Source organism: Tachypleus tridentatus, chromosome 13 (genome assembly GCF_004210375.1).
Source record: "Tachypleus tridentatus isolate NWPU-2018 chromosome 13, ASM421037v1, whole genome shotgun sequence".
NCBI lineage: Eukaryota > Metazoa > Arthropoda > Merostomata > Xiphosura > Limulidae > Tachypleus > Tachypleus tridentatus.
This window is the reverse complement of record NC_134837.1, coordinates 131,897,052-132,041,230: the sequence shown is the minus strand read 5'-3', so window position 1 is coordinate 132,041,230 and position 144,179 is coordinate 131,897,052. Positions and strand designations below refer to the sequence as shown.

Genomic DNA, 144,179 nt, shown 5'->3' with positions numbered 1-144,179 from the left:
GTATTGAGCTTGTGTCTGGTTGACTGTAACAGACGAACGAACGTGCAAATCTTCGCACACATTTATTTTAAAACAAGTGATGATGGATTTGTTTGATCTGTCAAACAGTCATATCTTCTGTTGAGGTATTAAGTAATGTTGCTTAGACACCCTGGTGTTGACGAAGGAAAACCACGCCCCTCTAAACAGGATTTCAACAGCTTAATTTTACGGGCGACGCCTTGTGTGTAGCGTGGCCAAACGGTGAATACGGATTCATCGTTTGAGACCTGTTGTTATAAAACGCGTTTTGCACTATGGGTCCATGCTTTCGTCATAAAGTGAAAGTGATACATCGTTATTCGATCAATCAAAATTAGGCTATTTAATTCAAAATTAAGAATGTCTATAATTAAATAGCTATTTTCTAGCTTTACATGAAAAATCTTAACCAAAAAAAACTGTGTGCGTGATCACTGAGAATGATAGAATGACGTCATTAACCAAAATTGGTCATCAAGTACAGCTTCCCAACGCTTTTTTTTATTTTTACTGTGTATTACGTTGTGGTAATGTGCACGTGCATATTCATGCATGAGACCAACTAGTTAACTATATAATGACATTGTATATCAATATCATAAAATGGTAGAATCACGAGAATAATCAATTGGTTCTTAGAAAGTAACAATTAAACCTTGAGTTTGCTCATCTGTTTATACTTCTGTTTATAACATAATTTAATTATGCTCTTAATGCAGTGTTGTTTATAAGTGTAAATCACGAGAAAGTTCTTACGTTACTTGTTTTGATCATTTATGTGGTTTAAATTGCTTCGTGTTTATCACAGTATTATATTTAATATAAAAATTTGTATAGCTTAGTGTCACATCCTATAATTTTACAAAATGGGTGTTACTTAATGTCACAATATATGGTTTTACTGAATTCATTATGCTCCCTGCTATTACAGCAGTAAGTCTATGGGTTTACAACGCTAAAGTCAGGGGTTCTGATTCCCCTCGGTGGGCTCTAGCAGATAGTCTGATGTGACTTTGCTAAAAAGAAAAAACACAAAACTGTTTTATTAACTTCTATGCTACTACCGTATGATTCATTCCTCAGTCAAAAATGTACACAAAAGAGGCCTTACCTAAAATTTCAAAAATCAATTGTAGTACTATTATTCACCTTGCAAATGTGGATGGAGCACAGATTTCTTGAGCACCAACACTAGCTTCACGAAAATTTTACACCGATCTCACATCTCACCCACTGTAACCGCATAAGCCCTAACAAAGAAACTCGAGCTCTACGTAGAAAGCACGACTTAGGCATATCCGTCATGAAAGGCGTGAACGCGGTGATGCCCTACAGAAAGGATGTGACATGCAGCCCATATTATAATAAAACCCGCTTCCTGTTCAAGCTAGTACTGTAACGAGCCTGACTAGCAGCACATAAGCGTTCCATATAATCGCTAAGATTGAATAATTCTATCCAAGACCAGTTGTTTGAAAATTATCATCACGTATTTACCAAACATTGAACTTCACCCGTTTTATGCACAGGTTCAGTAACTGTTTATGGACCTTCACTCCCTGTATCAAATTTCCAACATTTTACATATACGTTTCTTAATGCAATAAACGATGCTTACAAAATGTCTAAACACGCAGATCAACAGAGGGCGTTTCAATAGTGACAGTAGGAGATACGCGCCAAAAGACTTCTCCCGCGAAGACCCAGCCATAGCTAGAACAATAAAAATATTACACTGAACCATTTATCTAGTCCTTTTATTTAATCAAAACTGCATAATTTTATTTTCCTGATGAGTTTAAAAAGTGAACAGCTGATAACACAGCATTCAATAGTGTATTTTCTTGGTGACACTGTTAAAATGTAAATAATGTTTTATTTTCATCCAGAGAAGGATCAAGCTATAATTACTTTTTATCCTTCCAATTAATTGTTTAGTTTTACTAGTTTTGTTCGTTCTCTCGTTCAACCTAAAATAACATACAGTTCTAAAGGTAGTTCAGATTGATAAAAAGTTAAGGATTAAAGAACAGTAGGCTGTACTTCCTACCAGATATCAAAGAACTTAGTGATCCATATTAATTGATCTGCTAACTAAAGAATACACTGAATTGCACATCTGTAAACTTCAACTCCCCAAATAAATTCCGTGCAACTGTACTCAATTACAACAGCCATGGTTGAAAAATGTTTCAGCTTAATTGTTATATGAAACACGCACAGAAGCAACAAGACAATCGTCACGTACGCTTCCCATGGGTATCGAATCGCGAATGTTTGATATACTCGTTTTCTCTCGGTAACATAAGCGTATTCAATTCAGTAAAAATGTAAGTAGTCTATATAATTAGCGCTATTTATACATTATATAAATCGGACTCGCAGAAATGGAAATTATGGAAATTTCCATAAAAAATGGAAATCTAAGTCGAGATTTTTTGTACTGGTGGTGACGTCAAACGTCTGACAAATTTTGACGGGTCTCTTGGCACTTTAAAGTTTAGCACTACTTCGCTGGATAGCCTAACATCGAGATCTGATACCCGCTATCTTCCTTTCCCTAGTTAAATGTCAACACTTTGGTTTTCCTGTACTAATTGGAACTTGTGAATGTCTTACTTTTGCCGTTATTTGAATAATTTGGTAGAAAATAGTCAGTTCTTTTTAGACATAGTAAGTACTTGGTGTAAACTGTCACTAAATCATAATCTTCTCGTGTAACATTGCAGATCTTGAGCTGACGAAACGGATCTTTGAATTAAAAATTTATTTCAAATATGACCTCACGGTTATCACTGTCTGAATATGTAAATCTGGTGGAGAATAGTAGCGGAAACTGTCTGAACGTTGTACATATTCCTTTAGTCCACCCTAACATTGGAAAGTGTTCCAAAGAACTTAACTCTATGATAAAGAAAAGTAAATAAAATGTGAATTGAACATTTAAATAAATGTGCTGTTGAAAAGGTACAAGAATCAAAACTGTCAGAGGATACCTATGCAATAAATTACTTGTATACTAGTAAAGGTTGCCATGATATAGTACTAGTGGGAAACTTATAGTCGATGAAACGTTACTGGAATATATATACCCTTATACGTTAAAATATGAGTACGTTTCCATGATTTGAGATTACTACTGAATGTTTAGATTTTAATGATTTAAGCTTGCGCCATTCTCCAATGCACACATTGTTTAATAAACTTCGTTACATGAGGGTACCGGGGAATTTCATTCCCTGTGCAAAAATTAACAAAGCCCTATAGATATAGAATAAGTAAACACTACAATATATCTAAGTGATGTTCATTGTACGCTTAGTGAAATGTAAATTACTTAAAATCACTCAAAACCCCACCTGCAGAAATATGTTATTTCAACGACGGACGTGAACGTTAAGCCTGCGTTTTACAAATGTACGTTCAAAACAACATGTTTCTGCGTGTTATTGGTCTTTGCTTTAAATATAAATTGAAATGTTTAACAAATCGACTGTTCAAAAGCTAACTTTGCGAGTTATTTGGCTGACATCACATTTTACAAATGCCCACTATAAAGTTAATGTAACTGCAAAGTGAGTAAATTTTCAAGTAACGGACAGAATAGATATTATGTATCTCAGAACGACTGTTATGGGTATTAACACTTATTGATAGTAAGAACAACGTTTCGACCTCCCTAGGTCAACTTTGGTAACCTGAAGATGACCTAGGGGTCGAAACGTTGTTCTCTGCTTATCAACAAAAGTGTTAATATCCATACCAGTCGTTCTGAGATACATTTTACTTCAAGTGTGTTTCGTCATCAAGAATACGTGAATATTTCCAAACAGGTGAAAAAACGAGACACTGCTTATGACGATGACACTCCACTGTTCGCCTGATGCTATCGATTATTTATAAGGAAAAACAGTATGTTAAATTAGCTATATCTATTAGTGGGTTAATTTTTAGTACGCATCATAGTAGAGAACTTTACAGTAAGTGAACAAATATTTAATAATCGGCCTGGATACTTTCACAGATTCTACCAACAACGCTAAAGAACTACGGCAAGGTCACCTCAGTTCTCCAGAAGCTATCGTCCGCGTTCCAAACACGTGACATTATTTCACTTTGTTTTTTGGTAAAATCCCTTATTTATGCCTTGTGCGCCTCGCCTCAACTTTGTCACTCACTACCACGAATAGTTAACTGAACCGTGTTCCGCAATGCAGACGTCCAACATACTAAAGACGTCGTAAATGCCAAATGTAAGATTTATAAAATGATTTCTTTTATTCAAATCTCCAATATTAAAACAAGACTATGTTTATATTGTAACAAATGATAGCGTGTTAGCGTTTAAAATTTATAATGTTTCAGTTCAAAAACAAAAACGGTTTGTAAGATACAACAATAAAGCATACAGTTTGTTATGATTCAGTAGAAAAAATTAAGTACCCGATTTAACTGCGTACAAGAATTTATTTTTGCTAATTTAGATAATTTTGATACTTAAGTATCATTTACACGTCAACATCGAATCAATGGAAATATAAAAAAAAATTTGATTATAGTAATTACTTCAACATGACCATTATTTAATGTAATATATAAAATTTCTATTAGAGAAAGCACTGATGTATTTCGCCTTATTATACATCTTACACTATTTGTTAAGTTACTTAAATAAAATAGCACAGATTTTATATTGTATCTTAAACAAGCCTTCACAAACCCAACAAATTAGCAGTTCAGTGCAGTCTATTAACGAACGCTTCGTGGTAACAACGATGAAAACCCGGTATAACAAACCAACACAGACCCACAAAACATTAGGTGTCAAATTGGTATCTTTAATATAACAGTATTTCTTTAAATACATTATTTCTAAAACAGTATAAAATAATTCTAATTACATTGAAATCTTAAGTCCACTAGCTTTAGGCCTAATATTAATTAAAAGATAAGCCTATATTAAGTATTGCCAACATTCGATTGATGAAAATACATTAACATTGATTTGTATTTCGTTTTAGTTACGTCTAAACTCTACAGACTTAATATAATCACTAAATACACTTGTAATGTTAATACGTAGAATAATATTACAAGTGTATTTATTGATTGTATTAATAAATGGATTTATTACGGATGTAAACAAAAAGCGGAGGTAAATATAGTTTAGTAGGCATTTTTACATCAACGTTGAAATAACGTGCGCATGTACTTTCGGGAGAGATAGTAAAATGAATATTATAACACATTAGTACATTTTAAAAAGTACTTAACAAAAGGAAATACTTTTCAACACATAGTAAAAGTTACTACATGGGTCTATGTTCTGGACATTCTCCATTGATAAAATATTCTGCATAATTACCGTATTCTAATAAGAGAAAGAAGGTAACTAAAACCAATGCTAGTTTCCAAAATAGAGACTTGGGTATACAGTGTGTAATCTTGAAACGTTAATACGTTCAAACTAATCTTTCCTGAAACATTTCTCTACGTCTTTCTGTTGAAATTTAATTTTGCTAGCCCAAGGTTTTGTTGGATTTCTTTACGAAATAATTATTTTTAATAATCACCTTAAACACTCCAGACAAAAAAGAAAGTTGATGTATGTATGTATCTTTAGAATTAAGCACAAAGCTATACAATGGGCTATCTGTGCTCTGCTCACCACGGGTATCGAAACCCTGTTTTTAGTTGTGCGAGTCCAGAGACATTCCGCTACGCCACTTGGAGGCATATAAAGTTGATACGTACAACCTTGTGACGTATGCAAATTTGGAAAAAGTTTTGATTCCAACAAACTTTCATTTATGTAGCAAAATAAAGATTACTTAAGAATTGTGAAATAAATAAGAACGTCTTCAAAAATTAAGTAATGCTTGCCTATCTGTAAAACGTTATATGAAAGTCTGACATACATATCCTAATATTAAAAAAGTTAAAGCATAAATGTACATACGTTTATAATTATACTTTTGAATGTGGATGGAAAATAAAAGCTGTGTTGATGAAAAGCAACGTCTTTTATAGTAATTTACAGAACAGTTGTATTTGATACCGAGTTCCTCACTACCTTCCAATAACGTGTAACATGTTTTCACAAAAACAAGGAAACTAGCAAGGAAAACCTCTGTCTTACACGTGGAAAGCTAAAAACATCGAATGTATATTAATACACAGTAATCCCCTTATCATATAAAAATGGATACCAAATCTTAGCTGGCACGTGTTAAACAAAGCTGTTTACTGTTCAGTTTTAGCGCGTGATCATACTGAAATGAGGTCACCTTTTAAAACAGTTGAACACAAGCGAAGTAATATTCTTTCTTCATACAAACATGAGGGAAGCATGAGAAACGCCACCAAATATTCATACACAGAGGTGAATACTAGTGTACAATTACGAGATTTACCACATACATTTAATGAAGTTCGAAATGTTTCTCACTAGGTAAGAACGACCTGTAAAGAAATATGTAAACGCTATAATGATAAAATGGGCTTTTAAAGTGTCTAGTACTATACAAAATAACCTTTACGTCACCGATCTTTTCTATGCGTATACCGACGTAATACTATAGTACTACTTATATACCAAGTCGGTTCTTAACTCAGAGAAGATACGCCATTTTTACAATAAAAAAAACGCACCCACCGGCTTTTTTTCCCAGCTCAAAAACAGACAAGCATCGTCATGTTAACAATAAACAAAAACGAACCCACTGGGTTTTCTATCAGCTCAAAACCAGACAAGGAATGTCCTGTTCACAATAAATAAAAACGAGTTTCCTATAAATGTCATTACTAAACTATCCATTAGTTTTAAATGCCATTATAAGTAGTGTACGCTACACATTAATGAATGAATCATTGCCAAACTAGTTAATAAGCGTCCTTGATGATTCCATTACACTACGCCATAACTTTCAGAGTACGCCATTCAGAGATGGCGTTGCTGCATATACACACGCTATTTATTTATTTCCCCTCCCCTTGCGGGTTCGAATCCCAGTCGCACCAAACATGCTCGCCCTTTCAGCCGAGGGGACTAAGTTGCGGTCAATCCCACTATTCGTTGGTAAAAGAGTAGCACAAGAGTTGGCGGTGGGTGGTGATGACTAGCTGCCTTCCCTCTAGTTTTACCCTGCTAAATTAGGGACGGCGAGTGCAAATAACCCTCGTGTAGCTTTGTGCGAAATTCAAAATAAACCAAAAAATCCCCTCCCTTCCTATAAATTAGGTGCAAGAAAAACAAGCAAAAACTTGTTAAAAATACATAAACGACTGTTTTGTTTAAAAATGGTTACACAACACATTTAAATATTTTTTCCTATTTCTACATAATTATATTTTATACAATGTAATATTGATTGCTCAACATTTATTAGTTCCAGTCAGTTGAACAACTTATTACGCTTTCACAGAAGCACCTCTGTGTCTAATCATACGTATTCATTATGTTTCCATGGTTAGGCTAGGCACACAAATACACACCACAGAGCTCTTTGCATGGGCTCTCTTTCATCCGTTTGTTGGAGAAAAATGTTTGGCCAATCAAATATTTGTTTCCTATACATCACTTTCAGATTTTAGAACTTGTAACTGTTACTACTACCTCTGCTGAGAATTACTGGATTGTTGTATAAAGTTTATTTTTAATTTTCTTATTAGTATATTTATACTATACAAATTGCTTTTCATGGCTAGCTTGATATATGGACTTAGGACTAACATAGTTCTGAGCTTGCTGACCCTAAACCTTGCGAGATACTATCGAGTTTATGGACGAAAATACTGTTAACGGTAAAGGTACCCGATGAAATAACGCATTCTTACCTTTATAAAAACTTGAAAAAAGAATAATTATCTACAATCAACAGCAGATTATCTTTAGTTTTGATCCACGTACGCACCTTGTTCTGAACATAAATTAATAATAAGATTCAACACACAAAGAACGGTAGTTGTCATGTTCTACATAGACATTACCTAAACAAATTTATCAGTTTTGTTATACTTTTTAATATTTTTCATCCGTTATATAACTTTACAGTTAAATGTTTTAAGATAATTGTTTATTAGCTATTAAATATTTCTTTTTAAGATTGATGTTTGAGGTTTAATACTCTTTGTTCCTGCTAGAGATACCACAAACTACAAAGTGCTTTGGGATTTTTAATGAGTAAATTAATACGCTACGGTAAACCACAAATACTAGCAGTTCTAAAACATTTACATTGCTAGCTAAGCCAATATATTATTTGCAGAAGATGGTGAAATTACATTTACGATATTTGCACCAGACAAAATGTCAGGTTTTAATACCAAATCAGCAATGAAAGTCAATTTTCCAGTGTTTTCAAAGTTACTCGTATGGTTGAGTATACTCGAAGAGTTCCATTTAACAAACTTCACGCCCTTATTTGTAGTAAACATGCGATTTTCTCCGAACAGTATCACATACAAGAACCTACATATGTTATCTCTGACTTCTATGGTTTTCTGTCTAATCCACCCAAGTTGCCATGGTACCTGATATCCGTACAACTACTTTATGTCCGGTCTACTTCCCGTTCTAACCACGGAGAACATCCGAAGCGAAATAACAAATCAGTGATGTCGAGAAACCCACTTGTTGAGAAATTTATATGCAAAAAACGGCTCGTTTGGGTTGAGAAAATATTTTTCACAGAATAGCGAACAACGTTTCGACCTTCTTCGGTCATCGTCTGGTTCACAAAGAGAGAGGTAACTGACCGGAAGCTGACAACATGTTTGAAGGGGGTTGTGTAACTGAGTGTCGGAATGTAGAGGGCGGTGTTAGATGTTTGAATATATAATTTTATTTATTTTATTATATTAATATAGGTATTAATAGTTTGCTTCTATGGATGAGTTAAAAAATAATCTTTGTACCTTTTTTGTCTCAAAACTACCAGATTTTCTTTATAAGTATGGTATTGAAAATCTTTTGAGACGTTGGCAGACTGTTATTGAAAGTGATGGAAAACACATAAAAGTTGTAAAGATTAAAATTGTAAAGTTATTTTTTCTCCTTACGGGATGATCCGATACAATCACAAGTTCGGAAACCATCACTGATAATGACAATCTTAAAGCAGATACCTATCTTTCTACCTCTGTCATTAAACAAATTCTACATAAATGTAATCAGAATATTTTTTATAAAAACTATTTGATTAACATAACTAGTATTTTTATATATGTCGAAGGCAAATACCTGATGATTCTTAAAAAAATGTAACGTTGATAATATTATAATACGTACGTTCATTGTTACCGAAAAATTCTTATCATAATAACGCTAAACTATAAGGCAATTCCGCTAAGTGGAGAAATCTGCTTATTAACATATGCTGTACTTTAGTTCAGTTATGTCACTCACTTATATCAATCAATATTGGCAAATACTAATTCATCATTCCCAAAACAACTGTTATCAAGGTTGTTGAACTTAAGGACTTGCCTAGTTTTTAATTTTATCCTATTTCATTATATTAACAGAAATATGCGTCTTATGTATGAACAACGTGATCCTTACGGGCTATATTTTTACAACACAAGCTATGTATACATGTGAATGCACTTGCACACACAACTACTGACTATAAGAAAGAGACTGAACTTCAAGATATACTTCAACAGCTCCGTATCTGAGTACGTACGAAGTTACCTTTGTAAAACAGTTAATGATTAAACTGTGTAGCGAAAAGGTTAATAGCAGATTTCAAGCACAATTTAAAACATACGGCACGACCTAACATCAATTTTTATAGTATATGCTGACACGTATTCAAGGTAACGAATACGTCAGTTTCTGTGAAGCTACGCTTTGAGCCGTCAATATATTACTTACTTTTGAGAAGTCTAGCTTTGATGATAAAGTAGGTGAACCCCTGTTTTATGCCAACTTTACTGTAGCAACACTGAAGAATCACCACCTTAGACTTTGACAGGATGTTGATTGTTTAAATAATTTCACTGATAAGCGATAGGTAAAACGACGACACTTGTGGGTGAACTGTTCAAAATTTTAAAATAAAAGGACTTAAAATTAATATATGAAATCTGCATGAGATGGGTATATAAAAACTAATATTTAGGATAAAAATAATTATTACATGACGTTACAGCTTGCTGAGTGTAATGGGTAATAAGGAAATTCAACCAGCATGCGAAACAACAAACAACTTACTCGATCATATAATCAAGGACCCATGGAGACAAACTATCCATACAAATCTGCGTTAAGACCACTTGGCTACTTCATTTTCATTTACGTGATCCCGAATACAACACGTAAAGGACAAACAAGTAATACTAGGGTACAAATTATAATGCGGCTACGAAAAAATGCAACCTAATGAGTGAGGTTACACTCTATATCAGATTTTACTTGCATGAAATCCAAACGGAACTGAGAGTAAACAGGCATAATAAAATCAAAGTATGGACGTTCAATTTCACACATCTAAAACTTCAGCAAGCTGTGAGAAAGTAGCTGCGTTTAATGAAACAATAAAAATTAAATACAAAAATAACTTAATGAAACAGGGTACTACAAAATGACAACCGAGTTTAGTGGGTACAAACTTATCTCCTGAAGGTGGTCTTACAGTCTACAAAACAGTGGAATGATACTTAAGTTACCAGAAACTACATCGACACCCACGACTGGTTACTGTTGTTGGTCTCAAAATTAAAACGACCCCCAGGACCGGTTGCTGTTGTTGGTCTTCAGAACTTTTTTTTTTGCTTCTGAGGTCATGACCTCCAAGACTAATTACGTCTTCCACATATTAATATTTAAAAAAAACCAAAAAATGAAGTTTACCTTTGGACGTCCGCTAATGTAGTTATACACCTTCCATCCTCTATGATCAATACGATGTTAAAATGGACATTCACTTTTATATGAATGATTTCCTATAATTGTACCTATCTAAACACGTTTACTTTAAATTAATCAACAGAAAAGCCATGCAATTTCTGAAGAAAAAGTTCAATATATTCTATGATAAATAATATTTTTCGTTTTGTTACCTTACCCAATCATCTGAATACTTTTTGTCTAGACTAAAATAGTTTGGTCTGTTATTGTTTTTATTACAGAATGGTTTAAAACACAACTATTAAATTTAACAATGAATTCTTTATAGTAGCTATCACATACAGTGCATATGTACTTATAAGAAAAAAACAATAATGTAATGTCAGCGAAAGTCGCCTCTTTACGATGACTTAAGAACGTAAAACGCGAATCCCACAATTTTTTTGTTAACCGTCTAACCCCTACTGATCATTACCAATAGTTCTAAGCATGTGGCCAAATAAGTTATAGTTATATAAATAGTTGAAATCTTACATTAGTGTATATTTACTTTTACCTTTGTATGTGTGGTACACCATATTGTGAAGTTCATCATCAGGGACTTTACATCCATACCTACCAAGACCGTGACCAGTCAAAACATGTTTATAATGTCTTGCATGTCTCTGACAGTAAAACTCCTCTTAACCATCCGCCCACCATACTTTAATTTTGTTCATTCGAAATAAACAACAGTAGTTTTTGAGAGAATATCTATTAATTCTAGTGATTTCACGATTGACTATTATTAGTTTGTTACTTTTTTTTAGTACATTTTAAATTCTAATTAAGCAGTAAATCAATTGGACTTCACGGAATTAAATTATATTGGGTACAAAGATGAATTGTAGCTCACAACCCACACGAGTTATATCTAGTAATGCCTTCTGTTGCAATCCTATTGTACTTATCCTCCACAAGATGGAGACGATGTGTGCTTCTACACGTACATTCGTATATCTTCGTTGTTGTTTTAACATATCAACGTTCTCTATAACCTTCAAAGCCTCATAAACAACCACTTTGATCGGACTCACTTAAGGTAAAACCACCTTATTTTATTAGCTAAAATGATACTAAAGTGTCTGAAAACACAAGTGTCCTATTTTCAACAAAACGTTAATGCGATACATCTGCGTGTCCCTAACACAGAGGATCACTAAATCCGGGCATGGTTAGTAATAGACGTAATGTAAGACAATCTACAAATTAGGTTAACAAATTAAACATGATATTTCTACAGTTTCCCACCTTTGAATTCTCCCACGTAATTCTTTCTTTCAGTTAGACGCTGAACCATTACTGCAAATAAGTTTAATCGTAAGAGACTAGTATACGTGTACAATATACATAACAATTCAAAGTCCTCGTCTAATCTTATCTTCCAAAAGGCCTAACCGTCAACATAATACAGTATCTAATATACAATTAGTCCATTCTCCAACACTAGCTTTAAAGTATTTGTACAACACAGCATGATACCAAAGACGCCGAAAAAGCGCCATCTACAGCACCTCTAAGTACCACCAGTCAGCAATTAGTATTTGGAAAACAGCATGCTTCAAAGCCCATTACAGAGCAGTTCTCAAATAAATAAAATTCACATCCACCCAGTTATTGCAGTTACTAACAAGATGGTAGTACACACAGTCACCATAGTTAACATTAACATGATAGTACATACAGGCACCACAATTAACATCAACACGGTACTAATGATAGTACATACAGTCACGAATCTCTTTGATGAAATAGGAGAAACTAGAATACTTTTCACAATTCAAGATGCAAACGAAAACGTCTGTATAATGTAATACTAGTTTTAGCAGAGGTGCCCTAAACTTATGTGGAGACTTTTCTCAGCCAACTCCCTATAACAACTTCCATAATTCTAACCTGCACAGAGAAAATACGTAAATGAAAATGATCCTAATTTTTTTCTTTGGTAAAACAAAACTACCGTTTGTTTTGTTTTTTGTTAATTTTCGAGATTTGATGAGTATGTTGTCGGGGTGATCCTAAACTGTTTCGTGCCAAAAGTAATTCATACAAGAAATGTGATATTTTGCTGGACAACTCAGTTAAAGAACCATGATTTAACGTTTTCGGTATGTGGCAAATTTATCAAGCATTTACTCAACTGACAAAGTTAAGTCTAGTTTAAGAAAATAAACTGCATTCCGTAGAGATCGAGATTTTATAATTTAGATATTTGTAATATTTATGTATAACGAAGCACGACTAGTGTTAACTATATATTATACAAACATTCATAAATCTTTTTAATTGCACACTATACAACATTTCTGTAAACTTCAATTCCACCAGCACAACTTTTAAATCACAATAATACAAATATTGATTGTTTACGAAAGTTGGTAAAAAATTTTTATAACAGCACTAACCTTAGAAACTGTAATAACCTACGCGTGAAAGTAAATAAGGGCATTTTATAGTACTCATCTGTTATATCAGTGCTAAGCCTCGCGTCCAGTACTGCGGCTTATTAGGCTTGTTACCACATTATTATGATGCGAATTAGATTAAGTGAACAGTAATTACTATCAAGTTTACTTAAGTTATTTATACACGATATTTTTACGGTAGAAATTAATAACACAGCATTATTTACTTAATTTTAACACCTATTATTTATTTATATTATTATTATACGATACTTTCATTAACTTTATTATCATTCACAAGAACTGGCGAATCAGCATTCAATCATGCAATATTAAATGGATGACTTCTAATCAATAAGTTACGTGAAAGAAAATCATGTGCATCTTTTACAAAATTATTAACCCCCATAGAGAAGCGCGTTCAGTGACAATATCACAGCAAGTAAGACATCGTATCGTGTCATACCGCACAGTCATGACATCTGGGATAAATGTGGCAGAATGAAATACTTGTAATATTCAAAATAAATCTTATGTGCCAGTCATTTTCATCTACACACACTGTATACATTTTTTTTATGTATAGTACTCGTAGGGCTGTTAATTAACTATACTCTTATGATAACAGTTTTCCTAAGTAAATTGTGATTCTTTGACGCGAACTTTCAATTTTCTACTAGCTTAAATCTTACTCAAAAGAAATTGTAATACTACTTGAATACTATTATATTAACTATCAGTGTAAAAGCTCAGCTAAAATAATGAAAAACCTGCTGAATCATAGAACTAAAATGAATTCGTCTATACCTCTAAAATGCACCTGTTCTTCACTTATTTCATTGGTCTTTTAATTCTTTAATCACCTCATTTAAAAAAAAAAAGCCAAAACTAAACAGAAGAACGAAGTGTTATGTGCACTCTGAAAGAAACTTAAATGGGAGACTTGAGCTTTTTCACTGTATTCTAGGGTAGGTAATAGTAAATATAGTGCGGATATTCCAATACAATTTTCCAACTCTTTCGACTGTACAAAGGATAAAAGATATTTGGAAGTAAACTTTTATTTAGCTTCATGTGTTTAGGCCAAGTATATAATGTATTTGTTAACAGACCAAACTATAATTATGAATTAAGATTTACTTACCACCTAAACCTTTTCAAACAGTGACAATTACCTTAGTAACAGCAGACCTAATTTAATACACAAACGTAACATAAAGCTTAGCTGAAAAAAACACTACTTAGTAAATTCTATAATACCAAACTAATAATTATGAAATAAATTTTTACCACCAAAAACTTTCCAAACTGTGACTCTTCTATTTTGCTTTGGGTACAACTTAATCTCAAAACTTAACTTATTTTGCTGTAATATATCACTCCATCGTCGACCTAAGGAAAATCATGCGTTAGTTTTGTTGCTAAGCTACGATATATATTGGTGAAGCATTGTTTAAAAACGTTCTCAACAAAGAGAATAAGCTTGTTATGATTGGTTATCTATTTTCATCTTCAGTTTTTAACAGAGCTTTTTTTCTTAATTTTTTCAACTACTCAATTATACTTTAACTAGAAGTAAATATTGATATTTTTTGCAATGTAAACTTATAGTGAGGCAGTGAAAAACAATACATTACTTCCTCGACTTGCTTATATTTTCCACAACTGTGATCACCATGAAATTTTTGTGGGTTTCTTGAGGGATTTTACAATAATAATTTTTATTCATCTTTTATTTTTATTAATATGATATCCACTTAACTTTTCATTTTACTACTGCCATATTGCAACATATTTTTAACGTCAAGTTTGTTTGTTTGTTTGTTGTTGTTTTTTGTTGGAAATTGAAAACATTTGTTTAAAAAAAATATTGTAAAACTACGTAAAAATGAAAAATATTTTTCTAGGGAATATTATAGACACAAATGAAATAAATTTTCGTAACACTTTTCAAATCCAACAAAAGTGAAATTTAATGGCGCGCATAAAAGTAATAAAGCTTTCGTCAATTTCATTTACGCTCTCGAAACACATACACAAAAAAACGTTATATGGCACACACATTCAAAAATCATGCTTTTTTTTCCATATACACTAATTTACTGGAAATTATAGCATTATCAATGTAATTATAGTAAGTTTAATATAACACAGGAAGAATAGCAAGCGACCAGGTCAGGAAAGGTTGTTATTAAAAAGTGTTAATCGTGAATTCAATAAATTTGACATTAAAGCAACAAATAATGAAAATACACTCACCTCAGGACCTCTATGGGCCAGGAGAGGTTGATGGATCCAGCTCTCATGTACTTTAATTAAGAAGACATGTGCGACATCAGTGACGCCTACTCGGCGGCATATTCCTAAATAAAGAAATATGTAGTGAGCCTAATTAGAAGATCTGTATTCATTACCGCCGTCTTTTTGTTTGTAAATAACAATAAATCCAGGTGGCTAAACTTACTTTATGATGACCTAGTACCACCTCACAGGCTGAGTGAAAACGCAATGTTCTTCGTGAGCTCCTACAGAGTCAATCTAGAAACGAGCGTCTCCAGTTTTAGTAAATGTGTCACAGATAGCTTTTTGGGTAAAATACTTTGTCATAAGCAATCTATAACTGTAACCTAGAGAAATAAAAAAAAACAACAAGATTTCCCCTATAACCTTTAATCACCGGAATTTCTAAAAAAGTTTCATCTAAAGCATAACCACAGCAAGCTGGGTGTAGTCCACTAGTTAGCGTGCCCAGATTGTGAATCCGAGAATTTCATTTCGCTTCTCGTTACCACGGAAAGGCACTTCGGGGTCTTGTGTGTGTGTGTGTGTGTGTGCGCGCGCGCGCTCAGGAGTAGCTGTCATATTCCAGAAGTGTTCCAAGAGTTTGTTTTAGCGCTGTTGAATATACACTTTCCTTCTAGTCCAACAATTGAAAATGATTACAATACACAATACTTATCGTTAAATGAGTGTAAAATGTGTGTGTGTGTGTGTATTTTTATGCATCTCTTTCCAAATATCTTTGCGTTAAAAAAATTATTTTCTTTAGTCCAACCTTCTGTAGCACAATTTTCCATCATTAGAGAAGTCTGGAAATGTGAATAAAACGTTCTTCGCCCTAACCATTGTCTTACTGCCAAACATCTGATTACGTTTTTAACCTACAAAGAATGACAAAAACATTAGCAATAGCTCCAGAACACCTTTTGATATCAATACAAAAAAAATGTGTCGACAGTAAGGTGTATCACGTAGTTTGCTAGATGTCATTACATTCTTAATTATAGCTGTTGTCAGAACTACCACCTCTGAACAGATGAAATTTCTACCCGAAATTTATTGTTAATTTCTCTCTGAATGGTACTGTTTGCTGAGGATGGTGGTGGGGTCCAAATGTTTAAAATTTACTCTCGATCAACGTACAACTTATCAATTCATAAAGCTTTTAATCAGACTTAGACCAAGATGATGCTGGTTATAAGTATACTGTTATAATGTTATTTCAAATGATTAGAAAGTATTGTTGTTATATGAGTAGGGTAACCTGGTTGTTAAGGTTCTTTTCGGCTATAAACCCAGTAATATCTCGCACAAGGTTAGGCCAGCTAAGATATAGGTTAGTCCTAAATCCATATAATAGGCTAACAATAGAAAACAATCAATATAAACAAATAAAAAAACAGCAACAATATATTAAACACTTTAGTCAATTTATCTAATGAAAGTAACATTAAAAAAAGAATAAATCTCGCAACATAAGATTACCGCACAAAAATTTACATGATTTTTACACGATGAAAGGATGAAAACATTAATAAGATAGTTGTTTATAGAACTGATATTTTGTATACTGAAGGCAATTACTAAAGCCAAGACAAAACATACAGACATAAAAACAGTCGAAGCTTTTAACATGAAATGCTTTTTTTTTTTCGTTTACAGTAGATTTGGAATTTTGTTTTTACAGATATGTGTACCAATTATTACATTTGAAATAACTTTTTTCAAGGTAAAGCGTTAGACATTATTCAATTCCAAACTTTTTTGTAAACCACGTAACCAATGTTTCTGGCAGATGTGCAACGTTCATAGATCCAGAGTAAATCACTAGCAGTACAGTAGTAGTATATAGATATATCTGGTTCAGATCAATCACACATGAAGTTCAACAGTGTTGTTCGTTTCACGAAGATTCTCTACTAATTTATTTTATTTGTTTAACAGAAACAGTTCCTAATAGTTAGTTAATGGATCAAGCTACAATACTTCATTGGAATAAATGAGTCAATACAGGTTTGGGTAATACTGGATTGAACCGTTTCTTGTTAGGACTTGACAACAAAAACGTATCTTTTATTGTGTAGATATCCTGGTGTGATTCAACATTCCACAGAACAAGTAATTAGATGTTTTGTAACATACGACTTAAAACGTCACTCGTTATTGTTATTACAATAGTTCACACATACGAACTCGCGTCCTCTGTAAGCATACCTGTGTACACGTACATTTTTATCATAACTAAAACACATGTTCCCGGTCAAGAATCATCATACTATCAAATATTTATATCCAAACTAGTAAAACAAAGAACTAGCAAGTTAAGCTTCACTGTATTATAGCTACATTCTCTATCTGTGTTTCAAAATATCATATTTCTTTAACATTCTAAATGTTGCAGAGCATGTCAGCCTCACTAACCAGAGACTACAATATCTGTTTCCAGTATATAAAAAATTATTCTTCAGTTTGGCCAATATTTAAAGTTTGTTGCTAACATCTCAAGAAGTTTGTTGTTAACCTGTTCCCGATGTCTCAAGAAGTTTCTTGTTAACTTGTTGCTAATGTTAAATGAAGCTTGTTGCCAGTGTTTTAGAAAGTTTATTAAGGAGTTGCCAATATTTAAAATTTGTTTATTATATATTGTAAACATCTAAATAAATTTGTTTTTAACTTGTTGCCAACATCTAACGTTGTTCATTTGTTGTCAATATCTAAAGAAATTTGTTGTTGATCCGTTGTCAGTATCTATAACTGTCAATTTGTTTATGATGTCTAAATACCTTGTCATTTTTTGCTAACGTTTCGAGTTTAATGCTGATTAATTACCAACATATACAAATGTTGATGTGAAATATTTCTAGTTCTGTAACATTTGCGAATGTTATTTATTACAGAAGTAAAGATTTGGTTTACGAAGCGGTTTAAAAACGAACATCAATTGTCATCCATAACATAACCTACCAAGAGAGACAACATTGAAGAGCCACTCGAACATCTACCAACACTTTCAGCCACCATGTTTTCTTGTGCAAATAATAAATACCTATCAGTCATGGATAACAATTTGCGGTTATCACGCTGCCATACATTATGACGTTTTCCTAAAAAATATACACATGCAATAAACAATTGCTGGACAGAAAAATAACTAATTGTAAACACAGCAACATTCTTTGGCTAAAAAGATGTGGAATCGCTTTTGATATTTTATTTTTAAAATTGTGATAACTTCTGCGAAATAAAGCCCCATTACAAAGGACAACTCAATATGCGAAGCCTTACTGTTAGTAAATTCCTTTGCGCAATAAATTGTCCTAGTGCATAGATTACGAACAAAATGTACTTGGCGAGTTTGTAACACCCTCTAACGAGCAAGATTTGAACCCATGAACATACTTTCAAACAAGAAGCATTTCTTACCGAATCTTGATATAATTTAGTTTTTACTTCAAAGGCTGTTTTGTGAAGTAAACAGATGCTCTCTATGAGTAATTTTTCAATGCACATTACCTTGAAAAATTAAATATAAACAGCATGACATATATTACCTTTTGAGTGTGTGAGCGACACCTCAGTGTTCTCTCATAAACTTCATATAAAATAATTTAAAAGGATATACAAGCAAAAAACTCGTGGGAGACTATAACAGTGGTGGCAACGCCTGTTTCATTTCTATTTACTTAACTTTTGTTATTATTTCATCATTTAAAATTTAAGTCTGGTGTCCTTGAGAAACTGCCTTTCGTTATGATATATATTTATATTATTTCTCATTCTATTTTGATCCTACAGACCACGTGAGGATACGCAAGCGCTTTTGAAAATCATTATAGAAAAAATAAAACTTTCTGAAAACTGAAAGACAATCAGTGAGTTATTGCCACGTGTCCGAACATTGTTGTCTCACCCTTCTTTTGATTTACCTTTTTATTAACTAACACCACCCTGGTTCAAAGGTACGATTTGGGAACGTGGTATAAAAAAGTTTAGAAAACACGGCCATAAGCGAAAACAAATTTCTGTTATCGCTGTAGGACTCGCAGAACGTCTGTAGATACTGAAGCAAACAATCGTTTTTTGTTTGTCTTTCAATCAGATATTAAGACCGTCTCTTTCCTTGGGCCTTAACTAATAATAAATTGAATCTTTTCGAGGGGTGGGGAACTGCACAAGAAACGAGTAACTAGTTCAGTATCTGATGGATATTTTCGTAAATGAACTTAAAATATTTATTCGCTTTTCGTTCGGTAAACACGCGTGGAAGGTTCAGAAACGAAAATTTTATATGGATTGTAGCTAATGGTGTCAACAACGAAGATTAATGGCGATAACCACCCACATTTGATACATGTCGTTGTAAAGCTTTACCATATCCATAAAAGTCTCTGATACGACGACTGAAGTGTTCGGTGGCGTAACATTCTTCAACTACCTGCTAGTACCAACGGAAATATATACATATGACGCCTTCAAACTACCCAAACAAAAAAGTTTTCCAATCAGTTCCAGTTCACAATTTAAGATATATTTAAACTCACAATATACGAAAAGAAAACACGAAGTAGATAATACTTCAATAATGTAGAAATGTATAAATACAAGTATCAAAGAAGTATTTCAGATATGTCGTTTTATATTTCGCATATTTAAGTAGTCGTACCTTGCACTACTAATATATTTTATTAAATTCACGCTTGGGATCAGTAAAGGTGACAAAATTCTGCGAGTTAAGTAGAGCTTATATTTCCACAAGTAACACAGTGAACCCCCCCCCCCGGTGTGTGTGCATTAAGTTTACGAATTTGAAACGTTAAAACCAAGGGTTCGATTCTCCGCACGGTGGATGGTACACTAAATAGCTTTGCACTAAAAACCCATCGGCTCTTATCATAAAGCGTTACTTGTAATTTACCAAGTTAACTTTGAAAAAAAGAAGATGAGAGAGAGATAAGCCAAGTGGTTTAAAATTTTCCTGAAGTCAAATTGGATTAAAAATTAAGTTATAATTATTAAACGATGCGATCCGGTGGTTATTGTAGCTTACAATCCGAGACCAATGATTTCGTATTTACAATATTTCTATAAACGTAAAATAGGTCCAACATGTATATTAACCCTTGAAATATCCTCCAGATAAGGATTATTTTTTACACGCGAGTTACGGGCATGCGTATACATATCTACGTATTTACACACGTGCTCACGTACTTTATTTCCATTACATGTACAGTTTCTACGCTGAAAACCATTTACTAAACTGTGCTTTTTCTCGTTTCAAAGCAGATTTGTAGGCCAACAAACAAACAAAAAATGACCCAACTGTAACTCCAATCGTCGCAGTTCTTACGTAAACAACAGTCGTTACACAACGTAGCATATACACAGATACAACTTTTCAGATTGTGTAACAGGGCATGCATGTATTTAGCTGTTGATGTTGACACAAATCTATTTTAGTTCACCACTGGTTGCTTTGTCTCTATTTCTATGTACCAAGGATTTATTCGAATGTGTTCTTTGGTTACAACTGTTTCGGCCGTTCTTACGAATCAAGATAATTAACGAACAAATAATATCATTTGAGATTCTGAACAGTGTTAATGGAAGAAATGACTTAAGATAAATATACGTGCTCTTACGAGGACATCACACGAATTTAAATTCGTATATACCTAAAAAAACAAATAACCCCAAAGAAAACACAGAATGACTTACACTCATCACCAACCTAGTCTATAAAGTTTGTGCACACATTTGACTTGTTTTTAAAGTCCACAACTAAATTTTATGATTAAAAGTGTATAATCGCACAGAGAAATAAACATTTTACCAACCTAACTAGAGTAAAACATCGAGTATTAAGTAAGATTTTTAACAACGATACGTTTTGTTTTTTGTTTTGTTTTTTGGAATTTCGCACAAAGCTACTCGAGGGCTATCTGTGCTAGCCGTCCCTAATTTAGCAGTGTAAGACTAGAGGGAAGGCAGCTAGTCATCACCACCCACCGCCAACTTTGGGCTACTCTTTTACCAATGAATAGTGGGATTGATCGTCACTTTATACGCCCCCACGGCTGGGAGGGCGAGCATGTTTAGCGCGACGCGGGCGCGAACCCGCGACCCTCGGATTACGAGTCGCACGTCTTACGCGCTTGGCCATGGACAACGATACAAAATAAGCATTTCACCAACCTAAGTAAAGAAAGCATCGTCCACAATGTGATAATTTCAATAACGCAAATCCATTATTTAATTCTAACGTGTTAAAATCCTTGTGTTTCTCGACTTTACACGTCAACAAATTAGTGTCACATCTATCCAAGTTTTAACTTGTATAACGTTTAGCCTGTCTCTGTTTTATTGGTCTGTTGAGGTTCACATAGTGACCAAAAACACATTTTCAAGGTCGCTAGCGCACACTGACATGAAAATACACATTTCATTAGCTTGTACACAGTCTCGAATCTTCGCATACAAATGCAACATGGTTTCTTCGACTGAACTAGCCATAAGGGATGTAGTATTTTAAGGTGGTAATATTAAGTAGGTCCACTATATAATAGGAGGCTCGAAAAGTGACACAGAAATACTCTGGATTATGTTAAAACGAAGTCTGTAATAAGAAATAAATGGTTTGGACACGATATGTGATACACAAAGAAAACAGTTTTTACTTAGCACAGATAAACAGCATTTGTAGTTCCCCTTACGGATACTAACCAGTCGCCTTTACTGGACTTGTAAACCTATCAGGATGGGTCTATTTCCTCAATATTTATTTACAAACTAACTGGCACACTCGATATTATGTCCCATGCTGACTAAATTTCATGTTCCTTAGAACAGTAAGAATCACCCACTGAAACAAGTGATACTCACATAAGGGTGGTTGAAACCTCAATACATTACCTGACAGAAGAACATTGCTTTTGACGTCTATAAAAGGTACAACTTACAGCTATATACACTGCTGGCCAAAATCTCAAGGCTAATGAACATAAAGAAAAAATGTGCATTTTGCGTTGTTAGACTCAACCACTTATTTGAGTAGAGCTTCGAAAGATGAAAATAAGAAAAGGGAAAATAAAAATAAAAAACTTTTTTTAGCATTTAATAGGAAAAATGTGAACACTATGAAATTAGCCTAAATACTAGCTGCTCAAAAGTTTAAGACCACACTGAAACAAAGCGTTAATCGGAAAACACGTAACGAAATTTAGTCATTTGTGCTCAAGCATTAGCGTTGTCGACATCTCCCACTGACAAAATGTTTTTAATTCGTGCAATGTGATATTGTCCTCCCACTGACAAAATGTTTTTAATTCGTGCAATGTGATGTTGTCCTCCCACTGACAAAATGTTTTTAATTCCTGCAATGTGATGTTGTCCTCCCACTGACAAAATGTTTTTAATTCCTGCAATGTGATGTTGTCCTCCCACTGACATCATGTTTTTAATTCCTGCAATGTGATGTTGTCCTCCCACTGACATCATGTTTTTAATTCCTGCAATGATGTTGTCCTCCCACTGACATCATGTTTTTAATTCCTGCAATGTGATGTTGTCCTCCCACTGACATCATGTTTTTAATTCCTGCAATGTGATGTTGTCCTCCCACTGACATCATGTTTTTAATTCCTGCAATGTGATGTTGTCCTCCCACTGACATCATGTTTTTAATTCGTGCAATGTGATGTTGTCCTCCCACTGACATCATGTTTTTAATTCCTGCAATGTGATGTTGTCCTCCCACTGACATCATGTTTTTAATTCCTGCAATGTGATGTCCTTCATTATTTTATATCAGTTTTAGCATGAAATAACTTTTTGTTAGAGCATGCAATAATTTTTAATTTTATTTATTTTTGGTTTTATGTATTTACAATTTGTCTTTTATGTAGGTTCTGTAGAAATTTTCAATGATTTTGGAAATATAAAAAAATAAATAATCAAATTGGTAGAAACTCTCTGTTGAAACTTTCTTTATACAAGAAAACTAAAGGATAACAATTTTTTTTCAATGTTTGTGAATTGAAATCTTTCTGTCAGAAGTGAGTAGCAATGATAATCACCAATATCACAGTAGGAAGGCTGGGTGAGAAATGTGAGAGGATATAAGTATGTCAGAAATACATTTTCAGTTTAGGAAATTATTCACTTTGATATCTTACCTCTACTCACAAAATAGCTAAAATCCCACACTGAACTGCTACAAGGCTGGTGAACAAATAATCCCCCCTTTAGGAAGTGATTAAAGAGAGACAAGAGTTGTGGAACAAAAAAAAAAAAAAATCACACCACAGCAAAAGCCTACATCACCTATGACCCACGTATACACTTTGCTCTTTTGTGACTGTGTCAAAAACATAAAATCAGAAAAAAATGAAGCAATCCCACAATACATGTTATTTATTAATGAGACACCTTGATACCCTAGAAGCTAGGGTACAACAGACTGTAGTGGTAGTTCAACCTCATTCAAAATCTGGTTGCATATGGAATTGTACATCAGTTTCACAATACACAGAAAATCACCTACTTTTTCACCTTAAAACATGAACTAGTAAGGAAAATGAGCTTTCATATCAAAATCTGTCTCCATTTGTGAACACTGTACATTTCCAACCCATTCAACACCTGATTCACAACAAACTGACATCCATGGATGGTAGAAAGGTGGAAAGCCCTGACAAGATAACATCTCTTGTTAAAAGCCTGGAAAAACTGGGAATGTTTCTACCTGTTTGTGGTAGGAGAAGAGTAGTCAACCATAAAACATCTAACTACAACCAACACCAGATCCAGCAGAAGGTAGAAACGGATTGTAAATGTGGGATGCATCTCCAGTCCAAAACCTAGCAGCAATGAACATTTTTCATCCTTTCCACAGTAAGAGGACAATAAGAACATGCAGGGACATCCTTAGCTGTACCATATCCAACCAGCATCTGATCCACCCACGAACCACGTCTACAGAACAGCAGGTAGGAGGAATGTCTCAACCTGGATGACAAACATGCCAGAGTGCCTCAAATAAAAACTTACAGTATATGGAATCATACATCAAGTACATAGTAGGAATGGTGTCACACCATTTACACACACAGAATGTCATGATGCATTACTCAGAAGAACAGGCCTCCATGATCTATTACCCCAGAAGCTAAAAGCTGGTAAGTGGCAAGTACTCCCCTACTCCACGAAAAGAGGGGGGGGGAATGCACTGGCGAGTATAGAGTGCCATATCACTGGAGACAATGCAACAGGTGACCCCATATCCTATTCTGAAAAGCAGAGCTACCAGAACAAAGGTGTCAATCAACCAACATCCAGTGGCATCTAGAAGAGTACATCAGGTCTGTGACAGGAAGACTCTCAACACCACAAAGCATCAAGTATGGGCAGCATTCCATGTTTGCTTTACTCATGTCTGTCCACAAGTGGTTTGTCTGGGATGAACATATTTACAAAGCAAAGACTATAAGAGAGAACTAATGGCAGTCCTATTTAACACCCTATCTCTGTGTATGCATAACCTAATCCTGCAAAGTAACTGTTTCAGCATATACAGCATATATAACAACTGAACAGCTACACACAACTAACACCTGGCAGCATCTGGAATCGTATATCAGGTCCGCAGTAGAAAGAGCTACAACATAACTGACATTGAGTATGGTCACAGGATGGACAGTATGGATTTCCAATATATATACTTTTTAAGCACCACTCATCATCATATGGAATCCATAATGAACTAGAAAAAGACACCTGTAAAGAAAGAAAGAACAAATACATAACACCTCAGTGTGTAAGATTGTGACTTGAGGTACACAAAAACTCACTGAGCAAAAAGCAGCAACATTATTTAAATAATGTAAAACAAAAGTAAGAGAATAGTCCACATGCCAACCCCAATGATGACCTTCAAAAGATGGAAATGGGAAACCAGGGGCATGATGAGGGTGAGAGGTTTCATGAGAAGATACCCTAAAAAAGGTAACACTGAAATGAAAGGAAATACACAGGAAAAGGGTAATGGAAGAGAGGTCCCAGAATGTAGAAGAATTCCAAAGAATAAACAAATGGTTACAGAAGGAAAACATGTTAGGAAACAGTGTGAGTGAGATACCATCAGAAGGCCCAGATCAGACACATGAGGCAGTCAAGATCAGACGTCATAAATGTGGAAACTGGAGGATAATGAAATGGATGAAAAAGTGTAATTACCCTCCCTAACAGCAGAAGGCTTGGGCAATAATGGTCAGTGAAGACAAACACATAGGGACTGTGGAACAGCAAACAACGAGCATCAATCTCAAAGATCTCAGATCACAGCTGGTCACAGTCTAATAATATGAAGAAGAGGTATTTTAGGAAAACATGACACAGGGAAAACAAAGACAAAGATTCAAATGCAAAATGAGCAAAAGCATAAAGGACAACACTGAGATTCCAGTCCAGGGGAAACAAAGGACAGGGAGGACAAAACTTATGTAGGAGATTATAAGACAGGCATTCTCAGTAAATCTGAATGTGCAAATAATGCAGCTCAAAAGTCAGCAACTGAGACAACTTACAGTACTCTATTAAAGGGCTAAATTGAAAATCCAGTCAACCATGGTGGGGAAGGTTGTGAAGGACACTATCCCTAGCATAGTGACCAGTAGCAAAAAGTATACCATTTGCACTGATAAACTGCCAAGGAAAGACATACAGGGCAGGCAATCAGTGAGAGAACATACCTAAAAAAAAAGACTTTCTATTGAGAAACTGAGCAAAAGCCTCACAAAGCTAAAGGATTGGATAGGGTGAATAATGCATGCCTGACTAAGAAACATGGGAGACAATGGCAAAACAAGGGGAGGTGACACTGAAAGCTTGCACAGAAGTGGAAACCATATTTGCATATGCCAAAACAGAACCATCAGAGTGATCAGAATCAATAAAAAGACCCTGGGAAGTAAACAAAAAGAATGATATGCATACAAATAATATCTTTTTCATTTTTGTTTTGACTGAGAGTATCTAAAGCTTCTTCCAAAAGATAAGGAATGGGAGACTAAAGAGAAGTTGTGCATAAACAATTGTGGCAAAAGCATCCATAATTGGAATACTCCAATGAGCAAACAACTCCCAAAATAACTGTGGATCTAACAACCACTCTATCAAGAAAATCTTCTAATGGCAAGATAACCAGTCTGTGACCAGATTTGAGGCACCTAGAATATGACATGCTAACAATCTGATGTGATGACTGAGGGCTCAGTAGAGGAGATTCAACATTCAGAAACCTCCTTTCCTGGTGATATAAGACACTGCTATAGAATTGTCAGTGTACCATAACCAAACACCCTAGCATCTGACAAGAAATGAAACAACACAATGAAATTCCAGCAACTCCAAGATATTGATACATAGGTATGATTTGGCCAGTGTCCAATGACTTGAAGCCTCCTGAGCATTGAGATGTACACCCCAGTACAAAGTGGAAATATCTGTAAAAAGACGAGAATCCAGTATGGGAGGTGGAAGAGGAACTATGATGGTAGTATTGGTCCAAACCAAACATCAAGCAAAACTGACTTGTAGATGGTGAGACAAGGTAATAGGATCATTTAAAGGATCCTAAATGAGGTTCTATTGATTAAGTAAAATCCACTGAATGTGACATACTAATCTCCAATCAAAGTAGATCTATAAACTGCTGAACATGAACCCCAGCATCAGGGAAGGGAGGGAACACTAAATATTAGCCAAGATACTTCACCTAGGAAGGCAGGGTTGAGAATCACATGAAACAGGAAATAAGGATAACACAGTACAAACCTGATTCATTAACCTCATAAAGATGCCTGGTCAGGTCCCTCAGTATCACTCTTGACTAAAAGCATTTGCGGTGGAGGAATTCTTGTCCTCCCTGTCACACACCCTAGAAGAAGACATAGCAGGATAAGCCTCATGTGATGGTGAAGGTTGTGTGAATGTAGACAATTTTTGTCAATTGGGAACTCAGTAGTAACAACTGTGGTAGTTATAACTACCTGAAACTGCAAGTGCATTGTAGCAATTCCAAACTTTAAGGGAAAAAAAATGAAAATGTAAGAGTTGGAAAAAGCAAACTTTTACAATTAAAAAAATTATGTAGTACAAAGGAAAGTGTTGACAAAGTTGTGAGCAAAAACCAGCACATTTGTATAGTACTACCACCAACAGAGAAATGATTAACAATTGCAAATATGGAGAGAGTGCTGGTAATAATAGAGGTGCATCATGCTCCTACTAGCAGGGAACTGCTGCATAATGAGTTACATGTGGATATACAGAAATAAGAGATGGAAGGCTAGTGGCAAGCATTTCAAATTTGCACTGGTAGAAAGTAGTATTACTCAAGAAAAGTTTTTTTTATGAAAGAAGGTACAATATTGTATCTGAAATGCACTTCTACTTAATTCAAAAGGATGTACTCCACACTGTTTTTGAATTCAGTTTATAATATAATAATTATGTAATATGCTATGGTTAGTACTCATTGGCCTTCTAGTAGAATTATGGGGCTTTCAGTAGTCAAAATATTGTTTATAACTCAAAAATAAGTTTTATTAAATGAAGTTTTACTCCATAAAGTTTAGTAGTCTATAAAATAATAAGCATAAGAACAGCAATAATCATCTAAAAATATAAGCCAAATTATTTTACAGATTACATACAATCAGTGATTCACACTGGCCAAGCATAACTGTCATTTTTATCTGTACATACTTGTATCTGCAAAACTGTATGTAAACATTTTCTATAAATTATATATAGTTTTAACACTCGTGGAGCTTGTTAACCATAAGTAAAGAATCACAAGCGACATGTACAGACAAAAGTATTACACAGCTATGATTTCAACAAAGCCAAACAAAGATGTTTATCACAAAATGCTGATATACACAGAAAATGTTTATATATGTTTTAAATACCTGAAACAAGTCTGTATGTATTTAATATAAACATTTATTAAAAAGTGCCAGTAGGTGTAGGTACTTCTCTATATGATGCTTCTACCTTGAATGTTGTTACATAACAGTAGTCATCATATAATCACTACAATAGACTACAGGACTATATGTGTATCAGGCTACATCTAGTTATTGTACCACCTTCTGCAACTTCATCTGATCAATCCAAGATCCATTGTTTGCATCTAGCCTATGTTTTCTAATGATAGTCACTGATAGTAAATTATCCTGTTCAGGTCTGGTTAACTGTACTAATGGTCTGAAAGTGAGTCCATATGGTGCTGACAACACTTTGTGCCTACTAACTTGTATTTGATTAGCTTCTAGCTGAAGTATTACTATGCCATCAGTCTTTGTTGTTGCATTGCCATATCATGCTACAAACCTGAAGGATAGCTTTACACACAGTTTTGTTTCCAAACTGTTAACTAAGAACACACATATCACTGAACTGTGCAGATCATATGGCTGATCACAAGATACTTAGTTTTGCACAAAATGATCTTACGAGTGTCATGTTACTTTATACCAGCTGCTATGCATCATCATAGCTGGAATATAGAAACTAAGTTTGTCTCTTATTTGTTTTAATCAGCATATCTGTTCTCTGGCAGAGTTACAATATAGGACTTTCAGATGCAGCTTCCCCTTTTGGCAACCTCACAAGAGGTAGTATGAAGGTCCCAAGCAATGAAATAGATTTATTTTTGTGGTGCCAAAACCGGACACACTGGAAGTGCATGGCAGAAATATGTCACAAAATAACACTGGAACCTTAAGCAAAATAACTCATGTGAATCTAGATTGATAAAACTAACTGAAAACAAATGTTCAAAAGCATCTTCCAAAACACGGCCTGAACAAAATGCCTAACATATAACAAGTGGAAATATGTTATCACATTACATGATGCATACATCTCATTAAATGAACAATATATCATCAATTTGCTTTAAAGTAGTGAAGTTATATATGTAGGTAAATGAAGTAAAAAACACAGTAAACTCAAATTCATAAGCTAAAACTTCAGTTTTAAATAAAATAGCTTTTTCTGTTAGAATTTGCTGTCCAATTTATCACAGTCCTATTGGAGACTGCATTTTAAGAATGGTATGAAACATGTTGGGAAATTCATGATGATGAAAAACCCATTTGAAGTAAAACTGTATCTCAAGATGGCTGGTATGGGTATTAACACTTAGTAATAAAGCAGAGAACCCGAAGATGATCTAAGAATGTCAAAACATTGTTCTCTGCTTCATTAGTAAGTGTTAATACCCGTACCAGCCATTCTGAGGTATATGTGGGAAATATTTTTCAATGGTTTTGTGATAGTTGCAGGCTATAATATAGCACCTGGATAGTAAAGTAAAACACTCGCATGAATTCTGCACTCTATCAGACTAACAACACCACACCAGCAAGAATGCCATCTTTGTAATTTGTACCATCAAAAAAAGCATCCAGCTAAACATCAAGATACAGGCACACACAGATTTGTACTATACCTTTAATAATGGCTTCTGTGTATTTTGATTGCTCAAATATACCCTCAGTAGACACAGCCTACCAAAAAATTTGAAAAGTGTAGAGAGAATAACTTAACACTGGCCTTCTAGTGTTGCACAAGAGCACTGGTCTATAACGAGAACCATCACAAATGACACCAACAGTGGCAGAAGGGGCTTTATAAATATATACCCATCTATACTGATTCACTAAAGCATTACTTCTGGATCTGTCACCTATTCAAATCATTTTAATAATGGGGTAGTTGTAAATTAGTTTATTTTGGTCTACTAATAGAAAAAGTCAAATATGGATGTGATACATGCAGGAATCAGTGAAGATTTAAAGTGACTGCAACATCATTATCAAACAAATGGACAATAATTGTAAATACAATAGTTTTATTTTCTATAATTATTCTTTAACTACATATGTACAGTAGGAAAGTTCTCAGGCCATTAACATTTTCTAAGCCTGAAAATATTCTGAAGATGCTCACTTTCTGACAGAACAGTTAACCAATACCTTAAAACTAAAAAGGTTTAACATGCATTCAGAGAGCTATCATTCCTCCATGTAATAACACACACTGCACTAGTCTATGCTGATAACAAACATCTGACCACACTTCTCAACCAACATGAGGTACACACTCCTCTTACTCGCTTTGTGTAAACTAAAAGCTCATTCTTGAAGATACAAACAGACAAACCAGTAGAGAGGAAGTAGTGGGTAATTCTGTAAAGAGGTGCTTTTATATCTGAAATACATTTTAGGTGGAGAAAAAGTTACTTTCAGACTAATGTACTCACCCCTCCATAGAAAATTTACTTAAAATCCCAAGATACAAAGACAGTGGATGAGGCAGTGTGATAAAATAAATTAAAAAGATGAGCTCCTTTATGAAAATAGGGACAAAAAAATGAAATCTTGGAGTGTGCATCTCCCACTAGGAAGAGAGGGCTTAATGGTAGCACCAACCAGCAGGAGGTGGCATTCAAAACAATATCCCTCCCACTGTTTTAATAAAGTAATTGCACCTTTTGTAAATAAGCCACAAACTGACACAGAAAATTTTCCAAATATTTTCCTGTTTCTTGTGTTTTACCATTCATCTCAAACTTCACTCATGCTATCAATAAGATCTGGATAAAAACAGTCAAGAGAGTAGAAAATTGACTACAACACTGTAAGTACAACTTACATTTTTACCTAAAAAACAGTAGATCAACTGCAATCCAATAATGATAATGATACTTAGAAGATGTGTGCAACCAAATTTACAGATCATACAAGCTGCTGTATTGATGAGACAAACAGACAACTTTCTACTCATTTACAGTAATTTAAAATCTCTGTCTCCTGTTTTCTGAACAAATGCCAAGGAACAATCATTCTTTTGATTCTTCTAAGGTAAAAGTCCTTAGCAGAGAAGACAAGATTAACAGACAAGAAATAAAAGAAGCCCTTTTAATTAAAAAAAAAACAACATAACCTTATTCTTAACACATAAAGATTGTAATTTATATTAATTTTCATTGCAACCTTTTCTTTATACAGAATAGATTTCAGTACTTAAACCCCAGCCTAAAAGCTTTATTTATATAATCCTAAATTTGATAGTTCAGTGATAAATTACTTTAAGTTTGCAACTGCTTAATCCTATATTTATAGTTTATTGTTATTGATTCTCAAGTGATTCCTTTTTGTAAATTAATTTAGCCTCAGTTCTTGTATCTCACCTGATGATGCCAGGAAAACCTGATGAAATGTTGTGAACAAAAAAAACAAAAGTTTTACTATGTACAACTAATAAAAACATTGTGTGAAATTAAAAAAAAAAGTTTTTCTAATATTTAAAAACCTGATCACTCTCCTGAAAACCAAAGTTTTGTGAAGTAAGGAGCATTCTAAAAATAAAATCAGCTTGTCCCAGTGAAACCAAAGTGTGTGAAAAGCATTTGGAGAAAAAATATTTGAGAAACGTCTCATCATAAACTTGCAAAAGATGTGAAAACAAAACTGAAGATTCAGTCATGAAGAAGGACCAGACAAAGAGAATTAATTTGAAATGTCTTAATTAGTTCTATACGAACAGGAGAACAAAAAAGAGAACTGACAGGAAAATGACTGGAGATAATTGCAATACCTACTCAGTCATTGTAGGAATATTTTACTCTCAAAAATGCAGGTGAAAGCAGAAGTGAAATGAAGATTTAAACAGCTTTGATTAAGAAAATGACTGACTGACTGGTGTCAATGAGCCATCCACTTGCATAGATAAGCTGCAAGTATAAATGACCTATAATAGTGAAAACTGGCCACCATGCAAGAAAAGTTTACCCATCTTACAAAGTAACCAAGTGGATTTTTATTTTAATATACCTCTGCTTTCTTATATTTAGCCATTTTTCATTTCAATGAGCTAACATATCCTTATACCTATAGAATAATTTTCAATAAGCCTCTTATAACACCCTAACAAATGCTTTCTGAACATCCAGCTACATCAAATGTACACCTTACCCTCATCTTGAAAGAATGTCAAAAGATTAGTAAGGCAAGATTTTCCCTTAGTGAAAAACCATGTTGCCTCTCCAACAAAATTTTAAATTTTCTTAAATGAATTTGCAAAGCATCTTTAACCACTTCAAAACTTTTTCCATCATTTATATAACACGAATAGTCTAATTTTACCTGGACAATTTTTAGTACCTTTTTTAAGGGAGTTATATTAACTAACTTCCAATCCTCTAATATTTTCCCATTATTAAAGGATATCAAAAAAATATTAGTGACTTCCACATCCAATCCTTAACCTCCTTTGAAAATCTTCAGACAATACTCTGCTTTAACATTCTTTAAACTTTCCAATTTCTTCTTAACAAACTCATATGTGATCATCTTGTTTGACCTTGTTTCCATCTTGCAACTGAACAAGTTGAAGAATATTGCTTGAATCTTCATTAGTAGAAATCAAGGAAAATTTATGAAACTTTGAAACAGCTATTTGTGAGGTAATTGATATTTATCTGTATTTCTAACTGTCAGAATCAATCTTGTAAAACATTTAGAGCAAGCAGTGAATAAAAAGTAGAACTTAATCAAGAAACCATCTTATAAACATCAGATACGAGACTACCTTTATCATCCCTCAAAGGCCCTATTCCCATCCTAACATTTTTTTACCCTTACTGTATTAAATGAAATTCTTACCATTAGTTTTTACACTTGCAACCAAATTTATACCTTTTTTTTGACTGCCTAATGTCTGTTTGACCAACTCTCTTGATCTTCTATAATTCAAGTCTTCTGTCACGGCAATCAGTGCATAAACTTAAATTTACAATATGTATTTCTTTAATTTTAACCCTTACACTGTTTGTTACCCAACCTCATCTTTTAATCTCAGCCACCATTTCATTTTTCTAGAAAGAATATGCCTGTCTAATATTTCAAAAATGTGTTTTGAAACAAGTCTTCATCTGTGATCAACATTTAATTCAGCAGCCCAATTAACAATGGATAATTTTTGTCATATCTGTTCAAAATATGTTTTCCTTTTAATCTATAACCAACGTATTACTATTCTTATCTCCATATGCTATAAAACATTATACCTAATGTATCATCAATGTTTCCCAATTTCATACTTTTCAACCAAATCTATGTTGGAAATGAAAATAATCTTAAATCAAAAATCCCTAACAAACACCCTGACCAACTGGTGAAGAAAATTGTCAATGAAATGTCTCATTATTTGACCAAAATGTTTCCCATCTATATGCCTGAAATTAATATACCACCTAATTATGACTCCATTAACAGCTGAAATTTTAATATCACTGAAATATTGCAAATTACTTTCATCATGTGATGGTCTGAAAGAAAAAACAACATCCAACTAAAAGCTCTCTCTTCCTGCATCCAATAACAGTAACCACACAATTATGAAAGATAACCTCTAGTCACCTTACATTTAAGCCTAACTGGCCTAGCAAAATGCAATTTAAATTATTAACTATTGAAGTTTGAATAGCATTCTTAATTAAAACGTAAAGAAAATTTTAAATTTGCATATATAGCACTTTTATGTTGCTCCATTTTTAAAACAGGCAATGACATGAAAGCACTCAAATTTAAGAGACCATAGCTGTGACTACAAGTGAAAAAAACCTATACTGATACCCCTTCCAACCATTTCATTTCTAGCATATGTTTAACAATAACAGTACAGACTATATCAGAGGAAGAGATCATTTAGTCATAATTTATTTAATCTTTAAACAAAAATACAACTTTTTATTCTACCACTATTTCCCACTTATAATAGGAAATTGAAGTTTTTCACTTGTCTTACTAAACCTGAAGTTGCTGAATTTATTAGGTCTGAAGACAGTGTTAACAGTTCTGTACTTCTGTACCTGGTGTTAAAAAATATTTGCAATATTTCTTAACTACAGTTGATTAATGTTTCTAAGTAATAATACTTTTGACCTCAGAATGGGTTTTCGTCTATATTATGTTAATCATGTAATTTAACTTATAAAAATCTTATACATTACTTTACATTTACTATAAATTATAATTAAAAGTCATCTATCAAATACTTGGATGACTTATTAATTGAAGCGAGTCATTTTGTGTTACTTCAACTTCCTCAATACAGTTAAAATACCTAAAATGTTAATATCAGTGACAAATTTTACTAATTAAGGCCCTAAACATAATTCATAATAAATATGAAAAGACAAGAGCTGGTACACTGGCCTCTGAGGTGTTCCATAACTAACAAGAAACCAATTTGACTGGACTCCATTAACATTTTACCTTCTATGATCTAAACATCCTATAAAACAATTCAATTAACAATATTCTCTAATTTCTATTATACTGAAATGATTTTCTATTCTAAGCAATTAAAGATAACAGTATGGAATATTGATAATACTTAATATAATTCTATAATATTAATAAAAAGGCTATATATCTTACTTCTTCAGTTAACTAGGGTATTTCTTACCTCAGTTCCAAATTAATTATATTTGTCATCCCGTTTTTGTACTTGAAATTTGAAGTCGTACTTTTACTTTATACTTTAGTTGTAACTTAGAAGATGTAGTGGCTGTTTACAATTCCACAATCAGGCCCATTGAATTCATAATACTTTTTGTTTCATCCTTGTCTAAAGTGTCTTCCACAGCAAATAACCAGTCACTGGACGTATTGTAACTTAATACGTTATTATTAGTAGTAATAACTATAAACCAATTTGGCGAAACATTTTTTCGTATTGTACAGTAGTTAGTACTGTTTATTTGGGGTCTTACTCTCTTGTACGGTGGTACTGCTAGACGCTGGCACACAGTGACAGTGGAAAGTTTAAACAAGTTGAAAATTAATTTATTAAACGTTACGGCCCAACTGTTATTAATATTAAACAAATTTCAAATATTTCCTTAAAACTTGCCTTTAATTATTAGCTATCAAATAAAACTTATTAAAGGTATAATATTCTAAAACAAATCCACTACACTTATTTATTCCATATTGCCAACAGTCAGCACATTTCAGACAATGTACTGCCAACTCACAAACTCACTCCATTAACTTCTTGCGTCGGCCGTGACGACTTACACGTCACAAATAACGGAAGTAGGATCGGACACCTTGAGGGTTATAAAAGAAACACATAATTTTAAAATATTGTTACAAGTTATGTCGTTGTTTTTCAATTTAGATACGTTCACGAGTTTAATTAGCAGCTTAACTTCTTAAATGTTCTTGAAAGCTTAGGAAATGTTTTGAATGATGTGAAACGTGAATTCATGAGATTAGAAGTTTAATTAGTGACTCTTACAGGATTTATTGTTGAGTTAGCAAGCATGTGACTCTTAAGCTTTATACTAAGGAATACGGGTAAGATATCATGATTTGAATTATTAATATAATTTGATGGGAAGAACTTTAGAATTGTTATGGAAAATATAATTTTGGTGTTTTCTCTGACCAATCTCTTAAGCCACCGAAGCTAGTGGTAGAGCAAATATGATTTAGGTTGTATATCGTGTCTACAGAAATATAGAATACAAGCTTAAAGATGTTATGATTTCGTTGTATACGTCATAAGTTTAATATTGTATTCAGTTCTCAGTTCGTTATCTGATGAAGGACACTGAATCCCTGAAATGTTTCAGAGGATGGCTATTGAGATGATACCTAGAATGGAAAGGTATAATCTCTGAAATTGTTTTCTCTTGGGAAAAAAACAACAAAAAAGAGAGAGAGAGTTAGAGAAAATGCGATTGAGGCGTTTAAGAATGTTAAATAAAAATGATACTGTTAATGCATAATATTTTTTCGTATTTCATGTTAACGATGGTGGGACGAGAATAATACCATAAGAGTCATTTTCAGCTAAGACATGGTGTTTGACGTTAGGAATGAATTGCCATCAAATGTGGTGGATGCAATTCATTTATGAGAATTTATGATACTATGTAACTTGTAGGCGTGTAAATAAAATATTTTCATATTTCTTTAGAGGACAAGACTTTGTTTTAGTTTATTACCGAATAATCCAATAAAAGAAACCATTATAGCAGTAGTGTCTGGGATGAAATTATTTTCGCAAAAATAAGATAAAGTCTGTTTGGAATTAAAGCTACACAATTGGCTAGCTGTGCTCTGCTATACCATTTCTGGACCTGAAATTTAGGGTGCTCTGGCAGTGCTGCAGCTAATTGTCTCCCTAACATTGGAGTAAGAGATATTCCATACTTAACATCAGGACTAGAAGGTACCAAGAGTGACTTACACTTGCCCTAACATCATCTGGTGAATTTTTCTGTCCAAAAGGCAGTTAAAATGTTCATCATTGGGATGACACTGTACAGTATGTTATACTCAAAAGAAGAACTGGCTGGGGCTGGATAAACTCCAACAGAAATTTGACAGTTCTCTTTTACATAAGATAGCTCTGGATGTCACTGGTCCACCCCAGAGACTTAAAGAGGATATTGCCACATACTGTGGCCATTGGTTACTTCTTCAAGTGTACCAGAATTTATCATTTACACAACTTGCTGACACATACTATCATAGCCTCATTAGCAGAAAGCTAGAGAGCATCATTCAGAGTATTGAATATGATTCACACAGACAATGGGCTAAGTTCAACATTAGTTGTGCACTAAGTTGCATAAAGTGTTGACTGTGGTGAAGACATGCATTTCACATTATTATCTCTGCCTAATGGCTTAGCAGAATGGAAAGTACAAACTTCTAAGTGGATGTTTGTTTAGTGTGATGCAACTGACTGAGACAAACACTTGCCATACTTAATAAAATGCACAGTTGTGGAACAGATATATCAGTGAGCTGTTTGCTGAACCTGCTCACATTCAGACAGGAGGTGTGACACCCCATGGACACAATGTACAGTTCTCCACCACCAGAAGAAGTTCCAGTGTACCCCCAAAGAGTGATTAAGGTCACGAGTTTGCTTGACAATGACTCAAAAAGGCAAATGATACATAATGTATAGTACATACCCAAATATTTGAGTGAGGAGCTGTGTCAGTTTACAGACTGCCAAAGAAATAAGTAGAGATTCATTACATGCTGAAAAGTAAATAGAAAGTGGGGATACACAGTTGAAATGGCATGCATTTATTTATTGTATTCCATCATCTTTCTTCTTAATTTTCAATGAGGAATTAACCTCTCATATAGAAAACAGTTTTGTACAAACAAGTAAGCACTTCACTCCTTGCATAGGAAATTAATTTTTTTTTTCTGAGTAGCAGCTGTTTGCTGCCACAGAACACAGTACTTTGATCTTTATTGGTAGTAAGTTGAAACCTATAAATTATAAAACAAGGTAATTGACCTTCAAATCATGAATTGTTTTGTTCAATTTTATAAGTGAAACTGATTTGACAGGTGATTCTGATCAGTTTTCCTAAACCCATTTCATCAATACTTAATCTGCCCCACTTAACTCATTAAACTTTATCTTATTTTTGTGTAACTGTTATTTATTAAGCATGAAGCTACACAATATTGGAAAGACATTAGTTCTTCTGTTACCATAATATGTGAGATTATGTATGAGGATATATATGATGAAGCCCTTAATTGTATCACTTTATCACACAATGCTGCTGGAAGGTGTATAGGTTCAATCACTGTTGACAAAAAAATTTCACTGATCATACAATTTCAAAATAGTCTGAACTTCATTATACAATGTAATGACACCACAGATGTTTCAAATGTAATTCAGCTTCTATTACAAAGAGGAAGCGTGTGCAATAAGCTTCTGTTTTGTCAAGTACTGAGACAGTTGCAGGAGATGCCATCTTTTCTCTTCTTCACAAGTTTTTCACCACAAGCAATATTTCTTGGGTTGTGTTAGGGTATGCAATGGTGGGAAAGCTACATTTATGAAAAACAAATAAAGATCTATAGCCAAAAAAAATACTCTTTTCTCAGGTGTAATATTTATACACCATATTACACAGAGGAAAGCACTAGCTACAAAGAAATTGCAGCTAAAAACAAACAAGAGTGCTATAAGATGCTTCAACTATTGTGAACAGAAACTTTATCTCATTTATTGTGAAGAAATGTGAATTGTGTACAACAAGCATTTACTGCACAGACATATTTGCTGATTGTACTTGCAGGAAGATACGTAGTTGCACAGAGCAGCTTAAAGATGAACTTTGTATTATTTGTTAGAGTATAACCCCACACTAGTACTGCATTTTATGACTTAAAAGTTTATTCTACTACTGTGCTACCTGGCTGATATTTTTAATAAACTCAACTGTAAGGTCAGAGTAACAACATTCTGCAGCTGAGTGACAAAGTGTCAACATTTTGCAAAAAGAAAAAACTTGTGCCATGAAAAACCAGTCTGAGGATGGAAATTTTTCGTTGGTTTAGTGAATTCTTGAAAGAAAATGACTTACATAAGGCATTACTTGTGATGTTGTTTACATTCATGTTGTAAAAATTCATTGTAAATTTCTGGGTCAATTTCAAGAGTCAATAGAGAGTTAAATAAATCTTATTTGTGACACTGTTTTTATTCATTTCTTTAAAATTCACTGTCAATTTGCAGATAAATTTTGAGAATCAACAGAAGAATATGAGTGGATTCAGCATTAATTTAATGGTAGCTTAAGAAAAACTCAATCCTACTGGACCCAGGCATTGTCCACATAACCAGCTGGTAGGATATGAAAGTAGCTGGGTCATAGTATGATGTACATATTCAAGTTGACTTGTGGGAGTAGTAATTGGTAGTATGGCCATAGATAGCTCGTCAAATGGAAACGTGTGGAGGGTAGAGAATTGAGAAATTCTCAATTTCCTCAGTCACAAATTGTATGAGAGGGGATATACGTGCATACACACTAAGCCTGTGGACATATTGTTTGACCAGTGCCTCATTCATTGTTGTAAACCTGTGTTATGACTCCCTTTGACTTATACAGTTGGCTAAATATTTGACCAATTAGAACTCAGACAACCTTTAAATTTGAAACTGAACTTTTAGTATCTAAGGTCAAATTCCTTCTTTATTCAGTCTTTGTTGCTCAACCTTAAAAGTTACTCTGTACTGAATGGCATCTTAGAGGTACAGAACTTAATTTCTTCTTTCCAATTTTACTTCATTGGATCTGACTGAAAAAATGTATTATTATTCAATTTTTGTAGTCTCCCCACACTTCTACATAATGCCCAGGACTTCTCGTACAGTGATGAGGCACAAGGCTGCAGTGATTGAGAATATTAGGCTCTCACTGATCATAAATAAGCCAGTGGATGAACACATACAGGTAAGTCTAACATAGAAGTGTTCTCCATGTCACTGAATGGCCTAACACTGATGTTTTCTTAGGCTGACCAGTCTGCAGTGAAAAAGAATTGATCAGGAGCTGCTGAGAGGTATGAGGACATCCATAGCTTGGATTCACCAAAAATAAAGTTACCAACTATAAGGAGATCAAACCTCCACTTAGGATGGTTCTGTTTCCAGTGCCAACGACGGAAGTGAAAGTTAAAAGAGGAATACAGAGACCTTCCATGACCAGTGAGGTTTGAGGCAAGGTTGGCCATAGTAAAACAGTCAAGCAAAGAAGGGCCATTGTGTCCAGACCAAGAATAGCACCAGTAGGCCAGACAGCTTGTTCACTAGTCCCAGCAGTGATTGAAAGAACCTCCAATTTTGCAAAAGTTACTCTACTGTTGTTGAGGCTCTAATGGCAAAAAAGCTACAGGAGACATCCCTAAAGTGGCCAAGAGTGGACCTTCCCACAACACCAGATCCCAGTATTTAAGTTCCATTGTGAAAAGATAGCTATTGAATGGACAGAAGCCTAGGCTCAATACATATGAGAAAATCAACTGTGGTGAAGGGCCACTGCTCCACTGATATAGAAGAAAGTGGTTTATTGATGCAAGATAAATTTTCCAATGGTAAACAAAATCTAGAAAGAACCTGTGCAGACGTCACAACATCCTTGGTAGCGAAATGGAAGGTGCATGTGATACTGGAAACCTCAATGCCTTATCTAAGGGTCAGTGTATTTATTGTATCAACTAAATGTTAAATAATTTTAAGCATATGGATATTGTGTAAATTGTTTGGTTTGTTTGAATTTCACACAAAGCTACACAAGGGCTATCTGCACTAGCCATTCCTAATTTACCAGTGTAAGACTAGAGGGAAGGCAGCTAGTCATCACCACCCACTGCCAACTCTTGGGCTACTCTTTTACCAATGAATAGTGAGTTAACCATCACATTATAATGCCCCATGGTCAAAAGAGTGAGTATGTTTAGCGTGATGGGGACTTAAACTTGTGACCCTCAGATTACAAATCGAGTGCCTTAACTATCTGTTCATGCTGGGCCCTTTATTGTGTAGACAGTAGGAGAATTTGGTGTTGTGTATGTATGTTTTTTCTCTATTGTATATATAAAAGAGCAAAGAATTGACATCCATTATTTTGATATACTAATGTGCATGTTTTATCGGGAGATAGTAAAGCTCTGGTTCAATATTTTGTTTTACTTAAAGTTAAGGACTTGTATTTCAATATATATTTTTTAAAAGATGTATTTCATTTTAAGGTTGTTTTTTTTTAATTTTGTGTTCCATTATACATATATATATATTCAAGGTGTTTATTATTAGACTGCCTCTATCTTCAGAGGAGACAACTCTAAATTATTTTTGAAGCTATTTAATACATATATCAATGTCAAAGTACTTTAATTGTATTTTTCTTTTCCTTTCCCATATTTTAATCATCAATGTTTTGTGTTACTTTTTACACTCTTAAAGTGCAAATATATCTTTTCACATTGTCTTTCATTTACTTATCAATACAAATGTGTAACCTTGCACTGGCTTATTTGAATCTTCACTGTTACAGGGCCTTTTTGCATGATCCCATTACAAAGTACTAATGAAATTAGCAGCATTTTATTTTATAAGTTGTTTCAAAAGCTGTTTCCTTTTCAAACTTTATAAGGTAAAAGATTATCATAACTAAGAGACATCATTATTAACTAGCTATGATATAAATACATTTTCATATTTGAAATAATCAAGTGACTACAGCTTATTTGAACTGAAAAATGCTAATTTAATAAAAACTCAAAAAATTATACACTTAATCTTCTCATGAATAACAGACAAATAAGTCTTCACACAACCTTCTAATTAGGCAGTCTAGCACCAAGGGCAGACAACTGCAATTCTGTCCCCTCATGAGTGCAATGGCAAACCATTTTGCTACCCTGCTCAAATTACAGCTCCGGCTTCACATCAACACCATAATAAAACTAATGTTCTTCTAAGATGTTCTTACCCCTTCTGTGGCTCAGTGGTTAAAACAGTGGACTCGCATTGCTATAAATTGTGGGTGGACATAAGCACAGCCTGCCCAATGTGTAGCTTTAGGTTTACCAACAAACAAGGAAACAACAAAAAAGGATGTTCAAAACTTCAGGGCCTAATGCATAAATGGTTACACTCAGATAGTTAGCTCACCAACCAAAGAATGATACTAATTGTACAACATTTTCATTGTCAGATAGCATATTCTTTTCTAGACCCTATTACTGAGAACACAGTACCAAATACTATCAAAATTACATGACCAAATTATAAATAACTCTATTTTTCCCATTTAATGAACTATAATCTATTAATATTGTTGAAAAAGATTTTATTATAGCCTTAGGTTCGTAAGTAATTCAAAAATTTATTTTTGAAGTGATTTTTTTTTTACAAGATAAATACAATTACAAATATGATCACGATAATAAAAATTTAGTTACAAGCCAGTTTTCCAAAATACTATGAACTGTAAAACTTGCAGTATCTAATTGGAATTATTTCTCTTTTTTCTTTTTCTTGTCCCTTTTAGTTTCCTCAGTACCAGGCATAGAGGTATTCACTGTTTGTCTAAAGCCTTGTTTCTATAGAATATGACAAAAAAAAATCAGGATTTAATGACATGAAAATAAAAATTAAACAATACATTCTACTAAAAAGTTATGAAATTTTTTTTATTGTAATAACAAATTTACCTAATAATTTTAGAACATGTGTTACTATTTGCAAACAAATATTCAATTTCCCCGATGACTTTAAGATATGTCTTACTCTTTAGAAACAAAGATCAAAATATACAATAACTGTAAATTGTTTCTCTCAAGAAAAAATTAAAATAAAGAAGAAAAAATTGTATATTTATACAAATAAATTATCTAACATAGTTATAATACTCCATAGCTTATTCTAATTTTTCTGGTCATTAAATACTTTATTTTAATAATAGACAGCTAAAAACTATAATGAATGTCATATTATTCTAACCTTCAAGCTGATTTTTCAGAAGCTGAAACTACTTTACTAACATCAAAAACAAACAAAAACTTGATTCACATGAAAACAGAAGTTAGTTTCATGTATCATGGTATAAAAGAGATTGTACAGTTACACAGAAAGAGTTAATTCTAAGTTAAATAATCATAAAAGATGCAGTATTAATGACAAGAATATACACATAATTTTACTACTATAGATCAGTGTTTCCCAAACTGTGGGGCACTCACTCTCAGGAGAGGATAAATGATGTCTTGGAGGAGCATGAGCAATTAGGATAGAGTTAATAGTGCAATAATGCAAAATTAAGCACTTTAATATATCCTTTATTAACATGTTAGCTCCCACACAACCCACCAGCAGGTCATGTGGGTCTTACTGGAAGACTATTGTGCTCTGTTGGCTGGAACACGACTACATATGCACTTTTCCTAAAAACCGTAATTGTAAAATGACCAGTGGGACCTTGGAAAGTGTTGGTAAAATAGGCTTGGGAGCCAATGTATTAATGAAAGTAAGAAAAAATTACTACAACATATATAATATTTTAACGTGTGTCCTGGTATCATATCTTATAACTTACTCTTTCACTTATTAAAAAAAAGGGAGGAAGGCACGAAACCATATTCGTTAATAAAAGGGGGGTTGTAGGAAACGTGCCCTAGATGGCGTTTCAAACAGCTGTACACAATAATGTAAGTTGTTCTACATTTTCGTTATAACTGTTAGGGCTAGCTGGGTTATAGTAGGTTACCTCTGATATTTTTTATACTTCATATCAGGATCTGTTTAAAAATGAAATGATATTCTGGAAAATAAATTTTGTCTAGTGTTAAATTTTCAAGTTATCAAAGTTGATGTTACTTAATTAGAAAAACAGTACATTTACACTAACTATTATGATTTATATTCTTGTCAGTTTTTGAAACATAATAGATTTATAATGACTGAAAAAGATGTGACAAGTACAAATCTCTGGATGGTTTTGCTTTAGTGTTTTGTGGCTATGCTACATGATAGATGTTTTCAACTGTAATTCTCACACAGTTTATTTACCTGAGAGGACTTCAACTTCTTTTTCAGTTTATGAATATCTACATCTGGGTCTATAAGAAAAAAACAAACAAATAAATATTACAAAAATATTTCATTCAGTTTATTAGTTTATCCTTTAATTGAGCCAAAAAATGTTAGGTTGTAAAAAATAATATAGTAAATAAACATACAGCTACAACTTTAAAAAAATCTAAAATTAACTAAATGTTGGCAAACATTGGAAGTTTAAGTAAAAAAATTTGCAAGTTATGCTTTTAAAGATTTAAAAATTGTTACTTTAAGCTTAAAATTTACATACCATTCTGAAGCTGTTTCTTCTTGTGGACAGGTTCATCTGGAGGAATGAATGACTGACTTCTTTTTTCTTGTCTCTTTATCTCAGCATTACTTCTTTGCTCCTACAAGAAGATTCAGGTGCTAAGTACAAATATTTATAACACTTAAGCTTTTAAATGTATATGTAATTTAGAGGTTTACATACAATTAATGCTTTACTCATTTATTAGCCTCCCTTGCTATGAACAAGCACATTATAACTGAAATCATGAAAATGTTTTCAAATGTCATAAAAAGGCTTTTTTTTATTCAGATGCTCTTAAAATTCATAATAGAAACATCTATCTGTAATAACTGTAGTCAACTATAATCTTTATAAGATATGTTACTGGGATACTGGCATAGTGATCCTTAATATTGAAATACTGACCAGAGAAAGGGCAGCTAGCTAGCAGACACACCACACAAGGATTTTGTTTAGCTCCTTAAACTTGATAGATTTGATTGTCAATTTTATAATGAGACCACAGCTGAAAACAAAGTGACATACACTGTAGTCTTGGACCTTCCCACTTACAGCTTGGAATACTGACAGCTAAGCTGCATTAATGAAATAGTGCCTCAAGTCTTGGACCTTCCAATTTACAGCTTGGTATGCTGACAGCTAAGTTGCACTAAATGAAATAGTGTCAGTAGTTTTGGACCTTCTCATTGAAAGCTCGGTATACTGACCAACAAAACATGCTTTGTACTTATAATTTTATCACTCGCTGTCTGGTGTGGATATTGTTCTATAAATATTATAACAGATACATCTTTGCTCTTTTACTACTACCATTACAGTAAATGCAGGCTTTACAGCAAGAAGAAAAGTTACTTTTATTTAATAGTGTATTTATTTATTTCATCAATTTGAGCAATTGCCATGAAAAATCACAAAACCTGAAGACTATTTCATGAACTGACCAAAGATAAATCCAGGTTTTTTTTTAACCAGTAAATTTAAAGATTGGTTGGTTGGTTGGTTTGGTGTTTTATGGTGCAAAGCAACTAACCTATCTGCACCAAACATCCAATAAAATTAAAGTAAAATTATTAAACTTTGTAAAAAGAAATTAGGGTAAAACAAAGCAAAGTTTAATTTTTTAATTAAAACCATAAATAGCATTAAATTCAATTTTTATATCTAGTCTACAGCAGTAAGAAAAAAACTACAGTAATAAAAATTGTAAAGGACTTTCTGTAGAATAATTGTAATTATCATAACTTGCCACAGTGACTAACGGGTAAGTTCAAAAATCAGATTTAGTCACCTGAAGTTGGGCTTTTCAGTCCTGGTTTCAAATTATTTGATGTTATGGCCACTTTCAGAAAGTAAAGTAATATACATTTTAAAAGACTGTAGCAAAATTTTAATTATTATAATTCACAAGGATGGCTAACATGTAGTTCAAACATCAGCATTAGATACCTGAAGATGGCCTTTCCAGTCCTAGTTTTGAGTTGTTTGATGTCATGTCAATTTTCTAATTTCAAATCAAACTAGATGTACTTTAATTCGTAAAAGGAAATCACATTAATAAAAGGTATAATTTATAAATTAAAAAACTTAAATAGCATTTAGAAGATTAATGGCCTTTAAAAAACTAAAAACATTTTTAAGGTGGAGAGTGTCACCATCACCAATAACATTGTCTTGGGACAAAACATGTTTAAAATGGTGCCATCATTGAATGTCATAATGACGACAAGACAGTTTATTGTGACCTGAGTGTCACACAGACAACAAACTGGTGCATTAGTCCCAGATAAAAGAAAATGATGAGTTAAAAAATTGTGACCAATGCATAGTCTAGTTGGGACAACTTCCTCTTTTCGATCCTTGCAGAAGCAAGACAACCAACGTCCAATAGAAGGTTTTATTTGGAAAAGCTTGTTTTCATGTTGTTCACTCCAAGTCAACTGCCAATTGGTACGAAGCTAAGCCTTGAATATAGGACCATAGTCCATGTATGGAACAGGCATAGCAGTGATAATGCAGACAGATTTAGCTGTGGTTTCAACAAGCCCATTCCCGCGAACACCAACGTGACCTGGTATCCAGAAAAACCAGACAGAGGTAGATGTTCAAAAGAAATGGGTCAGTTGATTTTGAATATTGGCAACAACAGGGCGAGAACTATTTCAGGGCCAGAAGAGGAGTAAGTGAGTCAGTATGAATAGTGCAGTTTGAGTACTGCTTAGCTTCTATGTGATCCAGGGCAAGAGAAATGGCACACAGTTCAGCAATGAACATAGAAGCTGTAGAGGGGATTATGCATGCAACCACCAAACCAAAACAAACCATGGCAGACCTGGCACAGTCACACCATATCAAACCATCTGTTTAAACAGGAATGGAAGGATGGTTTGAAAGAAGTTCAGCAAATAACAGACAGTATTTCCAATTGGGAGTGTCTGCTTTTCTCAGATGACTTAAAGTTAGGTCACATTTGAGGATTGTAATGAGCAATGGTGGGATACCAGTGGATACAACAATGTTATTCAAGGACAGACCCAATTCATCCAACTACACCTGAAAATAAAGGGCAAAAGGAACAGTGGCAGATAGCTTGTCCTGAAAAAGCATGGTACACCGAGGAAGGAAACCACAACCCCAGGTGGTAAGGATAAAAGTTTAAAGCATACAGTAAAGACAGTTGCAAAGAGCATAGGTGTAGAGGAGGTTCATGAGACTCTGTGTATAAACTGAGAAAGTGCAGAAAGTGCCAGTGACCCACAGTCTAGTTTTGATTGAATAAGAGCACAATATATCTTTAGCATAAAATATTGATCTGCTTCTGAAGTGGTGGAAGAGAGGACACAGAGGATGTTCAGTGCTCTTGTACCTTTGACCCATAGCTGCTTAATGTGTGGTATAAAGGTCAGCTTACAGTCAAAGATAATCACCAATAACTTTGTCTCAGGGTCCACAGGCAGCACAACTTCACTGATACAGAGTTCAGGATCAAGGTGAATACCCCATTGGCAGCAAAAGTGCATGCAAACAGTTATAGAGAAAGTTAAAACCGTTTGCTATGGTCCACTTCAGTAAACGATTGAGAGCAGTCTGTAGCTGTCGCTCAATATACCTCATGTTCAACGAAGGACATGAGATGTGAAAGTTGTTGACATAGAACCCTTTTGCAATAGTAAGAGAAAGTTGTTCAGTGATGGGATTAATTTTTATACTGAAAAGTGTGACTCTCAAAACACAGCCCTGAGGTTGTTCCTGTAGAAAAGAATGGGAAAGTGTTGAACCCACATGAACTTGGAATTGCCTGTCCATTAAAAATTGTTTAACAAAAATGGGCAAATGACCATGTAACCTACATAAAACGAGGTCTCGCAACACGCCATACCTCCACCTTGTATCATAAGCCTTCTCAATGTCAAAGAATATTGATACAAGATGTTGTTTGAGAAAGGCTTCTCTCATTGATGTTTCAAGTCAAATCAGGTGGTCCATGGTGGAGCCCTATCATTTGAACCCACACACTAGATGGGCTAGAGGAGGTTGTTTGATTCCTTGAATCAAATAAAACAAGCATTAACCATCCTCTCTAAGGTCTTACAGAGACAGCTCAAAGCAATTGGATGGCATTTTGAAGGAATCTTGGGATCCTTCCCAGGCTTAGAGGAAGGTAGGACAATAGCCTGGTACCAGGCATCAGGAAGAACATTCTCCTGCTAGATCCAGTTAACAACAATCAGAAGAATAGCAAGAGAAGTAGGAGATAGATGGAGCAGTATCTCACAGTGTACATCATCAGGTCCAACCAGTGTACTGCCAGACCAATGAAGGGCCAGTTTGAGATCCACCAGTGTAAATGGGTGATTATAGTCATAGAGACAATCAGCTCGAAAGGAAAGAGGTGATAGCTCTGCCTGAGTCTTGATGGCTAAGAAGGTGGAGGATGAAGCAGAAGTGCTAGGTACCTGGCAAAAGCTTTTACCTAGAGTATTGGCGATGCTCCGGTTATCAGCTACTTCCTGGTCATCAAAGAACATGACCAAGAGGGGTAAAGAATTATATTACCCACTGACCTTTCCAATCTTGTCCCACATGACTTTGGAATTAGTGATAGAAAATATGCTGGTTGTGGACTTAATCCAAAATTCCTTCTGGATTTGACGTCTCATCCACTGAGCATGTGCACGGGCCTGCTGGAAAGTGATGTGGTTTGAGAGTGTAGGATACCTATGAAAAGTATCCCAGGCCCATTTTTTGGCCTTCCATGCCAAGTGGCAGACAGGATTCCACCATAGGCAAGGATATCGTGGAAAACGTATTGAGGTTTTAGGAATACAGTCAGTCACTGCTGCCACACAGTCGTCTATTTCAAGTTCTGTGAGAGCAGTGAAAAAGGGCCATTTGGCTTGATCTAGCTTCCACCGGAGCATGCAGGTTGGGTGGCATCAATCACATCAGTCTCTCTCAAAATTATGGGAAAATGATCACTTCCTCATGGGTTATTGTCAACCCTCCATGAAAAGTGGGAGAATAGAGAAGGGGAGCAAATTGAGAGATCAACAGTAGTAAAGGACCGACTAGGTGCATGAAAAAAAAAAAGTTGTGATCAGAGAGCATACGTGCTCTACAGAGTGACCCCTCCTATCAATATCAGCACTTTCCCAGAGGGGATGATGTTTATTAAAGTCTCCCAGAATTAAAAAGGGAGACAGCAACTGTTCAATGACAGCATCATAGGTCTCTTTAGGTGACAGGGAGAGAGAATAAACAGTGATGGTACAATCCAAGGAAACACAGATGGCTACGGCCTCCAAGGGTGTGTCGAGTGGCAAAGACAGGCTTAGCACATGCTGATCAACCAACAGTTCCACCCCTACATGCACTCATTCATAACACAGCCTGTCATTTCTATACAAAGAAAACTGCTGAAAGGTGACTGTAACAGCAGGTTTCAGAAAGGTTTCCTGTAAGGAAAGAATACAGGATGGCAGGAAACAATCAGTGCTTTGATGTCACCCAGGTTAGAATGCAAACCTCAACAGCTACATTGTATCAAGGTGGCTATTTTTATCTATGTGTAGTTGAACTGGATGGAGGGCCCTTCTATTTATGACCACATCTTTTTTCTTTATTTGAAGGTCTGTTGACCCCCATGGATCTTGCCCCTGGATCAATTGGGCAGGTCTTTGCTGTTGGAAGAGGATTCCAGTGAATAAGGACGTGAACAAATGATCATTTTGCATCTTGAAGTGGGAGAAGAAGATGTATCCGAGGAGATGCCTGTACCAGGAACCAAAGAAAGTGGATTTGTTGGAATGTATGTAAGGGACAGAGATGGGTGTTGAAGTTGATTCATCAACTTTTTTAACCATGGAGGTTAAAAGACTCTTCATTTGTTTTGAAAACAATTCTTTTTGAGGCACAGAGAGATCTGTCTACAATCCCACTGTAGTAGTGGAACAAAGTGCAGGAGCATATGTCCAAGATGAAGTGGTGGACAGCAACTTTCAAGCCTTAGGGTAAATAACGTTTCCAATCTTCTTCAAACAGTGCACCTCTTTTTCTTCAAACCATTTAGAACAAGAACGAAAGTAGAATGGGTAAGAGCCATTTCAATTGGCTCAATGAGGGTCCATTTCATACTCATAGGCATTGTGGTCCTTGCCACCGTAACAAGCACATCAAAAAACCACAACATGATGTCTTCAAGTGACCGTACCACTGACACTGGAAATATCTAAAAGGGTTTAGAATGTATAAACATACCCTGCAATTAAGATAACCTGCCTTGGTGGTGGCAGGTGGACGTGGTGATGTAAATGTCAGAACGAGGATACTGGTTGGCATCTTTGCAAGTGGAGATACACCTCACTGCAGAAACTCCTTGGATGGAGCAACCAGTGAGAATCTCTGACTCTGGGATGTTCTTCAAACCCCTCTCAACAATAACTCCTCGTGATGAATTCAAAGTAGCATGAGGTATAACCTCAATAGGTATATCCCCAATTGCCTTTAAATGCAAGAGGAGTTCACTGTGTTGAGATATGGATGTTTCCACCAATATGTCACCAAAGTGAAGCTTTTTGACTGCTTTGGAGAGCCAGCAAGTCCCTTCTGAATAAAAAAGGGAAACATTTGCTCTAAAGGTTTGTCTGAAAGAGAATGTAATATGAGAAAATGAGGTACAGGTGTTACAGATGTTGAAGATTGCTACTCAGAATCTTCAAGATATGGTCGTTTATCTATGGATTGTTTTTTCACTATTTTATTTAAGTTTTTATTTCAAGGATGCATAATAAAAAAATAATTTTTGTTGCCCACTGACTCTACCAACCATTGAGCCCTACAAGGGGATGCACTACAATGCCAAACATGGATACTGCAGCAACACCAGGGTTTCTTGAGCACTATACCCAAACACCAGCATCAGATACAATGTCCACAACACCTGTTGAGAACATCCAACACTGGTACTTGGTTGACCCTAGCACAAGTGATCCTAGAAGGCCACTGATCTACAGGAATTCAAGGCCAAAGTGGTGTGTTAGGGTTGGACCCCTCAACTACCAGGATCTTCTCTTCCCCTTCACGGATCGCCACACACGGCAAAGACATGGGTAGATGTTTAGATCCCAGAGAAGGCAAACTGAAAGAACAGAACTTTCCCTGGGAGGTCCCCTCACCACGTACAGGAATACACACAGGGGAAATCTAAAGAAACAGCATCCTCAATAAGATCTTGAAAACAAAAAGCAACAAGTTATGCAAACTAATAATAGAAATTTGTAGTGATAAAAATAAATAGAATTTTTTTTTTAAATTTGAACTTTTACTTTCTTGAACAAGAAAAAGAACAATTTATGATTCTCAAGAATTTCTTTATTTTTGCTTTTGATTACAAAACATTTCAAGCTATATAGTATATAAATAGTTACTAAAACCAAGCTGTATACATTTTTCTTGACTTATTTTCCCTGTAATTGTTGTCATATCAAACTTAACCAATATAATTATCATTCTTCCATATAAACAAACTTCAAATTGATCAGCCAAGGAGGAGGATATTTTAAGAAATCTTGATCTGGATCAAAGTCTAAATTCAACTGAATGGTGGAAACTATACAAATATCAGTGTGTTTGAATTTAAGTTTTGCTTAAAAATAACTAGGGTCAATTTACTGATTTCCTTATGATTTCATAACTCATAATTTTTCATTTTTAAATGCATTTTTTTCTGTTCTCTCTTCTGCAAGATACAAATAATAACTCATGGTTTTAAAAAAAAGAATAGGTTTCAGTAAATATTTAGCAGTGAAGGGTGTTACAATGGAAAAGTTAATTTTGATTACAAATCTTAAAATTTAACATGATAAAATATTTACATTTTAAATGAAGAAGAAATACATGCTTTACATTTACAGAAAAAACAACTGGTAACACTTATACTGTAAATTAAACTACTTACTTGTTTTTCTTTAAGTTTTTTAGCTTTTCTTTCTTTTTCTTTCAGAAAATATTCACCAGTAGCTAATTCCTTATCAACCTGAAAAGTTTATACATAACTAAAACTTCTCATGGAAACTAAAAATAAGTCAACAATGTAATTAAATTGCTCCTCAACTGATAAAAAATACACAAATATATTTTTGTTTTGTTTTAGAATTTTCATGAAAAACTCAATCAAGGTAATTTCTACATAGTCATCCTTAATTTTGAATTGACAGAATACAGGAAAGACAGCCAGCCCACAGAATCCATCATCAAGTTTTGAGCTATTCTAGCCTGAACGAATAGTGAGATTGTACTGACAATTTCATAATATAGTACACCCATAACCCACTAGGGCAGAGCCTACTTTTCTAAACACTAGACCATGCCCATCAGATTTATAAAATACAAACGAATTCATCATACAATGTTTATCTCTAGTATACATTAACCTACAGCAAGTTATTTGACTACATTCAAATGAAATGATATTTAATATTTATCTATTTATATTGTATCACAGTGATCCAAAACTGCAATACAATAAGGCCATTAAGTAAAAAATAAACGTAAAGGCTGATGTATCACATTAATATGTAGGATTTTATTAACACACAAGCTTAATGTAGTACTTCATATTGCAAGTTTACTTTTATGTCAATACCCTCAAGTTTAAATGACATTAAAAGACCACAATTTAAACCTTTTTTTAAAAACAGATTCTTACAGCTACTTGCCTACTTCAATAATCCTGAAGGATTTTAAACATGAATTTTAAGAAACAAAGAGAAAATGAAGAATAAAATTATGATCTAAATATTTTTATTGTTTGTTTTTTATACCTTGCTTTCAGGCTGAGGAGGAGGGAAAGGAGTATATTCACCCTTGCTTCTCTTTTTCTTTGGTTGTTTCCTTTTACTGATATTTTTACTTTTGAATTTGGGAAGAAATCGTTCCCAATTTTCATTTTTTAACTTTGGGTCTTTTGCCAACTCTCTTTTAATCATTAGAGCCTACAAAATAAAAAAATGTGCTATGACAGGTATTATATTCTCTACTTAAACAACAATGGTGACATCAAACTAACTAAAGATTCATGGAACCCAACATCATACTGGATGATATCAAGAAAAGTAACATTTTTACTATAACTAATTACTTATTACAGGCTATTTGCACCTTGTGTTCACAACCAACTCATCTTACCAGTTTAACTGCATCTAAAGATTATTTTACCAGTTCAACATCTGCATATATTACATTAAAACTGTTTATATATAAATAACCTTCATAACTCTCTAGTTCTGTTGTAATACAGCAACATTTTAGACTATCTGGTTTTAAAATTAAAATTATACTGCTAAAAAAAAACAACAGATGTACTGAAACTTTCATAAGTAACAAAAACAATACATAGAATACGACTCTTGTTTAGAAAAGGCAAAATATTAGTTCCTTCTAATTTATAAACCTCACAAAATGTGCTCAAATGAAAATTTTCTGACAACTAACACTGAAAAAGAGAGATAAAACAAAAGACTCCCTATAAAACTGTAAAAACTCGCACAAGTACGGTACCTTAATGTTGTAGATTGGGTGGATGTTTTTCATTGTTTCTTCAACAATTTTTCGGACCTAATAAAGAAGAAATATAACTATCATATCTAAAACTCAATGCTTCCACTTTAATGTTTAAGTTCAATGTGGATTAGGTAGATTTCATCTGTTTAACAGAAACACATGTTTGTCTTCAGCAGTAGCAGCAAAGGGGAAAATTGAAATGATTGTAAAAGATTTGGAAATGAGAAAATTAATAAAGTAAGGGATTTTAGTTTGTTTTTTTGGCATATCCAAGAACCCCTAGAAATTTCATAGTAATCAGACATTTTAAAGTTGGAAATGTTTTGTTACAAACAGATACAAGACAACATAATTTCCAAGCAATGAAGACTAGAGATTATTTTAACACTTCCTTTGTGTCTACAAATATTATTTTACAAGCTTAACTGTATACCAAAGGATTATTTTATCATTTTAACTGTGTAGCTAAAGATTATTTTACCAGTTTAACTGTGTCTGTAGAAATTATTTTACCAGTTTAACTGTTAAACCTGAGACACCATTATTAAAACACCATCTGAATGTACATTTTTAAGTTTATGTAAAGCTTTTATATTTCCATCATAAAGCAAACTTCCATGAAAATAGACAACAATGTCAGCTTTTTCTCGTAATTCATAATTCTTTATCTAATTGAAATAGTTACAAACTGGATGCATAAAACAAATCTACTTTTTGAAGTTAATACTTTCTACCACTGAAAATGTACTTACAACAGGTACTTATGTCCTCTTACCCATAGCTATCTTGATATTTATTTTCCCTCCAGGTATTGCTAAATCTTATGAACAGGGCAACAATCTTTTATATACATATATTTTTTGCATCACTGCATATGTACGTACTGATCATGTGACCACTCTCCACCAATCCCTTTGCATCTTCTATACTAGTGCAGGTAACTCTCCACCATTGCAGCACAATCCTCACTTTTGCAAATTGACATATACTAACTCAAAATCACTAGTAAATCAGTGGGGAGGAAGGATGGGATGTTGGTGAGAGAGGTAAGTACCTATCAGAAATACATTTTTAGTTTCAAATAAAATAAACTTGGCAAAAATATCCATAGGAATGGCCTTAATTTTAGAACCTGATAGTCAAGTGAGATCCACACATGCAAAAACATCCAGGAGAAGACCCTTGGTTTATACCGAATTATGTCAAGTGTGGTCCATTTGGGCAGAAAGCATCCAGCAGAACCACTTTGCATAATACACATTGTGCCATAATGTGTATATAATAAGAAACATAATAATGACAATCCTCTCATCATCGAGCGAATACACTGAAGCAGGAAAAACAAGGTAAAAATGGTCCTTCCCTGGACTGAAAAACTTCCTTAAAAGTGCAGTTCTGCAAAAAGGGAGAACAAGCAGAAAACTCAGGGAAAGCATCCAATTACCACGAAATTAATGCATGAATCTCCATGTCTGACATCAGCAACTCACCATACTGGGAACTAATGACACAAGTTTTTGTCCATATTGGGGGGAACTTCTTAATCCGCCACATGAAAACTGGAATTCATAAATCCACATGGTTTTGTGAAAAAAAAAGAAAAGTAAAGGAATGACTAAATGAACAAGTAATTCCAACTAAAAGTGAAAATTAGCAAGAAAATACATAAAAAGTAGTAAAATGTACTTGAAAAACAACTGAAAATACACATCTGAACACTGTAATGCTAATCTAGAAAGTGAGGATTGTGCTGTAATGGTAAAGGGAGCTATGTGTCCTAGTTTAGTAGGTGCAATGGGATTTGTGAGAGTGGTCACATGATCAACACACGTTGCTGCAATGATGCAAAAAATATAGGGGTATAAAAGACTGGTGTACTGTTCATAAGATTTGCCAATGCCTCGAAGGTAAATGAAGATCGAGACAGCTATAGATAAGCAAAGTTAGTACTGTTCTGGAATTTTCTATACTCATTGTAGTAAAACAGCTAAAATAAAAAGTTATATCAACACAATGATAAAAATATCCTTTACTGATGAAGCAACAACAAACATGCACTGAAATTAAACCTAAATCACATCTGTACAGCAATTTGATATCTACATCTGACAAACAAAGTCAGCTACAGCACGAAAACTTCTGAAAATACAAACGAATAGTTATAGCTGCAGTAAAATAAACAGAGAAAAACTACACAGCTAACAAAGTCCTTATGAAAGTCATTTGTCTAAAGCATTACCTAAATAACTTTTTCTGTGCACAGTGGACTAACGCATTTGTTAATATCTTTATATAATATCCACATCTGCTTCAAAACAAACAACAAATGAGTGATAATAAAAATATCCAAAACTTTTATACATGCTTGTTCCATTCACTTTTTTCTAAAAAACAAAACATATAAATTAATTCTTCAAGTCTTGTTTCAGACGCATGCTTTGTGACTAGTAAAAAAGTATATCAAGAACATGATTCATAACTATTGATAATTTTGCATTCTGATTTTCAGTTGTTCTGTATAAACATTTTTCTGATAAGTTAATAAAACATAACTTAAGATGCTATCTATAATAATTAAGCTAATATATATTTATCAAAATTGTAGGATACAGTATGACAGAATTAGATATACAAAATAAAACTAAGGGGTGTGTGTTTTCTTACAGCAAAGTCACATCAAGCTATTTGCTATGTTTACTGAGAGGAATCAAACCCCTTATTTTAGCACCGTAAATCCATTACAGCTGTCCCAGTGGGGAACAAATGAAGATGTAAGTTAGTCTTAGGCCAATAAACAGAACTATTACTTACATGTTGTAATCCCTTATAAGGACCAAGAGCAGCAACAGTGTTTCCTTGGACACAAACATAGCAGTTCGTGAGCAACTCAATAGCCTGTAATTTAAAAACGGATAATAAAAAAGATTGGGCATATTATGTCAGCAATTTAAGTGGGTTGCAATTATTCATATATGGAAAATAATTTCTACTTCTATTTTTAGTTACAAATTGTTATGGTAACTAGTTCTAACTTTAATTTATCTATTACAAAATTTATGAGTAAACATGCTGTCTCTAAAATAGAAATATTTTTAAGAACAAAAAAAGGCACCATCTGCTGCAACAGTTTTTTTCTGTTTCTGAGATAAATAATATGCTTGAAAATAAATCAAAACAAAAAACTGACTTTCAATATTGAAAAATTCTGATTAAAACACACAAGATTTCACAATTATTTTTTAATTCAAATGTGCTTTCCCTCATAATGTTAGATATCGGGAAGAAAAAAACATAAACCACTAACAAGTTCCTACATTATATCAAACTCTTCAATAAAAAATAGTTTAAACTATTAAATAAACACAAAAAGGTTTATGCTCACCTTCAGTGTGGAACCATTTGGACCAATAAGCCGTTGCCGTCTTTTCACAAATCTTTCTCTATTACGAACCAAACTGCCTATCTTAATGATGTCACATCCCATGTCATCACTCAACACTTTTATTGCCTAAAAACTGCTGAGTTAGTTTGTTTTCTATATTTTATTTCTGTTTAAGACTACATACATTTAATATGCTTTAGATCAATAAAAACTATACTTTTTATGTCGGCACATCTCCAAACACAAAGAAAAATAAAATTGTTTAATTTTAATGAAATGACAACATGTATACATTATGCACAAAGTTTAATGAAAGTACTATATATATCTGCTTTATATAGATTTTTTAAAAAGTTTAATGTAAGAATTATATTATATACCTTACACAGGTTCTGAAGTTTAATGAAAGTACTACACACCTATGTTATGCAGATATTAAAGTTTAACAAAAGTACTACATACATATATTATGCACAATTTAAAGCTTAATAAAAGTACTACATGCATTTTTTATGATAGATGTTAAGACTATATAATAACAAAAATGAGTACTACGTAACTTTAACAAAATCAATCTACTTTTTATTAAGAGACTTAATTTCAAACTGTCACGTATTTCTTATGACTATATTAGTAACAAAATTTTCAAATACTGCTTTTGGCATAATCTTTAAGCTATAAAGGTTTAGATGTCCATCCCACAATCCAACCAACAAATAAAATCTAGTTAAAAACTATCCAATTTTAAAAATTTATTCAGTTATATACAACTAAAAAATACAGTAAAAATGTCAAAATTATATGGATTACATAAGATGAGACTGATATCAGAAGTTAACCATACTAAGAAAACTACATTGACACCATTTTCCCATTGCATTATCCAATTCTTTACAGATGGTCTTGCTGACATTAGTATTGTTAGAATTTGTTAGAAGGCAGGATTAAACTTTTTTGAGTAAATACAAAAATAAAAATCTTAATGTTTGTTCCTTTTCTAGTGATACAATATGCATGGATTAACATGTTGTGTTCTCTTCAAAAACAGAAAAAAGAAAGGCTGAATTAGATTTAATGTTCCCTTATAGATAAAACGTAACCATACAATGTTTGGGAGAAACAATACATATAAAGGAGAAACCACAAAATGTTTGTTCTCTTTAAAAAGCTTGAAGAGGTAACAACAAAATGTACAGATAAACACAATATATATGGAGACAATTGAAACATGCTGTTAAAAATAAATTCTGGATGATCAAACATTACTGAACGTGGCAGTAACAAATTCTTTAGTTTAATGACAAATGATAAAGGTTTGCATCTTTCTCTCATGCAGTACACTTTGGTCATAACTAAGGATTCCTCTAGCATGGAAATAAAATCATAATATTTATTATAGATATTATTTCAACTTGCCAATTGGATATCAAGTCGACATTATAGGTTTCCTATGCTGAAAATGTACATCTAATAGGTACTTACCTGCTCTCACACATATATATCTATTCTCATTCAATGCTACCCTCTATATGCAAAAACCTTTCTTGCATGCCACAAGCCTTGCAACTCCCACAAAACCCATGATCATCATGGTTCAACTGCATCTTGCAGTAAATCATTGTGTGACAGCTCTCCCCCAATAGGAGTGCTATGCAACATCCTGATGCACAATTCCCTCTATTCAATTTTCCCAAACTATTACTTTGAACTAAAGCAGAAAAAGCAGCAGCAGTTTACAGTAGGAAGCGTGAAAGAAGGGAAATACATTTTCAGTTTAGGAAAAATTATACTTCCCATACAGTACATTACCTCATCTCACATATATAAGCAGAATCCCATATTGAATCATTGGAGGAACCAGTGTAAGAGACAGAAATAAGCATCCTTTGAAAGCACCTGAAGAACATCCAAAAACTGTGATCCTGTAGTAGAAGACCATGCATGGCAGACTGCACCTGCACAAGGGATACTCTGCACACAGTGTGGAAAGAGATTTTGCATATGTGGGTAGTAAAACAAGGAGCACAACCATAAGTGACAGAAAAATGGTTAGATCGGAATATGAACTACATTATATTCAATCCTGTCAAAAAAAGACTATAGATGAAACATCTAGAGAGAATAAACTGTCAGAAAACTAAAATGGATTTGCATCAAGATGTAGAATGGCTAGCATGTGACAAACCATAATTGGTAAATCAATTGCAGTCCAAAACCAACTGGTATCAGAAATATAACCTCTGATCCAAGGTAGAAGGAAGTTCCATACCATTTTCACCTCAAGTTTAGTAGAATGAAAATATATAAAGTGTAAACCAATCAAGGAAATGGGAAGATGTGCAAATCCACATTTAATCATACCTTTTGAAACCCAACATCTGAATGATGACAGTAATAAATGTGCCCATCAAACTCAAACTTAATCAGACCGACACCCCACACTTTGCAACATTATCCTAGGCTGTAAAACTTATTGAGGTAGAGTGCAACACAAGACGAACTATCATTCCATTCAACATAATGCACAGAAGTCAGAGTCCAACAGCACCCACAGAACAGAATTGAAGAGCCTTTGATAAAAAACATATAACCACTTCACCCTCCAGATGTTAGTGAAACATCAACCTCTGGAACTCAAGACATGGAGTTGCTGATCATGAGCCAAATTGAAGAAGGAAGAGGAAAGACAAGAAAAACATTTGAGGAAATGTGTTGATTGGTCCTCCTCTAAATCCAAAATCAGTCACCTGGAACTGACATCCAAGTGCTGACAGAATGATGGATCCCAACTGAAGGGATGAACTGCAATGTGACAGATCAACTCCAAAATAACACCATGCCCTGGATAGCACAGTACAAAAGCTGAAGTATCACATCAGCCTCCAGATCCCACCACACAGAAGTGAATTGCATTTGTAAAATATAAGCAACCTCGTTCTCTGGATAGAACTACACAAAAGCTGTGTGCAACATCAACCTCCATGACCCACCACATGGAGATGGAGCGTATTTATTAGTAGACATGTGCAACAACATCCCCTTGAATAGAACCATACAGAATTGGAACTCATTGCAAACACCTGAGTACCACCACAAAGAGAAGAACTGCTTAAACAGATTACATGGAATCACACCCTTCAAACAGAACTGTACAAAAGCTGGGTGTAACATCAACCTTCAAAGGTCACCATACAGAGATAGAGAGCATGCCTGGAGTAACACACCCTATCTGAACCAGCAGAACACCACCACCCTATGTTCTAGTGAATGTATTTTGTAGTTTTTGTTTATTATTGCATAATCACATTTAAGAGAATACCTCCATGGTCCACTAAACCAGAAGCTAGGAACTGGAAAGTGTCAAGAACATCAATACTCCACTAGAAGAACAATAAAAAAAACATTGAAGAGTCCCAAGAAATGCCAAAATAAAAGATGGGACAATAGGCAACCATAAAAATCATATTTTAAAAAGAAAACTATTCTAATTTATTCAATTCAAGATACTCTGCAGCCATACAAAGTGGATTTGGAAAGTATTAAGCATATTTGAAAAGCCAGCACTTGCCTGGAGATCCTTAAAGAAAAATAAGGAACATACTGAAAGAAGTTGAAATGTATATAAAAAAATAACTTACCCAGTTACAGTCTCACCAAAGTTTAAAGGATGGAAACAAGTGGAAGACACTTCCTCAATGAGGAAGAAACAGCCATCTGATAAAGATAGTGTGAGATAAATGTGAGGTGTAGTCCACATACCAAACTGACAAATTTCCTCAAACAGATAATGGAGATGAGGTGAGAGAAAAAAGGTAAGGTGCTCGGTCTTATGCAAAGACATCTGGAAGATATTGCAGGAAGAAGGAGACAACAATGATTAAGCCAATCAAATCAAAATCTGAATCCAACTGGTAAAGGTGAAAGAAGAAAGATCACAAACAGAGAAATGTTGCCAAGGAATGAAAAGGCAGGGATGAAAACTGCAGAAAGAAGCTGGGCAGGCAATGTAACAATGAAGATCATGTATAGGATACAGAAATCTATTCAAATTCAGCCAGAAATAAAGGTTTTGAGATAGAAGAAAGCAAAATCAGCAAGTAGGAAGCATTCCTTCATAAGCCACCAAAGTTTTGGGAAGGAAAAAATTATCTACATAAAAGAGAGTATATGCGAAATGGTACAGTGTGTGTGTGTGTGTGTGTGAAACATTGATGATAAATATATCAAACTGATGATGCCCACAGAAAAGATAAATGGAACATGCTAAGAAAAAAGCAATCTGCCTGATGGTAAGCCATGGCAAAATAACCTGAGGTCCTGGGTAGTCATAGCATGTTAGTACTCTCTCACAACTGAGACACAAAATGCTCAGCATGAACCCTGATGTCATGAGGAAAAGAGAACACAAGATACTGTGAGAAAGTGTCATGTAATAAGGAAGAAGATAGATAAGAAATCTGTGATATGGATAAAATGGAACACACTTGAGAAATCATGCCTGAAAAGACAGAATTAAGCAGGAGAGGCTAGGAAAGATAATGGCATGATTAGATGAAGGAAAAAAACTATATATATTTGTCTTCACTAACAACTTTGGTAGGTTCAGGAGGTAGCTTAACAATATTTCAAGAAGGTCAACTCGTATAATGATCAATTTCCCAATGAGCTTCCTTGAGGTGAAGCCCATGTAATTGTGTTGGAAGTAGGTTGCAGAACCTCTAAAATGATAACATGAACTTCAGAATTTATCATGTAAAGATGAATAATTATAAAGCAATAACAAAGATAAGTTACCATTTAAAACTATAAAATAATCTGAAGTAAAGAAAATAAATGATATTCCTACATTGTATGAAATAATGAAGAAAAAAATGTAAAGATAGCAAAACTGAAAAACATCTTGACTAAAGCACAGCCTAACTAAGAGTGATAGCTCAACAAATCAAATATAGAGGGAGTCATGCATCAGGAGTGTGTTGCACTCCTATTGGTGGAGAATTTTTGCATGATGATTTAGTTGTGAGACTCATTTGAACCATGATGATCATGGGGTATGTTGGAATGCAAGACTTGTGGTACGTAAAACGTTTTTGCATATAGAGAGCAACACTGAGTGAAAATCACTATGACTGTAAGAGGAGGCATTGTATTATATCAGAATTTTACCTAACTGGTCATTAAACATACACCTTGATGCATCACCATGCCAACAAAACAAAGATTTACTTTCAATTTGTTACTGAGAACAATTTCATATTGTTGCATATATTAACCCTTTTCTACATCCATTGCTCAGTTTTAGTGTTGCTAAGACAGAATTGGAGGCCATGAGGGCAAAGAAAATGTTTATATTTTAATCTGGTGATCTACCTGTATGTTTCTTCTGTGACAAATTACATTCATGTTTAAATTATATTTTAATGAATGATTGTTAGGGATAATCTTATTTGTAGTCAAGGGTATTGTCATGTGTATGCCAATCTGTTATTACAGGTTATTATAATTTTAGATTTGAAAAAAAAAAGCTAATAACAAAAAGATACAAAACAATGACATACACCACAATACAATATCTAGTCCTGAATGTCCTTAAAAAGTAAAAGCTCCTCCTTCAAATATTTGATATTAACTCTTTGCCACAAGGCTATATTACAAGAAATCTGAATTTATGAAGCATATCTTCACAAAGTCTCACAAACTATTTGTAAGCATTAAATGTCCATTGTTCTTATAGAAACAGATTTTTTAAACATTTCTGCAAGAGATCTGTGTTTTACCCCACTAGTCTGAGTGAAACTTCAAGGAAAGGTGATTTTACATAATTTATATACATTTTTAGAACTTCCTAATGAATATCAGAAATTTTTCTGTAGTATTTATGCTCTACCTTATTTTTCCTACCCTAACACTAACTGTAAAGAAGTTATCAGTATATGGTGATATGAAAAGTTCAAAATTAGAAATAAGATGATCAGCACTACTTGATCAGAAAGTTTAAAACTAATTAAGATTTTGCATTTGTTTTATCTTAATTTTATTGTTTTACTACTGAACTTTGTACACACTTATGCAATATTCATGTCACAGCAGGAGCCCAACAGTTGTTTTTAGCAGACCTAACATAAGCAGCAAGAGCTGTGTCGTGTTTCACACTATGCATGAACTTTTAAAATTTTAATAAGTTTATTTGACTGAAGTTTGGTTAGGCTAAGATATGAAGTTTCTAATTTTTTTTACATCTCAAGTACCTTTGTTAAATAATAGATAACAACACATAAAAAACAAGAACTTGTATAACATACTGTCAAGTCAAGCTCATTTGCATTCAAGGAAAAATCAGTTATTCATTTCCCCAACACTTACTGAATTTCACAAAATTAGATTATTAAAAAAAGAATTAACCAAATGTGCAGGATGTTAGTACAATGGATCAAACCCATACCAAAGACCAAATGATGGCTATAATTCCAAATTTAGTTAGTGTATCTATATGAAATGTAACAAACTTTCAGTGAAAAGTCTACATCTGTTGTATACAATATCAAATGTGTTGTAAATGTACTTGAATTAAAGATAATCCTGTGAACTGCTGACATCACCTGACTCAGGCTCTAACAAGTCAGAGTGTGAAGAGTACAGAATAAAAATATATGTATATAATACAGATGGTATATTGTCTTTGCATAACTTCAAGTCTCCAAAATGCAAATCTAGTTTTTGTTCAGTATCCCTGAATATAACATCTGGTATTTTCTCTCCTCTTCCATGAACTGTCACTAAATCTGAAATGTAGTGTGAAATGACAAGTTAATAACTCTGAGATCTAAAACAAAATATTGTGATGAACAGCACTCTTTAAAAGATTCATATTTATTGAGCTGCAGCCACAGTAATATTCTCATCTCATACTATATGAGCTTTGAATACCTAATCTGCCAATTCCAACAGCACCTTATTTTATGGAGAGATGACACAGCTACCCATGAATAAATACAGCTCAAGTCATGCACAGTTAATACAGCATGACATCAAAAGCTGATGTCTGAGATCAACAATGTTGATGACACATGCTTCACCTGATTTTCTGATTTATGCTAGAAGTGCAACACTGCAACTACACCTAGCCAATACATCAATGGAAAAATGTTACTTCACAAACTGAAAAGTTGGGAGAAGTTTTATTATATTGTTACAAAAAATCCCTGTAGAGAAAGATCACCTGATGGATTTCATCTTAAAAAAAGGACAAGTATACCTATTGTGTGTGTGTGTGTGTGTGTGTGTGTGTATATATATGTTGTTTCTTTACTTTTTTGAGGTGTTACATTGATAGTTCCTACATGACATAATTGTAAATCCACTCCATACTATTAGAATCAACTATGAAATACAACAGTTAGTGAAAAATAAAATAATATTTCATGTCCTTAATGGACTGAAAAGATAGTGACAGTAGTCTTCCACAGCATAATTAACAAAACTCATTATAGCTTTCTCTCCCTTCTAGAAGACAAACAATTAGGAAATAACACCATATTACATTCTTAACAGTGAATCAGTTATAAGAGACAACAGCTTTTCACCTTAATGGAAATTGAATCAAAGTGATAGCAGCTTCCTTTTCTACTAGGGACTTAATAACACACTAGTGGTAACAGTTTCTCTCCCTTTGGAAAATCAAATACTGATTAAACAGCTTTCTTAAGTGGAGATCAACAATACTTATGGCAACAGTTACTCTCCCTTTGGAACATTAAACAGCTTTCTTAAGTGGAGCTTATAAACTTTAGTCACAATAGTTCCCCCTTTTTCTTTGGGAGATTAAACACATATATGAAAACACAACATTATTTCTATAAAATATTGATAAATACACAGCCATACTTGATACTGATAAAAAAGATGTTGACAATAGAGCTAAATATCTTATTTTTAACAATTTTGTTATCACATTCAACATTGTATGATGTTCAAGACTCATTAATATACCTGTTCATATGGTACACTTCTAGCAAGTAGCTTGATCATATCCCTTGCTTTGATGATGATATAAGGGTCCCACGTTTTTCTTGTTGTTGCTACTGTCATGCTTCCCTCTACAACATCCAATTCTGCTTTTATTCCCTTTGATTGAAAAACAGTATATATACATATATTAATTCTATAAAAAAAATTCTCATTCAAAATAATTGATAAACCTATTCACTTGCAGGTACAACACAAAACAAGACTATATTATGATAATGAGAATAATTTATCTAGAATATGGAGAGTCATAGTCATTTTAATCTTTATTATAGGATAACAGATATCCAGAAAATTCAAGACATTATGAGAATTAAATAAGTCATGGTGAAGGTCTTTCTGTTAATTTGATCAATGTAGCCCAAATGACTGGATTATTTCCATAATCCTGCTTTCCAACTAAAATCTCATACTTAGATAAATTAATTGAAGAATTGTAAATAAGGTTACAATGATGAAAAGGCTTAAGGCTAAGAGAGGTTATAAAATTTGCTAGTAGAAATGTGGGTTTTTAAATACAAATTTCTATATCACTACTTCAATACAATACCATATATTTTACTCATAAAAATAAACATTCCTTTATGATAATTTCAAACAACTTTTTGTAACAGATCGGTACACTATTACCTTAAAAAACTCCCAAATGAAACATTAACAAAACATAATTAGTTTTGTCCATAGGCCTACATTATGTATTAATTAACCAAATACATATTTCATTTTTTGTAAGAGAGTTACTTTATTTAACTGAAAATGTATTTCTGATAAATATCTACCTCCTTTGACAAAAAAACTAGAATTCCACATTGATATTGTGAAGAACATGTGAGAAGATGATCTCTCTTTAAGAAGCACTCAATGGAAGATCATGAGATAAGGAATTAAAAACAACACACAGTAAGAAACTGCACAACTTCTGAGTAAGAAATACTCTTTGCCCTTTAGCAATGTGTCTCCCAAACACAAAGAGCAGTAACTTGGAGGGCACTCCAAAAAAGTACAGAAATAATAGGACCCTCTAGTGTAGAGTGGCTAGGCTATGATAAACCATAAATGAGAGTTCAACTTCAACCAACACCTAGTGGCATCTGAAATTATACATCAGGTCCATGACAGAAAGAGGGTCCTCTATCTTTCACCTCAAATATGGGTACCAGCAGGGTATAATAGCTATGTACAAGAACCTGTCTCTACATGTGTAACCCTCCTACACAACCAATACCAGATCCATTGGAAAATGACATCTGGCAGATAGTGGGAAGAAGAAGAAGAGCCCAATGGGTGTTCATCTCCAGTCAAAATCCTAACAACATTGGGAAATTTATTAACCAGTCTATGGCAGGAGATTGTGCCCAGCCTTACACAAGGGAGAAGTCATGTGTCTCATCCAACCCCAGATATACCAAAAACCAACATCCAGCAGGTGGTAGGAAAGGGGACTGCAATGTTCAAGTAACAACTCCAGTCCACAACCTGGCAGCACTGGGAATTGATCATCTAGTCACTTTCAAACTTATGTGGCTGGACTGTCTCCAACAAACACCAAATCTCCAGGAACCTACATCCAGAGATTGGTAGAAAGGAGGATGTCTTAGTCAGAGGGACAAAGTGCTACATACAACACCTGAGAGTATCTGGAATTCTATATCAAACTAGGTAGTATTGTGCACATTCAGGAGGACATTCTTCCATGGTCTACCATCCCAGCAGCTAGGAACTGGTAAATAAGGACTCCCAAATTCCACTAAAAGGAGAGAAATAATGCATTGGAAAAACTGGAGAACCCCAGAACTGCTGACAGTGAGAAAGGTGACTGCATCATCTAGAATGGTACATCATGATCACAGTAAAAAGATTCTCATTGTCATAATCTCTTAGTCTATTCACTGGCTGTACAATATGGATTTAAGACTAAGTATACTTGGTCAGGCAATACTCATCACAGAGTGAGACCCAAATATGTGAAAAAGGCCCTTGCAAAAAAAACTTAATGGAATATGTACCACCACAAATTAAGTGTTACAGTACTGATGATGTTTGCCGTGGAAAGATGGAAATGTACACCCAGGAATATGGTGAGGTGATTGATCTCATGGGAATAAAATATGAAAAATGTGACAATCATTGGGAGAAAGGGAAGAAAACACCAGGCAAATGAACTGGTAAATTATCCCAGAAAGGTGCCAGGAAAAGTTCACAGGAGAGATGAAGATTTCACAGAAGAATCAAATGAACTCAGGAAAGAAAAAATGTAGAATTACATATCATCTACCCTTGAAGATCCTTCACCAGAAAAAGGAGGATGTAGGATTGGAACATTTGAGAAAGGCATTGGTGGAGCATAACATAGCTGAATAACAAATCCATCAAAGAGAAAAAAAAAAAAGGTTTGGGAAAGTTCCCTGAAATGATATGTGATTAAGAGTCATAATCAGGAGAGATAAAAGTCTTGTCCAAGTCCAAAATTAAAAGATCGCTGAAAACCTTATTAAAACAATCATTAGTTTGATTATAGCATGAAAGTGGTCAACTCCTGATGGACCAGAGCCATCCCTTTGTGGGCCTCAAAATTGTGATTTTGAAGTGAACGATAATTCCACTTTCTCAGTACAAGTGCATAACCCCAAAAATTGAAAAAGAAGATACCTCGTAACTCTCCAAAATACAGAACAAAAACATAAAATAACAGATTAACTAAATTAGTACAAGAGCAAATAACTAAAACAGATAAATAACATATTTTTATTAGAAATACATAATTATAATAATGTGATTTTTGTGCACATTATCTTTAACAAAATAATACCAGAGTTAATGTACGTATTGTTGCATAAATGTTCTTCCCCAGCTGAGGTGAAATGTGCAACCTCATTGTAAAAGGGTTAAATGATTAATTTCCCAGGTCCAGTAGAAACATGATACTTCATGTTAAACAAACTTACATGTTCTGATAGAGCATTTTTCACTAAAGGCCAACATTCACGAAGGTACTTCTCTCGATATTTGGGAAAAAGTGTTGCGAATGCACTCTCACAAAGTAATCCACGTGGATTGTCTTCTTTAGTGAATGAAGAAATTTTCATACTCCAAGCATCTTCACTTCCATTGGCAGATGATTCTATTAGATAAACACATTTATTAGCATCTGTGGGTGAGTTCACTACTACTAAATGGCCAGTTTAAAATATTTATTCTGCACCACTGTAAACTTAGTCTAAAATGCAAAAAGACAAATATTTTTCATTATAAACTTCACTAATATTATGAATATGATAGGCAGTGAATTGACAATGAGAGATAATCAATTTATGATACTGTCCAGAAATATAAAACCTAAATGAAAAACATTGTGTAATAAATTCTTGCAGATTTAAGACATGGGTTGTATGAGATTAAAAACAGACCAAGAAGAATTTGGGCAAGCATTTGGTTTGTGCTGGGGAAGGGGGGAGATGTAAATGCACTATATTATAAATAAATTTTCATTTTTAATTTAAAAACTGGTCATTTATAAGTTCAATTACATGTGGATCTCAATTCAAGCTACTTGTTTTGTGTTTTATTCTGAGTGAAATAAAACTAAATTATTTTCATTATAAATAACAGTTTTTCATTAATTTCCACTGAAAATAAACTACCTGCTTCAGTGTAACTAAACATTAATGTGGTAATGAGCACAGATATTTACATATATTGTTTTAAATATAATGTGTTTCATGACTGTGTGGACTCTTTTCGATTATTTGATAAAAGGAGTGGCAAGTTCAATTCACGTATTAATGAAAGGCATTTATTTCTTGCTTAACATTTGCTACAAGCTGCATGCACCTTGACACAAGTTATAGGCTTAACTCATAAATAAACTTACAAAATTTCACACTAACCTATCACGTGACTAATCATATGCAAAAAGCCAGTCTCTCAAACTGGAAAAATCTCACCTACATTACAATGAACTTCGCATTTTCTGTAGCTAGTATGTTTAGTGCTGCAATTTACTGACTATTCCTTTAACTGTCTCATTGATCAAATGTGAAAGTAAATTAAAGAATTAATCTGATTCAATTGGTACTGTTAGTATCAGTCTGTTATGTTCTTTCGAATTTACTTTTATTTTTACTTTATTTACACACAAGTCTTTACAAATAACACTGCTTAAAACCTTATTCCATTAACATGTGTGAATTTTAAACTTAAATAAATTCAAGCAGTTAAAAATACAAATTACAAGAATGTTGAATAAAATCAAATATTAATATAAAAATATCAAGTGATAAAATTGATTCATATCACTTAACTTGAAATGCATCTCCGTATATAACAAAAAAACATTACTTTTAAAAACATACCTTTAATGGACGACGCCATTATTAAAATCGAACTTATCGCCATCTGCATATTAGAAGATAAGACCACAAGCAAGAAAACTACTTAATTAATGTTATAAATCTCTAAGCAATCTAAATAAAACACGATGTTAAAGAAATCAGGGCCCGGCATGGCCAGGTGGGTTAAGGCATTCGACTAGTAATCTGAGGGTTGTGGTTTCGAATCTTCGTTGCACCAAACATGCTCGCCCTTTCAGCCGTGGGGGCGTTATATGTTAGGTCAATCCCACTATTCTTCGGTAAAAAAAAAGTAGCCCAAGAGTTGGCGATGGATGGTGATGAATAGCTGCCCTCTCTCTTGTCTTAAACTGCCAAATTAGGGACGGTTAGTGCAGATAGCCCTCGAGTAGCTTTGCGCGAAATTTAAAAACAAACAAAAGAAATCAGTCACCAAATCTACAATTTTGTTGATATGAGTTCTTGCAGTATTTTACAGACATTGGTTCTACAACTACAGTAGTTCCACCCGATTTAGTAAAGAAAAAATTTAAATTACCTCCAGATACGAAGATAGAATAAGGAATGATGAGAACAATGAAAACGGCTTTCCAGCAAGACGAAACTTAGAAGATATCGTTACTGTGGGACACTTCTTTATGCCACACGACTTGTTGGTAATCGGCATGAAAGAAATTTGCATTTTGAGAAATGACTTACTGCAGCGCCAAAAATATGAAGCCAACTTAGCTTCAAACCAGAAAGTTCCTGTGCACGGCATCTCAATAACTACACTGGTGGTTGAATATCCAGTAAAAATCGAAATGATGGTTGTTGTATCACTAGGAACAAAACTACTCATATCAGGAGTTCAAAGCAATAATTCCTCATTTACTGACTGGGGCATAATGAAGCCAAATACTTTAGCATATCGTGAGGGGTTGATGGTTGGAAAAGTTATCCTGGATGTGAAGAATAAAGATGCTATACAATGAAAGTGTACAAGGTCTGTGTAGTCAGCACTCTTTTATATAGTTGTAATGCATGGAAGACCTACATGAAGTGGGAAGAGAAACTCGGTATATATATAGTTTCCACATGCGCTATCTCTGCAGGATCCTTGGGAACATAGCAAGACAAAGTCAACGACAGCAAAGTACTTGCTTACGCCAGTTTGTAGAATATCTTATCACTATCGAGTCAGAAAAAACTGAGATAGCTTAGGCACACAAGGTGAATGAAAGAATAAGGAATCCCCAAATCATTGTGTATGGGAAGCTGACGACAGGAAAAATATCAGTTGGATCTCTTCACCTAAGCTGTAAAGACACTTGCAAAAAAGGGTGTGAAACCATTGAAATTTATTTTGAAGACTTGGAATAAGTAGCAGAGAAGTGCAGTGATTAAAAAAAGTTGTGTGAAGAAAGGCATTAATAAGAATTAAAAGAAAAGAGTTCAACAAGCAAAAGAAGAAATATCAGAAAAAATTCAATAAAACAGCTTTCGTGTCCAATAACAACCTTTGCCTTTTTAAGCTGCAAAGAATATGTTTGTCCTAAATATGAATATACAGCCCTACAAGAAAGTTCCTCAAAATTTATATTTTTTGGTGCTTAATCTAAGTATTGTGAAATCATCCAATGCCTACCACTAGATTACTACTCTATTAATCTAGTTTGTGATTAAGTGAAAGGAATTTGGACCATAAATGCTGATGAGACTGGATTTCATTGAGGTGACACGATATAACTGAAAAGTTCTTTTTTAGTAAGAAGGTGTGTGCGTTTTCTTATAGCAAAGCCACATTGGACAATCTGCCGTTGAAAGAGGGCAAACCCAATATTTCTGCATGCTACGGTAGTTAAATATTTTGTTTTACTTTAGAGAAACAGAATATTTTCAAGCCCTTTTAAAGCTGCTTTTCTAAGTTTACATACTATAATAAGATGTTATTTTTTTATTTTAGATAAAAACTACAGCATAGACATAAATTACTAAAACGGCACTTAAAATGTAAAGCTCATCAATTTCTAGGTGCTTTATGAATCATACGTTGTATAAATGTGTTCATTACAATAGGTGTACTTAATTTTTTCGATTTTTAAACATATTTTCTAGATGAGGAATAGATATTCGAATGAAATGTCATGAGAGAACATCTGTCATTGTGGTATGAATAAATGATAAATAAACAATTAATAAATTTTAAAGCATTAAGAACTTATAAAGATAATTAATATTAATTATATTATAACCTGCTGATCATAACAGTGTTACTTAAGATTAAAGTTTATGAAATATAGTTATTTCACATTTTTTATATAATCCTTAGAGAACAAGTATATCTGACGTCTAAACTATCTATTCAAAGCTATAAAATGGTTGAAATGAAAATGGCGTATGGGTTAGTAAATGATTTTATACTCTAATGTCAGGTTAATGGTATCCTGATTTCCAATAGATATAAGAACCAAGTTTTCAGGACTATAATACTCAGGTAAACAAATGCTTCGTTTGAAGTGTTCGAATGTTAATGTGTTATACATGAATGAAAATTCAAAATTTTATCCTTTTTTTTTCACATTTTCATATTAAGCCTAATTGAGTTATAGCTTTGTGGTTTATAGGCTTAGCGTAATTGTTACAATATATAAGTTATAGGCCTATGTATATGTTACTTTATACTAAGTATTACTAACACGCGAACGTTTCTATGTATTAACTCACATGTGTAGTAATTTCTTGTTTTTAAAAGGAAAGACAACTTTGTTAAAAGTAAAGGAACCGAAGTATTGTGATGCTAGTGCTAGCACTACTAGTACTAGTAAATAATTTTAATGCTAGTTATTACTGTAAGTAACATATTCACAGCACACAAACTACTTATTCTTGTAATTGTTACGAATTTATGAGTATGATGTCAGTTTTCTAGTATAAGCGTAAATTGTATTCTAATAAGTAGATTGTGATGTAATGATATTTCAGAACATTTGAAAATTGTATTGCAACAGCATTGTTATGATGTGATAATATTAAACATTTTTAAATAGGTTGTTTTTGGTCATAAATGAGTTTCTTTTGCTACAGTTTCTGAAAGTTTCTTAACATATGCTATTCAAATGCCTTACATTTATTTAATTCAAAATATACTGTATATGTTCTTTAAAATGTGATTCTGAGAGATATGTTGAATGGTAAATTTTATGAATTTCATCAGATATTGCATCATCAAAATTAGATAGTAGATTTAGTGTTTAAGGAAATTAAAGTTGCAATGAGAGATTTAGAAATTGCAACACTTATTTAGGCTCACTTGTTTGAAAATTGCATGAGGGCTGTAAACAGCTCCTGCCAAACAGTACATGATAATGTTATTTGGAATTGATTGACTTTTACTGTTTTCTATTAAGTGAACATGTTGTGTTTCAAGGGCAAAGTTAGGATAAGAGGCAAATATAAAGAAGTCAAAATGTGAGATAGCATTCTACCTTTTATTATTTTATGTACTTTCCATTTATTATTTCTTCTTTCATTCAGTTTTTAGTTGCATTAAAGTACTACCTTTTATCTATAGCAAATATTGATTTTAAGTGTGTACAAGTCATGAAACTCACATGAGCTTCCTTGTTTGTAGTGGTATTTTGTTTAGTTTGTTACAGTTTAAACTGAACATTTTTGTATGTGAAAGTGCATTTCAATAGAAATTCAGGAATCTGAGAATTTTGGACCCTGCTATAACAACATAGTTTGAACTTTTGTAAATAAAACATGTTTACTTGTTATTCTAATTATTAAAACTGAATAAAAGTGTTGAACTGTTGCCATATGTCAAGGTATAGAAGGGATAGTGGTTTTTATAAAAGCTTGTATTAATTTACCAGAACTTGTTGCATCATAAAGAAATGCTCAGAGATGTTCTTACTAATGCAACTTTCTTCTGTTGCTACTTGTTATAAATGTTGTGATTGGTAAAAAATGAATGGGTATTGAAGCTTAATATTTTAAAAACAGTGGATAAATTATTATTGCTTTAAGAGGTGTACAAGTTTTGTATAATGTAAGTTTTATATTTTAAAAAATATTACTGTTCAAGGATTCTTCTCACCACTCCACAGAACAGATAACTAAAACTTGTTACTGCTACTAAAATGTGTTTTGTGCAAGTTCTGAACCTTTGAACAAAACTAACTTATTGCACTAGTCTATGATGCAGTCAGTGTTATACTAGGTCCTTCCACCAACAGATGAGAGAGACATCTTCCATATGCTATACTTCCTTTAAGTACTTTGTGTTTATCCAAAGCTCAATATTTTTTTGGCAATGCAATGTTTAGTTGGGTTATTTTTTTTGTAAGAATTATAAAGTTTTTGAGCATGTTATTGTCACCTTTTTGATTATCACTTAAAGCATTATCTTTCTTCCCGTTCTTTTCTGAATTTCTAAATATTAAGATAAAGGTTTTAATAGTTGGTTTCAATTAAATTCTCTGTTATGAATTATTACATTTTCTTGCATTATTTTGATTTGTTTTGTTCTCTTACTTGGATTAATTAGAGTGTAACACACACGTTCTGGAGCATGTGGTGTAGTTTCTTTAATAAGAATGTCACCATGGTCAAGTAACACAGTGTTTAGGTTTTAATGATATCAAAATGACTAAGGCCTAAGTACTAAAGACATACTAGACTTACTAAGTAAAACTAATATGATGATAAAAAAAAATAATGAAAAAGTTGAATAAAATTACTACTTTCTATAAATTCAGTTTCATGGATCTTATTGAATATGATTTCTTAAATCCATGTTTTACACCTCTGGGATCCAGATTCCTCTGTAGGATTTGTTCTAAATGACAAAATGATAAATGGATTTAGTCTGACAGCATACATCACATGGTTGGTTCTATCCTGCATTCTTTGTTTTAGATCCAAGACTAGTGGCCTCCTGGTTTTGTAACTTCTGAGCCTGCCTTGTCTTTGGATGTCTATGACCAGGTCTTTCCACTACATGATTTTGCATTTTTTGTTTTATCTTTGACAAGAATCATGTGATACCCACATTTGTCCTTCACTGTTCTTTTAATTCAGGTATGTGCTAATAATTCTTTTACTTCAGTTTTTATGCTGGTTCTAGGGTGAGTTTTTTTGCATAAAATTCAACTTACAAAATTTTTTTTACTCTCTTTCTCCTGTGCCTGGTCATTACAGATTCTTTTTCTTTCTGTTCTATGTTAACTTTTAGTTGCCGTGTGTTTCTTGAATTTTCTCTGGGGTGTGAATTGATCTTTACAAGTGTTCTCATTCCTCAAATGTCTTCCCCAAGATTATAAATTTATCATCTTTTCTACATTGATTTTTGTTTTACTCTTAATTTGATCATCCTCATTTTTTCTTACATTCTTAGTTTGCCATCCTATTCACTCTCTCTTTTTGAGGTTCTTCATTGCTTTCCTAGCAGCATTATTAGGAAAAGTTATACTAATGTGTTCTTCATAATTCCCACTTTCGTTTTCAGTTATTGTCCAGTTTACTTGCTGTCTTTGTTTCTGGGATATGCTTCTTATATTATATCTTCTAATTTTGACTATCTTTGTACTTATTTGCTGCTTGCTGTAGGTTGCTAAGCCTTTTCAGATTTTGCACTTTTTTAAAGTTTCATGTATACAACTGAAATAATTATATGGATAACATATAATTTGTGTACTTACCAAACTTTGCCACTAAGCTGTATTTTATGTAAAAAATAAGTATATTTGAGCAAACTAAAGACACAACCTACTTGCTTGAAATTTTGGTTCAGAAGAATGAGATAGCTTCTAAACACTTCAAAATGGCTGAAAAGGTGATTACAGTGACATTCTGAGCATTTGATTGGTTTTTAATGTGTCATGTATTTAAGTAAGATTATACAAGGGACCATTTCTAAAAATATGAAGAGGTGAGCAGGGTTACTGTGTTTGATTCAGAATATAAGCAATATCTCAGTATACAGGAAAAATATTAGGTTCTTATTTTATATTCTAGATTTACTATCTAGGATAATGTAGTTTAAACTTGTTCCTTTATTCTTCTCCCATTTCAAGATTCAAAACAATCATTTGTTCATGTCCTCATTCACTGGAATCCTCTTCCAACAGCAAAGACCTGCCTAATTGACCCAGGGCAGGATCCATGGAGTTCGTAGTCCTCCCTCAAATAAAGACAGTAGAGAAAAAAGATGTGGTCATAAACAGAAGGGTTCTCCACCCAATTCGCCTACACATAAATAAAAATGGCCTCCTTGATACAATGGAACTGTCGAGGTTTACGTTCTAATCTGGATGATATTAAAACACTGATTGCTTCCTACCATTCTGTATATGTCTTTCATTACAGGAAACATATCTGAAACCTGCTGATACAGTCACCTTTTGGTGGTTTTTTTTTAATACAGGAAAGGTGGCACTGTGGATTGATCAGCATGGGCCCACCCTGTCTTTGACATTCGACACAACCTTGGAGGCCATAGCCATCTCTGTTTCCTTGGGTCATACTATTACTGTTTGTTCTCTACGTGTCACATGGAGAAACATATAATCAATTAGACCTTAATGCAGTTGCCTTCTCCCTTTTTAATCCTGGGGGACTTTAATGGACATCATCCCCTCTGCTGATATTGATAGGGGTCACTCTGTAGATCATATGCTCTCTGAGCACAATCTTTCTCTTTTCAATGCTGGTTCTTCTTCTTATTTTCATGCACCTAGTCAATCCTTTACTGCTATTGATCTCTCAATAACCCATGAGGAAGTGATAATTTTTTTATACTTTTGAGAGAGACTGGCCGTGATCGATGTCATCCAACCTGTTGGCCCCGGTGGAAGTTGGATCAAGCCAAATGACTCTCTTTCACTGCTTTCACAGAACGTGATCCTGCCATTGTCTGTGAACCGTCAATAGATGACTGTGTTACAGCAGCGACTGACTGTATTCTTAAAACCTCAGTACGTTTTCCACGATATCCTTGCTCATTGTGGAATCCTGTTTGCCACATGGCATGGAAGGCTCAAAAACGGGCCTGGGATACTTTTCGTAGGTATCCCACACTCTCAAACCACATCACGTTCCAGCAGGCCCATGCACATGCTCAGTGGATGAGACGTCGAATCTCTTGCTATTCTTCTGATTGTTTTTAACTGGATCTATCAGGACAATATTTTTTTCTGATGCCTAGCACTGGGCTGTTGTCCTACCTTTCTCTGAGCCTGGGAAATACCATCCAGTTGCTTTGAACTACCTCTGTAAGACCTTAGAGAGGATGGTTAATGCTTGTCTTGTTTGATTCCTTGAATCAAACAACCTCCTCTAGCCCATCTAGTGTGGGTTCAAATGATAAGGCTCCACCATGGACCACCTGATTTGACTTGAAACATCAATGAGAGAAGCCTTTCTCAAACAACATCTTGTATCAATATTCTTTGACATTGAGAAGGCTTATGATACAAGGTGGAGGTATGGCGTGTTACGAGACCTTGTTTTATGTAGGTTACATGGTCATTTGCCTATTTTTGTTAAACAATTTTTAATAAACAGGCAATTCCAAGTTCATGTGGGTTCGACACTTTCCTATTCTTTTCTACAGGAATTTGGAGTCCCTCAGGGCTGTGTTTTGAGTGTCACACTTTTCAGTATAAAGATGAATGCCATCACTGAACAATTTCCTCTCACTGTTGCAAATGAGTTTTATGTGGATGGCTTTCACATGTCAGTCAGTAAACATGAGGTATATTGAGCGGCAGCTGCAGACTGCTCTCAATCGTTTACTGAAGTGTACCACAACAAAGGGCTTTAACTTCTCTCTCTAAAACTGTTTGCATGCATTTTTTGCCACCAACAGGGTATTCACCACGATCCTGAACTCAGTATTGGTGAAGTTGTGCTGCCTGTGGCCCCTGGGAAAAAGTTCTTGGGGCTTATTTTTTACTGTAAGCTGACCTTTATACCACACATCAAGTAGCTACAGGTCAAAGGTACAAGAGCACTGAACATCCTCCATGTCCTCTCTTCCACCACTTGGGGAGTGGATAGATGTTTCATGCTAAAAATATATTGTGCTTTTATTCTATCAAAATTCAACTATGGATCATTGATCTATGGCTCTGCCAGCATCTCTGCTTTAATGATGCTGTACCCCATTCATCATCACAGACTTTGGCTCTGCACCTCCATGGAAGCTCTCACTCCTTTGGATCAAGCACACATGTTCCTTTTAGTGAAACTTCTTCCATGATCCCTTGGATTATCATATAACCCCTCCCCCCAAAGATAAGGCCAAACTTGTTTGGTGGCTTGACAGAACTCTTACCATGGTGGGTGTTCCTCTTCATCCACTTCATCCAAACTCACATCTATGAACAGATGCTTGTTTGGTGGGTTGTGGGGCTTCCCTCACTGTGTATTTCTGGATTCCACATAGTGATGAGTATTGCCTGGTAAGGTATGCTGAATTGTTTCATGTATTAGACTTTGCTTCTTTCTAGTGATCATTGTGGAGATGAAGTGTTCTATAAAACCACAAGAGGTAGATATGTATACCATAGGAAAGACATCATTCCTGGACCTCATGAATAAAACAGACTTATCATTATAACCCTACTGACCCATGATTCGTACAATCCAGGTCTTTCTGCTTTTCATAATAGAGATATGCAGACATCCATTGTACTGTTTCTGGGTCATTCCTTCAAATGCATCTCCCCCTCTTTCTTCCAGTGGAACACAGGGGGCTTTGCCACTTTTTAGAGCAGTTGACCATGAGAGTTTCCTCACAAGTGGATTTTGTACAAAAACAAAATCTCAGTCATGTGTACTCACTGAATGTTAAGAGGGTTGTTGTAATTATGCTTCTTACTGTACACACATTATAGCACTATGTATATTATTTTAGATGCTTCTACTGGATATTTTCTGTCCAGATAGACCACACTTTATATAATCTAACATATACCAAGGGGCTTCTCCTGGATGTTTTTGCATGGGTGAATTGCACTTGTTGATTTCTCTATTATGTGTATTACAAATACAGTATAGCACCAAATACATTATACAGAGTTCATTCTCTGTATATTTTTGCCCAGATAAGTTGCATTTGGCACAATACAATGTATACTAAAGGGCTTTCTCCAGATAGTTTTTTCTTGGTGGACCTCACTTGACTATCTTGTTCTTAATTCAAAGCTCTTACCCTGGATGTTTTCTGCCTGGGTAGACTGCACTTGGCCTATTCATGTATTGTTCTGTAGCCTTAACCATGCTCTTTATCTACGTATTTTCTTTACTTCATGAATAGCATATCATCTATTCTAGAAGTAGTATTGTATCCCAGTGCCTCATATTTTAATAATGATGTACCTGCTTGTTTTCATAGCAATCACACTTCACTTGATTATTTAATTTTCCACCTTTACTAGCCCCTCTACCATTCCAATGTGGGTTTCTATCTATGGGGGAACTTAGGTAGTACTGTTTCAGAAATTAACATTTTTAAAATTGAACATGTATTTCTTTGTCTTTCAATATTTGCAACTTTCCATTTCCACTGGATGTTTTCTCCAACAACTCTTCTTTTCAGGTTTTCTATTTACAGTCATTCAAAAATGATCATGTCATTTGTCCACTTTGCTGTGATTTTACTTGCACAGTTCTTTTTTGAGGTAATTGACATAGCATTTTTTGTTTTTTCCCTAGGGATTTGTCTTCTCATGAGTCACCACCTTCCTTGACCAGTGGAATTAAACAAGTCATCTGGATTATTTCTTCATCTATGGGAGACAATTACTTTTGTCTCTTTGCATAATGTTCCTGTAACAAGCATCACCTTGCAGCTTATCTTACCTCTGATTATCAGCATTCCTTGGATATTATGCCAAGGACATGGACAACTCCTAACACGTTTTTGTCACATTCTTTTAATCACATTATAGTTTCTCTCCTCTATCTTGGGACCTCATCTCTCTCAAACTGGCATACTTCAACTTTACCAGAGTGTTTCAGAGATGAGTTATTGATTATTTTTTTCTTGCAGCTTTGACAAAAAAGGGGGGACAGACAGACAGAGAATACCTTTAAGTACAAATATACATGTACATATTAGGACAGTGGAACCTACCATATGGCCAGTGTTGTTGTATGTTAAACTTCTTTCTCTTTCTCAAAATCTGCATTGAGTAGAGGATAACAGGAAAGGTTTTGCTCCCCTGTCCCTGTTTAATTCTCAATTTTGAGATGGGGTTTTATGAAGACTTTTTGGAAATTTGCATATCTTCCAAGCCATACCTCTTAGAAACCACAGTAACAAGAAAAAAAGTTTTTTCCTGGCCGGTTCAGGATGTAATACAAATCATTGTTTAGTTCATGCATCTATATGTTCTATCCTACAAAAAAATTCTTACCTCTCATTTATTTCTTGTGGAGTGAGAGGACCCTATTTTCATTTTGTACTAAGCTATTGGCAGGGTCATTGTGGGGATTATTATTTTATATTGATGCCATTCCACTAGTATCAGGCTTAGTGGATGCACTTTTCAATCAGAAGTATGGCAAGGATGTTTATCTGGAAATGTAGAACAAATTACCTCCTACACTGAGAACTAGACTATTTCTAGAGATTGTGACATGTGTGATTGGCTTTTCATTCTCCTTAGAATAGAGGTCTGGGATGATTTTCCCCACATCTGTGTATTTTGGTAAGTATGCAACATAAGTATTTCTCGCATCCTATATGGCTTGACTTTTTGTTTAGCCACACCACACATACATAGTCTGTCAAAGTCTTGAAATATAAAGCCTGATTGAACAGCACTTATAGTATGCCTACCTTTGTACTGTTTTAGCACTGTGCAGAAGGTTCATTTGACTGTAACAATCTGCACTAGTACTTTTATTGGGGAAGGAGTATATCCTACTTGATACAGGTACTGTCTCTTTAACAAATGATGTTCTCACTAGTCCCCCCTTGCAGTAGATGATGCTTTTCTGTCACTATATTCTCAAGGTGAGGTTCTGTGTGTTCTGTAAAGAGATGAGCAGCATTTTTTGAAGTTAACATTTCTCTTAGCTGAAAATGTATTCAAGATAGATACTTATCTTTCCACATAACCCCTTCCTCTGATGTCAAGAATGAAATTTTGGTATACACAAAGTTCTCAAGGGTATGGTACTACAGTACATAAAGGATACATAATCTTCCAGTTAATGAAGTGGTATAGTTTGATGCTGATTACATCATAGATTTTTGAAGTACATGTTTTACATGTAGGGGTGAGCATTTCATTCAAAGGCTTGGTACATGCACAAAACATTTCTTGACAGTAGTGCAAGGCATTAGTGATACATTCTGTGGAGGGGTAAATACATAATCAAAATAAATTTTCAAATAATATTAGTTCTCTTTTATAAACAAAAAATGTGTGTGACATATAAATTGCTATTTTTGAATGTTGTTAAAATATCTTATGTAATAAAAAAAACTAATTCTGTTAAACAGATTCTCATTATAAATTAAATGTTAAGCATAATAATGATGTTAAAAAAGTGTTAAAAACAAACAGGATTGGACAGCATGAAGTAGTTCTTGAATCCTGTTAAAAAGTAGTATTTACATAATTAGTTTTGAAAGTTTTATGTTTAGTTTTCTAAGTGTAATTTTTTCATGAACATAACTTTTTCTTGTTGTCCAGATGCAATATTTATTACAGTTTAAATACATTTTATTATTTTATTACAGGAATGCCTGAGACTGATGAAAATCCACCAGGAGAACTTAATCCTGTTTGTTCTCCAAATTTTGAAACACCAGTTGCTTCTGGTGTTGAAAGCACTGAATCTATACCATCAACTAACACACAAGGTGATGAAACTGGTAAAGAAGGAACTTCTTCAAGTAGATCTAACATAATGTATCTAAAAAAAGACTTTACAAGTGATGGTGAAAATATTATGAAGGAACTTAATAAAAATAGTCAAAGTGTAACTAGCACTCTTGAAGATACATGTAGTTCAGACAAAAAAGATGAGGATTGTACACCTTTGGATTGTTCGTTTGAACAAGCCAACAAAAGTCAGAAATCAAACATTTCAGAAAGGAGCCATTCTTTTGTACCCATCTTTCATCCTTCAGTCTGTACAAGTTCTTCTTTTGAAGAAAATTTAAATAATAAAATGATGGTTCATCAAAGGGTGAAGTCATCAGATGAAAAACAGACCTGGTTGAAGCCTCCAACATTCTTCATTGAGACTCCTAAAAATAAAAGCTTGGTATTTGACCAGTTTCGTAACTTCATTGGTTCAAATCATATGGACCCAGGAATTCACTTCAATTCATCGATATTGAATAGCAATATTGTAAAAAGTGTAAAAGAAATTGGATTCCAAAGTGATTTTTTGAAAGATCTGTCATTACATGATGATGGTCTTGGCAGTATAAACAAAACTAATAGTGAGCTTAGGACTGAGGAGCTTAATCCTGAAGTTTTAAAAATCAAGCATTCTTCAGACACAGTATCTTTGGATGAAACTAGAATTTGTTCTAGGTCATCTTGTACAGTAGAATGTCCTGAACCTTTGGTATCAAGTGCTGGTTCTCTGGAGATGACACAAACATTCAGTTTGTTGAACCAAAAGAAGAGAAAAAATGGTAATAGTTGTTCCACCACAATTTATGCAGAGAATGAAGATCCTGAATTTGAAATGAAGAAAAAAATTAAAGTTGATACAACAAGCAACCTTGAATATCAGCCATGGTTACATGATAATAAATGTCTTTTAGAACAGGATTCTAATGAAAAAACCTTCTTAAATCAAAGCCAAAAGTTTGGCACTAAGTCAAACAGTTTACATAAGCAACATGGAAGATCTGTGTCTGATTTTAAGAACTGTAACTTTGAAAAATCTCATGAACCAGAAAGTAGTGACTTGCAAGAATTAAACAAGTCAGCAGTTATCTTTGACCATGAGCAGTTACATTTTAGAACTTCTCAAAGTAATACAAATAACAGCCACTTTGACAGCAAAAACAGTTTCATGTTAGAAGATTCCATTGGACAAGTTGGCCATTATTCAAAGGAAATGGATCACGATGGTACCAGAAATACTCGATCTTACCAATGTGATATATGTCACATGAAATTCACTCAGTTTGCCAACATGCGCAGACATAAGTTGAGTCATTTTGGAGTTAGACCTTTTGAATGTCGTTTATGCCCAAAACGTTTCTTCAGAAAAGATCACCTGATGGAACACATTGTACGTCAACATTCATTGCAGAGACCTTTTCGTTGCCCTTTCTGTATTAAAAGCTTTAACAGTCGACCACAATTAAAAGCACATCTGTCATTAGAGCACAGTGGGAATAAACTTTGCAGAATTTGTGGTTTTGAATCTGTTTCTGTTGCAGGAGCCAAAGTACATTACTTATCCCGTCATGGTAAGTCCAACTCAGAAACTTTAGATGGCTCTTCTGTGCCCTCTGTAGGAGGTGATTTAGTTCATTCATCAGTTGTCAGAGACATAGATTTAAACACTGTTTCTAAAAAAGTAGTTCCTGGTATATTTCCTCATCCAGTAACATCTTCAAATCAATTAGTTGATGGTAGTAAACCATTTTCAACTCACCTGTTTTGTGAACCGCCATCATTAGTAGTTACCCCTATTTCTCCTTCTACAAGCAAACTTTGTTCTTCCACCACATCTCCAATGACTTCATCCATCACCACAGATAGTTTTTTTGTGCATGATCTCCATTCTTCTAAATTATCCAAAAAGAAGTCACTAGAAAAAACAGTTGCCTCTTATCAACCATCCTGCTTGCTCAGAACACATAACATTGAAAATGATGTAGTCAGAATAAACTGTCCAAATCCATCCTTCAAAAGCCAATTTTTACAAACTATTGTTCCAGCATCTACTGTAAGATCTTTTTGTAATTCAACACCAACACACCAAACAGATCTTATGAGAGTTTCTTCAACAGGAACAGCATTTCATCATTCTAGTGGTTTTTCCAAAGTAGATAAACTTTTGGGTGTTCAGTGTTCCCCAAGCAGTGAAAATCCTGATACTTCTGAAGCTTCTAAAAAGATTGTGATTAAAACGGAGCCACGAGATACAAATATTTTAGTTACTAATGTCAAAGTGGATGATGTTTCCACAAACACAAAAAGAAGCTGTGTACAGATTCATGAGGAAATGTCATTAAACATAGACAATACATCAGAAACATCTTGTGATTCTGGTGTGTCTGGAGATTTTAAAGAAAAGAAACAAGAAAATGATTGTGTTCCCAACCAGTCATCACAGTCTTCAACATCTGTTAAAGAAGGTTGTCAAAAAGCAGTTGTAACTGAACAACAAAAGATTCCACACACATCTAGGGAATCACTGACATCAGGAGTTTCAACTAGAAAACACCAGCCTTGCCATTCATCTGATTATGGAGCTGCTATGGATGATTCTGTAAATACTGAAAAACTGGAGATCTGTCGACAAGTCAAATACACCAGGAGGCCACGTTGCATGCTTCAAGATAACACATCTACCGACAACTGTCCTGGTTCAAGTGAAGATCAACAAAATATAAACGTTATCAACCGAAGACAGGGTGCTTGTGGTGTTTCACGACCACCAGAAGACAAATATAGGGCCCCATCAACATCATCATCAACTGATGGAACAGCTGAAACGACAACACACATCAAATCTGACCCTGATAGTGTGAACAGAGGAAGCAAAAAATCACAGGACCAGACATTGGTATGTCCCCATTGTGAAATCACATTTTTGGATCAGACACTTTATTTTCTCCACAGAGGTCTACATTCAGGTTCGAATCCATGGAAATGTAACATGTGTGGACAAGAATGTAAGGATAAGTTTGATTTCACATCACATGTTATCAGTGAAGCTCATGGTTAAGATTTTTTTTATTTTATTTGTTTTGTTATTTCTACTTAATAGTAACATTATTGTTATGATGCTGTTGAAGAGATTTAGAAATACAGTATACAACATGTACAACTCAAAGAAGCTAAAAGAACATGTATGAGCATACATTTTAGTATTAAGTCTTATGTGACATTGCTACTAATGTCAACACAAATTTTGTGTTTAAAAATGTTGACACATTAAATAATATTTCTTATATAACACTCAAGAATATCTTACCTATAACAGAAACAAATTTTAGGAGATTGAAATACTTTCATATATTGTATCATTATTCATATATATGTAGCCTTCTGAGTTCTTTTAATTCTGTCATAATCACTTATAATTGAAAATATTTCCGTAATGTAGTTTGTTTTGTTTGACCATAAAAACAGTGAGTGACAAGTGTAAAACCTGGCTTTTGCACTGAAGAATTAGGAAGTTATTGTATCACTTTTACAGCCTACGTGTAGAACTTTGCACTAAGTTTCAGCTACTGTTCTTAACAATAACAGTTCTTAATGAGACACGTTAGTACATCACACATTTCGTAATCGTTATATATACAGTTCTTAACAATGGTATATATTTGTACATACAGTTTCTAACAGTGATACACCATACATTTCTTAACAGTTGTATATACAGTTTTTAACAGCAGTATATATTTGTACGACGTACTGGTTTTATCAAGTGAGGTTGAACTGAGCAATTGCTACTAGTTCATCTTTGTTTGGCACTTTTTTTTTTTTGCTGTTGACAAAAGGAAATTATTTAATGTTAACTAACATTTTGCTAAGGACATGCTGTATATTAAAAAAAAATCATTAGGCAAGTTCATGTGTGTATAGTGACTTACTGGTGTTCAACAAAACTAAACTGTCTGATGAAAGTAACAGCTGGTGGTTGGACTTTGTTTTGAAGTCCATCACCTGGTGAATGTATATTTGTCACCATATTTGTGCTATTTAAACAAACACCAAATTTCATAATCACATTTCTATCATCTGATATTACAATGTAGCATTAATGGATACATTAAGTGTGCTATATCACTGTCTTGCTAGAATTTATAGACATCATCACCAACATGCCTTTCATCTTTTACATATACTCTGTTGAATTAGACACAATTACGTTAGGCCATTTCTCTTAGTAAGTACCACAATTTTTTTTTATATAATTAATGGGCCTGCTCATAAATATACTGAACAGTATTTCTTGTATGTCCTAACATGTTTCTGATTAACAGGTTATATTAAGTAAATGATTATTGTACTGCCTTTCCAACAACATAAGTTCTAAAATTTATAAGCGTTATTAATATTGTATGTATTTACAGTTTATTCCCCAACTGCTCAAGTTGAGCATTTTAACAAATACAGATTACTTAGGGCTATCATCAGTGATATCTGATGATACACTATGTGGTGCTAGTTGAATGTCCAAATTAAGAAACATAATTTCAAATTTAGAAACTAGAGTCCAAACGTTTGTGATCTAACAAACTTGCATGACCTGTGGTAGAGGTGGAACTTTTGATTTAATGTTGTATAGTTTCTTAGATTTTACACTTTTCACCACAGTTGTACATGTAACTGTTGCTTGTCTTAAGGTTTTCTTTTAATAATTAGGTTGAACACAAGTGAGATAGACAATTGAAAAATATGGTAGTACTGCTCTTTTTACAAGTTTTGAGTAATATAAAGATGTATAAAAATTGTTACCAGTTTCTTCAAAATATTCTGTTTCTTTGCTTATTATACTGATCTGGAAATGTAGTTCATACATCTTCATGACTCTTAAAAATATGTATTTATAATAACATGGTATATATATATATATTCTAAAGTTTCAACTGTATATTTAAAACTAGTATGGAACTATTAAAATGTATCAGAGGCTACAAATTATACTGTTAGTAATACTATACATGTTCTTTGTTAGAAACTAAGTTCTTTCTCAAACGTTACTAGACTAATCAGATAAATATAAGATAAAGGTAATAACTAAGTTAAATTTAAAAGTGTGATTAATCAAAACACTTGAACTTAAAACAAAATCTCTAAACATAAAGCAGTTTTTATTAGTTGAATTTTTTTAAATTATAGGTGATCATTATTGATTTAGTAAAAGTTAAAAACTTAGCAGTAGCATTGTATTAGTTACATAATTTTGGATACCAAGATGGTTCGAAATCTTTCTCTTGGATTGAGGTGCATCATTCTTTTTTTTAATGCTTCTGTCCAAAAACTCCCTCAGTGGCTCAATCTACAGTTTATAGACTTACAATGCTAAAATCATTGGTTTAATTCCCTGTGATGAAGAGAGCACAAATAGTCTATTATGTAGCTTCATGCTAAAATAAACAAAAAGTCTGTTGGAAAAGTAAACTCGTATACTTTTGGAACATCAGAATAATTTTGTCTGTCTGGCTGTGAAACTTGTAGGGCATATTTTTGACTATAAGAGAAACACTAGTACTTTTCTGTATATTTCAAAAATGTCTGAACAAAGTTAATGCCACTTCAAGCTATATAAGATAAAAATGTTGATCCTACAATGCATGTAATCATTACCTACTTGATCAAGTAATGATAAATAGTTTTAAAATGTTGGTATGGTCTGCTGTTGATGTCAACAGCAGTATCAAGGTCTTGTGTCTGGATGATGTTGGTAGTATGACCTGCTATTGATTGTGTCATCAGCATTGTAAAGATCTTGTCTCTAAGTGATTTTGGTAGTAGACCCATTGTCAGAGGTGTCAAAAGCAGTATGCAGGTCTTGTTTCTGGGTGATATTGCTAGTATGACCTGCTCTTGGTAGTGCCAACAGCAGCATGCTGGTTTTGTCTGCAGGTGATGTAGGTAATATGCATCAGTGAATTGTTACAGTTCTTAACAATAGTACATAAGAGAACACTGGCACAATTCATAACAATAGTATGTAGTAGTGCTATTACCACAGAGTTTAAGAACAGTGTATTTTGGAATGCTGCCATAAATGATAACATAGTACCTATCAGTACTCTACCATGTTTTATTATATCATGAAACATATTTTTTAGAATATCTTAAATCTTGACATTAGCACTGTTTTAGGATATTAGATATGTCCTGACAAGATCAGTAAACTGGAACAGTTCCTTTGTGTCCTTTTGGGTTCAATCAGAATATCTGCTATTACTGATAATAGATACCAAAGTAATAATTGTGATTTGTGTTAGTTGTCCAACAAAAAGGTTTGTAACCTGTATAGTTAAGAATCTACACATAATGTTAGTCTAAAATGGCACTCCAAAGTACTAGAACCCTAAATATGCCATGTTAAAATACATGCAGAAATAAGGGATATTACAGTAAATTTGTATTTAACACACACAATATGTTTCCCTATGAACAGCTAACATTTTCAACCATTTACTAACATCAGATGAAATTACCTTTCTGGTTTGATAGTCACCCAAAACAAGATGCTTTAGTGAATAATGTAAAATATTTATCCTCTTGTCTGGCTTTGTAATGCTAATATACTTCCACATAGCTGTATTCATAGTTACACCAGAAGTTCCACTATTTGTTTTAGATATGTAGTTGTACATCGCTACAGTATACATCATGTTATAGGTAGTAGTTTGTAATGCTACACAGTATAACATCACGCTGATGTTAAAATTACAGCTGTGGAATTACGTTCTAGTTAGTAGTTTATAATACCACACAGTACAACATCACAATAACATTAAAATTACAGCTGCAGAACTACATGCTATAGTTGGTAGTTTATAATCCTAACAGTACATCACACTGATGTTAAAATTACAGCTATAGAACTACATGTTATGAGTAGTTAATTTATTAGCATTAATTCCTTTTTATGGTGTTTGTTTGGAACACAGTTTATGCTGTACATTTGCATACGATTTCAACATAAATATACTGAAACACTTTTTCTTCCCTAATTCTGTTCATCACAAAATAAGTTATTGAACCATATTTTGGAGGACAAGATGTGGGTATTGGCTACTTATGAAGAGGTAATAAAATGTGTGAGTGATCTAAAAGTCATGTTTTTATTGATTTAAGTTTTGCAGGAAGTAAATCTGTTTTATACAGTTTAATAATTCTTGAAAAGTTGTTTGAATAGGTAAGTCATTGCAGGGGTACATTTGTGTGGCTGTTGTAGCTTGACATTATTAAAGTAAGATTACCAGTACTATTATTTTTGATTAAGTGCTTGAGTGATAGTGGTAAAATAATTTAAAGCAAGTAATTTCTGTGTAAAGTTAGTGCTTGTCTAGCAGTACTGAAGTCTAGGTCTCCACTCTTGTACTGATTTGTTTCAGAAGTTGACAAAGTGCTAATTTTTATACAATGTCCTTATATGGTTTTTACTACGTAAAACAAGAAATAATATCTTGCAGTGCTTACTTCTACTAAAGAATTTTATTTGTATTTTTTAAAGTATAATGCACAAGTTATTGGCATTTTTGTCTGCCAGGCTAAGAAACTTTATTATGATGATGTTAGTCTACCTAAAGAAGGTTTATCCTTTTTATAAACAGACCCACTCAATTCTGATTGTGTTTAATGTTGGATAACCTAGCTTGTAACTTCCAAAATATTAAAATGTTGAGTAATTACATTATATAGTTGAACCAATTCCTCTATTGCTTAACCCTTAGGTTAATGTAGCAACATTTTATCTTCTCTGTTACTAGTTAAGATGAAAATAGGTTTTCTTTGCTACCATCCACACTGAGGATATGAAATTAGGTTAACTGTGTGGGAAGCAGTTGTTCTAGTACCATGTTGTGTATTATATATATTTAGACTAATACTTTATAACATTAATACCTGTTTAAATTAATCCAGTTTTGTCTGAAGTTTCCATATTTGGTGTTCTTGTACAGTGTAGACCTTATCACCAGTGTGCTTCTTTTATATAACCTGTTGTTATACATGGCACATTTTAAAACAAAGTGAATATCTTACCTGTACACAGTGCTCAAAGGTTTTTATCTTTGTCTTTCAAAGTTAAAGCATTAGCTTGCAAAGTTTTATATTGATGTATTACCATTGTGTTGTATAAGGTTTTTTATTGTGATTGTTAATCTTTCTCTACATGCACATTTGTAATGTTTCTAATGTGTCTTAAAAACAGTGATGCTGTCAATTGTTAATATTTTAGGTGCAATCATGTAATTGAAACATTTATCTCTGGAAGTTTTCAATCCACTTGTCTTTTATGTTATTACAATATTTTATGAAATGTACATTATAAAACTTTTTTTGAATTTGGTTGTATGCCAGTGTTAATGGATTAGTTATTTTCGGCATCTATTTTTCAACATGTTTATGGAATTTGCTTTGTTGAAAGAATATTTCAGCATTGAATTATTGTTACAGTTTGGGATTGTTAAGAGCTGTTTGCACTGGTTAGTTTGTGATAAATAATTTTCAATTTCTGTAAAGTTTATTAAACTATCTACATTGTAAAGGAAAATGTATCGATCATAAACTAATTACATGTTAAGTTACTTTTTTCTTATTTTAATAGATGAATCTGGTTATAGATGTAGTGTTCTGATGCTGATAAAATAATAATTATTATAGCATGTTCAGTTTTTTATTTTTTTATCCATCGTAATGTGAAAGATGAATTTTAAAACTTTAATCTTATCATACAAAAACTTTAGCTTGAACAATGAACTTGTGTTTTAAGACGAACCATAATTGAGCTATACTTCATATTTTGAAGAAGTTTTTAAAATTGAGTAGAAGGAATATATTTAAAACTACTACTTAAACATATAACAATAACAGTCTGTAAAATGTAGTGTAGCTAGTGGTAAGGTTTTATACACTGGTTAATGATTGTACAGTTGTGTTTTTTGAAAATGGACAAAAATATTTTAAAGATTCTGTACACTGCAGTGTTTATACATACTCCACTAGTTACCACTTTCACTGCCATTTTAAGGTTTGGTTCTGTAATAATCCTAAGCTATTCATTCAAGTCTTAAGAATTGTAACAAAACAGTTCAACAGTTCTGAAGGCAGTTGTTGAATTTATTGTCACCATAATGGCAATTATTTGTGAATTGTCTTTTAATCAAACATAAAATACAATAGAAATGTAGAATATGGCAAAAAATATATAATTGAGACTAAAGATGTGGGAGACAAATTCTTTTTTGTGAGTTTTTATTTTTTAAATATGATCTCTTAAATTATAACCTACAAAATGCTACATTGTAGCCTTTTACATTATTATGGTTATTATTTGAATGTTTAACACGTAGATTTCCTGTTTATTGTGTGTGTGGAAATTCATTTATTAACTTTTTCATCGCCATTTCAGGTTGTTTTTTTTTCAATATTAGCTTCTTTTGAATCAGTACTATACAATTCTTTTATTAGTAAACAAGATGTAAAACATTGCTGTTGACATTTAATATCGATTTCAACTTTGTTTTGGAACAAAACATAAAGTCTGTACTGTGTATAATGGTAACATTTGCTCTGTAATTCATGTTTAATATATGTAATATGCTTTAAATGTAGTCTTGTCCTGAGAAAACCCAGTGTAGGGTGTTATAAAGGCCAATTGAGTAGATTTGTTTGAGTGGACCTTAAATGTGTATGTAGTGTTATTATTAATACACATTAAAAGAGAATCTGTTATAATGATGATCTCACAATTGCAACATAATTTTCATATATGTCATCATTATTTTATATTTTTTCTGGCTGCTAAGGTACCATGTAAATGACATTATAGTCTATTCTTTATATATTATCTGTGTGCATATTTCATACAAGTTTTTAGTTGGGAAAAAATAACAAAGTGTTTTTAATATTTTTTAAGGTTCAAGTGAAATGTTTAAGTAGTAAAATAGTTGGCTTTATTGTATTGTAGACATCATATAAGTTTTCATTGACAATAAGTACTCTCACTGCAAGGTGCTCTATGTAAAACAAGTGCTGTTTGTAAAAGTGGTCTCAGTATTGTGCTAAACATGATTCTTCTAAAACATTGTTACTGGTACTATTCTTTCCTGCTTTATGTTTCTAGTCAGTTTTAATTTCATTTCATTAAGGTTTAGAGATTTGTTTCAGTGTAAAAATACTCTCTGTGCTCCCAAGTCTACAGAAGTAGTAGTTTATATTATTGTGAAGTATTCACTTAACAGATGGTAAGTTTTGTGAAAATCCACAAAGCAGGCATTGAATCAAACTGCCAGAAAACCTTTAAAAACAAAACAAAAAGTATTTTAAAAAATTGAATAGATGTATGGAAAAAGTTCAGTCTGTAATATTTTAAACCAAGGGAAATAGGTGAGTATAATGTATATGAATAAGGCTTCATTGTGCATTTTGCTAGTAGTAATGTTTCTAAAAACAAAACAGGATTTTTGTCATATTTGTATTTAGTATCAAACTATAACTTCTCATAGGTAAGCTAATTATATAGTGTGCTGTTTGATGCACACACTTTTTTTTAAGAGCCTTTCAATCATCACTTACAAATATGTGTTTCAAGAATGTGTATAAATGAGTTCTTGCACAGTGTTCAACAGAAAAACTGTTTGAAACAATGTGCATTTTTTAATTTCATTCCCAAAATTGTAAGATTAGTAGAATTAAACCTTTCCTGAATATTCTACACATCTCTGAGTGAGACTGGTTTTAGGGAATCCCACTAATCATTTATTTAAAAGTTACCTAAAGAAGAGCAAACCTTTCATAGTAGTGCCATAGTTTGATGTTCGAGACATTCTCTGCTCAGCACAAATAACATGGTTAGTAGCCAGTTACCGAAGTCTTACTATCAATGAGTGAATAGCACACCAGCTTCTTGTCATGACCCAGTATCAAATCCTGTCACTACTACCACAGAATCAGGACTTGACTAACTAGTATGTGGTAATTAAAAAAAAAAGGTAACTAATTTATAATTAGACTGAGGTAATAGTGGAGTTTACTGATAATAATGATTTATATCTAATTACCACAATCTTGCCCTAAGAACCTACAGTACCTTCTTGCACTGTGTCAAGAGTTACTGATAGCAAGTCTGAAGTCAGTCAAATAAGAACACATGGCATCTAAAAATACACTGGCTCCTTTTGTTGTTTTTAATGAAATTCATAGGTTTGTTGGGGAAACAACAGTTTGGCATGTGCTAGAAGATCTGCTCTATTTCCAACAGTTAAATCAATTTTGAAGTTTACATATAGCAAGATAGAATTTAAAGCTTCAAGAAGAGGTTGTGTATGTTGGCCAGTACAAGTCACAGAACTATAAATTAATATATATTGGAATGTAAACACTATTACATCTTACAATTAGGTAAATAAACAAGGATTTCTTAAATATGAAGTACAGACAGATATGTGAAATGTTTTTGCTTTGGATTATTCTTTGAATAAATTGTGTAAGATTTTAGTGCTGTAAACTTTTAAAATTGTTTCTTAAAACTTGGATTCTTCTACATTTCTTTTATTTTTAGTATTAAGGCCCCTTCTCGATCTCTTAGCATTCATCAAAATCTTGCAATTTATAGCATTCTGCATAGACTTTGTTATATATTGGGTACTTAAATTTTCCCTGGGTTAGAAGCTGCTTTGTACATGTGAATGTTTCTAATTACTTTGAATGAAAATATATTTTTTAAAATATGTTTATTTATGCCTGCGACCAGAATACAGTTTTATAACTATCTTTGTTGAAAATACATAAATAGTAGTACTTTATACAAATGAAACTACTACAGACATGGGACATTTAATGTAAGGAATAGATTGAGAATGCCCATCAGTTACCAGAATCTCTTCACGTATAGCCAAAATTATTTTTCAGTAAAATGCAATTTCTCCTCTGTTCTTTCTTCATAGCACACAAGACATTGTGTGTTTTAACATTACATCTCTCCTATCACATATTTCAGGTCATACAAATTTTAATACAACTTTTCTAGATGACCACATGAAGATTACTTAATAGTGATTGTCATTTGAACAAATTTTCAGTGTTTTTTACCTTTAATTTTACCACATAATAATGTCCAGTTAATTATATTGCTTGCCTCAAAATTATTCACAGATTTTCTTCTCCTTGGATTATCTGTTCACAATCATTCTCTTCATCCCTTGTGTACAATAACCTTAAACCATGTAGTAGATACACAGATAAGTAACCTAGATTTAAGAAGCCTCTGTGTGTATGGTTATGGGAACTGGGTTGAAATTTGTCAAGAATTTTAAACAATCATGACATGACAACAATTGAATGTTACTCCAGAATTAATTTACCATTAAATAAAACAAAAGTCTAAAGAAACATCAGAATGTGGCAGAAGATTTGAAATTACAAATTAACTGTCTTCAAAACTATAAGTAAAACATTTTCCAAAAATTTGTTTGAAATAGCTGTGGCATTCAAAGTAACCTTGGTTTTTGCTAAAAGTGTATTACATATTTTCAAGATTGCACAGTTTTTGGTACTTAAAGAAAGAAAGAAAAAGAGTTAAGATAATTTTACTGAAATGGTTTTAAAGTTTGATAAACATGGTTTTACATCTGATTATGTGTAATATAAAATACAGATGTTTGTCACATACTTAATGTAGCTTCATGTTTTCACATTGTAGTTTAATTTTTTTGTATAATTTCTGTCATTTAGTGCTGCCCTAAAAATGACAGTTCTTTACTCTTACTGTCAACTTGTTAACAATAATTTGTACATTAATGATATATATATACTCTTTCTTTTGGTTTTTTTATGGAATCTTGCTGTAAGCTCTAGGACACTTCTGAGCAGCTACTTCTTTAGGTTTTTTAAAACTTTATACTTTCTTTTGTACAGAATATCCAGCTAAAAACATTTGAAAGTATTATAAAACTTTTTTATATTAAAAACAGTCATATATGGAGAGCTTTCTTTGACCTTTAGGTATCTAGGAGAGGTACTTTAAAAAAAATTGTAGTGTGATACCTATTGTCATCTTTGTTTTGAGAAATGTTAATTTGTTATCTGATTTAGGTTTATTGGTGTTGTTTTTTTTGTGTAGTTTAAATTTGTTTTTCTAATGCGTGAGTTTATCCGGTGAATTATCTTTGCTATATGTACACAGGAAAAAGTTTTTTTTGTTTCTTACAGTATTTGTTGTGACTTAAATAGATATTTTATTAAACACCTTGGTGAATTGTAAATGGTACCTGGGAAAAAGTATGTCTTAACATTAGTGGTAACTTCTAAATTTGTGTTGTTTTCTATTTTTGGACACTTGATATCTTTTTATGGTATTAAAGTATCATGTGAAATCATATTTGGCTATTTATTTGGAATATAGACAAAGTATTCACAAAAGAACCTGACACATACACACTTTTTCTTTTCAGTTGCATCACCGTATTTATTTATAGAGATGATGTTTAGCACATTTGCTACCAATGTAAAGCAAAATCCTAATTTCTTTAACCTCTGAAAAATATCACTCAAAAAATTGGTGTTGTAATTGTTTGTTACATCTAAACTATCAATGCAATAATGAGATTCCTAATGATAATGTGAGTTAACCTTTATATGACAGTAGCATTAAATTTTATCCACTAAAGTAGTGATATTTTTTTTAAAGATGACTTGTAGTTAACTCATGTCTTGCTTTAAATTTAAAACAAATTTTGATTCTTAAAATATGTTGTTGCATTTTTTCACCTCACCCTCAAAATGAGGTAATTTTTTTTAACTAATCAAGTATTTGACAGTACTGCAATACACAAATCTGTTAATTTGAAGCCAAATACATTAACCATTAGCCTACATCCAACAAATTTATGTCATGTTTAAAGTGAACACGGGGTCTTTTTCAATCAGGGCTGTACCCAGTCCTGTTCATTAAGATTTGTCTATCATGTTAGAAATGTTAAACATCCCTAACTGAAGGTGACTCCTGCCCTGTTAAACTTTACATGTGTCCCACCATTTTCTGTATTAAACTTGAAACGTGTTGATGCACCACTGGCATCAATTCCTTTAGTAATTTTGATCACCTTAATATTTTTATTGCAATAGAGAATTATCTAAAACATAAAGATGTTAAGATTGCTTTCTGCTCAACCATTGTATACACTAAGCTGACTTAAGTGATGTTCCTTTAAGGTTTGGTCTTTGTGATGATCATGTAAATTGTGTTTGTCCTATTTGTAAGATGTCTTAAAGTTATTGTAATATCAAACTTCTGATCCTATTTTCTTGACACCTTGAAGTTATCTTAATAGTAAGTTTTGGTCCAATTGTTACGACACATTTAGGCCAACCAATTTCATCTATCTTTATATTGTGGCCTGGCATGGCCAGGTGGTTAAGACGTTTGATTCGTAATCAGAGGGTTGCAGGTTTGCACCAAACTTTTTTTTTAAATTAGTAAATCTTACATGAATTTATATGTCATAGTATTAAAGTTAACTTAATGAATACTGTTACCGTTTTGGAAAGTGTAGAGGTACAATATGAAGATTATGGTTTTGGTTTGTTTTGAATTTAGCACAGAGCCACATCAGGACTATTTGTGCTAACCGTCCCTAATTTAGCAGTGTAAGACTAGAAGAGGGATGGCAGCTAATCATTACCACCCAGTGCCAACTCTTGGGCTACTTTTTTACCAAGAAATATTGGGAATGATCATTACATTATAACACCCTCTCGGCTGAAAGGGCGAACATGTTTGGTGCGCTGGGGATTTGAACACGCGACCCTCGTATTACGAGTCGAATGCCTTAACCATCTGACCACAGTATAAAGATAAATGAAAGTGGTTGGCCTGAAAGTGTAATAATCAGACCTACACACACACACACTGATTTGAAGATGAAAGGCAGAAGACTTTCGAAACATCGTCTTCGACACTTGTGTCTCCACAACAGGCAATTGCCATCCATTCTGCAAAGTTCCATCATGGATACTCTGCCTAAACAATCTATCAGAGAATGTAACAGTGGTTCATTCTATCATGATACTACATTCACAAATACAAGTATACAACATAATTGTGTAAAAATGTTTATAGATATATGCTGACAGTGCATTAACAGATTTCAGATTTTATATAAATAAAACATAGAAATGTGTAAGGAATTTACAAGTGCATTATATATTTAATACAAATCAGACCAAGTCAAAATAACAGAAAATATCCATGTTGAATTTTCTCCATTTTGAAAATTTTATTGTTCGTCTTTTGGATGACTATTAAAATTGTTTTTAATGTTCTGATGGCAATGTTACAGGGAAAGGCTTATATTGTTAAGCTTTTATTTAAAAAGTAATAGAACACACTTTGTGACTGGACCACTTAGTACAAATTAATTACACTTTAAAAACTATAATGTATTTGAGGTATAGGCATTTAAAAAAGTGATTTTTGGCAACTTCAAGCCTTATGACTGTATTCTTAACTACAGTGCCAATGGTCATGCTGCATTAATTTATTACCAAGATTTTTTAACTTACTAGAATGGTTGTAACTTTGGTAATGAGTCATTAAAAATACAACTGATGGAAGTATAGAGCTGTTGTAACTATGATGATGAGTCATTCAAATTACTAAATGAGTAGCGAACTGTTGTAATCCTGGTGATGACTTATTAACAATACTACTAATGGACATGTACAATTGTAACTGGTGATGACTCAGTAACAATACTGCAAGTATAGAACTGTTGTAATCCTAGTGATGACTCAGTAACAATTCTACAAAAGGAAATATAGAACTGTTGTACTCCTGGTGATGACTCATTAACAATACTGCTAAAGGAAGTAAAGAACTGTTGTAATCCTAGTGATAGGTCATTAACAACATAACTAAAGGAAATATAGAGCTGAGGTAACTCTGGTGATCACTCATTAACAATACAAATAACAAAAGTATAGAACTGTTGTAACTCCGGTGATTACTTTTTATTAATAGTACTAAAATAGGAACAAAACTGTTGTAAATCTGGTGATGATGCATTAACAATACAAATAATGGAAGTATAGAGCTGTTGTGACTCCACTGATCACTCATTAAGAATACTACAAAAAGATGTATAGAACTGTTGTAACTCTGTTGATGACATAGTAAAAATACTAATAATGGAAGTATAGAGATATTATACTACTGTTACAGGTCATTAACAAAAGTACTAAAAGAAGTACAGAACTGTTATAATCTTGGTGATGACTCAGTAACTATACTACTAAAGGAAGTATAGAAATATTGTAATCCTGGTGATGTCTCAGTAACAATATCACTAAAAGAAGTATAGAACAGTTCTAACTCTGGTGATGACTCATTAACAATACTAATAACGGAAGTATACACCTGTTGTAATCCTAGAGACAGGTCATTAACAAAACTACTAAGGAAGTATAAAACTGTTATAATCCTGGTGATGACCCAGTAACAATACTACTAAAGGATGTATAGAACTGTTGTAATCCTGATGATGAATCAGTAAAAATACTACTAAATAAAGTATAGAACTGTTGTAATCCTGGTTTATGACTCAGTAAAACTACTATTAAAGAAAGTATAGAAATATTGTAATTCTGGTGATGGGTCATTGTCAAAACTACTAAAGGAAGTATAGAACTGTTTTAATCCTGGTAATGGGTCATCAACAATACCATTAATGGAAGTGTAGAATTGTATCTCTGGTGATGATTCAGTAACAATACCACTATAGAAAATATAGAACTGTTGTAATCCTGGTGATGACTCATTAACAATACTAATAATGGAAGTATAGAGCTGTTGTAATTCTGGAGACAGGCCATTAACAAAGCTACTAAAGGAAGTATAAAACTGTGCTAATCCTAGTGATGACTTATTAAAAATACTACTAAAGAAGTATAGAACTGTTGTATTTCTGGTGATAACTCATTAACAATACTAATAATGGAAGTATACACCTGTTGTAGTACTGGTGAACAGTCATTAACAATACTACTAAAGGAAGTATAGAACTGTTGTAACTATGGTGATGACTCAGTATAAATACTACTAATGGAAGTATAGAACTGTTGTAAGTATGGTGATGACTCGGTGAAAATACTACTGATGGAAGTATAGAAGTGTTGTAACTATGGTGATGCCTCAGTAAAAATATTATGAATGGGAGTATAGAAATGTTGTAATGCTGGTAATGATGCAGTAACAATACTACTAAAGGAAATATGTAACTATTGCAACCCTGGTGATGACTTATTAAATTAACAATACTACTAAAAGACGTATAAAACTGTTGTCACTCTGGAGATGAGTTATTAACAATATACTACTAAAGGAAGTATAGAACTGTTGTAACTCTGGTAATGACTCAGTAGCATTACTACTAGATGGAAATAGTGCAGAGTTAATCAACCATAATAACATTAATTAAGGTAGAAAAAAAGAAAAACTTCTGAAAAATTGTCTTTGAAGCATTAAACAACTAAAGGTATCAGAAGGTGAAAAACTATAAGGTCTTGTATAAACAGTCTCCAGGTGGTTGGTTTGTGTAAATAATATGTAATACACATTAAGGTACCGAAATGTGTTCTTCATAATTGTATGTGTAAAAAACTTGCATTATATTAATTATAAATCCCTGGAAGTGAGAAATATGGACATTACTTATAGCTTGACAATGAAGAATATTGTAGCACATAATGCAGCAGTATCAAGCTTTACTGTATATAGTGATTTATTGCACAAATTTTTCTACATACATTCACTTAATTGTATTGCTAGAAACTTCTTTATGCCTGTTTTGAGAGTGTCTGTGGCCACCAATAAGGTTTATTTGCAATGAACTTGATATCAGTGCCCTTAACTCTTAATTCTTTTGATTTAAGGCTCTCCTCAACCCTAAGTAAGGCAAGTCCATATCGTTCTTCATTGTTTCTGAACTTTCCAACATTTTTGCCCTGTTCATTCTCAACAATGCAGTCAATAGGTGCCTTGCTTCGGTCAACATCTGCATCAATTTTTACTGGCATTAATCTTTTTCTCACCACTCCAGTATAGTATGTCCTAGCTGTTAATTCTTGACCAACATAACAACCCTTATGGAAGCTTATTCCATGCAAATATTCAAGATTACATTCAAGAGGAAAACAATTTCCAGGAGGATGATCCTTCACTCCTTCTCCTACACCCAGTTTGTATCGAAGCTTTGTATATTCAGTGTCTTCTGACAGTCTAGCATCAGGAAATACATCTGTAACAGAACAACCTGCATTTAAGACCAAGCGATGACCTAGGACAGCCAAACGAGGATCTGCCACACTTATAATAAGATTGTCTGTTGTACACATGTTCGGAGCTGATGTAACTGGAGGCTCTGAACCACCTAATGGTAATCCATGTTCATCCACAACTTTGCTATCTTTACTGGTAGATGATACTGAAACTCCATCAGCATTAAACACTGTCCACACAAACCACTGGTTTTTGGAACTTATGTTAACTTTCTTTCGTAGTCTATACATTTTAAGGTGTTGTATTAAATTAAGATGAACAGACTGATCACAATCTAATAGAAACTCCGAATTTTTAAGTTTATACAAGAACAAGTCATATAAAACACGACCTTGGGCATTAAGAGCCATTGTATAAATACAAGGCAGGTTTACACGGTGTTGTGCATTTTCTTCAAGATGGTTAACACTGTTTGTCAGCAAACCTTGTAGCAACTGTGGAGTTTCTGTTCCAGACAAACATATGATACACCTGTTGCTCAGCTTTGCACCTTTCAGTTTGACTTTAGCAGTAGAATGAATAGTTGAAAGTCTTCTTACTTCCTCACAAACCTTTCCATTTCTTGTTACTACAGACAATAATGGATTAGAACATCTTGAAAGGTTGCTCAACATTTTCTTGATACGTTAAAATCTGTAAAATAAAATGCAAGTTGCTAAGAATGAGAAGTCAAAATAAAATCTTTCACTTACAAGACTGTCTGATGAGCTTCAGTGAATAACTAAAGGCTACTGCATGATGTTAATTCTAAGACAGAGCTGGGCAATAAGTGGTATTTGCAAATAAATAACATTTCATTAACTGATTAGTATAATGTTCTCCAAACCACGCAAGAACAAAATGTTGGTGGCAGGTTATACCAGACAATTACCTTCCCTTCAGAAGTTCAAATTTTGTGATAGTAGCAAATAATTGTAGTGGCTTTGTCACAACAAAGATAGGGCAAGTAAGTCTGCTGGCAAAGGGGTTTGAATCTGAGACCCTCTATTTAAAAGACCTTCACCAAAGTTGGACAAACTTTTAAGTAAAAAATAACTTCTAAAGTTAGAACTTCTAGAGTACAGATAGCTCATTATGTAACTTTATGCTTAACTTATAAACAAATGTAACAGCAATATTTCTATTACTTGATATTGGAATAACCAGAAATACTAACTTTTGACAATCGGAAACATGAAACTAATTATGATTGGTGACAATCAATTTAATCCTAACTTTGATTAATTGTTGTTGGAATAATTAAAAAGTGTAATAATCACAAACACAAATTTTGATTTAGTAATTTAATCATAACAGCTACCCATAGGTACTTATGTCAATTAAAAATCTGTCATATTTTATGAATGAAGATAAAAAAGTAACAAAGTTTTCTTTCTTCAGCCCAGATTTCAAGTGTTTTATGTTAAAAATGAATGCTAAATTAAGATTTAAGGGCATAATATGGTTTAATCTTTTGATTTTCAAATATTTCAGTTTATGAAAATATTTTATTTAGAATCTATAAAACAAAGAACTTTGCTTCAAACTTAACATAGCTCTGCATACATATATGTAATTAACTGTAAAACTAACTGAAGCAATTATGTGTTATCAAAACAATTAAAAATTTGTTTCAAGAAGTAACTACTTCATTTAATAAGTTGGAAAATTTAAAACTAATACATTTATACCAAACCTATGATACAAATGCAAACCTTATCACAAGTAACTGAAAAGAAGTCTCACCAAAGGAAATATAAATAGCTAAAAACATTAAATTAACAACCAAGAATTGATGATTAACTTTTGCAGTTAAAATATTCAAAATAAGGTATGCATTAAAACTACATTAAACAAAAAGTTGTCTTGGTAAAACACAGAATAAAATATTGACTGTGTCACATTTCACAGTTTGTTGTTCAATTCATTGAAAACTACAGTTAACAAACCATCCATTGCCAAGAACCCAGATAATCATTATATATCAACCTGAATTCAATCCCAACTTTTAAATATCTCATGTAATTAAAAACAAGTCTAAACATCCAGGCAGATAATCTAAATACTAAAAACTTACTTAATTCATGATTTTTCAAAAATGTTTATAAAGTTTTGTGGTTCTCAGTTAGACTTGGAAGTTAATTCCAGTATTTCAGATTAAGCTTATAAAAATTGAGGACCAATTTTCCAAACTACATTAAACTAGCAGCCTTTTACAGTAAACAGAAAATGAATGACAAAGCACAGTTACAAATAATTATTAACCTTTTTCTTGAACTCTTGTTACATTTCAGCCTTTTCCATAATCTGAACAGCTATTTGTTTTATCCATTCTATTTTCCAAATAATATGATATATCCAATACTTACAAGTTGTACAGTTGCACTATCCTTAACCTTTTACGTGTTTTCTTTTCTCCTTACACTACCGATATACTATTTCAACGCTCAACTGATGCCTTGTTATAATATATGAATTAAAAAACACACAACTAATTTACTTTATAGATGTTTCAACGGTTTGGCGAAGCCGATCTTTAACCATAACGTTTACTCTGACTAATGTAAATAATTACACGAAACTAAAACACTACGAACGTCATACTGCTACAGTTAGAATCCTACGGAGAAAAATGTTAAGACTTGCATTCGGTGCATTTGTTTACCCAAAGTTAAACGTTCCTGTACCAACTGTAATATTCAATTGCATTCAGAAAATGTAGCCTTCATTTATTATATAAAATATATAATTGTTGATGGATTAAACAATAATTTATAGAAATACAGTGAGAAGAAATTATTTAACTTAAATTCAATTTTAACATTATTCTAGAGATAAACGATATATTAAATGTATAACACCCTCTAAGATGTCGAAGCAGGTTTTGCAGTTTTGTTTATGTTGTTTTTTGTTACCACTGTGACGTTAAAAGTAAATAAATAGTTTGTGGGTTATCAATTCTCTCCATGATTGTGACTTGTTAATATTTTAAGGAAAATCATAATAATAAAAATTCACTTAGTAATTTGATTCACACCATAAAAATAAAACGGTTCTAATCAGCCTTATGAGCGCTAGCGATAAATAATTGAGAGAGGTCTTGTTGGCACTGGATATGGCGAATATAATGTGATTGACATATTATTACTCATTCCTTTTTTTTTCACTCCTGACTTTTTAAACTTTGTTTTGTTATGCTACATGGTTACTAATCTTTTGAACATAATGAGACCACATCAGGTAAATTTAAGTGCTTAACTACTTGTAAAGCTGGTGTTTTTTATCCTGCTATTTAACAACGAATCTCTAAATCAAATAAACTACGTATAGTATTCCACCTAAGGAGGCACATATTTACTCAACTCTTTCAAATTTTGCGGTATGTACACTGATGTATGAAAGCCCTTCGTTCCGATGACCCAAGGGTTATATTACGATAAAAATGAGTTTCATTACCCGCGATAATTCGAGCAGGGATGACCTTTGTGCTTAACAAGAAACAAATATATGAAGAATCCAACGGTGTTCACTAAATCTAAAATTGAAAAGAACTAGAACGATGTCAGAAGTATTAGATTCAGAGCCTACTTAGAAGTGTAAGGTAGCAAAATGCTGGATGTACTACCAGTGCAGCATATGTGGATGTGATCATGACAGTATATCAGTTGCTGAGAAAGCAACCAGTAAAATAGGCTATAAAAGAGTTTAAATTGTTTCTAATAAGAATTCTAAAATATCATGGAGAAGTGTGTCTATCTCTGTATCTCAAAACGGTTGATATGGGTATTAACACTTTTACTGATAAAATCATAATGAAATCAGTGAAACATATTGCATCTACAGTCTGGTTTGCAGTAAAGAATAGGGTCAGTCATTATCAAGTCAACACAAGTAGCTATTTTGCTACTTTTGTTCACATGATGGCACCTCAGGTGAACATTTGGTTATTTCAGGAAAGGTTTTATTGGAGTGGCATGAGATGTTGATAGATAGTTTAAAGCATGTAAAATATGTGCTCAAAGATGGTGCTATCTAAACCAAGAAGAGTAACATTCAAACTATGCCAAATTAAAGTACCAATGGAAATAACAACATCTGAAACCACTACCAAAAAGTTATACTGGTATATACTGATAATAGTTGAGAATTATCTTACAAAATGGCTAGAATATTATTCAATCCCAAACCAAGAGTGACACAAAGTAGCAAAAGTGTTTGTTTGTTTGTTTTTGAATTTCGCACAAAGCTACTCGAGGGCTATCTGTGCTAGCCGTCCCTAATTTAGCAGTGTAAGACTAGAGAGAAGGCAGCTAGTCATCACCACCCACCGCCAACTCTTGGGCTACTCTTTTACCAACGAATAGTGGGATTGACCGTCACATTATAACGCCCCCATGACTGAAAGGGCGAGCATGTTTGGCGCGACGGGGATGTGACAACACGACCCTCAAATTACGAGCCGCACGCCTTAACACGCTTGGCCATGTCGGGCATAGCAAAAGTGTTGGATGATCAAAATTTGGGTTATCCATGCAACCTCACTTTGATCACGGAAGGAATTTGTCAAGCAGTATTTAAAAAATGCTGTGAATAACTGGAAATAAAAACCCATGAAAGTCCCATACCCCTCTCCAATCAGAAGGAATGGAAGAACATTTCAACCAAACACTAGACAAACAACTTGCCAAGTTTAGTGAAGAAAATCGGATCAATTTGGTAGCAAAATTACGATCACTATTTATGGCTTACAAGATGATGATGGAATGGTGCCTTCAATAACTAGTGAATTTGATCGTCAGGACACTACTGAACGCATAACTACTGTCAGAAGTATACCAACATGTATGCGAGGATCTTAGTTCAACTGGAGAAGAAATAACTAGTGCTAGGTTGTTAAGTCGTATTCACGCTACTTTGATGTTGGATATCAAAACTGCAGTGTGAAAGGGAAAGCCCTCATGAAATTACACACACAGTCTTTCATCTGTTGGGTACCAGATATGGAAGATCTATGCAGAAGTGAGAAGAACTTCAACGATTGGGTTGGAATGAAGATATGGAAAGTTTGAATACTGAACTTAAGAAAAATTTGTATTTGTAATTTTTACGATGTCAAAACTTTAAGTATATGTATATATACACACACACAGAAGTGTAGGCCAAATATTTTCCTTCAACTATACTTTCTCACAAGCTAACTACAGTCTGAGTTTATGGCTGTGTAGCAAAATATTAAAGAAATGTTTCAGCTTCCTCGTGAGATGAATTGCCACTTTACAGCAAACATATGCTTCGAACAAGCTAAACTATGGACTTGTAAAATAATTGTTGAGAAATTGTAACAAAAGATGAACATTAAACGCTTGTTAAGAACAACTAATACTGTTTGCATATCGCTGATAATGGAGAGGATTCTCACGTAATATGATTCTTACAATATGTATTTGTAAATTTTGATAGTTATGTTTAGGGATGTGAAACGTAATGTGATGCCACTTTGTTGGAAGGAAATGTATATTCAAGACAGACGATAGAGGATGAGAAACTGTATATACAAGTAGCCTTTTTTTTTTTTATGTTAAGTCTTTGGTTGCTCTGTGCACCAATCACTAATAAGACGAGTCCACTCTAAAATTACTAGATCATTCACCTCAAACTCTACCCTCACGAGTTTGAATGGATTATGGTGCTAAACCTTATAAAAATTGATGTATCAGGGCCAAAAGTGTGGTTGTCCCCAACCTCAACGTTGCTCCAGAAGATTCCAAGCTTTCCAGTTTTTTTAGCTAAATTCATGAGAGACAGAAAATTGTAGTTTATCTACGTGTGCAAGAGTTGCACTGCAGTAATTCCATGTACGTCTTACTTGCTATTCTCCTTTCACTAATATTTCGTGGTGGAAATATGGTGTATAATGTAAAAGTAATTTAAGTTAAAAGAGTAACGTTGATAGGGTCAGAAAGATTACTGAATGTTTTAACTATTATGCAACTGATGTTATTGTTTTTCATCATAATAAGCCTTCATATCTTTATGACCATAAGTGTTAATAAAGTGTACATCCTCTGACGTAAAAGAAAACTTGGTATAATTTATTTCTTGTTTTATTTGTAAATTTCGTCGACCTAATTGACTTCTGTACTCACTCGTGACTATATATCTGGCCTTCCTAATAAATCTATTGCTATTGCTGTTCTGTCACCTCAAACGAAGCTCTCTCATGATAGAGCAGCCTGTTACAGTTGACGATAAATTTGAACCATTAATAGACAGCACGCACTCCACTTGTTTTAAAATAATATATTCAAAACAAGTTAAACATATCTACAAAAATCACATTATGGAGATCGTAATTGCAGCTTAAACTCTTTACAGTTTTCTTCTTGTCAAAGTCCACTGATTCAATTGTTTTAGAATCTAATTGACAAGCCAAATTATTTTTCCCATTGTTATCACAACAGCATCAGTGAATAATTCACTTATGTTTCCTCATGGAATACCAAAGTTGTATCCCGAACTTCCAATAATTGTCTTCTTTTCACCAACGTCCACACAGGTGGATTCAATTAGTTTAGAGCACGCTTTGACAAGCAAATTATTCTCTGTATCAAACTGTTTAGTTCACTTTAAAATGTCAACCATGAAGACTATTCACTCCTATGATGACTAACTTGACGTCTTCTCACTTTTCTGTGGCTGAACTTCTCTTTCACTTTACTTTTACTCATTTCTGGTCCTCTATTTCATCAGTCTCTTTACTTTTATCTTGTTCTCGTCTTTACCTTGAACAATGTCTCAAAGTTTCTGTTGTAAAGGGTCTTTCTTCAACTCCCATGAAACGACATTTGGGATGTCACATTTTGAAACTTTAAGAGGGTTGACATCTTGCTTTCTCTTTTTCCTTTGAGCTTTTCTGATGACTGCAGTTACCCCATTCTTCATTTTGTCTAGTTCTTTTAAATTTATACTGCCTGGTATATTTCCAATTACCAAGCCATATATTGGTTCCTTAGACACATGGCTTTAAAATCTCCTATATAATATGGAGTATCCACCTTTATTTTTGGGAACATTTTCTCACTGTCCATCAATTGGTACATGCAGGCGTATCTTGTCTGTCATCTAATCATCATATGTTAGACTTTCATTTTCTTGTCCTCAATCTAGCCTTCACATATTAGTATATTCTAATTTGTTTGTACCTTTCATTATCTGAAACATGCTCCAATCAGTACTTGCACTGTTGATTCATTTCCTTAATTGAGCTGACCATCAGTTGTGGATATATCAATAGTGAAAATGGCAATTCTTCCTTGTGAAGAATCTGACAAGTTGTCTTTATTGTTTTTCTGGCAAGAGTATTCATGGTGACAGTCACTTTCTTTTGGCCTCTTACTAATACTATCTTTGTAAGTAGCTCCAGCTGCTTTATGTTGGTAATTGACTTCCACTCCTTTTTGATGTGCCTCATTTAATGATGAATACAGCATCTCTTCTTTCTTCTATCTACTTTGGTAGATCCCTGTTCCCAATCAGCCACCACTGGTTTTGACTTTAACTGGATGTTCTTGGACTTGCTATTTATACTACCTTCATGGGATTCCATATATTATTCTGTCAGCTTGATCATCTCCTCCACATCTTTTGTTGTGCTTACCTTTAGGAACAGTGATTTCAGATGAGCATGTGATCATGAACTGTTCTCATATTATTAGATTTGTCAGTCCCTCAAAACTAATGTCACATTTGACCATGTCACTCCATCTCATAAATTATCACTGTATGATGTGCCATAAACAGAAATACAGTTTCTTCAGTGTCACGTTTGACTTCTTTGAACATTCAGTGAAAACCTTCTTTAGTTAGTTCACATAGTTTCATCAAAGTTACTTTCAGTTTGTTATAGTTCATGGAATCTTCTAACATCATTCTTGCACATATTTGTAAGCCTTCCTATGAGGAGTGGACTGAGACAGAATGCTCAGTCCCCTTTGTCCCAGTTCTGACTTTGGATAAATCGTTCGCCTCTCTCTCTCCAGGAAAGCATCCATGTTATCCTTCTGTCCATAAAATTTGGGAAGCTTGGGTTGGTTTGTCTTGAGTCCATTGTTGTTCTTCGATCATTTATCTATCTGTTGGGTGACCTTGGCAATTCCTATTTGTACTCATATTTTCTCTATTTTTTAGTCTCTCCTCTCTTTCTTTTTCTTCTTGCCCAATTTGTAATATCATTCTCCCTTACCTAATTAACTCACAAAGTAAATTAATTAATAATACCTACTCTAACCAGTCTTATATATCCAACACATGGAGTCATTTGAAATCTAGGCAAGGCTGAGTGCTGGGAACAATTAATTATATTAGTGTTTGTTGAAAATTATTTTGTATTACAAATATTTGTATTATAGGTACTTTTGGAAAGGAGGTACTATGTGCATTCAATGTCATTTGGTAGAAAATCTAATATAAACTGTATACATTAGCATTGTTTAGTTAAATCTTATGTAATAAATTTTTCAGTTTTAGGTTTCAAAATTAGTTTTGCTTAAAAGTTAGATATGTAGCACAGCAAGTTAAATTTACAAGAACCTTAGTCTCTTCAGCAAACCAATCAAGAGACTAGTATGAGAGAAACAACTTTGTGTAACCTAAAGGTCTGAGTTTAGTACTGTGAGGGATGGTACAAGCATTTAATAAAATAATTATTCAAACCTATGCAAGGACTGTTCGCTGTCACTTAAATTAAAGCAACGTAGTAATACGTTTAGTTAATATTAGGTATAAATAAATTTTGTATATAGTTAAGATTTTGTCAAATTACTTTTGTTTACATTAATGACCATTTTAAATTTACTTTATAAGTATTATCATTATCAAACTTTCTCAAGACATATCATGTTTCATTTGGTCTTTATAGAAAACTGAACATTACTTAAGGCTTCCTCCAGTCCACTCTGTAAATTTGTTGAGTGACAGAGGTCAGAAAAATTAAAAGTGGTAGTGTTATAAACACTTCATGGCATGTTTAGCACATCATTTTCTATGTATTACTTTTAACATTGTTATATTGTCACGAATGATCCAGGTAATCTTCTTAATTTATCTTGTATCTTATTAAACATTACCTTTTGGCTGTACTATATTGGCAAATTCCAAATATATGACAGTTCAAACCAAGCACGTGAAACTTCCTCCAGGGTAATGGACTGGATAGTAATTTTTAAATGTACTTGTGAGCCATGCCGTAGGAAACAAAATCATGACTAAGAATTAATTTTTTATACTATATTTTTAAGAATTCATTGAGAGTCAGATAAAACCAACACACAGGCCAGATGTGGTTTATGGATTGCATATGATTGGTATAAACTGCAGCATATGTTATAGCAAAGTTATCACAGATGCCATGTTTGTCTAAAGTTACACTCTTGGGGTTCCTTAAAAGGTTTTCATTGGTCAAAAGATGTGTTAGGGAGATTTTGGAAAAATGCAACCATGCTATGTTATGTCTTTAATAGGAAATTAATTTCATGACAGTGGTTCAAGCTAACAGCTAGTGTTTCTATGTTCCTTAAGTAAGGTATACATTATTATTTCTTTGTTGTGGCTTTGAATAACAGTATTGATTATGCTGTAAAATATATATCTAAAGTTACTACTTTTTAATTCTAAATTGTTTTAAACTGTTAACTTAATATGTATGCACCCAGAACTAACGTAAATATACTAAGCTGATTGAACCTCATGATATATTACTGGAATTAGAGCTAAAAATATTGTTAACAGAGATGGTACTTAACTAACAAAACAGTGCATTCTAAACCTCTATAAGCAGGAGCATAAGCAAAGTGAGTAGGGAGCTTACCTGGTTAGAAGTCAGTAGTAATTATTAATTAAATATGGAATAGCAAAATTTAGTTTGATTATATTTACTGCCATTACTACTGTATCATATACGATTACTGGACCTTCATGGAGCACTCCAACCATGATATCACCACATCAAGTTTCAGAATTCAGCTGGTTATTTACATAATATCTAACTGAGAGACCAACACCATAATGAAAAGGTACCATGAGAGGTATATCTGATTCAGTTCCAAATAATTTTCAGGGTGAGCATATGCAACAGTGAACAAATTATTTGTCTTGCTACCCATTTAAAGAAAGAAAAAACTACTTTAATGAGACAATGCAACTTTCCAACTGAAAGTTTTAACAATTATCACATATTTGGAGCTGTCATATCCAAAAGGTTTGAAAAACTCACTAGATGGAAGTATACGGAAACAAAAAAGTATAGAGAAAGGAATCATAGCTGAACATATGGAAGAGTTGGAAAGGCTTGTGCAGTTATCTTACCTGGATTATCCAAGTGAAGTAATGGATACATTAGTACATTATCAATTTAAAGATGATGATAAGGGAATTATGCTGAAGTAAAGTAGGTGTGTATCTCTAAATGATAGTTCTATAGTTGTTGATGGAACTTAAGTTCATTAAAGTCACAGATAAAGAACTAAAGATATAACCTAGAAGCTACAGGATCATCAGATGAAGTAGTACTAAGATATCAACTCTCTCTAATAATAGTGTAGTATAATGGAAAGAATTATCTAGACAACTAGTGACAGAGAACTTAGAAAACAAACCACAAAATAATAAGAGTCTGATGTGTAACTTGGAAAAACATATTACCAAGAACTGCAGACAAAAGTCTATATGAAGTAAAAATTCCCCCCAAAATATGTCATCTATGATTGTCAGTAACCAACACCTTTAATACACCAAGGAGACAATATTCTAAAGATGAGTCTTTGAGCTCAACCACAAAGAAACAGTAAACAGCTAACAAGACACTAGAAAAACAAGAACTCTTGGTATTATAAGACATTTAGCTGAGGATACCCATTCTACTGCAAATGAAATAAGAAACTGTCCAGTGTCAGTTCAACACAACATACTGTGTGTGTGCATTATAATGTGTTGGTCAATCCAACTATTCATTGGTAAAAAGAGTAGCCCAAGAGTTGGCAGTGGGTGGTGATCACTAGCTGCCTTTAGCTCTAGTCTTACACTGATAAATTAGGGGCAGCTAGTACAGATAGCTCAAGTGTAACTTTGCACAAAATTCAAAACAAACAAAAAAATAATACTACACCAACAAAGTTCATAACAGTCAAAAATTACAACTGTTAAATTTATATGGCTTCAGTTAAAAGTCTAATTATATATTTTAACACAATCTAAAGAACACACTGCAGGAAATGTTTCCCCAAAACAAACGACACTGAAACTTTAGATTCCATCCTGAAAAGAAGAACAATCATATAATACTATTATGAAAGTAGAAAAAAGATAAATACAACAAAAACACTTAAAATAAATGTAAGGTAACTCTTGCATGAGAAAAGTTTAATAGTTCTACTGCTGTTTCCTTCCACAAAAAATAAGTGCTTAATTAAAATTGCTTTCTGTAAAATAGAACATATAGAAAAGTAATGACCAATGCAGTTGTTCTGTTTTTAGAAAGATCTGTATAAGTAAACCAAAAAAAAACAACAAAAAAACATGAATGTATGGTATAAGCTAAGTAGTTTAAAACTAAAGTCCTAACTATTTTTCATTTAGTGTTGTGTATACATACGTATCAACTTTTCTTGTACAGATGTTAGTGGAAAAGCTATTAATGTTTTAACATTAAATAACTGAACTTCACATTACTGGCTTCTTTATCTTTAAACACTTTACATTTATATATTTTAGTTACTTGAAGATTAGTGACTATTTTTCACTAAAGAAATCAGTTAACTTTTAAACACCATAACACTGACTTCTTTACTTCTAAACAATTTTTAATTTTTTACACATAATTTAATATAAAGCAAAATTAGAGTACTTTGAAAGTTAAAATTTTCTTAAGTGAAAGTGTATTTCTCATTTTGTGCTGCCCTGTATTTGCAAACTTTTTTGAGCACATGCCATAAGCCTTCATAATCCCTGTTTGAATCCAAAATTCCAACACATCTCTCATGCAAACCATCATGCATCACCTTTCCACCAATAGGAGAGCATTCTATCATGTGACACATGTGACTCCCTTTATGCACTACTACAGAACTATCACTTCAAAGTTTGGCAGAATACATGAGCACCAGAAATGTGTGGAGAGTTAGGATGGGAAGTGTGACAGAAGAGAAGAACCTATTGGAAATACATTTTAATTGAGGAAAATTATAATTTCCAATATGATACCTTCCATTCACTCAGAACATTACCTTGAATCTCACACTGAAATGGTGGAGGCATCAGTGCAAGAGAAGCACAGGCGTATCAACCAGAAACATCCTAAAAGAGAGGAAATGATAAAATGATCTGAGATAGGCACCACACCACATCTAAGCTAGGTATCTCTTCTCTGTGAAAAGGGAAATGATCACAAAAACCAGACATGACAGAATGTGTTGGGAACACATCTGTGTAGGAGAGGATGGTGTAAGAAAGAGACATATGCCTCAATGGCTGTTAGAATAGGAAGAAATGAATCAACATGGAAAGAGCTTGTGGAAACAGGAGAGATGAAAAGTATGGGATGCCACCCAAACACCCAAAGTAGAGGAGATCAAATAACCTTTATCACAGCCACATTAGAAACTTGGAAATAAAGACAACTGTAGGGTGAAAAGCCTGAAAACCACAAGCCAAAGAGCAAAAATGCTCCACTTCTTCACATAAACAACCAAAAAAACAAGGATGAACAAAACAGGCTAAGGGAAAAGCTGCTATGCAAGAGAATCTCAAACTCCTTGCCATGGAAAGGACAAAAGCCCAGCATGAAGATGGTAAACAGGAAGTGCAGGATGTAAAACCAGAAAATTGGGCTGAAATAAGTGGTGTGAAAGTAAGGGAAGAGGGAGCACCAAGAGATGAAGCAAACAAAAGAACCATGGTTGAGTGAGGCAATAAGGAGCAATTAAAAGGATTCTGCATGGCAAGGCAGAGGAGACTATCCAATAAAGTAAACAGATAGGAGGAAAAATAGAATGAAACAGGTTGGACCAATCCTTGGTGAAGGCATCTGTTGTCAAAACCCTAGGATAGGGAACTGAGGACCAAAACTGAGGTAACTTGTAATTTAAGGTAATGACAAGTACATTTATACTGGAAGTACACAAACGATTGCAGTGCCACCAAAAACAGCAGGATGTAGGGATTGTTCCATGGGATAGATCCAATTGGGAGAGACAGATATGACAAGATTGAATGTGTCTGAAATATGACATGCCATGAAATGAATGTGTGACACTTGGATCGTGACTAAGTGCCACCCTGGTGATTGATTATAAGTCATCACTGTAGAATTATCAGATAGGATCACAACAGGTGACAGATGTTGACATGAGGAAAAGGATTCAATGATCAACAAACAGCCAAGTGTTCCAGGACATTGATGGGAAGAGAATGTTCATCTGCAAGTCAATAACTTGAAACCCATTGATGATCAACAAATGCATCCCAGCACTGAAGGGAACAGATGTAACTCTGATCTTGGAGAAGGAAGTGGAACACTTACCAACATGTGGGCCTTGTCCAACCACCAATGGAGACATTCCATCAAGGAAAAGAGAAAGAGAACAGAATCATCTAAGAGATCACATGTGTAGTTCCACTGGTCATGATGGGTCAATTGAAGCAAATGCATAGCATATGAGCCCTGCCAAGAATATGATAGGTGTCAAAAAGGACCACTTTCCCAAAAGTAATAGAATCTTACCAGTAGTAAGTAAGAGAATAGACAGGGCTGTCTGAATGACCAGTTCCTTAGAATGAAGTCTAAGAGAAGGTTGTGCAATACTGAGATTAGTGTTTAAGAAAACAACTAGATGTACAAGGTATTGGGGGAGATGAAGGAAGAACTCCTCCAAAGATATCAACCATTCCATCTGCACAGCTTGAAGAAGGAGCTGATGAGTAGGATGGCTCACTCCCATTTGGAATGGTCAAGAAGAAGCCAATCATCCAAGTACACAAGAAAGTGCAGCCCTTGGTTATGAATATGCTAAGCAAAGGGGAGAACCACTCAATAAATACATACTGCATTCTGAAAAAAGTATACCACTCCATAATGGACAAATTGGTAGGAGTAAAATCCATTCAACATGCATATAGCAGGAACAAAACTTTGTTGAGTGAGGTTGAGTACTGTCTCATATTGAAACTGGCATGACCATGGATTCTGAGAAGTAGAAAAGAAATGAGAGAGAGAAGAAAAGTAGTAAGATAAAACCCTCTAATAGAACACTATGAATCCAAGGAAAGAACTGCTCTGATAAATGAAATATGCAGGATGAGCTACCACCAATTCTGAAATCACCATACATTGGAACCATTGCTGCCATACCGTGTATAGCCACAAAAATACAGTGAAATGTGATCCACCAAATCAGAAGAATAAGGTCTCCAATGAAGCACCAGAAGGGGAAGGTGGATCACTACTGGACAAAAGTCATCTGTGACTCCAAGGACAAAGTAAAGATGTAAAAAAATGTAGCTATAAGATGGTCCTGTACACATGGAGCTGAGTAATGGGTCTATGAAAATACACTGTTGTAAAGTAAAAAGTCCTAAGCAGAAATGAACCATTAAGTAGAACAAGAGCCGAAAACAACACTCAGCCTATAGTGGAAGTGAAGAGGGAGCGGATGTCCAAAGAAATCCGCATAGTGTTTTTATGAAGACCCTCAGACAGAAAAAGGGTTGAGGTGAGTTATTACAGGTAGAATGAACAGGAGAATTGGGACCTGTCCTCCCAAACTGGTACAACTAAACCCACAACTGGTTGTCTAGAAAATGGAAGCCTGTCATAAAAATTGCAAGGGCTGATTGACTCAAAGCCTGCAGGGATTGGGCATACCAGTACCATCACCTAAAAGGGCAACAAAAGCACAGTGGAAACATCGACATAAGGGAGAGAGAGGTAGAAATAAGAAAGATCAAAATAATTGTAGGAAGAGATAAAACGTCATGTACTTGAAATATAATCCCTGAGAAAGCATAAAGGGCCAAACAGAATCCTCAGGAAGGTGTGAGAAGACACAGCGTACAATGGGGAGAATCAAATTTTTGTCAGTTGATGCCTGTAAAAGGCTTTAAAAGTACAGGAAAAAGGAGGGAAAGAAAAGGAGACAACATGCATTCCCCAATGAGTTCATTATACCTGTGGCCAAAAGTGCAGTAACAGACAAGTGAACGCACCTAAAATAGTAACAATGACTTTGGAATACAGATTAGACACTAAACTGTGGAAATGCATGACAAACACGTGTAAATCAAATGTTCTCAAAGTAAAGTGAAATTAAACAAAATGAAGTTCAACTAAGGCAAACAGAGTTAAAACCATTTCTATGGTAATTAATGGTATAAAGAAAGATTAGAGCAATCAACCACTACCATAGTTCAACACTGATGCACAGAGGGAGTCACATGCATCATGTGATAGAGTGTTTTTCTCTATTGGTGGAGAGGTAATGCAGAATGATTCGCATGATAGATGTGTTGGAACTTTGGATTCCAACAGATGTATGATGAAGACTTGTGGCATGTGTTCAAAAAAGTTTGCAGATATAGGGCAGCATAAAATGAGAAAAACTAATTGTGTGAGCAGAGTGAGAGTACAATATTGGAAATTACATTTTAAGGGAAAGTTTGGTTGTTTGTTATGAATTTTGTGCAAAACTATATGAAACTCTCTGAGCTAGCCATCCCTAATTTAGCAGTGGAAGGGCAGTTAGTCATCACTACCCACCACCAACTCTTGGGCTACTCTTTTACCAGTGAATAATGGGATTGACTGTCACATTAAAACACCCCCATAGCTGAGAGAATGAGCAGGTTTGGTGTGACAGAAATTCAAATCCACAACCCACAAATTACAAGTCAAGCACCCTAACCACCTGATCATGCCAGGCCTTCAAAGAACAGGGTATATGTGACAATGTTTGAAGCAGGTAAACAGTTATTAAGTGTTAATGTCTCTGGTATTACAGAGACAAGGTAAAGGTTGTCCTATTAATGCCAAAAAAGCAACATATATATATATATATATTATACCATCTGATGTTCTAATTGTTATCACAGAGTAATATCTGGTACTGTACATTATAAAATGTACTTAGACTTCTGCCTACTAAATTTTTACAGTAAGGCTATTATTACAGTATGTAAACAGCATAAGAAGCCTTGAAAATCTAATCATACTAGAATTTCTTACATTAAGTGATGAAAATGCAGAAAGTCTACTTAATGGCTAAGTATTTTTTCTTAATTTTCCCTTTTAGGTAATGTTTGTTTTTTATATTAGTTTTATAGTAACGTCATAGAAATACAAGGCCAACAAATGATAGTATGTATGACCAACACTAAAGTCAAACTTTTGTTTTTTAGTTTCCACTCACTTCATTTCCAGCCTAAAAATGAGCTATTCACATTAAGTGGTATGTTAATAAAAAGCCATGTTAAGTGTGGTATACTGTATGCTATCAAACATGACAACATGAAGACGAAAAAGACAAATATGAGTTATAAATTATGTGCATGTTGGTAAACGTATAGAGTTAAACAGTGAATACACACACATATATAAATATACACACAATAAAATAAACAAAACCTTTTTTTTTTTCTTTCATAATATTTGTATACCTCCTGGACACTTTGTTCAGTAGTTTTTGTCTGCTTTCTATACATTTTAAGCCTATTTTAATTGATAGATGTACATACACAATCAAGCTCATTTGTGTTTAACTTGCATTTGGTTATTTCTATTTGAAACATAATCTCCACTTGTAAACAACACCATCATTCATTACCCTTAAAACAAATTCTTGCATTTACTCATTAAAGTATTTAACACAGTACAAAAGTGTCACAAACATTCAAAATAAAAGTGTTTCAGTGTGCTGGTATCAAAATTTGAACACAGATACTGTAAAGAAAAATATTTATGTAAATACAAAATCGATGGTCTACAGTTTAATATCATGCCAAAACGTAAGTGGTATTTAACTTACTTCAACACTAGCAATGTAACAGTAAGCACCATTCCAGGCATTATTTACACAGTACAGAGAATTATCTTACTGATGTAAGGCTAAAAAATATGATTCAGCTTTAAGTAACTTAAAAATAAAATAAACTTCAAAGCTTTGATCAAAGCAAAACAAAGAGGTGCCAGAAAGTTTAACCTGTCTATGTATACATAAACAGAGGTGTCATTTCATCACAATTTAAAAGAACTTGGTTCTTATTCTCTTTATCCTTACTGATTCATCTGGCTGAATTTTGTTTTTGACCAAGTTCAGTTAACTGATTAAGTTTTTTTGTCAGACTAGAGATATAAGCTCCATGAATCTTTGAAAGAAATTCATCATCATTCTGCAAACAAAGAAAAAAAAACTGAATAAAAACAGCTATTAGTACCATTGTTATAAGATATATTTTCTTTATACGTCACACTTTGGATTTGGGAAGAGAGCATAGGACATTAACTTCAAAAAGTTTAACAATGTAGACTTAACTTTTACAAATTTTGATGTTAGATTTTCTGATAACCAATCATCTAGTTATTAGTTTTTATTTTTTTGCAGAATGAACCAGTCAGTGTATGATTTGTTTCAGCTAGCAGTGAAATTGTACAAGTAACAATATTTTCATGTTAGTATAATGCAGTAAGCATGTCTGTAAACATGGTTTACAACTCCTTACAGTGTTTAAGCTTATGAAAATGTTAAAGAAATAAATAAACTAATCTTTTATGGTTATATCTACTAGACATTCTGGTATTTTCTCCATATAACTTAGAAAAATTCCACCAATGAAAGAACAACCTAATAGCAATATGAATATTTCTTTCAAAGCAGTGTGGCACAGAGAATATTCTACTTACAAAATAATAGGTTTTAGTTACATGGGTGCTTTTTATTACCACACTAACATGCCCTTCTAAAATATTTAGTTAAAGTAAGAACCAAATGAAATATAATTCAAGCACACGTTACTCCAACGTCCACCTCCCACACAAGCAAATAAGATTTTTTTAAAAAAATAATTTCTTTGCCAGAATTCTTAATCAAACATTGTAAATATAAATGATAAGATAAAGCATAATAGTTAGAATTCTCTATCTGTAATTCATCAGTTATACACAGTTTCTCTTTTAATATATAAATACATAAACACAGGGCCATCCTTACCATAAGCATGTAAACTAAAGCCTCCTTTAGCTGATCTTTAGTTAAAGGAGATATTCCCATGGGAAGTCGAGGTAACACATTGTCTCGAAACAAGTCTGGAGGTATCAGGTCAGATGAGTAAGGAGGGTTCCCAACAATTCCTGTATAACATTTAGAAAACAACGATAGGACTCCACTGTTCTATTAAGCCTACACAATAACAGTAACTCTTTTACTATATACTTACAATAACAAGAGATAAACAATTTCTACAACTAAGTACAGAATAACAAAAACATGCAGATAACAGCACAAGCACAAAATAAAAACAATTTTGATTCTTACCAAATACTTAGACAACAATAGCAAGGTCGAGTGTACTTATCACATATTTACACACTGACAACAAAGTTGAATGTATTTTTTACCTTGTATTTGCATAATTACAACAAAGTTGAATGTACCTCATACCATGTACTTGCACACTGACAAGGTTAAATGTACTTTGTACCATACACTTGAAAGTGAGGTACTTTTAGTAACTTGATAAATCCCTAAATGACTAGTGTTTAAAAGTATAATAAGCCTAATAAATAATTTATTATGACAATTAATTATCATCGTATTTTGCCTGTTTGAAAAAAGCATTCACACCATTATAAAAGCTGTTATATCACCAATTTTTTGGAAGAGAAAAAGAGACTGTAATGGTGCACAAACCTGGCGTCAGTGAAAATGGCAACTGAGTGCCAATTAACCCTGAATGATCATTTCCCACAGGATATCTTGGAGGAATAAGTTTGCTGCTGCCACTGCTGATACCAAAACCCAGAAGAGGCTTTTCAGTTGCTCCATTTACCGACTAAACAATGAAAAGAAATAAAAGTCATTTTCTTGCAGTCAGTGGTTTTTGTAATTAGTTTTTCATTTTTCCAATTCAAAATCATAAAAACTAAACTATTTCTTTTTTAAGTCAGCTTATACCCTTTAAATGTCAGAAAATATCACAATTTATTTGTTTGCGTATTTTGAATCCTTAACCTTCTTACCTTCACTGTTCAGTGCAAAAAAAGTCTTATCTAAACTAAATTCCCTTAAAAAGTGTGAAAAATTAAAGGTTTTTCCATTCCATTTCTGTAGCAACGTGAAATAAAATGAAGTTTTTCTCCTTATTTTGAAGCACTTTTAGCTAATTCATCCGTAATTCCCTATCAAATTATATTCCTCCTATTCCCTTTAGAGTTATGGGCTGTGTAAATAACTTTCCATTGATGAATCAATCACAAAGATCAAACTCTGTATGTGTTGAACAAAAAAGTGCTTTTACTAATGCCTTTTTCTAACCACCATTAAAAGCGTTTACTTCCATGATAAATCCTGCATATTTGAGGTTACATAGGAAGCATGGTCCTCCCATATCAAAGATGATAAAGTTTCACAGTAACAAACAGTTAAATGAAGAGAAGAATGGTAAGCTTAGTAACAGCACAAGTGAACCACTTGAGTTGCCACAAGTTGTTGGTACTCAGATACCATGGGGCAAATTATTTCTAAGAGAAAATTTGGACTTTTATATGCTTCTAAAGGGACTCCATCAAAAAAAAGAAAAGATTTCACAAGACTGAATACAAGGCAGTAATATGTTTGTTGATATGAACATTCTGTCAGAAGTAATGAATGAATTTTGAACAACTGTTCATGTAGAGAAAAAACTGAGCTTAGTAACTGTCAACTAAAGTGGACTTGCTTTTACTCTAAAATTTGTTGGAAAGGAATGAACTGTTATAATAAGAAAGTTTGGCATACAAGTAAAAAAATGAGAAAGAACTCATTTGATACTAATAAGTAATTTGTGTATGCTATGTCATTTGAAAGTTAGGACTGCTGGATAACTTTTTTTGTCATGAAGATGAATCCACCAAGTACACAAAAGTCTTGGGATTAGCATTTCACATCTGTTTTGAATACCACTGAAACAATTGCCAGCAATAGCATGGAAAAAATTACTGAAATGGGACAAAATAATGGCAATATTACTGAACCCTCTGTTACGTGTAATGGTATTTGGCAGAAATAGGGATTCTCTTTGTTATATGGCATTTTCACTCTTCTTTCAAGTGAGTCTGGGAAAGTCTTAGACTATGAACTACTGAGTACATACTATCATTTCTGCTATTCATCAAAATTATTATACTGCATCACTCAGAATGCTAACAAGTCCCTAAACCATGTAAGATGGAATTGTTGCCCCAAGGACATTTTTGTTGGTGCAAAATGTAGAAGTTGACCTGCTGCTGTTGATGTTGGTACTTTCAACAATGGTCCCCTGTCGGTACATTAATAAGTCTACAGACTTACAATGCTAAAATCAAGTTCAATTCCTCTCAGTGGACTCAGCAGACAGCCTGATGTGGGTTTGCTATAAGAAAACACATACATACTTTCGACATTAAAATGCAGCCAGGGAAGAAAGTACAGGAGTTGCTTAACATTACTGACAGAAGTTTACCAACAAATCTTTTGATAATGTGGATGATAAGATGTTATATGAAGCACAAAACAAAGTTTCAGTGAAAGGAGTAAAACAGTAACAGATAATAAGAAAGACCAAAGATGGATTTGAGGAGTCCAAGAAAGACAAGGAAGATGAAACCTATTCTTCAGGAGCTTACTGAGACCCAGAAAAATACTGAGGTTGTAAGTTTCACAATTTAAAGGATGTGATACTCTTTTAACTGGACAAAGATCCTTAAGGATCTTTAAAGTGACAGTTTTCCATAAAACTTTCAAACAAGTTTTAGCAAAATCTGATATAGACATTCTCACAGTGGTTTTTAACTCATAACTTCAGCTCTTTTGATGCTATATACTTCATAATTACCATACATATGCATTATTAGCATATCTACAGTATGTACTATGGAAAATTTGATAAGAGGTTTGATTTTTATTAAATGACCACTAAGGAGTCAATGTTGCATGTGTCTTACTTAGGGCACACTTGTTAGTACTGTAGTTTGACCTTAAATTAATTTTCAGAGTTTTCCTTAGCTCAGGCTAATGTTTCACGCTCCATGAAAGTCTGGGCCCATTTCAAGAGCATTCAATCATGTTTGTAGAATTTATCAGGAAACTGAAACATTTCTTTATTTTTATAATATGCAAATTAGCCACAGTGGTAATGTTATGCAACATGTGCCAAAATACCTCTTTGCACCTACTTCAATATGTTTTCATATAAAAAACATAGCATGAAGATGTTCTTCCTGATGAAAAGGCCAAAACATACATAATATTATGTAAAAGGTATATGCTACCTTAAGTTTCTTCAGGATCAATTTGGTACTTATCAATCTGCATACTTATGACTCCTATATTCATTGTTTTTTAATGTTAATTAATATATTCTGACCAGCTTGATTTTGCTGATTAAATTACAATCACAGAACTTCAAAATCTACAAAACAAAACTAAATTTAAAATACCTCCTTAAAAATAGAAAAGTTAAAAATTGTCAAGTAAATGTTTTTCGTGTAGCTGACAATATGCAATACACTTTCTTCAAGCTGTAGTTAAATCTTTAAGGAAAAACATTATTTGACTTCAAACAATGTAACAATGTGTTACTAGTGTGAAATAATTTTATTTTCTTGCATGGCCATAAGATGCCATTATTATCATGTGGTACCAAAACAAAACAAAACAAAAACAATGTTAACATTCAGGTTTCAATACCTGCAGTGAGCAGTGCACATATAATCCATCACATACCTCAAAATAAATTAATATAATGACACTTATTTTAATTAATAGCAACCTGAGATAATCATAAACACTAATTTCAATTAGACGGTTATCTTTTATGACGTTAGTTGACTTCATCATAATTTTGAATACTGAGTAGTTGGAATGATATAAAACATTAATAAAATGAAATTCTAATTTTGAATAATTATTTTAGATGACATTAAATGACATAATCCATGCTCATAGGTGATCATGTCATATTAATCTGAAAATTATGTATCCCTTTTTATAGATATCTTTCTAAACTATTTATGCATCAAATTGTTAGTGGATCCATGCCTTCTTTTTTTCTAGAACCCAATAGTAATAGACAAATCAAACAAATATATTATCAAAACTGCAATTAACCCACAAATTACCGTTAGATTTCCCTAAGTATGTTACACAGAAAAGTAATAACTTCATATACTTTTTTCAGTCAATTCTCTGAACATGAAAAATATAAAATTACTCAATATGATGCAGTATATTGGTCTCACAAGAAATAAGGAACATAAAAATAAGTTAGTAATTCCAAGGGTAATCCTAAGAACATACTACACGTATACCTACAACATGTCCTAGTTTTTGTTAAAATACAAGTCCCTAGGTCAGAAACTTTCACACAGTATTAGAAGTTGTGGTAACATACTCTAGCATATCTGATTTATTTCTTTAGCAGGTGGTGTTTTTAGGTTATATTAAAACTATGGTATAAACCAATACATTATTTCACAAATAACAAACACAGTTAAAGGCTGCTACCTGGAGGTTCAAAAAGTATTACATCACACAGTATAGGGTCTAGGTCTCTCTTTGAACTCTAAGACAATACAGAGGATATATAATACAGCAATCTCTTTGTTCATAAAAACAATTAAAAACAAAATGTTGACTGTGAGATTAATTATTAAGAGATTCATGGAAAACCTTCAAAGCCATAAAAAGAAAGATTTTATGTTCCAATCTCTGAATGCATCACTTTTGGCAATACACATTTTTAAACAAATCAATGATTACTGCAATGTATGATTAGGACATTTCATGATTGACTTTTGCCTACTTCAGTGTTTTGCACACACACTCCTTCAGTGGGTGTAATCTATCTGCATCAGTAGTTTGAATATGTGATGATGGGTGTGTGGCAAGATGAAACCTAGGAATATATATCCAAAAATTTGTGCACTCTTGTTGTTTGAACTTTTACTGTTTTCATCCAATGCTCAAAGGACGTCTCCAAGAACCTGGACAAACATTTCATCTAAAGGCTTTCTGTCTAATGTCCAGCCCAGTTACCTATCATGCAATCAACATATGATTGCATTTCCATTGTTCATTTCCATGTCAACTGTTAGCTAAAACAGTGACAATGAACAGGGCAACATATGCAATACAGCTATCATTCCAGGATTAATCTCGGCTGAATATATGGCAATTTCATCATATGTTGATTGCATGATAGGTAACTGGGCTGGACATTAGACACAAAGCCTTTAGATGAAATGTTTGTCCAGGTTCTTGGAGACGTCCTTTGAGCATTGGATGAAAACAGTAAAAGTTCAAACAACAAGAGTGCACAAATTTTTGGATATATATTCCTAGGTTTCATCTTGCCACACACCCATCATCACATATTCAAACTACTGATGCAGATAGATTACACCCACTGAAGGAGTGTGTGTGCAAAATACACTGAAGTAGGCAAGTTAATATATAAAGGTCATAAAACCTTTATTCATCATGATTTAAAGAACACAGAATAAAATAACACTATTATTCATTATCTGAACAATCTGATCTGTTGTATTTAAATGAATTTGACAATGATGTAAAAGTTAAAAAATATGGTCTCAACAAGTGAAAATAAGATGTAATTTAAAAGAACATGAGTAAAATTTTAATTCAACTCTGAAATTCTAAATATAAATTGCTCACTGAAAATGTTGCATTTTTTTATTTTTAAGAGTTGTTTTCCAAAAAGTGACTGGAGTGAGATATATGAAGGATCCAAGCAGTTAACTGATTTAGTGACAAAATATAAAATGCATCTGAGAAGGAAGGATGACATTGTTGCAAAGAATAAAAGTATGAAAAATCCAAAATGTTTTGATTTTGTCATTTTTTTTGTTGATAATTTTCCTTTAATTTCTCTGTCTTTTACCTATGAACGTTTTATCAATTATTGACTCATCACCCCTCTTCAGTAGCTACAAAAGTATATGTTGATGATAGGTGTTAAACAAACAAATGACAATCTTAGCTACCAACTTGTATTCAACCTGGTGCGTGTTGCTTGCTATTCAGTACATCAATAATATCTGCAGTTGAAAATTATTTTTTATGAGAAAATGGACCCAAAATGGTATCATATTGTTCAATATTTTCACACTTGAAGGGATAACTGAATTTGTGGAAGCTGATAATTCTGAATCTGAATTATTTGACACTAGTTTTGAATGTGATATAACTGAAAGAAAAAAGTACATGCCTTAAGGATTGATTTAATTGTTAAGTTATTTTATTATACTAAACAATCTTCAAGAATGTTATTGCACTATAATGTGGTTCTGATTTGTTTGCTTTTATCCAACAATACATATATTACATTACAATTCCACTGCTTTTAGTAATACAATAAAATTTCAAATTTTAAGGTCAAATATGAAGAGTATGGAGTTAGTTTTATGGAACTTCCTACCAATCACTTATAGATCCTGAATTTTTTGACCAAACTTTCAGCACTAAAGTAGTGCTTACATCACAGAAGCATGTCACAAAATGTGTTACTGACAAGCAGAATAAATTAGTACTGCTTCAACTATTGCTCAAAACAATGTATTATACATTTGCTAGCATAGAAGGCAAGCATGACCTCTATTTTAAATGGAAAATGCCATATAGCATGAATGATGAAGAAAAAACAGCCTAAACTGGCTGGGATTACTTCTGAGATTGCTGATTTTTTTCCTCATTATCACACTGAGCAAATACAAGTTCAAGTACACCACCAACATTACACTTGTCTTGCTGTGGAAGGGTTATAAAGAACTTACATGAGGCAGCACAATACCTGAAAATCAAGCAATGGAAGATGTTGACATTAAAGTCCAACAACCCTTTATTCTCCAAGAACCTTATGTTATTCATATGGTGACCAGATTTTCAAATGAAAAACCTAGGACAACTCAGCCCTTAATTTTAAAATGATTACAATTTTGAAATAACTCATCTTTTATTTAATTTACTTTAAGCTTATTGAAATTTTCCACTATATTTTCAAATATATTAACATTGGCATCTTTTAAGAATAATTTCAACTACATTTTTTGGTTATTACAAAACAAATGAGTGGAAATAGCTAAAGTATACCTTCAAGAAAACTTTAGTTGTTCACTTTATCCAATTCATCTTAAAATAGACTACTTCATACCTGGATTCATTTGAAGATCCATAACAGTTTCTAACACACTATTTTTAGGTTTCAGTATGACTTTGAAACATTGTTTTGAAGAATTAATGGAATGCAGAAGTTCTGTTTTTTCATTAAATAGTCATAAAATTTACTCCATGACTGTATAAAGCATGTTTGACCACAGGCACTTAACTGTCTGCACATTCAGACCTGCAAAGACCAAAGTATCTCACCAATCACAGATGGAACTTTTGAGAGTTTAGCTGCAGGAAAGTATGTGTTGCAACAATAAGCAAGTCATCTTTTATGATTTGATGTGACTGACAGTTTGATGTATTTACCATAAAACTGAGATGTTTTGTTTCTGAGAATGTTTCTTGGAATACTGGTACAAAACTACCAAAAAATTGGGACCATCCCAGATAAACCAGAATGTTTGGTCCCTCTAGTTATTCATGATCTGAGAGACCATCAGTCTTTGAAGAGGCCTGGGAAGATCTGAAGATGACCTAGGAAGGTTGAAATGTTGTTGTCTGCTTATTAATAACAGGGTTAATACCAATACCAGCTGTTCGGATATACATTTTTGCAAATCAACAGTACTGAAAATCAAATGTCCAAATAACAATGTTGACAAAAGGAAAATTTCAGTGTCAGATCCAGGAGTTGGGGAAACTTATAATCTTCCTATATTGAAGATGCAAGAGTCCTTTGGATCTTTAAAATCTGAAGCCTAGGAGAAGCTAGAAGAGTTACACTTACTAGAACAAATAACACTCTTCAAAATATAAAAATATGTCTTATTAATATGCTTTGCTTGAAATGTCTTTAAGTTAAAAAATATAATGTTTTACTACACTTACAAAATACATAGAAAACAAGTACTTACAAAATTTTCCATTTCCAATTTTGGGTTTCTAGGATTAACTACTTGGTTATGTTGAGAAAGTGTCACTTCTGGCTGAAGTAGATTTAGATTAATAATATCTTTCTTCAGTCCAGAAACTGATTCTGAAGGGTTTGAAACTGTATGCATAGACTCAATAAGATTTTCAGAAGCTCCTGATGTAGGATACATTTTTTCTTTCTTCCACTGGTTATTTGTTGGTTTAAGATTTAAAGTAAATACACAATTACTTTCTTTGAATACTTTATCATTAGGTACCAAGTTTGAAATACTTCTTATTGAATGATCACTGTTTCTTCTTGAGAAAGCAGGCTTAACTTTTTCCTTCTCAAGAGATATTAATGACTGAACCCCTGCTAGCTCTGTTTCTGTAGTTAGTGACTGAGTTTCTGCTACTTCCATTTGTGTATCACTTAAAGAAATATCTTCCAACTGAGGGTCTGTTGTTGAAGGGTTTTTAGAGACTGAATCTGTACAGTCTTCTAAATCAGAATGAGATGACAGTTCTGACCCTGAAATAAAAACTTCTTGTTCAGTTTCAGAATTTGAAACTTCTTTAGAGAAATGTTTGATAAGTACATAAGTTGCTTGCCACTTAACTGAAGAATCTTTTTGGCAAGAATGTGTAGCACCAAAGAGAACTTCCTCTCCAATTTCTAGAACTTCTTCCAATTTTTCAATCTGTAACCCAGCAGGTTTTTCAATATCAGATATGTGAAAAAATACATTATTTTGCTTGTTCTGATCATGCTGAATAAATCCGTAACGATCAAAGATATTTTGCACTTTTCCTCGACCAATTATATGGTCTTCAGTTCCCAAAGGGATATGTTCCATTTCATTCAAATTGTTCAGTTTGTCAAACATTTCTTTAGCCTTGTTTGTAGAACCTGGATAATAACTTGAGCGCCACACTTGAGATGCACGAAAGTGAGCCTCACAACCTTCAGGCCCTTTTCTAGCATTTAAATAAACACCTTCTCCTGGACTTAGATTATAACTTGGTAATGTTTTCTTTGAGCCATCTTCAAATGACATTAAATCAAAATAAACCAAAGCTTGAATAGGCTCCACAATACTAATGAAACCATAAACTGGAAATAATCTAATAATTTTGCCCTTTACTCCCCTAAGTTCAGTGATCTCATTTTTATCATCTGTTTTATTAGATGGTGACTTTGTTTCTGATGTACGAATTTTTGCCTGTTCAGTATGTTCTAATTTTACCTGGGCAACTGACCATACATTTTCTTTATTATCAATATAAAAATAATCAGGATTATCACACAAGAACTTCTTAAGAGCAGTTTTTGATGTCCCAAAGAAATTTCGTAATTCAGGAGAGAGCTGAGAAGCATGACCAGTTACATTTTGGAGAGAAATTGAGCCACATTTCCTAACTTTATCTATCCAGAATTCAAGAAACTCTTTACTCATTTGCTCAATTTTCTGGGCAGGATCTGTACTTACTGCTGAAGCCATTTTCTTTTATTTATCCAACTGTTACTTATGTACTTCTAAGGAAAATCATATATCTGTTGAGTACTCTGAAAAATAATTTGAAAAAAAATAAATAAAGTAACACCATACAAGCAATAAAAACATGTACTCATCTGTTTGATATTTTGATTTGGTACAATAAGCTACATCTGATAATTTATCATTTGTTTGTTGGACTTTGGATAAAGAAACACAGGACACAAACAACAGAGCATTACATCCACAGCCCAGCATACTAATTACTCAGCCACATGCCATTATATTCGGTTGAGAAATAATTCGTGAGCGTTTTTTAAGTTAAAAAAATATATTCATAAATGAACCGCTTTCACAAAATATTTCATGTCATTTGGTAGATAATTTTTTACTCTAATAGATGGTGTGTTTGATTTTCATATGTCTTTAATTTTTGCTTTCATTTTCAGCTCATTAAATGGAATGTCAAGTGGACAAAATCGAGCATTTTCGACACCATCTGCTTTTCGCATTTAATTTCTTGCAGTTTCGTTTAAAACAATGCATACTATATACCTAGGTATTACATGAAATAAAGTATCATAATAAATGTTTTGGGTGTAATGTGTTCATGCATTGAAGTATTGTATAGTCTTGCATGTAATGCTTGAATGAAATTATTTAAAAATGCTAAATTCCTCAACCTAATATAATACAGATTTGTTTTAAAATATCATTTAGATTGTGAGTATCAATGAGATATAACCAATGATTTGAAGCACAGTATCACTATGAACTCATTCAACCTAGTGTTAATGATAGAAAATTTAACGTTGACATTCTAGGGTTAAATAAAATGCTACAGAAAATAATGCAAGAATAAAGGAAGTGCCAAAGAAAACATTTTTGGATTCTACTTGTCAATAATGAGGTAAACTAAAACAGAAACTACATAAAAAATTAGATGAAGTACCAAGAGAAAGTTTAGCTCCAAATAATTATTTTTAAAGATACTTAAACAATAATTTCAAATGTTTCTGAACTGTTATGCTTACACCATTTCTTAAATTAACACAAATTATATCAGATGACCTTATAGTTAAAAATGGATCATTCAAATGTTCATACTTTAGACTCGATTCAAAGATCCTCAGCTGTTTACACAACCTACTGATGGGTAGTTAGTTTGAATCATGAAACAATACAGCTAGAAATACAAACTCATATAGTACAAATGACTGAAGTTTCAAGAGCACAGCTTGATGTTCGAAATATGGGAATAGTGTGCCTGATAATTTGTGTATAAACTTGTGACATAATGTGCCTCATAATTTAGTGCATATAAACTTGTGATACAATGTGCCTAACAATCTGGTGCATATAAACTTTTACTATAATCAGTGCTCAAAGTGTGAATATGCTCGTGCATAAAATGGTGAGACCATTTTTCATTCTGTAACCACTCACTGCATTGAGAAAGTCATGCACAAAAAGTGTAGGTAAGCAAAATTCTAAATTAGAGATGTAAGGGTACATGCTTACCCCTCACTGCTCTCCACTTCAAGCACCAGTTATAATAAGCATGATGATCAGGTGTATAAGCTTGCAGCATAATACATCTTATAATCTAGTGTGTATAAATTTCTGAAATTGTGTACTCGATAATCTGTTGTATAGAATTACTTTGAATTTATTATTATATCAGCATATATTTAAAAAAAGGCTATATTTCATCTGGTTTTTATGTTTTACTTGGTTATTTGCAGGTAGAGAGGCAACTCTGAAGAGGTGACAAACTTTGGTGCCTTGAATTTTATATTGTTTCAGTTGTTCTTTCTACATACCTGAATATTACTTTAAATGAAGTAGACTTGTTCTGAAATATTGAAAGTCATTGTTCATTAAGTTGCTCTTACCTTGTCAACAAACATGCAACACAACATTCTTAATGTCATTGATAAAGTGCAGATCATGTGCCATCTTACTCATAATTATGCACATGGACCAAATGTTACATAACTCTGCTTTACCATTATACTTCAACTTTCAGTAACTAGTTCCTGTGATTTTGTATATATGTTTTTAAAACTTGAACTAATATTTCATAGGCCTGATGGTTCTAACTCAGAATGAATAATTCAATTTTTGTATGTTCTACCTTCTCCTGATGTTTGATTCACTACTGAAGTTTTAAGAATTCAGCTAAATATAAATTAGAACTCTTGATACAGGACTGCCTTAGGTCATAATGATAGAAGGTTTTTGGCACTGGTATAATCATCTTTAGTAAAATTACTAGCCAACATTTACCACCTTTTGATATATTTGGTTAACAAGAATGAAAATACCAGATTAATGATACATTTTAAACTAATTATGGAGGAAGGTTTTTTAATAGTGTCACTTTCCTTACTCTCAATTTAATGACCTTCAGTTGTCTTTTATTTGAAGGAGGGGTTATGGTCTTTTTCTTTGCCATAATGTTAGTTTTCTTCCCTGTAGGTTATAATTTGTCTCATCCTAAGACTTCTTTACAATAATTATTATATGTCCTCTACTCTCATTCTCCTGATTCCTTTCATAAGAATAACATATTTACCTTGTAACCATCCTTAGTTATCATTGTCATTAACATTACTTCTGTTTCCACTTACCTCTTATTTTCCTTTGACATCTTAACCCATGGCACTGTTGCAAGATGCTCTCTCCTTCAATGTTTTCAGCTCACCTTGGATGAGCTTTTTCTCTGCGTAATTTGTCTGTGTAAGAATTTTCACACACACACACTTATCTCTCACTGAAGAACAGAAAACTATTTCTGGCAGTCATTCCTTTTAAAAGAACCAGAATGTAATGATCATATATAGGCCTGATGGTTCTAACTCAGAATGAATAATTCAATTTTTGTATGTTCTACCTTCTCCTGATGTTTGATTCACTACTGAAGTTTTAAGAATTCAGCTAAATATAATTAGAACTCTTGATACAGGGTCACTGAATATTACTCTGACTTTTGCTGCCAAAGTCATGTTCATTCTTCTTCCTTGTTCCTATGGTCAACATTAACAATTTATTCTTTTCTACTTTACTGAACAGTCAAATGTAGATGCATGCAAAGTGAGTTTTATAATCTCACTTAATGACTATTCTCTTCTGGACAATTCTCTCATCTTCTCTGTTTGGGGTAAGTGGGTCATCACAGATCAGTAGTTCATGCATGAGACACTTGGCTTTCAGATCAGAGTCTGACAGATACCTCAATCTGGACTTGTCTTATCCTCTTCCTTCTAATCCAGTAACTCATAAATTCTGAATCAGAAATTCTCAAATCTCTTTCAGAAAGCAATAGTCACTTATCTTAATTCCCCAAATTTTTCACTCCCATCTCTGAGGCTCCAAGGACATCTAGATTTTGGAGTACTATCCTCGATCAGTCTCAATTAATCATTTTGTAAAAACACCTAATTTTTTAGTTGGAATACAAGAAATAGTTATGAAATTTCCTTAGCCATGGCTATTGAATAAAGTTAGTAGATATGCAGGATACTTAATTTTATATCCCTAGTCACACATCATCCTGTCATTTCCTTCTTCCATCAGAAGGCAGTTTACAAATCCGTTGCCCCTTTTATTTGGATTGGCTCCAGCTCCACACATTTTCTACTGATTAATCTAATTTTGCTAATTTATTTTCTCCACTCAGTTAACTACCCATTAGCTATATCTCTTGGGTTACTCATCCACAACTTTTTCTCATCTAGTACAAACACACCATCTGGTACATTTAGTATTTTAAATCAACACAGTTTAAGGAACATTTCAGTATGCTTTTATATTATTACAACTCTTAGAGTCTCATCTTCTGTCTTCCACACTTATCACCAGAGATGATACCTATCTCCAACCTGTTATATGCTGGGTACTTTACATATTCTTAAGAATTTGTTTTTCAGAGATGATCAGCTTCTCTGTACAGAACACTTTAACTTTTTAGTGGTTGTGTAAATGGCTTTGTCATATTCTGATCAATAGAAGACTACTATCTTCTCCCACTTCATTGGTTTCCAGTAGTAGATCCTGTTGTCCTAGTAACAGATACTTTGACATAATCATAGAAGATCTCTATACCTACCCTCCTCTTCATTGTCTCCCTCATATAATAGCCACAATTAATTCATCAAAATGCTAAGTTCTAAATATTGCTCCACACTGGCCAGTGCAACCATGGTTTCCCCTGCTGTGTCACGTATCTCAAGAAATTCCCATTCTTACTTCTTTGAAGACATCTTCTACATCATCATTTACAGATCAACAGCTGTTTGTGATTTTTTATTAGAGAAGTTGAATTCTCTTTTGAATAGTTTTAATTTTATCACATTATTGTCAGTGTCCATCCCTGGTTGTCTACCAACCTTGATGGGCATATTCAAGAGTTGGTGCATTGGAAATTGGTTCTTGTCTCTTTATCCAACTTCCAAACAAAGTGCTTCATTCCTCTCGTGGTTATTTCAAGATTTTTACTAATTTGGTTCTTCTATTGCAAGTTACAAGGCTGCTCTCTCTGACACCTATAGATGCCACACAAGATATCTCTCTCTTTTTCTTCATCACTTTTTTAACACTAAAGCTTGTAGATGCTGTCCTCAATGGGACTTAAATCTTCTTTTACTGAGTCTTGTTTCTCTTCCTTTTGAATCTTTAGCAATTTGCCTGTTTTATCATCTTTCAGTTAAAATGCATTTTCTTCTATATCTTCCCTCTGATAGGTCTGACATCTCTGCCTTCAACGCTTCATGTAATCTTGGAAGACTCAATGCTTACATCCTGAAAGAACCTTCCTACCAAAGATTTGAATTGCAAGTAGAGGTAACCACTCTTTTTCACCAAATGTGTTACTTGCACAATGCTTTTTTACATTTGTACAATGCTGTTCACTACTATATCCATGAATAGAACCTTTCAGAAGGGTTTGAAATAGGATGTTTATACTTTATAATAAATATCATATTAAGTTATGCAGCTACTTCACACACATACAAAGTGAATTTCAGATTGTATCTCATAAAATGTAACACTGACAATGTCTTTGGTTTCCTAGTCTCAGCAACTATTAGATAAGATTCTACAAACCAGCATGTGGACATCTAGTGTCTGCTGATAATTTGGCAGGTACCTTTCCCACACCTGCAAGCATATCCATGTGAGGAAGTAAGATGTCTGATATATGACTCCATTTCTCAATACATATCTCATAGTTACAACCAGGATGAAGAAAAGTTGTTATTTTTCCATTTGATTCTGATGCTCCTGTTGCACTGTTCTCAAGTTGTGATGCCTAATCCTTGCAAAAGTTTGAGTGTTTCTTCAGTTCTTTCTAAGATCCCACTGATTTGACTGGTTTCATAACTTACTGGCCTTTTCAGATACGGATTAGAAGGTGCAAAAACTCCAAGAGTGCAATCACATGTAATATTGTTAGAGCTGCTCTCTTTTCATTACAGGAGCAGAAAATGGTATTTCTCTTATTTGTTTATTCCACCATTTGGACTTCCAATGTTGGTTCCACAGGTAAAACCATTACTGCTATAACCAAACCATTTTCTATATGATTAAAGGGTATCCAGAGTAGAAATACCTCACAGAGAAGTTGTTGTCTTCCTTAACCTTGTCCTTTGGTCCAACCTTCATATAATGCTGACCTGCTCCATTTATTCGTCCTTGAATACTTCTGGTTCTGGATTCTATTTGACTCTACATTGGTACATATTTGATGTGGTCTAGGTTATTACCTTCCTGCCTTGTAACCTATGTATTTGTCTGATTTTAACTTTCTTTGGTTCCCATCTCATTTTGAAAGTGGGTATTTGGACTTTCATTATTTCAGAGACAAATCAACCTAATCTGAATTTTACATTTTAAGCATCAGTATGAATTTCAAACAAGTGTTTACCTCTAAATAAAAGACAGTGCCTTCCACTTTCCCTTTATTTGATAGATATGTGATTTTCCATCACAATCCCAGCTAAGAACTCTGAATTATAGGCAGAAAGTTTATGTAAGCTCTCCTGCCACATGCACACTAACTTACTTGGAAGCTTGGAGAGTGTAGTGTTATGGGTAAACTGCAACATGCTATGCACTGCATCAAGACATGCAGAATTTGAGTTATAAAGTTGTTGGCAATATGATGGCAACTACACATGAAAAGGCTCTGAGTATTGTAAATATACCTCTCTGAAATTCATTTTAATCCTAAAACTGTCAAAATGTATATGTGACTATTTACATGTTAAAAAAAATGAAGACACTTTTTTCTACAATTGTAATTGTACCATGAGTTTTAAGTCACAAGTTCAAAGTGTATTCATAACTTAAAAGTCTAATTATATTTGAAAACAATAACACTAATAAATATCACAAATATGGTGAACCCAAAAAACATATTTAATTATGCACACTACTAAACTTTTTCAGATTCCATCATCAGTATTAAAGCCTTAAAAAGTTAGTTCACAATATACTAACTACAAAAAAAAAAGAAACAACAAAACATTAGCTATTTAAAGTTTTTGGTACAACCAAAAGTTTAGACTAAAGACTTTCAACAACAACAAGCTAATGGAATATATGATGAAATATGTTTATTGATATTGCTAAGAGAAAAATTAAAAAGAAAAGCTTAAATACAAGTATAAACAAACACCTGCACCTTTTGAAAAATTTGTAGATTAATAATTATAAAACAAATAAAACACTGGGAATCTAGACATGACACAATAATGACAACAGGGACAAGTCAATGTTATTATTCAGTGTTGGGTGATCTGGAAAGGCTTTCTTTAATAGAGGTTTTAATTTCAAAGGTTTCAAGAAGTATCAAAACAAGAGATGTCAGAAGTGAAATTCTGTCCACACCCTCCAATACTGAGTACCAGAACTTATTTTATACAGTGGTACTGAGTACCAGAATTTATTTTATACAGTGGTACTGAGTACCAGAACTTATTTTATACAGTGGTACTAATTCCAGAACTTATTTTATACAGTGGTACTAATTCCAGAACTTATTTTATACAGTGGTACTAATTCCAGAACTTATTTTATACAGTGGTACTAATTCCAGAACTTATTTGAGCTACTATGTGATCTTTTTTTTACATTTACAATTTTTTCCCCCTTTTCCAAAAACAGATCCATTTTACCCAGATGAGTATCTCTACTTTTTTTTCTTCTATATAAGAATTTCACCCATGAGCATTGTTCTTATAATGCACGACTCACTTGTAGTAATTACTTTGTATCTACTTCTAGCTGAAACTTCCTTTGCTTGTATTTATTGGTGATGTAATAACTAATATAAGTAGCTTTACAGTTACAAAAATACATTTATAAATGAAAAAAACATATTGTTATTATTTAATTTCTGTTTTAAAATGCTTCTTCCTTAATGTTAATTTTTATAGTTAGAATATTATAAACTAACCTAAAGTTTTGATTTTGATAACAGAATTTGGAAAATTTCAAAAATATCCAGAATTAAATTTTTTTATTATCATGCTACTAATACATTATAAAATTTTATTTCTCACATTATGATGAATTAGAAAGGATAATAACGATATAGAAAAATCTGCCATTAAACCTTACCACCATTCACTTTGTCAGTTTATTTCATATTCTAGTTAGTACAGCCCTTGTTTTTTATTAATAACTGACAAATTCTCTTTTCATTCGTTTAGTTAAAATACAAAATTTTGGAATAAATGGATTTCCTTTTCACCTTGCTTGACCACATGGATTATAGTTGAATGATTACTGGAACCTGTATAATGATCAATCATCTGACTCATCTAACAAACTGATTTCAATTAATCAATTATTCTCATAGGAGGCTTAAATAGTTTTAAGAGCTAAAATTATAAATAATTAAATGCTTATTATGATTAGTTGATTATTTTTGTTAATCCTAACACCAACAGTAAGTAATCTAATGACAATATATAAATTACTTGAAAAGTTACATATCAAAGAGTAAAAATTGAAAAACAAAGTTTTGATTAGTTCAATATTTTTTATACATTAATCAGTATAATCATAATTTCAATTAACTGATTATCTTACATGACACAAATTACTGTACTCAATGTTTATAAGTAATTGTAACTGATTATATTATCTACTTTTAATATGTATAAGAAATACTTCAAGATTAAAGTGGCATTTTTGCCATACCATTTTAAATTTTTAATAACATAAAGAATCTTAATAAATATACAAGCCCACTCACAACCAGTGTCAGTACATGAGAAAGAAAATAAAATAAAACAAGTTAATTTGTAACCAATATGGCAACAGTGGGAAATTAGACAAATGTGGTAAGTTTTAACCACTATGAAAATGGTGAAAAATTAAGCAAATACAGAAAGTTACAACAAATTTGGAAAATGTGGGAAAGTAAGCAAATATGATAGTCAAAATCAATCTGAAACAAATGTAGGAAAATATGTAGGTTCAGCAACAGTCAATCCATTTTTACTTTAATTTTGGATTAGTTTGAATCTTGCACAAAGCTAATCCTGAGCTATCTGCAGTAACAATTCCTAACTTAGGACTGTCAGATTAGAAGAAAGACAACTAGTCAACACCACCCACCACCAACTCTTGAAGTACTCTTTTATTAATGAACAGTAGGATCAATTGTCACATTATACTGCCCCCATGACTAAAAGGGTGATTGAGATTTGAATCCAAAATCAGCAGATTAAAAGTCAAGTGTCCTAACCACCAAGCTCTGCCATGCCCAACCAAACTGAAAAAAACAACAACAAAATTAAGAAAAGTATGTACATTTGGCCACATTCAAACTGAAAACAGTGAAAAGTAAAAAAGTAAGTAGGCCCAGTCACAAATAAGTTGAAAACAGTAATAATTCCTATAACCAATGATTTCAATAATTCTCATTATATCCATCTTCCATTTCAATTTGAGCCCCGAGCTCATCAATTTTGTTTTATACTTGTAATGTCAGAATAATTTGTTTGTTTGTTTCTGAATTTTGCTCAAAGCTCCATGAGGGCTATCTGCACTAGTTATGCATAATTTAGCAGTGTAAGACTACAGGGAAAGCAGATAGTCATCACCACCCAACACAAATTCTTGAGCTACTTTTTTACCAAAGAATAGCAGGATTGACCATCACATTATAATACTTATATTATAATTATAATAAACTTATGTACCAAATCGACTTTTTTCTCTTTATTCATTTTATTTATAATACCAATTTTTATTCCCAATTTCTCAAGCCCACTCACCTTGCAAATTTAATTTATATTTAACAAATATCTTTAGAGTTTCCCCAAATATTCTAGTACCTAGCCTACTTAAGTGAAATCCACCTTTAGCATATCAACCCCCCTCCTTACACTGAAAAATATCCTACAGGCCCAAACAGCCCACCTATTGCTCTGTATATATCTTTGATAACCTTTCATTTAATCTTTGGTTCTTGCTAATGCTAAGCAATTATTTTCTTTATTTGGTCCAAGGGACCATTCCTGAAGATGCCATACTTCACCTCTGCCCCTAAACTTCTGCAGAATTTTCTCCTAATCTTCCAATTTACAACATCATTTATTTTACATATACTATAAAAAAAGATAATGCTATTTGTTAGCAGTAGCAAAACTTAACAAATTCTATAATGTCCTGTAATTTAGCATCTATCAGGTATCTTATTAGAATCTAATATTTTCCCATAACAAAAACAGAATTTTCCAAAAGTTACATCTAACTTATCATCAAGTATGCAGCCTCTGCAAGTCTAATATACTGGATATCTCTTAACCTTCAAAAGTTGGTTCTCAAACACGTTTACTTTACAGATGATTTAACTTACTCACTACTTCCTGCTACGAGATCCACATATTTTGTGAAGCAACGAGGATTAGCTAGTTTGATTATGTTTGACACTCCTCACAGTCGGTTTAGTATATTATTGTGTTTGACACTCCTGACAGTAGGTTTAGTGTATTATTGTGTTTGACACTCCTCACAGTCGGTTTAGTGCATTATTGTGTTTGACACTCCTCACAGTAGGTTTAGTGTATTATTGTGTTTGACACTCCTCACAGTCGGTTCAGTGTATTATTGTGTTTGACACTCCTCACAGTAGGTTTAGTGTATTATTGTGTTTGACACTCCTCACAGTAGGTTTAGTGTATTATTGTGTTTGACACTCCTCACGGTCGATTTAGTGTATTATTGTGTTTGACACTCCTCACAGTAGGTTTAGTGTATTATTGTGTTTGACACTCCTCATGGTAGGTTTAGTGTGTTATTGTGTTTGACACTCCTTACGGTCCGTTTAGTGTGTTATTGTGTTTGACACTCCTCACAGTGTGTTTAGTGTATTATTCTTAATTTAATTTGGTTATATTTTAATTATTATTAACATATATATTTATATATATATAAATTATTATTTCATGTCTCTATGAACCAATATAAATATTTTGCTATATTATCTGTATTGTCTTCTTATCAAACTCTACATCTGAACTGTAAGATGTGTTGATGTACTTTATCACAATGTCAAACAGACTGCACTGTCAGAGTTGTTTAATGAGCTTTCATTAGTAACAAAACAATTACATGATAACTGTGTAAAGTTCTGCACATACAAATGTCGAGTTTTTCAAGGAAGTTTAAATATGCATACAATCGTATGTGACAAACACTACTGGTGTTATGTGTCAAGTAAGCAGCTAATATACTATATTTTATGTTCCCATGTTTTTTCCTGAACAACATTGGTTAAGACAGTGATTTCCACACTTTATTCACTAACAATACCTTCACTTGTCTTGATTTCCATGAAACCCCTGTTGCCAAATTTTTTTGCAGAGAATTTTTTCTATGTTCTTTATTATTCCTATTTTGGTGAAACTCTCACATGTTCCTAAGCAACTTGTAATAACACAGTTTAGAAATAACTGCATTAGAATGATTAATATATCATTTTTATTAATTTTAATTTTTGCTAAATTCTAAAAACTTTTAAGTGACAGTAAATAGGAATGTACAACAACATATTATATCAGTCATATCTAGTGCTAATGAGACTAGTTTACAAAATAAATTAAATCAAATTATTGCCAACTGTCATTTGATAGTGTTATTAATCTCAAAGTTTTTCAACTTGGATTTTTTTTTTCTGGAACAGGACTTTCTTCACCTGGTTCTTCTTCCTGATTCTTTTATCTATTGGAACAGTTATTAACAATAATATTTATGTTGTACTGTTCATATTATTAGTATCAAGTCTTAGTCAGGCACAGGTTTATTAAGTTTTTAGTAAGTGATAATCTATATTCCAACAGTTCTGGGGTTGAAAAAGTTTAATAAATTTTTGTATATATTTAACCCTAGTTTTAATGTGTTTGTTTTAGTCTGTTAAAACTGTTCTTTAAACTTTAACCAAAGTAATCATCCAGCAACTTTATTATAAATTATGCGATTTCACAGTTTAAAGATTAAATAAAATTAATACAAAAAGTTTCTGTTCACTAATAACAGCAACCAAAAATATTACGTATCCCAGTCTTTAGTGGCATATAACCGATTGCTAATTTAAATAATTTACGTATCAACTAGTAAAAAATCAAATTATAACAATGGTTTTGCCCTGTCTTTTTATTGCCGTATTTTTTTTTAATTTATTTTTTTGTGAGCCACATGTAATTGTCCACACAACTCCACTAGGGCGAACATTGTGGGTAACTCACTGTGTTAGTGAAAATTTAATCACATACTAATTTTCTAACCATAACTGCTGCACAGCACTGGTAAATTTTCTTGTAACGAAAACGAACAAGTTGCATCGTTAGTACCATTAATACTACTTATAATAACTCAAAATTTGTATATCACGTAAACGTAGTTAAATAGTATAAAGCTATTAAAAGCAACCTAACCTGAATTACAGAATTATGCCTGTAGTAGTCCTAAAAACATTGACTGCGGACTAGAACATTTTTCTGAACGATTCATTAACCTTAATCACATTTTATCATAATGATTGACAAAACCATGTATCAAATTTAAGTTTCAACTTAAATTATTAAAGCTTGAATTAAAATTGATATAACATTAACAACTTAAACATTCACACAACCAATATTTTATAGAAACTTTTAACTCTTATCAACAGATATACAGATATCGTATATTTTTCCACGTATGTTATTTCTATTAACTTATGTTTCAACGGATGATTATCAGTACTACTAAATTCGTTTTAACTTTAGGTCGTGCATATTTCCTGTACTTATATTAGGCTCAAAAATAACCCCAAACAAAAATTTATAGTTCTAAAAACAGTAAAACTAAAAAAATTTAGACAATTATCCAATATTAATGAAAAAATAAAATACATATTGTAAAAAAGCAGGCCTATGTAATAATGTCAATTTGCGGATGAATAGAAAAAATAGTAGTTACCACAAAGTTAGACAAACAATAGTATAAAATGTGGGACAAAATAATTTGTAAGTAAATATATATTAAGAAAAGACAATATTAACCGTTGGTGTGTGTCGACTTATTACTTCCCTTCTATACCATTATCCGATATCGCGACTTCTCATGTTATTAATTGTTTGTATTTTTCTCAGGGTAACGGAGCAAGGATACTTTAATTTTTACTTTAACAATTAGAATAAAATGTTCACAATGAGTAGAAATATATTGGTACACGCAACACTTTTAACTAACTTAATCTTTTATCATTTATCTACTACAAATATTTCTTGGGAGTATGTGTTGGATACTAAAGCCACACCAGACTCTCTGTTACGTCCAGTAAAAGGAATCGAAATCCTTATTCTAGCGTTGTAAATGTGTAAAATTACTGCTCTTGCCGGGAACATACTTCTGTGATATCACATTTATTCAAATATATTATTACAGTTATTCACTACAGCATACAGTAATGTTAAACGATTATACCTAAGCATGGAAGTAAATTGTAATTCCTGACGATTTTTCAGCTCTATCACTTTGAAAATAATATAGTTTATTTCATATTAAAATAGTTGGTTGAATCGGCAAAAAAGTCCAAAACGAGCAAGGTTTGCTACAGGGAAGTGGAGGAGAGAATGAAGTGTTTGCCATTCCATTACAGTAACTGTAAACACTTTTTAAGTTGTTAATTGTATATTTTATTCAATGGAAAAACGTATACATTTCGATAAACATTTCTTAGTAGGTAAGGGAAGATAATCATGTGTGCTTTCTTCTCTTACTTTTAGACTAGTAATCTAAATCATATATTTCTGAAATATTAATTGACTAGCTGGAGTACTTGTCCTCTGAACGGATTGTTTCTTTGTTTTGAATTTTACGCAAAGCTACACGAGAGCTATCTACGCTAGCCGTTCCTAATTTAGCAGTGTAAGACTAAAGGGAAGGCAACTAGTCATTACCACCCACCGCTAACTCTTGAGCTACTCTTTTACCAACGAATAATGGGATTGACCGTAACATTATAATTCCCTCACGGCTGAAACGGCGATCATGTTTGTTGTGACAGGGATTCGAACACGCAACTCTCGGGTTACGAGTCGAGTGCCTTGCTCAGAAGTTATGTAAATTCATGATTAATGAAAGGATATCTCAGTGTGAAACCGCAAATTTACATGTCTCCCTATGGATCCAATGATGAACCTCCATACCAAATTTGATGAATATCCATCAGTAGGAAACGAAATAGTGGCGAAAAACGCTAAAAGGTCTGTAAAGTGCAAAACTGAAAACTTGTATGCATCTCTCCGTGGACCCATTAAACAATCGTACTAAATTTGGCGTTATCCATCTGTAGGGGGTGAAGCATTAGTAAAAAATGCCAATAAAAACATAAAAGTGAAATTTTGTATGTCCTTCCGCAAAGACCTAATAAACATTCATACCAATTTTGATGAACATCTATTCACACCCTGTCAAGTAGTTATATGGACATACAACAAACAATACTATTATTTTTATAGAGATATCTTAGTTCAAATTGAATATATTTAAAACAGAATATTGTGTGGGTGTGTATGTTTTCTTATAGCAAAGCCACATCTGCTGAGTCCACCGAGGGGAATTGAACCCTTGAATTTAGCGTTGTAAATCCGTAGATTTACCGCTGTTCTAGGGCCGGCATGGCCAAGTGGGTTAAGGTTAAAGATCGCGGGTTCGCATCCCCGTCGCGCCAAACATGCTCGCCTTTTTAGCCGTGGGGGCGTTATAATGTTATGCTCAATCCCACTATTAGTTGGGAAAAGAATAGCCGAAGAGTTGGCGGTGAGTGGTGATGACTACCTGCCTTCCCTCTAGTCTTACACTGCTAAATTAGGGACGGCTAGCCCAGATAACTCTCGAGTAGCTTTGCGTGAAATTAAAAAAAAACAAACAAACCGCTGTTCTAGCGGTGTTCAACACAGAATGGATTCAATTAGCTTATGCGATTAAAATTTAGGTTTATGGGCTGCTTCTTTGTAAGTTGGGTAAAAGTGTTTGGTTTGATATTTTAACTGTTTTATTAATGTTGTTGTGCTCTGTAATTTGATATTTTAAATTAAACACTTGTTTAACAGAGAATGATTCACACAATATTGTTGTAAGTGATATTTGTAAGTTTGTGGGTTCTATACAATGATTATAATTTAATTACTACTTCGAGGGCGCATGATAATAAGATTAAATAAGTTTCAAAGTAGTTGTAGAATTATATTTTTTTTCCAGAGAACCTGGAAAGTTTACGATTACTTTAAGAATATAATAACTGCAACTCTGTTATAAATATGACTAATACGTAACGAAGGGAGAGTTATTTCACTGTTTGAGATTTCAGTGTATTAAAATTTTTATTCAACCGTTGTTTATGAAGTGAAACCTACAAGTGAAAATAGCCTGTGGCAGAATGATTGAAGAAATTTAAGTCATAATTATATGATTGTACTTTGTGTGATTGTAATAAAATAATCCAAAAAATCTCAGTAATAGAACGCATTAAAAGTTTGTGAAGTGGGGTTATTTTGGTGAAAATATAACACTGTCTATTCTAAAAGATGGCAAAAACGCAGGCATAAAAGTGAGAGGTGATGAAACAGTTAAAAGAAGGTCAGGAAAAATTACAGTAAAATGAAATAATAATACAAGAATGAAAAAGATGAGGTAAAAGAAAGACATGCAGTATTAAAGAACAATTAAGAACACAAATAAGGCTTAAGATCAGCAAAACTATTGGAGCTATACAGAGAAAAGAAAAAGTAAAATCGAAGAAATACAAAACGAAATTTGTTAAGCACAAAGCTAGACAAAGGCTATCTGTGTTATTTCCACCATGAGCATTTAAATCCAGTTTGTAAAGGTATAAGCCTGTAAATATACATCTGAGAGATGTTAAAAAAGTACATAAAAGATCCCAATAAAGTACAGAAATGAAGTAATGATACGAGGTGTAGAAAAAAAATCAATAATAGTATAAAATACTTGAGAAAAAATATGATAAAGGAATATGTCAAGTCAGTTTCACCTTTTTCTGTGTCCCTCTAAGAATTCCCATCTAAAACATCACATGCTATTAAAATATTAAATAGAAGAATCCATTTGATTTACATTTATTATCATTATCTGTGCTGTCTGTGGTTGCGTGATCTTCCTGGAATATTCCAGTCATGACATTATGAAATAAAGATCCAGAATTCATCTGACCAGTTCTTTCATATTGCTCAGTTGGGAAATCAATTAACTAGGTTGGAAAGGGAGATATACATATCAGATGAGGTTCAAAATAATTTTCTTTGTGGAGTGGTAAACTGGAAGATATAATTCTTGTTGCATGTTCATAATGAGGCCAGGAAGTTAAGGCACTTGACTTGTCGCAGGTTCAAATCCCCGTCACACCAAACATGTTTGCCGTTTTAGCTGTGGGGATGTTATAAGTGATGGTCAATTCCACTATTCGTTGGTAAAAGAGTAGCCCAAAAGTTGGAGGTGGAAAGTGATGACGAGTTGACTTGCACTATCAAATTAAGTATGGCTAGTGCAGACAGCCCTCATGCAGCTTTATGCAAAATTCAAAAATAAACAAACATTACCATGACTAATTTTTTGAAAATCATTAATGGGCTAGATAAAAATTTGTGTTCAAAAATACAGTATGCCTAAATATTAATAATTGTCTTATGAAAATTATGATCATGTTTTGCCAGCTTGTATATGGTGTTAACAACATACCTTATACAATGAAGAAGAGTGAAATTGTCAGGACGTTTGATTAACTACTGCTTGTCATTAAAACTTCATAGTTAGTTTGATAAAACAAGAGTAAGACAGAATATATCAACAATAAGTAAATATTAATGAATAAGATCTAACATTGAAGTTTGCCATAAAATTTGGTTAGAAAAGATGAATTTATTTCCAACACTAAATTCAGAAGTAAACATCCTTAGAAGAGAGTTTTTAATACAAAGCTAAACTGATAAATGTAAGTACTGATGATAGATACAATGACTTTACGAGTGTGTTAACTTTGTATGTTTTTGAACAAGCTAGAAATCATTGAAATTGAATCTGAAATGATTGACCTATTTTAAGTAAAAAGCTTTGATGCCAATACTCACCTATAGATGTAGGATTTTGAAAGAATCTCTTTTAGTTTGATCCCATAAAATCAGCTCAGCTTGGCACATGTAATACACTACTCCATTTTCCTTTTCCAGAGTCAAATGATAATATTTTTCAAACACTGGACAACGTTTCATGTGCTTTAAGTAAAGTTGGTTTTCTACGATGGTTCTACTTGCAAGGCGATTAATAAGGTTGTTTGAATATTATCAAAGATTTGATCACTTGTAATTGATAAACATTGATCTTTTAATCTATGAAACAAATTCCAAAAGAAACCATAAATGTGACTAATTTAGAGCAAAT

At 33.2% G+C, this 144,179-nt stretch overlaps 5 protein-coding genes across 27 annotated transcripts in view; 1 reads left to right on the top strand and 4 right to left on the bottom strand.

The window, feature by feature from the left end:
* The window catches only part of LOC143238727 (homeodomain-interacting protein kinase 2-like), a 123,882-nt gene extending 88,103 nt beyond the window's left edge, over positions 1-35,779 (bottom strand). For 5 of the 13 annotated variants that reach the window (XM_076479227.1, XM_076479213.1, XM_076479221.1 and 2 more), the window contains exons 1-2: positions 35,140-35,774; positions 15,577-15,680 (exon numbers count right to left, since the gene is read on the bottom strand). Coding sequence is in view for 3 of the 13 variants with exons in the window: in XM_076479218.1 (XP_076335333.1) it covers positions 15,577-15,623 (47 nt within the window). In the remaining 10 variants the exon portion in view is untranslated. Of the gene's footprint in view, positions 1-15,576; positions 15,681-15,781; positions 15,862-35,139 lie in introns of those variants that run through there. The other 8 variants (XM_076479218.1, XM_076479220.1, XM_076479214.1 and 5 more) reach the window with 6 other exon arrangements.
* Positions 35,780-41,761: 5,982 nt separating this feature from the next.
* Positions 41,762-69,324, bottom strand: dbe (KRR1 small subunit processome component homolog dbe). 2 transcript variants are annotated; one of them, XM_076478339.1, is made up of 11 exons: positions 69,203-69,324; positions 67,796-67,971; positions 64,815-64,949; positions 56,826-56,951; positions 56,255-56,338; positions 53,441-53,497; positions 52,705-52,875; positions 51,840-51,917; positions 44,384-44,483; positions 44,086-44,135; positions 41,762-42,620 (listed from the first exon to the last, which is right to left on the bottom strand). In XM_076478339.1, the coding sequence occupies exons 1-11, from the start codon at positions 69,249-69,251 to the stop codon at positions 42,534-42,536; spliced, it is 1,113 nt and encodes a 370-aa protein (XP_076334454.1). In that variant the 5' UTR covers positions 69,252-69,324; the 3' UTR covers positions 41,762-42,533. The 2 variants fall into 2 exon arrangements, with proteins under 2 accessions (XP_076334454.1, XP_076334455.1); XM_076478340.1 differs by lacking the exon at positions 69,203-69,324 and adding an exon at positions 68,738-68,771.
* Positions 69,325-71,454: 2,130 nt separating this feature from the next.
* Positions 71,455-94,469, top strand: LOC143238253 (uncharacterized). Of its 4 annotated transcripts, XM_076478328.1 has the most exons (3): positions 71,558-71,675; positions 74,105-74,266; positions 80,943-94,469. In XM_076478328.1, the coding sequence occupies exon 3, from the start codon at positions 80,945-80,947 to the stop codon at positions 84,125-84,127; it is 3,183 nt and encodes a 1,060-aa protein (XP_076334443.1). In that variant the 5' UTR covers positions 71,558-71,675; positions 74,105-74,266; positions 80,943-80,944; the 3' UTR covers positions 84,128-94,469. The 4 variants fall into 4 exon arrangements, 3 of the variants coding, with proteins under 3 accessions (XP_076334441.1, XP_076334442.1, XP_076334443.1); XM_076478326.1 differs by lacking the exon at positions 74,105-74,266 and having other exon boundaries at positions 71,455-71,582; XM_076478327.1 differs by lacking the exon at positions 74,105-74,266 and having other exon boundaries at positions 71,540-71,675.
* A 4,383-nt stretch (positions 94,470-98,852) lies between these two features.
* Positions 98,853-102,273, bottom strand: LOC143238255 (iron-sulfur cluster assembly factor IBA57, mitochondrial). Its single transcript, XM_076478338.1, has 2 exons — positions 101,776-102,273; positions 98,853-100,060 (listed from the first exon to the last, which is right to left on the bottom strand). The coding sequence occupies exon 2, from the start codon at positions 100,039-100,041 to the stop codon at positions 98,926-98,928; it is 1,116 nt and encodes a 371-aa protein (XP_076334453.1). The 5' UTR covers positions 100,042-100,060; positions 101,776-102,273; the 3' UTR covers positions 98,853-98,925.
* Positions 102,274-110,567: 8,294 nt separating this feature from the next.
* On the bottom strand, positions 110,568-140,047 carry LOC143238254 (uncharacterized). Of its 7 annotated transcripts, none has more exons than XM_076478330.1 (6): positions 139,172-139,518; positions 134,844-135,018; positions 125,724-127,288; positions 118,357-118,498; positions 117,658-117,797; positions 116,392-116,839 (listed from the first exon to the last, which is right to left on the bottom strand). In XM_076478330.1, exons 3-6 carry the CDS (start codon positions 127,221-127,223, stop codon positions 116,732-116,734), a joined length of 1,890 nt encoding a protein of 629 aa, XP_076334445.1. In that variant the 5' UTR covers positions 127,224-127,288; positions 134,844-135,018; positions 139,172-139,518; the 3' UTR covers positions 116,392-116,731. The 7 variants fall into 7 exon arrangements, with proteins under 7 accessions (XP_076334450.1, XP_076334445.1, XP_076334447.1 ...); XM_076478332.1 differs by having other exon boundaries at positions 134,977-135,018; XM_076478335.1 differs by lacking the exons at positions 116,392-116,839; positions 134,844-135,018 and adding an exon at positions 110,568-110,716 and having other exon boundaries at positions 139,172-139,521.
* Between the last annotated feature and the right edge of the window lie 4,132 nt (positions 140,048-144,179).

What these genes read in the sequence shown, in the direction of transcription:
- dbe (XM_076478339.1), bottom strand. Translation starts at nt 69,251, where the DNA reads ATGCAGATGGCGATAAGTTCGATTTTAATAATGGCGTCGTCCATTAAA. An exon ending in CAAATGGTTCCACACTGAAG is followed by an intron (nt 56,339 to 56,825) that starts GTGAGCATAAAC and finishes TTTAAATTACAG; the next exon opens with GCTATTGAGTTGCTCACGAA. An exon ending in AGAAGTTGAAGTCCTCTCAG is followed by an intron (nt 42,621 to 44,085) that starts GTAAATAAACTG and finishes CATATTCTATAG; the next exon opens with AAACAAGGCTTTAGACAAAC.
- LOC143238255 (XM_076478338.1), bottom strand. Translation starts at nt 100,041, where the DNA reads ATGTTGAGCAACCTTTCAAGATGTTCTAATCCATTATTGTCTGTAGTA.
- LOC143238254 (XM_076478333.1), bottom strand. Translation starts at nt 127,223, where the DNA reads ATGGCTTCAGCAGTAAGTACAGATCCTGCCCAGAAAATTGAGCAAATG. An exon ending in GCCATTTTCACTGACGCCAG is followed by an intron (nt 117,798 to 118,356) that starts GTTTGTGCACCA and finishes AATGTTATACAG; the next exon opens with GAATTGTTGGGAACCCTCCT. An exon ending in CTTTAGTTTACATGCTTATG is followed by an intron (nt 116,840 to 117,657) that starts GTAAGGATGGCC and finishes CTTTGTTTGCAG; the next exon opens with AATGATGATGAATTTCTTTC.